Below are 114102 nucleotides of genomic sequence, written 5' to 3'. Positions count from 1 at the left end.
GGCGAGAAATTTGGTCGTCCGGCCTCGCTGTCGTTCGGTCGAGTGCTGCAGCGCTTATGGTCACTGATGGCCTCGTTGTCGTTCCTCTAAATGAGCGTACGATCGGTTAAGGACGACCGTATGTTGTCGATCACCAGTGGTCGACTAAGTGGACGAGCGATCGAGGTGCTGTCGCATCAGTGTTCGACAAAAATGGCGATCGGTCAAGGAAGACTGTATGTTGTCTACCATCAGTGGTCGACAAAATGGGCGATCAGTAGTGGACGACCGTATGCTGTCTATCATCAGTGGTCGACATAATGGGCGATCGGTAGTGGACGACCGTGTGCTGTCTATCACCAATGGTTGACAAAGTGAGCGATCTTGGAGGATCGTTGAGTCTATGTGTCGGACGGATCGGACGGTTCAGTATCTAATCCTTAAAAATAGGGTTCAGGCCAAGTTAGTTGCCGCGTTCACAATGGATGGCGGTGACATCGAGTTTGCACAAGAGGCATGGGCGCGGCGGAGGACGCGGAAGCCGTAACAGACGGTTTGACGTGGCGATTTGATGGCGATGGCCCTGGTGTGGTTGTCGCTTGAGCTGCACCTGATGGAGTTTGGGGATGATGGAGGATGGAACCAACGCTGCGACACTGAAGAGGATAAGAGCGCGACAGCGACTCTTAAATCACGACGGTGATGTGTGGTCAGGACAGGGCCCGGTTTGGGGTTTTTCTGTTCTCAGTGTCGTTTCTGATCTTGGGGGTTTCGATTCCTGTGTGAAGAGCTCGCAATTTTGAATGCATGAAGATGGCGAGGGCAGCGACGCCGTGATTGGAAAAAGCGGCGGCGACATTGAGCTTTGGGTTTAGGGTTCCCGTTGTTCTCCGATTTTGGGGATTGGGGTTTGTGGAAATTGGGAAATTAGGGATTTCTGGTGTAATTGGATTTTCATTGATTGGAATTGTGGTTTTGATCGTTTTGTTTTTGCGAGTAGAGGTTGTGAAGTTTTCGAATTGGGGTTGGTTTTGATTGCGCGTTTTGGGATCTGAGGAGTGGCGCCAATGAAGGTGCTGGTGTGGGCTGTTCTTGTTGAGATGCATCGTGGATAGGAGTTGGGTGGTCTCCACCACTGTCGTAGGATCAGCGTGACCGTGTTTGGGAGGCAAAGGGGATGAATTAATGATTCCCCTGTGACAGCGGTGTCCGGTGGCGCGACGGAGGCTGATGGATGGACCTGATTTGGAGGCGTTCTCTGCGCTGGGTCTGACCCGCAAAGGGGCACAATTTCGCAAAGGTGTTTACAGTGGCATTAATGGCTCACGGGGGAGAATCCTTGCGATGATGCGGCAGTAGCTTTATCCGAAGAAGGGATTCGTCAAGGCCGAGGCTCCTCTCGTGGCTTCTGTGGGATGGTCCTCGGCCCCACGGTGGGCGCCAAAATGTTTCTGATCTTGATGTAAATGTTGTCCGGTGTGTCTTTGTTGGTCCTAGCTGTCTGGGATGCTTGCTCTTCTCCAATTGTTGTTGTTCATACTCTCCAAAGGAGGGGGAGGTACCTGCAAAGATACTCCGACGCTCAAGTCAGATTTGAGTTATGGAGCCTCAGCTCTCAAGAGAGTAATTATGATACTGCTCTGAAATATTATTTAGGGACTCTAGAACATAGAGAGAACGTACCTGAACTTTGCCTTGTCATTGTATTTATAAGCAAAATAAAAATAACCACCTTACCTAAAAATGTGGTTAGTTACTTATAAATATCTTAACCGTTTAAGATAGTTTATGTAATAAATATAATATCTAAGATATTGTAATAAATATTTTACTACATAACATTGATTAAACAGTCATTTGTAATCTGTCACACCTTGCACAAAACTATTAGTACCGAAATTATGCTACTTAGTGCTGAATATCAGAACCAAACAAATCGAATAACGAATTAAACACAGTAACTACTTTAAGCACATAGCCAGCAAAAGAATAGTTCACCTTGTTGGAGGTGGGCTATCTGAATTCTCTGCTCCATTCTCTGTTCAATTCAAAAGAAATAATGAAAGTTCAGGCATTACCAGAAGATTAAAAGGCCCTAAAAAAAAACAACATACATGATGTAAACCCAAAACATAGGAAAACCAGTTTTTGTGACTGTTTTAAAGCTTACCACTACTTTTTCCTTACTCCAATTCTTCTATCCTTTCCTCCACTTCTTCTGGTTCATCAAAGGTTAAGTATTGGCACGATTCGAGATTACCTTCAATTTCCAATCCTTCAAAGGTGGGTAGGTGATGGATGAAATCATGGAGAGACAACATATTAGGACAGCTTGTGACACAGTGTTTTCATACAAGTTGTAGCAGATAGCCACTGAGGAAGCCCCACAAGATTGTTGCAGCTTGAAATTAACAAGTACTGCAATGTATCAGTGGAACCTTGAAGCCAGTGAGGCAAGGTCAATAACTGGGGCAATGACTTTAGACTCTGGCAACCAGTAATACACAACACTTTAAGAGTAGGGAGTTTGATCCCTTCAAATAAAGATTCCACATTGTTGCAAAATTCGATTCTGAGAGTCTGAAGAGAACTCAAGTTTGCAATCTCATCATCCTCTGGAAAAACACGTTGCTTTGTGGTTATCTCCAAATGTTGAAGACTGATAATTTTTCTTAAACCTTTAGGCAGTGCTACATGCTCTTACATCCACTAAGTATCAAAACTTCCAACTTTAGCAGGTTGCAAAGAGAATCAGGAAGTCTCTTTAAGCTTTTATTATTCTCAAGACTGAGATATCTTAAATGTTTCAACTTGCCAATGTAAGGAGGCAAAGTTTTATACACAGAATCACTTAAATCTAAAAATCGCAAGCTGTTTCATCGTGAAACGCATTCAAGAAAAAAAACTTCACTGTTGGCTCCAATTCCTGGGGTAGGAAATAGTATGGTTCTCGCACAAACAAATTTGTGGACTGGAAAATTTTGAATTCCAACATTTTCAGGAAAAGATAGATGCTGGACATTGTTCTGGTCTAAATACAAAGGTGTATCTAACAATTATAGAGTCTTTTCCCAAATAGCGTGCCATATCATGCACCAACTCATGTATTCTAAAGGAAAATCCAATGCCGTAGTCAACAGCATCCTGCAGAAAAGATCTTGAAAATAGTTCGCACATATTGATTTGCACCGTGTTTCAATATTTGATTTCTGTTTGGTGATGGAAGGAGACCAAATGCACCCCAAAGTGATGTAACATCAAAACTATCAAATGCATAGCCACATGGGTAAAGGTTGAACAAAGCAAAGCATTGCCTCAAATTGGATGGCATTTAAGACAAGAGAAAGTATATAAGAGATTTCTTTGCTTATAATTGTTAGTATTCAGCAACCCTCTTTTCTTAAATAGGTAGCATAGAATATTTTTACATTAATATTGGAGATTGCAAAAGATATGCAATAAAGAAGGAATTATAGGAAATTTGCTATTTATAGAAAGTAATTGCTGATTTATAAAGACTTATAAAGACATAATAAAATACATTAACATTCCCTTCAAATTGATGCTGGTAAGTCAATCAGCCACAATTTGTCAATAAGAAATTGATGACACTGTCTATACAAGGCTTTGGTAAATATATTAACCATGTAAGGTAGAGAGATGACAATGTTGGTCAAGGCTTCTCAAATATAATGATAATCTATTTCAATATGCTTTGTACATTCATGAAACACTAGATTTGTAGCCATCTTGAATAGCACTAGTATTATTGGCATGAATAGGTGTGGATGTAGGTTGAGAAAATCCAAACTGCTCCAAAAGACCATGTAACCACACAACTTCAGATGAGGTTGAACTATATTTAACCTCGGTAGAATATTTAGAAACACGATTTTGCTTCTTACATTTCCAAGAACAAGGCACCATAGAAAAACATACACTAACCTATAGCATATCGATGAGTATCTAGACAACCTCCCAATCAGCATCACTGTACGTCACAAGCGGTATGATTTCGGCAAGCTGTATGCCACCACGAAACATACACCAACATATGATTTCGATAGAGAACATAATAAAATAATAGTTTGATCCTCATCATCAATTTTAACTCCAATACTCTGTAGATCCAAGATAATTCGATTAAAATTATCAAGATGATCTCTCACAGATATATTCTCAGACATCTGCAAAGTATAGAGACGTGATACAACTGAATGGTTAGGGATTTTTTCTGGAATTTATCTCCCAACATCGTCCACATCCCTGCAAGCGTTGTCTCTTCACCCACCTCTCGTAGAACCTTGTCAGTCAAACTCAAGAGAATCAAAGTGTGGGCTGTTTCCAACATCTCGTTCTTCGCATTATCTCTCATAGTCGCAGGTAATTTATCTTCACTCTCTAGTGCTGCAGCGCACCCCTGATACACCAGAACCGCCTTCATCTTCAATTTTGCACACAGTGAAATAATTCGATCCATTGAATTTATCAATATCAAATTTATACAAAGACATTGCGTTTCTCTAGAGCAGGCCCTAGCGTAACCTAGAGCTCGTGATACCAATTGTTATGACAATATGAAAAGGAAGAGATTAAGAGAAAGAAAATGACACAAAAATTTATGTGGTTCAGTCAAAGTGACCTACATCCACCACAGTTCGAGAGTTTGTTATTTCTGAATAATGAGAGAGATAACTGAAACAGATGCCTTTTAACCTTATAAAAGGATAAAAAGGTCACCGCCCCTTTAAACCCCATTACAACTAAGAAACATATGAAACAAAGAAAATAAAGGGACAACGTAGAAATTCAAGGCATTTCAACAATAACATTTATTACCACAAGTTTCTAATTTTTTATACCCTGTTTGTGGATTGGTAACTTAAATTCCTCTTTTATATTCCATGCTGGGGTTCTAATTCAACATGTAATTTGCAACAGTTTAAGATTCTTAAATTTATAATTCGATTGTCACTGGCAGGTGAATATAAATGAAAGATGGATCATAAAGGAAAAAATTCACAAGATTACGAGATTTTCAACAGCTGTCACGCACTTGGAGGTTCTAAAATGAACCGCTCATCCATCAAAGTCCAAATTTCTATACAAGAAAAAGGAAAGAGTAACATAGAAGAGATATCATCATTATGGTCTACACCAAGCAATCACCCATTGTGCGATCCATGGTTTTAAGGAACAACATGAAACAGAAATCAAAACACAACTAAAAAATGCTTTAGAAAAACAATCTGCATTACAGAGAAAAAAAAAGGAAAGGCCTTCAACATTTATCAAGGTAGTTGAAACTTTCCACTTCCTCTTCTATTTACTTTCAAGAATGCTAATTCGTTTGATGTGTGACATTTGGTCCCAATGCTCTCTGACTTGCAGCGTGAGTTTTCTGAATAATTCAGGATGGACAATGATTTCCAAACGTTCAAGGGCAGCGAGGCAATTGATGCCATCTGGCAGAGAACGCAATTTCGGGCAACCTTTGATGTCAAGTGCTTTCAAACAAGTTAGCATTGGCAGCCAATCGGGAAGCACCTCAAGATTGCGGCAGTGATCTAGTCTCAAGCATAGCAGTGTTTTAATAGATCCTTGAAGCCAATGAGGCAATGTCCGTATCTGTGGCAGTGAAAGAAACTGTATTGTTTTTAACTTTAAGAAGAACTTCTGGCCTTCATGACCCTTGGACAATTCTATTTTGTCACAGTTCCCAATACACAATGTCTCTATTGCAGGAAAATGCTTACTGTCAAATGGCACAGACTCTAGTCTCTTACAGCTAATAACACTCAATCCTTTCAGATAAGGAAGTTCTATCCCTGAGAATAAAGACTCCACATTATCACAACATTCAATAGTCAAATACTGAAGAGAGCTCAAGTTTGCAATGTCATTCTCGGGCAAAACAGCTTGCTTTGTGGTTATGACAAAATCTTGAAGACTGATCAATTTTCTTAATCCTTTGGGTAACGCTTCCAGCTCCATGCATCCACCAAGGTCCAACTCTTGCAAACTTTGAAGCTCACAAATAGAATCAGGGAGTCCCCTGATTTTCTTATTATTATGAAGACAGAGAGATCTCAAATGTTTTAACTTCCCAATGAAATCAGGCAAAGTTTCAACTGAAGAATAACTTAAATCCAAAATATGCAAGTATTTGTACCTTGAAACCAATGTAAAGAAAGCTTCACTCTTGGCACCCACACCAGCCTTAGGAAAGAGAATGGTTCTCACACCTACTGATTTTGAACTGATTGAATTGCCATCCAAATCGTTTTCAACAAATGACAGATGACGAATACTCTCAGGTATACTTCGAATGCCGGGATTTACAAGTAGACACTCATCTTTTGCAACAAACAGGGCTAGATCATGCACCAAATCATGTATTTTAAATGTATAAGCTGTTCCATAGCTGACAAAATCTTGAATAAAAGATCTTGACTGTAGTTCATACAAGTACTGATTGGCAACATCTTCTTGTGTCATATTCTTTTTCAGAGACCGAAGGAGTCCTAGTGCACCCCAAAGCGTAATTACTTCTAAATTAACGAAAAGGTAATCCTTTGGGTAAAGGGAAAACAAAGCAAAGCATTGCCTCAAATAGGATGGCATAAGATCATAACTTAATTTAAGTGTTGGTAAAATATCCTCTTTTTTCTGTGGCAAATTCCAAATTTCACTGTCTCTCACATATTTCCACTCCTTTGCTTCAAATTTGGAAAATAATAAACTCCCTATAGTTCTCACTGCCAATGGAACCCCGCTGCATTTTTTCACAATATCTATGCCAATATTTATCAAATGAGGATAATTTTCCTCTTCTCCTTCTTTAAATGCCCATTTGACAAACAGAGACACTGAATCCTCCAAAGAAAGACCTTGTAAAATGTGAGGGGAAACCGTGCCCATCAAGGATGCAATGGAGTGACTACGAGTAGTCACTAGAACTGCACTTCCTGCAGCAGCACCTACTTGTATTAAAGTCCTCAACTCAACCCATTTAACGCGGTCTTCATTCCATACATCGTCCAAGACGAGTAAGAACTTTTTACCAACAAGTTTGTTTCTCAATTGTTTTTGCAGTTGCTCCATGTCTAGTATGTTCAAATTCTGTTGGAAATCAGAAGCATGAGAGTGTGAAGCAGAATCGTTAGCAGAATTGATAATTCTGACCATCATTTGCTTAATGTCAAAGTCTTCAGAAACACACACCCACATCTTCAATGGGAAGCACTCGCTTATCCTGTCATCATTAAACACAACCTTTGCAAGTGTAGTCTTTCCTAAACCTCCAATCCCCACAATGGGGATAACAGAGATATTTTTATCAATATCAATGGGATTCTTCTGCGTCAAAAGATGTATGATCTTTCCTTTGTCATGTTCCATTCCAATTACATCTGAATCCCTCACATGTGAATGTGTCATCTCTCTCCGATGCACAACACGTGTGTCAACATCAATTGTTTGTAGACCAAACTTATGTCTATCAGCTGCAACCTTGTCTAGTCGGTTGCAGATATCTTTAATTTGTTGAGCCATCTTATAACGAAAAACTAGTGGATTAGAGCTTGAGAAGAAGCGACCAACCTTGGTTTTGGTGGTACCATAAGCTTTGACAACTTGATTTTGCAGCGTTTGGCACTCAAATTCATCCAGCACATCTTGGGCATCGGAGAAGACACGTTTGAGCTGCCTCAACCATTCCCGCAGCTCATGGTTGTGCTCCTGCTTTTGCTCAGCATCCAGCAACACAGCTTTGACTAATGAGAGAGTGCTTGTAAACTCTTGCAGATGATGGTACAAACCCATCACCCGAGAAGCTTCTTCATAAAGCTGAGACGCAAGCTTTGCTACAAGTGAGTCGGCGATGCTGAAGAGAAATGATTCGGCCATCATCATCAACCCAAACAGCACAGATCTGAACAACGCAAAACTCTTGTCTCAAAGTCAACTTCTCTACCCTGTGGAATTATGTTATTCTTCTTTCTTTTTTGGTTTTCCACTTTTTTACGGATCAAGACAATCGATACAGGCAACTTTTTTAGTTTAAGTAAATGGGTAAGGTGTGCAGCCCTATATACTTCAAATGTACGACTTCACTTCTTTATAGGATAAAAGGTGAAGTCGTCCACCTTACAGGTAATCGATTACATATAACGTATTAAAATGATGCATGAGCCATGATTTCACTAATAATCGATTATAGTAACTGTAATTGATTATTAATATTGAAATTTGAATAAAAAGTCTTGATAATCGATTATAGAAAAAAAAAAATCTTAAAACTAAGATAAAATTGTTGAAAATGTGATATTAATTGATAAACAAATTAAAATATGAGTAGACTAAGAACAAATTAAAACTAAGTTAATTTATATGTTTAGTAGACTACGAACAAATTAAAACTATAAAAGAAAATTTCTTAATAAAATTTTTGAGAGAAACCAACAATTGGATAATTTGGATTTTTAATCAAGGTTACGTCATTTTTAATTGAAAAGTTTTCCTCTTTTGTAAAGTAATAATTTTTTTTTAAAAAATATAAATTAAATTATTATTTTTTTTTCGTAGGTAACATATATCTACAGATCCAATAATATAATATCTGCATTCAAGTGAATATTAAAATACATGCTATCTATTATCCACAAATAATAAATATTCGTGGATAATAACTATTTGTCGCACGCGAAGGCAAATATATTTTGTCATCCCTAAACGAGATGCAGTTACCAAAGTTGTTTTTTTATGTCCAAATGCAATTTTTGCTAAAAGATTTGAATCCTCTAAATTTTTAAATTAAACAGCAAGTGTTATTTGGGGAAGTCAGTTCAAAAAACCCATAGTGTGTTTTCTTGTATTATGTCAAACTCTAAACTATTACTTTTAATCAATGGTACCTACCAACATTTAACTTTATTTTCAACTGTATCTTGCATATGACAATAATATCTCCCATTAAAAGTTGACATTGTTACCATACTAGAATTTTGTTAATTTGATATTGATGCCCATATGGTTGAAAAGCAAGAAGGAAAGGGAAGATAAATGTTTTGGTGGCAAGCTGTGACGGCAATGTAAATAATTTTTCCTAGTGGAATCATTTAAACTTATCAACAATAAACAAACTCAACAGCACGTGAAGTACCTGATTCTTGAATTACTACATGCACATTATGTTAACGTGAAAAAGGAGAGAACAAAGAAAAACAACTAGTTCATACAATTCTTTGTCACATAAAATTGAGTGCAATGTCTTAAAACATAAACTCAGATCGATCTTAGTAAAAAAAAAAAACACAAATGTGGAGGAACAAAGAAGTTCACTAGTAGCCAACTAGACATAGATACTTGTATGGTTTTGTTTATTGTTAAAACTATCTTTTCGGTACAATCATATCTCCAAATCAAGTTGAACAAGTTTTGTCTGGAAGTGGTTTCTCAAATAAACTCATACATCACTGTAAACTTTACATCTCAACTACAAAATGGATTCTTCCAGTAATAATTTTTCTTACCAATCTCATGTGAACTCCTTGTCTATTAGAACAAATCACTTCGCAGAAACGTTAATTGACCCTTGTCATGGATTCACTTTATTGTTGCATAGCATTCTTAGAGATTCACTAATTGAACTAATGGGGCTTGCAGTAGAATTTGGCTGCTGCTGCTGCTGCTGCTGTGAGAGTACATGTGGTGAGGTGGATCTGTTGGTGTCTTCTGAAGAAGTTGTGGTTGTTTGTCAGATTCACTGTTGTTATGTCATGTATGCTAGCCATTCTCTTGTCTTTGCCTCCTGAAAGTTGCCTTATGGAGTACTTGTGAGCATGCCTAACCACTTGTGTTGGGGTTCTAGAGATCACAAAATTGCGAGAAATATTTCTCCAATCTCCTTTCCCATATTTCTTCAAACCCAGGAGAAACAATCTGCAGGGAACATTCATAGGATGTTTAAATTCCAAAACTTTAAAGTAAAGAAAACAAAATTTTCACCTAACAAACCATATATATATATATATATATATATATATATTCTCTTTTTTCATTTATATATACTTTACTACGTATTTTGCCTTTAAATATTGATGCAAATGCAATATTTTTGTTAAAGCTGAGAATTGGAACTAATAAATTTCTTCATGATTTTGAATTACTATATAGTGATTAATATTGGAGCAAACATAAGTCGGATTTGGTCTTACAGTACATGCTTTGGGTACTGGGCTCGTAGGGATTCCTTCGATGGGGTTATCTATGTTATCCTATCATTTTCTCTGCACAGGGGAATATGTTAAATAAACTTAAATTAAGAAAGGAGTTTATTTGTAATTTTGAGAGAATTTTATTTTGTGTCTTTTATTTTTCAGTTGCAATATTTTGTTTTCTGATCTTTAATGGGTCTGTTTCTATTTTAGTTAGTTATTGGGTCAGTTTCCTTTTGCCCAGACAACTAGTGAAGCTAGGCTCGTTTTACAATTCTGTTTTTCAGTTTCTATTGTGTACACGGTTTGTTATCTACTGCGGCTATTTAAATAGCTTGTGGCATTCAATTTATAATACATTAAATTATCAGAAACAATATTATTTTGGTGTGTGTTGCTATAGGTTAGTTTATTTAACAGAACATGTGTCATTTTTTTTTCTTTCTTGAACCACTCTAGATCCATCTCCCAATTCTGCTTTACCTCTGTGTCCTCTTCTTGGATTTCGAATGTTCTTTTTTATATTCCTTGTCATTGTTCCCATTCCATTGTATCAATAGTCATTCAAATTGGATTTTAAACCAAATCCATCACGTGAAAGGTCAGTTGTTTCATTCAAGCTATCAATTGTTTTGTCTATGTGATAACTCTTCAATTTGATTGCTACAACTACATTTTATCTTTGAATATCGATATGCAAAGCTTTAGTCTAGTTACTCTTTAAGAGTGCACATGATCTTTGATACTAACTTTTCATCTGATAACAGTAAGTACTTTTCAACAAAAAGAGCTTTAAATAGCATTTTTCACTATCTGAAGTTGGCATAGTTATCTTCACATGACCAGTTTATTGCAGCTGCTCATAGAGTAGGTGATTTTGTAGTTTACACTTGTACTATTTTCAAATATCTAAAATAACCAAAAAAAAAAGAATATTTAATTTGTGTCTACATCATAGTTTTCTGCGTAATCGTTCTATTTGATGTTGTTTTCACTTTATTAATCCTACCCAGTATTAATATTTCTAAAATGCTCTGTAGCCAATTGATTTATTATTTCTATCTACTATGTTTCATGATTTATTTTCTCCCGTTTATGATACATATTTTCATTAATCGGTTTCTATGTGCAGGAAATACAAGCTTCTCAATGTTTTAGAATTCAATAGCTTAAGGAAGCGAATGTCAGTCATAGTGGAAGATGAAGAAGGGAAGATTTTGCTTCTTTACAAAAGGTGCAGACAAGTTTGTGATAAACTTGCCTATAACCTTAAATGGTTATGAGTTCCAAAATTTATCCTGTGATTCACCCTATCGACCCACCTTGAGTATTGTTTTCATAGCATCGTGTTTGAAAGAATTGCCAAGAATGGAAGGAAATTTGAAGAGAAAACCATGGAGCACTTGTATGAATATGCTGATGCAGGTCTAGGAACCCTTATACTGGCCTATTGTGAGCTTGGTGCAGAAGAATACAAGGAGTTCGATAATGAATTCTCCAAGGCCTAGAATTTAGTTAGTGCTGATAAAGAGAGATTGATTGAGGAAGTAGCAGATAAGATTGAGAAGAACTTGTCCTTCTTGGTGCCACTGATGTGGAGGACCAGCCCCAAGGAGGGGTAAGCTAATAAAATTGTATTGTTAATAGGTAAAACATTGTAAGAAGTTTGTTATTTCTTGTATGTATTTATTTAGGAGTTTGTTAAAAAATAGAAGTTGTATTTGTCATTTTAGTTTTATTCACCGGTAAAAAATCGCGTACAACATCAACCATAAATTACCGAATATTTTGGATATTAAAGATAATAGGTGAAATATCACAACCATAAATTACCAAAAATCCAACTATTAATTAAAGAAGCAAGTTCAGGATAGACGTTGCAAAAACGAAATGTAGGGAAAAGAAGGATAAAGACAAAAGAAATTTGGTTGAATAAACTTAAATGTGAATAATTACAAATTGTTATATTAATTGTTTGAGGAGATTTTAAGAATACTTCTAATAATGATTATAACATGTAATGAAGTTCATTAATTATAGTAATTATAATTAATACATATAATTGAATGATCATGTCAAAGAGCTTATAAATAATCTATGTACGTACATGGTAAGTCATAATACAAAGTGTATTTTCGGAAAAACTTGTTATCAACAATTTCACATGTTAATGCATAAATAGATTAAAGTATGAAATGCATGGATGATTTTCCCCTTAAATTATTTGTCAAATTCGGATCCCTAGTTTTCTTGAAGTTCAATGTTTCTAGACAAATATATAGAAACAAACATACTCAGGTAAAGAAAATTCAAAAAATAGGTAGCATGGTCACATTACCTGAATATCTATAAGAGAAGAGAAAAAAAAAAAACTTGCTTATGCTGCATCCTCAACTTTTAATTTCTTCAGTAACCTCCGTTCTGGATCCATGGTTTGTTTCCCATAGTTGTAAAGGCATCATCTCTCCCAACCCTGTATTTATAGAACATACAAGAAAATATTATTACCGACAGAAATAAAGAAAGCATTGTAAATTATTAGCCCCCTAAGCAAAACAAAAAAAAACTCAGCATTGGGGAGACATGAACTTCAGACTAAACGGGTAAAAGTCATAAACTAAAAAAACCAAATCATTTTCAACACAATAGACTCTTAAACATAAAACTAATAACTTTCTTCAATAATATATTGTTCAATAATATATTGTTCAATACTCGAGTCTGTAAGACACCCACTGATGGCACAGATAATCATCTTTGTATGATCTTTAAAGCTTTTCAAAGTCAGCCTCGTCATAGCAACAGTGCACTTATTTTCCCCGGACAACCTGGTTATTTTAGTAAAGATAGCTCGAAGTTAGTATGATTCCATCTGATATACCTTCCATTAGTAAAAATTATGGGCAGACCTTGTCTAAATGTACCCGTGACTATCTCTCCATTGTTCTGAAAGAGAGTAATATTGCTCAAACTATTATTTAATCTAAAAATATATATAAATTTTCAAAATTAATTCTGTTTGAAGAATTTCTCCCCAATACATAAAATATTTGGTATAAATAAAAAATTATATAAATTAATTTGTGGAAGTTATATTTGTCTAAAGCTACAATTATTTTTCTCCTTTTCTTTGTCTAGGGTAGCATTGTAAAATATTGAGAGTGGTAAATAAAAACTAACTCTTTTTACTGAAAAATATATTTTTTCGCATATTTTTTTTGAATAGTAAACCAACATTTTAGACCGGTTTTAAAACTTCCCGTCTAAAAATGGTTGACTATCTTATCTTTTATTTTATTAAGATTTGGCATAATTATTTTCTACCATTCCGCTAAATGCTTCTAGAGAAATTTATTTGACAGAAGGTTCAATTACAACTTTCTTAGGCATATTTTTTTTGTTTAAATTACAACTAGATAAAACTAAAACCAGGTATTTAATTGCTTTGGAAAAGTATAATTTCAAAATATAATATGATTACTAATTTTTATCATTTATGAAAAAAAAAATCTTTTTGTTTAACCAATTCTATTTTCTGGAAATTATATTATTAAAATTTATGGACACAACCGCAAAGGTAGACTGATATCACTAGTTTTCTTGCTTTTTAATAAAATAAAATCGGTGGTAGCAGAGCAAGTGGCATGACTTGACTTAGGAACACTTTTTCCTTTCCATCTCATCCCTGCCTTTTGCATTTTAGGTATGGCGGAATCATTTCTCTTCAGCATCGCAGACTCACTCGTAGCAAAACTTGCTTCTGATACTTTTCAAGAAGCTTTTCGATTGGTGGGTTTATACGACAATCTCCGACACTTTAGAAAGACTCTCTCTTTAGTTAAGGCTGTTCTGTTAGATGCTCAACAAAAGCAAGATCACAATCATGAGCTGCGAGAATGGCTCACTCAACTCAAAAATATCTTCTTGGATGCCGAAGATGTTTTGGATGAATTCGAGTGTGAAACACTACGAAATAAAGTGGTCAAAGGTCATGGTAGCACCAAAGACAAGGTAAGTCACTTCTTCTCAACCTCTAATCCACTTCTTTTTCGTTACCAAATGGTTCAACAAATTAAAGATATCAGCAACAGACTAGACAAGATTGCATCTGATAGGCATAAGTTTGTTCTTCAAATAATTGATGTTGACACACGTGTTGTTCATCGGAGAGATATGACACATTCCCGTGTGAGTGATTTAGATGTGATAGGAAGGAAAAACGACAAACAAAAGATCATAGAGCTTTTGATGCAGCAGAATCCTAATGATGATGATACTAGTCTATCTGTTATCCCCATTGTGGGGATTGGAGGCTTGGGAAAGACTACCCTTGCAAAGTTTGTATTTAATGATAACAAGATCCGGGAGTGCTTCCCATTGAGAATGTGGGTTTGTGTTTCTGACGAATTTGATATCAAGCAACTGATAATCAAAATCATCAATTCTGCCAGTGATCTAGCTTCTGCAGATGCTCCTTCTCGACAACACAAATGGAAGACGTTGGATCTGGAGCAATTGCAAAATCAACTCACAAACAAACTTTTCGGTCAAAAGTTTCTACTTGTCTTGGATGACGTATGGAACGAAAACCGTGTTAAATGGGTTGAGCTGAGGAATTTAATCCAATTAAGTGCAGCAGGAAGTAAAATCCTTGTGACCACACGTAGTCATTCAATTGCTTCCATGATGGGCACACTGCCCTCTCACAATTTAGAAGGTCTTTCTGAGGAGGACTCATTGTCTCTATTTGTCAAGTGGGCATTTAAAGAAGGAGAGGAGGAAAAACATCCTCACTTAATAAACCTTGGGAGACAAATTGTGAAAAAATGCAGAGGGGTTCCTTTGGCTGTGAGAACATTAGGTAGTTTACTATTCTCCAAATTTGAGGCTAGTGAATGGGAATATGTGAGTCATAATGAAATTTGGAATTTGCCTCAGAAAAATGATGACATTTTACCTGCCCTTAAACTGAGTTATGATCTTTTGCCGTCCTATTTGAGGCAATGTTTTGCATTGTTTTCCCTTTACCCAAAGGATTATGTATTCAATAGTTATGAAATGACTTCGCTTTGGGGGGCACTTGGACTCATTGCATTACCAGAAAAGAACAGGACACTTGAATATGTGACCAATCAATATTTGGATGAACTTCAGTCAAGATCTTTTCTTCAAGATTTTGTAAAGTTTGGCACTACTTATAAATTTAGAATACATGATTTGGTGCATGATCTCGCTCTCTTTGTTTCAAAGGATGAGTGTGTACATTTAAGTTCCAACATCAAATATATTCCAGATAATGTTCGGCATCTATCTTTTGCTGAAAGCAATTTGTTTGGTAATTTATTCACCAAAAAATTGGTAGCTTTGAGAACCATACTGTTTCCAGAGGTACTCAACACTTGTCTGTCAAAGTTCAAATACTTGCGAGTTTTGGATTTACGGTCTTCGACAATTGAGACTTTGCCCCGTAACTTTTCTAAGTTGAAACATCTGAGATATTTGGACTTAGGCTACAATGACAACATTAAGAGACTCCCCGAGTCTATTTGCAAGCTCCAAAGTTTGCAAGTGTTGAAGCTTGACGGATGCATGGAGCTTGAAGCATTGCCCAAAAAATTAAGGAAACTGATCAGTCTTCGTTATTTTAACTTTAGCACAAGGCAATCTGTTTTTCCTAACAAGGAGATTGCCAGTTTGGGCTCGCTTGAAATAATGTCCATTAAATCATGCCATAATGTGGAGTCCATCTTCGGAGGGGTGAAATTCCCTGCTCTTAAAACATTGAATGTTTTCGACTGTCCGAGTCTAAAGTCTTTGTCGCTGGATAGTCAAAATTTTCCTCAATTGGAAACATTGTTTGTTGGTGGCTGCGGTAATTTGGACTTGCAACTGTGGAAGAGCCACCATGAAAAAGAAAGCCCCAAGCTGAAGTTAAAAGTTGTTGCATTTTCAAGATTATCACAGTTGGTGGCCTTGCCTGAATGGCTTCAGGAAGCTGCCAACTCCTTACAGTACTTGCTTGTTTTAGATTGCCCCAATATTGAAACTTTTCCAGAGTGGCTGACAACTCTGACTGGTCTGAAAGCACTTCGTTTAATAGATTGCCCAAATTTGGTATCTCTCCCTGATAACATCGACCACCTCACTGCACTTGAAAGTTTGAAAATTGGAAGTTGTCCTAAGTTATGTAAAAAGTATCAACCCCATGTTGGGGAGCTTTGGTCCAAAATATCACACATAAAAATCATTATGATTGATGAACTAGAGGAGCCTGAAGAATTATAGGAAGAGCAAGACGTAGTTCCAAGACCCTTATTTTCTTTATTTTTTTCTTTTATTAAGGTATTTTTCATAGTGTTCATTGTTTTATGGTTTTTCATTTTTTTTTCTCGAGAAAATTAGTTGGGGCCATTTCAATTTAGAATGCCTTCATGTGTTGTTGGGTAATAGATATTTTAAAAAATATTTAATGGTATATATGTAACTCTTTATCACTCTTATACAATTTTAAAAGGTATATTCTTGAAAATGTTTTTCAATACACCGTAAAAAAACGAGAAAGGATGATCACAATAAAGATCAAATTAAATTCTTTATCTTTCTCTTCTAAAAGTTTGTTGCATAATTTTGTAAAAAGTAAGTTGTTTTACGGATATGGAAATTTTAACAATTTCAAAAAATTGAAAATTAAAATATATGAGATTTGAATTATATTACAATAAATTATCTTCATTTTTATGATTTATTTTAGATAAAGTAATTGATATATCTTGAATTTCAATTTTTTTCATTGGATAAATTAAATTAATTTTGTTTTAAAACTTATTAACTTCACCTTTGAATTAAGTTTGTTCGGCTTGATTTTTAATTTAAGTCAATTCGTCTAATTTTAAAAACTCTTGCAGATTAATTTGCAAAAGGTTAAAAATTCTTGCAAATTGAAAAAAAAAAAACTTTACTAACAAACTCACGTTATAATTTTAACTAAATAAATAATAACCCAAATACATTTAAATAATGTATATGTGACCTAGAAATATTAACCATATAATCATATATGTATATTTACTAGCTTAAAATTTGTCATTATATATCTTAAATATAACCAAATAATCTCATCTTCTAGTTATATTAATTTGTCATTTATTATATTAATCTAAATAAACTTATCAATAATGAAAAAATAAAAACTTATGATAAAATGTGTAACATGAAAATAACTTATCCATTTCTAACATTATAAAATACGTTTAGGCTTTACATTTATAATAATTATTTTTGTGCTTATTTTCTTTTATATTTATACCTTTTGTAACTAAGATTGACCGAATATAATTCACAAACGACAAGTTCATTTTCTTCCACTAACACAATCAGCATGAATCTTGTCAGCCAGCCGCCGCAATAATGCTGATTTCTAATTTTGTTTTTATCTAAATTGTCCACTATTGTTGTTATATTTCATTAAGATTTTCAAACAATCATTTATAATGTAATTAATGGTCTTGAACATAATTAATCTAAACAATAGACCGTCTATGATCACTATTGTTTTCTATCGTGTCCTACTTTTTAATATTTAAATTAACATACTTTTTACTCAAATTAAAAACATTCTTTTATCGTAGTAATTATTTAATCTTTTATGTGTTTTTATTCTCTATTTTAACAAACTTTATGGATTTGTATTTTATCTAATTTTCATTTATATTCTTTTATCAAATTACAAAATACACTGAACCAACTCAGTTACCAGTACAAAAATAGAGTCTTCGTCGTCGTCTTTCCTTACTTTTACTTGTCACCAAGAAATATCAATCTTCCGCAGCACTCTTCTCAATTCGAGTTTCGAGCGCAAGGAACATAACAGAAAAACGCAATCATTACCTTCCATCGCCACCGAGTCTGAACAAGAACGAGTTAGGGTTGTAATCAGAGCGAGGGAGAAAATGGCTGTGAAGGACGACGTGGAAATCGTGAAGGCTCGCATCGACAAGAGGGATTACAGAAGAGTCGTGCTTAGCAACTCGCTCCAAGTGCTCCTCATTAGCGATCCCGTTACCGATAAGGTCGACTTCCTCTTCGATCTCTGATTCTGATTCCGATAGGGTCAGATTCTCTTTTTTCAGTATAAATTCACTCGCTCACTTCACGATTTTTTCGTTTCTGTGATTCGATATTTTTTCATTGCAGTGTGCTGCTTCCATGAACGTTGGCGTCGGTTACTTCAGTGATCCTGCTGGCCTCGAAGGCCTCGCCCATTTCCTCGGTATTTTTTCCTTTTCCTGCTTTGATTGTCGCGTATAGGTTTCGAATTGTGTAGGATTCTGTTCGATGTGTTACGAATCTGAAGAAGATTCCTTGTTTGAAGTTTGACAATGCAATTGTATTTTATAATGGTTTTAAAACTGGTCCATGAGCATGATTTTGGCCTCAATGTTAAGGCCTTTTTGTTTCCGCTACCGCAATTTTGGCGACATCGGCCATATTTGTTTGGGAACGTGATGAAACTGCGACAATTTATTTGAAACTGGCATAACCAGTATTGTATTACAGGAGAGGGAAATGAGATAGAGGATTTGAATGGGACCTTTTGTGATAGTGGGAAACACGTTAAGCAATCCATATATTTGATAAGAGGATAGGATAGAGTGTAGACATCAAAAAGAGGAGATAGTAGTTGGAGCACTTTGGGTTCATACTTTGAGATATAGAACGTTATGCATTGCTGCTAGGAATAGAGAAAAATAAGATACTAGATTCTAGCATCTGGACTTTATTATTTATACCAAGAATTATATTTTAATGGCTAATGGGTGGGTGCTGACAGTTTACCTGTTTTTTTTTTTTTTTTGTTTGAAATGAAATTTATTTCAAGAATTTTATTCTGGTTATTTCCTTGTTTTTGGTTGACAGAACACATGCTGTTTTATGCGAGTGAAAAATACCCAGTTGAAGATAGCTACTCCAAGTATATTAGTGAGGTATCGTGATGTCTGCTACTTTAAGTTGTGAAAAGTGCCATGGAATTTAGCTGCCACTCATTATGGAAATAGGCAACAATTATTTTTAACCTTTTTTTTCCTGATGTATTTCAGCTCTTCAATTTTATTTATCCATCATTCTATGAAATGAAAAAGTCGAACAAAATATTTAATGGTTGTTTCATATATCCTAATTCCTAATCTTATTGGCACTTATGGATAAGAATGTCAGTCACTGTTGAAATTTTTGTCAAAAGTATTAAATTTAGGAGAAATAATATATTTCTTATTATTTGTTTCCTTACATACATTGGATATATATACAGGAGCTTATTGAATATTTTAGGAAATAAAAGCAGCCTATTATACGGAACAAATCTCTGGAATTGTGGGATTGTTATAGTAGTAATAATAGCAAGACACTGAAAATATAACAAATTAAATAATGAGAACAATATCTAAAGTTTCCTAAAATATATTTTAAAACTCTTCCTCAAGCCGGTGAATAAGTGTTTTCCATTCCCTTTCAAAATTATTGCCGCTCAGCCCCTTGGTGAATATGTCTGCAAGTTGACCTTGAATGGACACTTATAGCTTGCAAATCAAACCACGGTCAAACTTTTTTTTGATAAAATGTCTATCCACCACACTATGTTTGGTTCTATCATGCTGTACTGGATTGTGGGCTATACTAATTGGAGATTTATTATCGCAATATAACCTCATAGGTTCATCCCACTTTATCCTTAAGTCTTCCAATATAATCTTTAGCCATAAAATTCACATATTCCTTGCATTGCTCGAAATTATTCTTCAACACTAGATCTAGCTACCACACTTTGTTTTCTCTCTTCCAAGTTACTAGATTTCCACCAAGAAAGGTACAATATCTAGTAATTGACCTCCTATCCACAATTGAACCTGCATAATCAACATCTGTATATGCCTCAAGACTAGCATTCTTAATTCTTTTGAACAAAATTCCTCTTCCTAGAGTCCCTTTTAAATACTGGAACATTCTAAGTGTAGCTTGTAAATGTGCTTCCTTTGGTTGAAAAGAGAATTTGAGGTGTTTTTGGTAAATGACTTCTATAGAGATTCTAAAGGTGATGAAACCGAATAGCTCCCAGGAAGGAGAGGTGAGTCACAATGGACAAGCTTAGAAACCTTGTCCTTCCTTAGCCAGAGTGTCTCCTGACGCTTCTCACCCAAGTTTCTAGATAGAAGTCTTTCAAAACCTTTTTGGAATGCAAAGATGTTATGCTCCTAGAAACCAAACGAAGGTTTAACTATGTGAAACGCGCTCCTAAGTATCACGGAGACTTAAAACATAAAAGACAATCAAGCAAGAAAATAAATGAATGGAAATGGAAGACAATGATAACCGGCCCTATGTGAAAGTGCAAGTGACACTTGGAGCCCCTTGACACACTTTCACTCTAATAAGTGGGAACTAACTATTACAATGTTGCTTAGTAGACTTGGAATTGCTTGGATAGCATTTTTCCAAGTTACTTTAAGTTTGAGAAATGTAAAGCAATTAAACTTCAAAGGTTCCGTGATACAAAGCTGAAAAATGGAGAAAAATGAGCTATTCTATGTATACAAGGGAGGCTACCAAATCTGAATGTAGTTTAGCTCCAAAAGTATGTGAAATTTTTGGTGTGAAGGGTGGGGAAATGCTGCTGAAAACTGTACAAGAATGCAGCTTGGAGAACAACCTTTGTAGCCAATTCTACAAACTCTCCACTTCCTAGTATGCTACCCTCTTGGAGGAAGCTTGTTGGAACTTGGATCACCTCAAAATGAAGTCACACTCCACTGTCAAACACTGAAACCGTGAGGTGATGGAAAATCTGCTGCACTAGAAATTAGTTAACCAAAAACCAGTTTTTAAACATAGTTTGGAAGCCAAAAATGATGAATGCAAGTGATATACGGCTAGAACAAAAGGTAGCACTCAAAAGGAACCTAGGATAGGGTCTAGAACAGATTATAAAAGCAAGAAAAGACTCAAAACAGTGAGGAAAATATGTGCTGTAAAACTGTTTGATGTAATTTCCAAACTGTTTGTCAAAATGCCACAAAGAACTGTAGAACTTGTGTTTTCTGGTTTTTGATGTGTAAACTGGATTGCCGGGATTTAATTGCCTTTTTCAGATTGGTTTACACCTGTGTATGGATTTAATTGTGTTTGGGACAAGATCCCCAGCTTTTGCCAAACCAGTTTACAATTTGAATATAAGATGGTGGCTAAAAATATGACAACAGCAGTAAAAGTGGCTGAAAAATAAGAAACAACAGTATGGAATTTGAATGGCAGTGAAGTCAACTGCTCAATGACACTTCAAGCAGCTTTATATCATCATAATAGGTGTGTCCAAGCACTCAATCAGCAAAGAAATTGACTGCTGTAAAAGATGACAAGTGCACTACTTAAAAATGAGGAAAATTTGGTGATGCAGCAAGTCAATACCAATTTGGCTCAAAATTTACCATATGAACAGTAACCAACCAATTTCAATTCACCAAAAATGACTCCAAACTCAATGAAACTGATCTAAAACAGACAAGATCTCAATATGAGGTGTGCACTTGCATATTTCAAGTAAAATGATGGTTCAAGATGTGAAATGATACCTTGGCTATGAAAAGAGCAATTGGACAGTGCAGGTTTTAAATGATCAAATGAATGTGTGCAAACAGTTGCAATGCACAGAAACATACACATGCTCGAAATCATAGTCAGAGTTGCTAATTATGCAGCAAAAAAAAACTAGAAATCTGCATTAGAATTGAAAAAAATTGCATAGAATCAAGGCTGGCTGGATCAAACAAGATAGAAGAATGGTCCTATGCACTAGATCTAGCTTAGAAAAGATGAGCTAGAAGATTAAAATGGCCTAAGACACAAGCAATGATATCAAGGACGGTGCAAAACTTGAAAGTATTGTGACATTACCGAAACAGAGTTTTAAACAACTCAACTACTCTTTTTGTGATTCATTGTTGATTTGTAACTGTTAACACTTGAAACATGTATAAATGCATCAAAGAAACTTGTCTCAAGTTTTACAATCAATAAATCTGAACAAAAAGGAGATGCACATGATGAAATCAGACATGCCTCGTATTGCAAAATCTGAAATTAAAGTTGGAGGAACTCAACCACACATTTTGCAATTCTGTGAGTATTGTAGTGTGCACTGCTGTTAACTCAAATGATCAAGCTGATTTGATGTCATTGCTTTATAGGATCAACATAGAGCTTAGTAGATGCACACGACTCAAAGAAAACGAAAAAAAAACGAAGCTGAAAACAGTAGCAATTACTTGACGGAATTAAAACTGCAGTGATTTTCTGCACATGACCGTGATACAAAACGGAAATGATGAATTTAGGTGAATTGGATTCAATTAAAAGAATTGCACCGATTAAAATGAAGAACAAACACTAACGAACAGTGAATAGAATCAAACATTCACTCAAACATAGAATCAAACCAGAAAAACAAAATGGAACAGTGACATATATGAACAGCACAAGACGGAAAAAAAAACAGAGGAATGGATACGAGACACTTAGCTCTTGAAGCGTGACTGAAACGACTGGCTCTTGATGCCAAATGATGGAAGCTTCCTTGCAATTTAATCACGAGCACTTCCAAAACCAGAGAAGGCAGCGGTTAGTTGGATGACGATGAGGCACGGTAAGTGTCTGATGAGTGTTTCAATGAAGGTGTATGAGTGGATCAAGGAATCTCAAGCTCCGAAAGCCTTCCAAGAGGGAAGGAAGCTAGAGGATAATGTGCAGAATAGGCACAAAGTGTTTGAACTCTGAAAGAATGTCTGGAGAAATCTCAACAGCATTTCATTATCAATTCAAAGTTGAATTTACAAAGGATGAAGCCCCCTATTTATAGATGAAGGAGAACTTCTAAGACGTGTTATGCAAGCTATTCTAAAGGCACGTGATGCAATGAAAGGAAGCTTGGGAAGCAAGCTAAGTTTGCCAGCTAAGCAGAACTGCAGAGGAAGATGGAGTTGCTGTCTGCGGTGACGCTGGGCTGTACAAAATTCATGCATCTGAGCGGTAACAGCGACATCTTCAATTTTAGCTCCTTTGCTTTTCCTTGCTTGGTTACTCCTCCAAGTGTTTGCCAAGCTTTATTTAATGACCTACAAAACAATGTAAAGTTATTTAAAGAGGAGGAAGATTTTAGTAATTAATACTCCATAAGAGCAAAGTAGTGAGTGCTCCCTCTTCCTCTTGGATTCTCTTAGACATGGCTCTTGTTAAAGGTCCTATGTTGAGCTTGGATGGTCCTCCATCATGTCCCGTATATCCGGGTGGTATCTCCATGTATATTTCTTTTTCTAGATCCTCATGTAGGAATGCATTTTTTACATCAAATTGTTGTAGTTCCTAATCATAGTTTGTTGCTAATGACAAAATTACTCTAACTGTGTTCATTTTGGCAACTGGTGCAAAATTCTCTAAGTAATCAACTCCATATGTTTGGGTGAACCCCTTGGCCACCAACCTCACCTTATGCCTCTCAATAGTCCCATTGGCCTTGTACTTCACAGTATAAACCCACTTGCACCTAGTAACCCTTTTTCTTGGTGGTAGGGTGACTAGCTGCCAAGTATTGTTTTGTCCACTGCCTCCTCCAAGTCCATGGCTTGTTTTTCATTTTGTGTAAATTAATGCCTCAAATACAGAAGAAGGTGCAATCGTGGTGTTTAGGCTTAATCTTTGGCATTATCAGACCTAATTTTTTTATATTAACCCTAAATTGATTTTTAATCATTGAAGCAAACTGTAGAAAACAAAGCTGACCTCAGATTTGTGTTTAAGAAGGAAAATCCATGTTACCCTTGTACAATCATCTATAAAGGTTATAAATCATTTAGCCCTTGATGTACTAGGAATATTAGAGGGACCCCACACATTCGTATGAACAATTTAAAATGGAGAATTGCTTGCTTTATTGCTGATAGGAAAAGGTATAAGCTTGTGTTTGGCAAGCTCACACACCTCCCAATGAAGACTTTCTAGATATAAATTTTTAAACAAGGAAGGAAATATTAACTTTATGACCTGAAATAAAGGATGTCCCAAATGACAATGAAACAATTGGATTTTTTCTTTGGTGGTCATGGAGGATTCAAATATTAGAGAGTGACTCTTGATGGGCAGACTCAAATCTTCCATGTAGTAAAGGCCATTCCATTATCTAGCATGTCCAATCATCCTCCCTGACTTCTTGTCCTAAAATATACAAGAGTTGCTATGAGATACTACATTACATTAGAGGTCCTTGGTAAGTTTTTGTATAGATATCAAACTTGTGGATAATTTAGGGACATGAAGAACATTTTGTAGTATTATGGTTGGGGTTATTTGGACGTCTCCTTGTCTAGCTATATTTATGAGGGTTCCATCACATGTAGAAATTTTCTTGCTGGTGGGACATGAGGAATATGTGGAGAAGTGTTTAGGGAATGGTGTCATATGGTCTTAGGCTCCAGAGTCTAGTATCTGCAATTGGGATCTCTAGCATTAGACTCCTTCTAATTTCTTCACTCTCAATAATTGCCATTACTTCATTGAGTCCAGGAACCTTCTCCTTTCCTAATATTTGGATTTTGACTTGATCATATTCTTGGTTTAGGCCTACCAAGAAATCATACACCTGGTCTTGTTCATTGTATTCTCTTAGAATTGTTGAATCCTTAGAACACTTGGCCTTTATGACCCTATAATAATCTAATTCCATCCATAATGATTTGAGTTGATTTGTGTACTCCATGACAGTTTTAGTGTATTGTTTGACTGCTATTGTTTTACTTTCACCTCATAAATCTGGGCAGCATCTTTTGGCTTAGAGTAGGTTTGCTCTATTGCAATCCATATAGCCTTCACAGAAGTGAGGAACGTGCACATATCAATAATTTCCAGAACCATTGAGTCCATAGCCATGCCACGATCATGGAGTCTTCTTCATCCCATGACTTGAATCTGGCATTTCCTTTTAGGATGGTCTTAATGAAATTCTAGGGTTGGGCAGCAATGAACGCTGCAATCAAATCACACAGTCAAAGGCTCCCAAGGATCGGGAGCTCTGATACCATATTAAATTTAGGAGAAATAATATACTTCTTATTATTTGTCTCCTTACATACATTGGATATATATATATACACACACACACATAGGAGCTTATTGAATATTTTAGGAAATAAAAGCAGTTTACAGAACAAATCCCTGGAATTGTGGGATTGTTATACTAGTAATAATAGCAAGATATAGAGAATATCACAAATTAAATACATGGGAAAAATTTCCTAAAATATATTTTGACAAAAAGCATTACTCGAATAAGGAGAAGCAAATTCTGAATTGCTTGTGGAGCGTCAGCATGATTGAGTATTGATAACATGATTGAGTATCTGCAAAGAGAAGTGCGTGAGTGGGAAAAATGGCAGATTTTAAATATCTGTATTAGAATTTCTTGACAGGTGAGTATGACTTTAAGAAACAGAGATGTGTTTCCTGTTTACATGTTATAATATAGGGGACATATTTCTAGGTCAAAATGAACTGCATAGATACTATACCTTTTTAAAATGATTGTTTTGTCATGTATGGTCTGTATTTATTAAACGCCACAATGACTTTGCCATGTTTTTAAACTTTTAGGATTTAAGACCTGCATTTTTGGTTCTTGTGGTGCGGTCAGAATGTGGTCTCTTTTGCTCTCAAGTATTCCCAAGGGCTTGTTTGGGAGAAGGGCAAAGGGAATGGAATGGGGGAAAATCTGTATTAGACTTTTCTGTTTTTCTGCAAACTGTATAAGACTTCAATCGCTCATAGCTGCAATTTTTGAGCTTGCATTATGTTATGTTTTTAGTTTGATGCATCTGGCCTACTACTCTGCTAGTATCTATGCTGATACATATTCTACTTTTAAGATGGTTAAGAGTTTCAATTTTTTTATTTTGTATTAAACATCAGCATCAGTTGGGGCTTAGAAAGCTGGAGCAATTCCATTGATTTATTATTTTTTAAAAATATTCTTAAATTTTTTTCAAACAAGGGTTTTTATTTTGGTTTCATTGCTGTGTCTGCTTTTCTGATGCAGCATGGAGGAAGCACCAATGCTTTTACATCATCTGAACACACCAACTATTATTTTGAAGTTAACACAGACGGCTTTGAAGAGGCCCTGGACAGGTAGGTCCTGCTCTTTATTGTTTCCTCTTTTAATCCCTTATAAAAGTTCTAAGTATGTTTGTCTTCCAGATTTGCTCAGTTCTTTACTAAACCATTGATGTCTCCTGATGCCACCATGAGGGAAATTAAAGCTGTTGATTCGGGTTAGCCAATCTTTTCGCTGTTTGATGTGTTTTGTTTTATTTCCTTATTTCTTATTGGCATACTATTCCTCTGCTTTCTCTTTTACAGAAAACAAGAAGAATTTATTATCTGATGGATGGAGAATGAACCAGGTATGTGCTATTGCTTTTATATCATTTTTAGGGGGGCTTTGTGGTAAAGTTGGTTGGTTGGTTGTTTGAGATGAAATTCAGTGTTGCTTTTAGGAGACAGATTTTCCAGTAGTATAGCAGATCTCCTCTATTTTTGTTTATGATGGGAATAGTGTAATACACATTCTTAATTATCAATAGCACTCTATAGTGGTGCAGAGTGGCCACAGAATGTTACATTGTATCATTGCCTTTTTGAATAGTGGATGTAGTGGTTGCAATTGCAGCCAAAGTAGTGGCCATTGTGGATCTAGAGTAAGGCTTTTTGCAAAACCGATTTTTCCCTCATAACAACCTCACTTTAAGTTGGGGGTGTGGGGTGGGTTAGAGGCAAATCCGATTTCCCTATTCAATAGAATTTGAAATATTCCCTTATAGGATATAGTTTCCGGTGCTTCTTAACTCACCTACCCTTTATTCGTCTCTCTAAACTATGATTGTTTTGAACTTTGAACCCCAAACCTCTGTTCTTTTCTCTGTGCAACACATATCCTCACCTTCTATTGATATTTAAGATATATTGCATTTAAAATATTAATGTCTTTCAGATTTTGTTTGTTTTCTTGACTTCTATTGTATCTTTTGCTTTTAAAAACGTTGACCTTTTATTGTAAATTATGAATCCATTATGAATTTTTTCCTTATATCAGCAGTTAGAAAACTTTTTTCCTTATATTTTTACTTTAAGGATCACTTGTAATATTTAGTCTTGTCCTTTTTCTTCCATTTTTGTGTGTGGTGTGGCTTTTACTTATGGTGTTTTTAGTGTGATGAAAATTGAAAGTCAGTTTGGTAAGTGATGCTTGAGGGGCTAGGGTCTCATGAAAATAGTTTGTTGCTTCTAAATATGGAAGAACTATGGTTGCTTCTTATTGAATATAGTAAAACTAGGTATAAGATTATTCTCTCTTGTGCCTAAAACATGTATAGGGTAATATATTTATAATGAAGAATTATACAAGTATATATGACAACTAAACATAAATATAGTAAATAGAAGATATTGTTAAAAACAATATCAACAATATCTACCATTATCAAACAATATCAAAAGTCTACATTTCCCTAATTAACATAAAATGTAATATATCTAACATCTATGTTTTCCTAATTAACATAAAACACAATATATCTAACTCTCTCCCTCAAGGAGGTGTATATAAATTGTATGTACCAAGCTTGTTACAAATATAATCAATTCTCAGTCCCTTTAAAAAACTTAGTGAAAATATCTTTAATTGATTGTTTGAGTTAACGAACTCAGTCTTGATGTCTCCAAATACAATCTTTTCTCGAATGAAATGACAGTCAATCTTAATGTATTTGGCCTTTTCATGAAAGACAGTATTAGAAAGTGGGTAATGAGCCTAACTCATCCTTACAAAACCGGCTTGTAAGGTGAGGTTTGTACCTCACTTATATATTATATTTTGGCCTTATCTCTAGTCGATGTGGGACTTCCAACACACCCCCTTCACGCCGAGGCATAAACATCTCGTGCGTGATAGTAAAAATTGGGTGGTCCGATAACGGCCCGATAGCAGATGGAATATAAGAACAGAATGCCCACTTAGAACTCGCTAGGATATGCTCTAACCATGGCTCTGATACCATATTAGAAAGTGGGTAATGAGCCTAACTCATCCCTACAAAACCGGCTTGTAAGGTGAGGTTTGCACCTCACTTATATATTATATTTTGGCCTTATCTCTAGTCGATGTGGAACAAAGTTGAAAATAAGACTTATTTTATTATTCTCAAATCATAAAAAAGACATTCTCATACCCTCTATTTGTAATAATCTAGTTCTCCTAAAAAGGGAAATAGGGAAACTAGGAAAACTAGGAAAACTAGGAAAAATAAAATAAAATAAAAGATTATGTATCTATTTCCTCCAATTAGGAAGATTCTAAAGATATTATCTCAAATTACAACACTCCCCCTCAAGTTGGTAAATGAATATCAATCAATCCCAACTTGCCTACAAGATCTTGAAATCTATCCGGAGGAAGCCCTTTTGTAAAAATATCTGCTATTTGAAGTTCTGTAGGAACATGAGTTGTAATCACAAAGCCTCTGTCAAGATTATCTTCGATGAAATGTTTGTCAATTTCAATGTGTTTGGTTCTCTCATGCTATACTGGATTATGGGCTATGCTCATAGCAGACTTATTGTCATAGTGTAGTTGCACCGGGTTCTCCACTTTGACTTTAAGATCATCCAAAATGATTTTCATCCAGAGTCCTTCACACATTCCTTGAGCAAGGGCTCGAAATTCAGCTTCTGCACTGGAACGGGATACTTTATCTTGCTTTTTGCTTCTCCATGTTACCAGACTATCTCCAAGAAATACACAATACCCAGAAGTAGATTTTCTGTCAGTAATAGAACCTGCATAGTCAGCATCAGTATATATCTTCATAGTCAATGTGTCTTCTCTTTTGAATAATAGCCCCTTTCCTAGACTTGACTTCAAGTATTGGAGAATTTTGTCAATGGCTTGCATGTCTCTCTCTTGGATCATGCCTAAATTGACTCACTACACTAACTGCATAAGCAATGTATGGTCTTGTGTGTGATAGATAAATCAATTTCCCCACCAATCTTTGATATTGGGCCTTCTCTACAGGAGCACTTTCTTCACTTCCAATTCTGTGATTCTGTTCTATAGGAACTGTTGAGGTTATACATCCTAGCTTTCTTGTTTCTTTGAGGAGATCAAGTACATATTTCCTTTGGGAGATGAAAATTCCGTTCTTGGAGTAGGCAACCTCTATTTCAAGAAAATATTTGAGTTTTCCTAGGTCTTTCATTTCAAATAGAGTTGCCAATTTTTCTTTTAATGCCAATTTTTCTTTTAATGCCAATTTTTCTGTTTCATCATCTGTTGCAATAATCATATCATCCACATAGAAAAGCAATAGAGTGAGTTTACCTGTAGAAGAGTGCTTTATGAATAGAGTATGATCTCCTTGGCTTTGTCTGTATCCCAAGGAAACCATTGCTTTTGTAAATCTTCCAAACCATGCTCTAGGGGATTGCTTAAGACCATACAATGTTTTCTTCAAGAGACATACCTTGTTTCTTTCATTTTTCACTTCAAACCTGGGGGAATCTCCATGTACACTTCCTCATCTAGATTTCCATGAAGAAAGACATTCTTCACATCCAGCTGGTGTAAGTCCCATCCAAAATAGGCAGCCAAAGCGAGAATAACTCGAACTGTATTCATCTTTGCCACTGGGGCAAATGTCTCCTCATAATCAATCCCATATGTTTGGGTATATCCTTTTGCCACCAATCTAGCTTTATATCTTTCTATTGTCCCATCTGCCTTATGTTTCACTGTGAATATCCATCACCCTACTGCCTTCTTGTCTCTTGGCTTTTCAACAATCTCCCAAGTTGAATTTCTTTCTAATGCATTCATCTCTTCTTTCATGGCTTGATTCCAATGTTCAAGTTTCATGGCCTCCTGGATTGAGGTAGGAATTTTTGTGGCATCAATGGCAGCAATAAAACTTCTGTGCTTATCAGAGAGATTGTTAGTGCAAACATACTGAGAAATAGGATATTTAGCACATGATCTTCTTCCCTTTCTCAATGCAATGGGTAAATCCTCAATAATACTCACGGGTAAATCCTCAGTAATACTTATCTCCTCCTCATTGAAATCTTCAGGGATCCTCACCTCCGGAGTAGACAATTTTTCTTGCTTGAGAGGCGAAGTGGGTTGTTCTCTTCTTTCATATTTTTTGCCAAAAAATCTGTCTTCTTCCTCTTCTTCCTCATTGTGGACTATGGTAGCTTCATTGCTCAAGTCTTGGGCATCCTGCAAAGACAAACATGGTAATGACAAGAAGGAGAGTTCATCCACTTCAAGTGCTTTCTCTCCCTGAAGTGGTGGACTGACATAAAAGGATTGTGTTTCATGAAAGGTGACATCCATGGTGATAAAGACGCGATGACTCTGAGGATGATAACATTTGTACCCTTTTTTATTAGAAGGATACCCAATAAAGACACGTTTAAGAGCTCTGAGATCTAATTTACCACGATTAGGATGATGAGAGTGAACAAAAACATCACATCCAAAGACTCGACTAAGTAGACTCGTTAGTAGGAAACAAGAAGGAAGAAAAGACAATAGAGACTTTATAGGACTAATGCCATTTAAGATACGAGTGGGTAACCTGTTGATGAGATATGTGACAGTTAACACAACTTCTCCCTAGTAATTTTTTGGAACAGACATTTGAAAAAGAAGAGCTCTAGTTACTTCAAGAAGATGACGATTCTTTTTTTCTGCAACCCCATTTTGTTGAGGGGTGTTAACACAAGTTAGTTCTTGAACAATACCATTATGAGACAAAAAATTGAGAAATTCATGATTCACATATTTAGTACCATTATCAGACCTGATTCTTTTGATATTCTTTCCAAATTGATTTTGGACAAGATGGAAAAAATTAACAAAAATTTGAAAAACTTCGGATTTATTTTTCATAAGGTATGTCCACGTGACATGGGTACAATCGTCAATAAAGGTAACGAACCATTTGGCTCTGGAAATAGAATCTATGACAGGACCCCAAACATCAGAGTGAATTAAATCAAATGGAGAAATACTCTTTTTGTGACTAATAGGATAAGATGCACGATGATGTTTTGACAATTGACAAATATCACATTTAAAAGACTCAACAAACTCTTTGGTAAACAAGTGGGGAAACAAGGACTTGATAAGACTAAATGAAGGATGCCCAAGCCTTTGATGATGTAGCCATATTTGAGATTTTGCCCACGTCTCAGATATAGCTTGTTGACTCATGATTTTTGTGTTGCTTTGGTCATTAAACACTAAAAAATACAACCCACTCTACTCCTTAGAAGTTAAAATTGTCTTCCCCGTGGCAAGGTCCTGAAAAACACAATAAGTTGGAAAAAATGTTATTGAACAATTTAAATCCTTTGTGAGTTTTTGCACAGAGATAAGACTATTAGCTAATTGAGGAACATGTAAAACATCCTTTAATACAATAGATGAGTCCAAAATTATATTTCCAGAGCCGCATATAGGTATACCCTGACCATTCGCAACTGTAATAAGTTGTTCTTTATTTCTTTTACCATGAGTCGAAGGACACACTGAAAGGTGTCATATGATCAGTTGCACCCGAATCAAGGATCCAAATACCTTGAGACACATGATCAACAATATTGAGGCAAATCTTACTTTTTATGGACATAGTACATGATCCAAAGGGCTTACTCATTGATTCATCCATTGCTTTCAAAGGAATAATTTTTACTTCAGACATCCCGTAGAACGCAACCAGGAGTCTCCAAGACGATGACGCGTATGAGTCCCGAGAAAAAAGGAGCAGAACTTAAAACTCAGATCTACTCAAATATAGGCCAAACGGGTCGTCACCAACCCTAAAAACAGACTCAGGAGGCTTCGGCGACGGCGAGTGGGTCACACCGAGAAAAAAGGAGCAAAACTTTAAAACTCAGATATACTCAAATACAGCCAAAACGAGTCGTCACCGACCCTAGGAATAGACTCAGGGGGCTCCGACAACCTTGTCTGTGGCGGCGGCGGCGAGTGGGTCTTGCCGGAGGTGGGCGCGTGGGCTACACGCGCCGACGACGGTGGCGGCGCGTGGAGGCGCTTGGCGGCTCCTCTCACGGAGCGACTTCCGGCATTGAGATTGCCGGTGTTGGGCGCACCTTTCTGCCCTATCAACGACCCCAACCGGCAACGGTGGTCGGACAGCGGCAACATTGGTTGGATAGCGGCGGCGCAACTTGTTGCAGCGGAATCGAGCCCCAATATCAGGAGCTCTAACACCAAGTTGAAAATAAGACTTATTTTATTATTCTCAAATCATAAAAAATACATTCTCATACCCTCTATTTGTAATAATCTAGTTCTCCTAAAAAGGGAAATAGGGAAACTAGGAAAACTAGGAAAAATAAAATAAAATAAAAGATTATGTATCTATTTCCTGTAATTAGGAAGATTCTAAAGATATTATCTCAAATTACAACAAACAGGATTAGAACTAATGTGAAGAGCTGCTTGATTGTCACATATAAGTGTCATTTGAGTGACATCTCCAAATTGTAATTCTCTAAGCAATTGGTTAAGCCAAACAAGTTTACAAGTGGTTGAGGCCATAGCTTTATATTATGCTTCTGCATTAGATCTTGTCACAACACTTTGTTTCTTGGTCTTCCAAAAAATCAAGTTACCACTAATGAAGACACAATACCCAGAGATATATCTTCTATCAAAAGGTTATCCTACTCAATCAGCATTTGAATAGAAAACAACTTTTTTATGAATCAACCAAACAAAGAAAGATGAGAGAAAAATCAAAGCACACAAAGATTTATATTGGTTTAGCTTTTCTCAAGCCTGCATCCAGTCTTTCCTCAACAATCTTAGTTGGGGGGGCAATCCACTAATCAAGATTTGAGTACAAGAATACAATGATGCTCTCAATTGCTATCCTCACACTATTCAAATCTGAAACAACAAATACAAGAAAGGATTTTATCACTCTCAAACAACAAAAGAGATGATACACTCAATCTCTAACAATACAAGAGAGGAAACACTCACGCTCTAACCTGGCCTACCAAGCACAAGTGCTAAATCAAATACAAGGTACAAGAACCTTATTGTATAACACTCTTATAGTGCAGAATAATCAGAACATATGAAGTCCAATGAATCTTGAATGAATTCTTGATTGCTTGAACACCAATGAAGCTTGAATTCCTCCAAGAATGCTTCTTGAGAAAACCTGTACTCAAAACTCAAAGAGAAAACGTTAAAGAGTCAGGTCTCAAGTCTGGTTTATATAGAAATACCAAATCTTATTGCAGTTTAATCGATTATGTTAATGGCGTAATCTATTATACTTTTCGTTCTATTTTAATCGATTAAGGTACTTATGTAATCGATTATTTTGACATTTATGCTTATAACTGCTTCTTTCAACTAACCTAACAAATTAGGTTATTTGTATAATGAATTAGACCTTTCTTTTTGTTTTAATCGATTATAAAACTTATATAATCGACTATTTTGCCACTATGCCTTGTTTCTCACCCATTTGCCTTTCTTAACAGATTATGTTATCTGTATAACAAATTATGTCTTTCTCTCTATTTTAATCTATTATGTAACTAATGTAATTGATTATAACTGAGCATGTTGCCCTATTTTGCATTCCAAGTGTTCTGGCTTAATCTAATGGATTATATCACTAATGAAATCGATTATTTCTACCAAAAGCATAGATTTTCAATTTGTTTGGGCTTATTTCATTAATCATTTTATGATTAATACATCTAGCACTAACATCTTAATGATTTAAACACTTGTTATGCCAGTTTGTTGTGCAAGGATGATTAAAACCATTTCTAATCATTTTAAACCATTCATCATCAAAAACTAATATATGTGGAGTCTAGGCTCCCCCTATCAACAGGAACCATATAAAAACACCTTTTCCAGGAGATCCTTTAATGTACTTTAATATACGGATGACTGCATTCCAATGATCTTCACACGGGGAATTCAGAAATCGGCTCACCATATGGACTGCAAAGGAAATGTTAGGACGATTAACAATAAGGTAATTTAATTTCCCAACCAATCTTCTATATTACTCAAGATATGAAATAGGCTTCCCCTAATTTTGTAGGAGTTTGGTATTAGGAACCATGGGTGTGTCAATAGGTTTTGAATTCATCAACTCAGTTTCCTCTAAAATATCCAATGCATACTTCTTTTGACATATAACAATATTATCATTAGATTATGCTACCTTAATACCCAAGAAGTACCTGAGTTTGCCAGGATCTTTGGTTTGAAAATGGTGGTAAAGATGTTGTTTCATCTGGGAGATGCCATGGTGGTGACAACTTGAAAGAACAATGTCATCCACATATATTATCAAATAGACACATCCAACACTTGAGTGATGGTAAAATAATGAATGATCTGCCTCACTTTGAGTCATACCAAATTGTTGAACCACACCACTAAATTTGCCAAACCAGGCCCTAGGAGACTATTTTAGACCATATAAAGATTTGCGAACACGACATACAAATCCAGAAGACTCCTTCTGAGCAACAAATCTGAAAGGTTGCTCCATCTAAATTTCTTCTTGTAAATTTTCATTGAGAAAAACATTTTTGATATCGAGTTGATAAAGAGGCCATTGTTGAAGAGCAACCATGACCAGAAATAAACAAACAGAAGCCATCTTTGCCAATGGAGAAAAAAGTATCTCCACAATCGAATCCAAAATTTGTGTAGCCTTTGGTTACAAGTTGAGCTTTGAGACGATCAATAGTACCATCAGGATCACCTTTGATAGCAAAAACCCACTTGCAACCAACAACATATTTCCTAGACAGTAATGGGACGAGATCCCAAGTTCCACTATTCTGAAGAGCACATAGTTCATCCAGCATGACCTGACACCAACCAGGATGGACTAAGGTATCCTTAACAGATTTAGGAATGGACACAAAAGAAATAGATGAAATGTATGTATAAAAAGGTGAAGACAATCTATGGTAACTCAAAGCAATATAATGTGGAGAGAGATTACAAGTAGAACCTATATCTTTACGAAGAGCAATTGGAAGAGTCGGAGGAGACAAAATAGTTGGCACTTGAAGTGACAGTTGGTGGTTGTAGAGAATGATGTCTTCGACTATAAACCTGAAGTGGAGGTGGAAAAGGAGAATCTGACAGTGGACTAGGCACAACTAGTGGATCACTGACAACAAGAATATTAACTGTAGTAGATAGAGACACATTAGAAGAAAAAGGACCCTTAAAATAAAAAAAAGACTAATTGAAGATGACATCCGTGGAAATAAAATAACGATTAAGAGAAGGAGAACAACATTTATATCCTTTTCGTGATGGAGTAAATCCTAAAAAAACACATGTGTGATTTAAGAGATAACTTATCTAGACTAGGACTAAAATTATGAACAAAACATGTAGACCCAAAAACTTTAATAGGTAAGGGATGTATGCATGGGGAAATAAAATAGAATGAGGAGTGCAACCTCACCTTACAAGTTGGTTTTGTGGCGTTGAGTTAAGCTTAAAGTCCATCTCTTAACATGGTATCTAGAGTTAGGGTTTCTCGGTAACTCATACATTTGTTCGATATTGTTAAGATATTGTTAGTTATAATATCCTATGTTGGTTACAATATTATGTGTATTTGGGCCTAGTCCATATTTTATTTATTATTCATTAGAAATACATTACCCTTTGTGTATTTTCTACACAAGGGGAATTAGCCATAACCCTAATTTTCACTACTTTCAACATGGTATCAGAGCCATAAGTTAGAGCTCATCCTAGCGAAATTTGTTATTTGTTGGATCTATTGTTCCACACTCTATCAGATCATCCATTAATGTCTAGTCCCACACTCAAGATGTATATGTCTCAGTGTGAGGGAAGTGTGTTGGAAGTCTTACATCGATTATAGATAAGGCCATTTCATAATATATAAGTGGGTGAAAACCTTACCTTACAAGCTAGTTTTGTGGTGCTGAGTTAGACTTATAGTCCATTTCTTATCATCTTTCAAATCTCAGCCTAGGATTGACTAGTCTTAGTATCATTATTTACTAACCAAAGAATAGATTCATAATTTATTTGATACTCAAAGAGGTTGGACTGATTTGTTTCTTTGGAGTTCATCCATTTTTCTTCCTTTCCCTATTTTATTAATACTCCTTATATACTTAATGTTTCTCTTCCAATATGTATTTGGATCATTGGGTGCTTTATTCGCATTGCAAATTTTGTTATTAAGCCTCTTATAGAGAAATGGTTGTAATCTCTCTTGGTCTCCTCCCTCCCTGAAACATTACTATATATGCAGCTTCAGAAACATCTCAGTGATGAAGATCATCCCTATCACAAATTTAGCACAGGTCAGTGGTATATTTAATTTCTTGTCTTTTAAACTTATACAATTGAACTTTTAACTTTTGCACCATCCTACTTGTGGTTGCATTCAAATAAATTTTGTCTACCATGGATAAACTCAATGGAGCATTTTGCTACAAACTTCTTTGAAGTACATTGGGAATGTCATGGCTATATTTTGGATATGAAGACAGCAGAGTCTTTGATTTTAGAAATATTTGGATCTCTATCTTTTCTTTTATCACGTGGATAGGTGCTGACTTCTGAGGCAACTGGAAGATATTTCCTTATAATTTCCCTGGAGTTTATTTTAAAAAATAATAAACTTCCAAATGCCAAATTATGTTTTTTTTTAAATAATAATTAATTTCATGTTATGTGCAATATTATCATGTCATTCATTGATTTGATTTTGAACCTAATAACTCTGGTGATTAATGCTTAAAACAGTACTTAATAGTAATTTGTTCTAACAGAAATATGTTTGTCCAAATGAAGCTGGAATATTTGTAATAGCTATCATTGTTGCAATATGCTTTTTCATCATAATAATTATTACAATGCTCTAATTTTTAGGGAACTGGGACACTTTGGAAGTTAAACCTAAAGCAAGAGGATTAGACACAAGGGAGGAGCTTCTCAAGTTTTATGATGAAAACTATTCTGCTAATTTAATGCATCTAGTTATATACACAAATGGTAACAAAAATCTTTTTTACAGTATGTCGGTTGAATTATTTTTTATCTTTTTTGAATTGCTACAATCTAATTATTTGTGCATGGATATTTTCAGAAAGCCTTGATAAAATTCAAAACCTTGTAGAAGAAAAGTTCCAGGATATTAGAAACACCAACAAAAGTTGTTTCCATCCTTGTGGTCAGCCATGCAAATCAGAACATTTGCAGGTGCAGATTTTGTATATCTTAATGGTGAAAACTAACCAATTTCTTTACAATGGATTCTAATCTATTTCTTATTTTGGGTATCTGTTTCAGATTGTTGTCAGGGCTGTCCCAATAAAGCAAGGTCATAAATTGAGAATTGCATGGCCAGTAACCCCTGAAATTCATCATTACACTGAAGGGCCAAGCAGGTATCTCGGCCATCTCATTGGTCATGAAGGAGAAGGGTCTTTATATTACATCTTAAAAAAATTGGGTGGGTACTCTCCATCTGTTGCACATTTCATTATTAGTTTTGGGGTTATTGTCTCACTCAGTCCCTTTCTTTTTACATGGAATTGGTGCTAATTGATGACGCACTTACTTAAACCTTTTGGATTTCTTTACCTTCGTCATTGATAAGCATATCATTCTCTGGATTTCATTACCTTCATCATTGATAAGCATACGATTCTCTGGAGTTTGAATCAATGCTTTTCTGATACATGCTTATGCATACCTTCTAGCTTCTACATGTTATAAATTTCTCATTTTAATCGCCTAGAAAAAAATTCCATTTGCAGGGTGGGCTACAAGCTTGTCTGCAGGTGAATCAGATTGGAGTTTGGATTTCGCATTCTTTTCAGTTGTAATTGATCTTACTGATTCTGGTCATGGTTAGCTTTCTCTGTCCCTCTCCCCTCCATGTTTTTCTTCTTTGTTGAACATATTTATCCTCTTTTAAAAATTTGTTAACTTGTGCATGTGCTCTTCATTGCAGTTATGTAATTGTTAAATTTACTACTACTACTAATACTACTATTACTGCTACTACTACCACTTTTACTAAATTCAAGGTTTTTTATCTATAGTTTTGTTGATTCTCTGAACTCATTTTTACTCTTTTTAATTATTTACAGAGCACGTAGAAGATATCATTGGGTTGTTGTTCAAATACATCGAGCTTCTACAACACTCTGGTGTTTGCGAATGGATTTTTCAAGAGGTATGAATCTAGTTGAGAAAATGAACAATTTTTAACTTTTAAGGGAATAAAAGCTCATTTTTTAAATTTAGCTTGAAAGTAACATGTAATGTAAGTCAAAAAAAAAAAAAAGCAAGGATAAATGTGATCTTACAATTGCAATCTTCATTGATGATTGTGAATTTCGTGTATGCCTCACCTGTGGTTGTAGGTCTATAGTTTCCCACAGGCAAATTGTTGAACTACATTAATATTTTGGTATCAATTTCTTTTCCTTATTTTGTTCCACGAATGGTCTAAACATCAAGTATGGATTTTTGTATGTTGATGAAGCTTTCAGCAATTTGTGAGACCAAGTTCCATTATCAGGACAAAATTCCTCCCAGTGATTATGTTGTTGATATTGCATCAAATATGCAGGTACTCCATATTTCTTTTTCTAGATAAATAAATAACTTTGCAGGGGAGCTTCTTGATTGAAATTAAATTATTAATGGATCTTTTATTTTACAGTTTTATCCTGTGAAAGATTGGTTGACAGGATCATCCTTGCCTTTTAAGTTTAGCCCAAATGTTATCCATATGATACTAGGTCAGCTTTCTGCAGACAACGTTCGGTAAGTGTAACTAAATCAAGGCTATGAATTTATTTATATGAAAGATGTGAAGAACCAAATCTCCAAAACTGTTATTTCACTCAACAAAGAAAAAATTGATTAAAGTGTTTGAGATACTGTATCAGTAGTGCTGTGACTTAGTCATGATTAAATTTAAACTAGAACACATTCTCGTGCAGAATCTTTTGGGTGTCCAAAAATTTTGAAGGGCATACTGATAAGGTGGAGCCATGGTATGGAACTGGGTATTCCCTTGAAAAGATCACTGGCTCTGTTATTCAGGTATGTGTTTATATGAATAATAATGTTGATTTTTGGACTGTCTTGTTCATTTAGATAATTTTCTGTTTTTCACATGGAATTCACTATGTCTCTATTTTCAGTGATATGTTGAAATTGTTATGAAAAGATGGAACATGATAAACCTCATAATGCTTGCATTTGCAGGGGTGGATGGCTTCTGCTCCTAATGAAAACTTGCATCTTCCAGCTCCTAACAACTTCATTCCAACTGACTTGTCACTTAAAGTTGTGCAAGAAAAGGTATAATATATTTTTTAATTATATGTATGTGTGTGGTGGTGGGGGGTGGGGTGTTGCACCATGGTTATCTTCATCATTTATGAATACTTGGAAACAGGTGAAGTTCCCAGTTTTGTTAAGGAGGTCAACTTATTCAGCCTTATGGTACAAGCCAGACACATTGTTTTCTACACCCAAGGCTTACGTTAAGATTGATTTCAATTGCCCATATGCTGGAAGCTCTCCTGAGGCTGAGGTTTTGGTGCATATTTTCACACAATTATTGATGGATTACTTGAATGACTATGGTAGGTTTCTAGGTTTAGATGGACTTTGCTTCGTACTCAATTGTTTCTTCATATTGTGTCGACTAAGTTGCTAAATACAAGTTGAAGGAGTTCTTAATTTCTTTTCTTAGCTTATTATGCTCAGGTTGCTGGTCTATATTATAGCATAACTCACACAGATGGTGGTTTCCAGGTACTCTTGTAACGTATTTTAGTTTGCGACATTACAATTTCTGAATTTGAACGTTAAATATGACTCTATAATCACCGTTGATGAATGCTAGCAAGATGCTTTCTTGCACACTCTTTTCAACACTTTATTAGATGAAACTAATAGTGTACCTACTGGATAGGATTGAGAGGCCTGGCAAAAGGTAGTGAGACTGATGTAAATTTAACCAATAATTACAAGTATTGAAAAGATAGTGTTTCTCACATTTCTTTAATCAATAATATGCATTATTGTATTTTTTTTGTTCAATTGTAACATATAGAAGATCCTAAGTGATTTGAAATTTAATTGTTTAAAATATACCTGAGTTCAGTTCTACACTTTACTACTATAATTGATTAAAATAACAGACATCATGTGAAGGTTGACAATTTGGATCCTGATAATCATGAGTTTGATATTTGAAACCATAATAAAGGGTTAAATTTTTTATTATACCAGGGAGGGATAACGTAGACGTTTAATTTGGAAGATTCCTATTCTCATTATGATAAACCCATAGAGTTTTATTTATCTATTAACTCCTTTTGTATCTTAATTAAACCTTCAAGCTCTTTGGCTGCTTTGTACTATGAAATTTGTGTGGGAGTATAAATGAAAATAGAACAGAACTTATTTTTACCTCTGCCCGCTTTGATGAAATGTATTACTTCATTCTCTTAATTAAAATGCCATATTTTTTAGGTGACACTCCTTGGTTATAATCACAAGTTAAGGATATTACTCGAAACAATAGTTGAAAAGATTTCAACATTTGAAGTGAAAACTGACAGGTTTTCTGTCATCAAGGTACTTTAGCTTACATTTCTCACATGGGATTTAATTATCTCATTCTTGTCATTTGGAGATTGAATTGCTTTTTTATTTTGTGTACCATTTGACAAGGCTGATTCATTGATCGATTCTTCTCTTCTACACACTGTCTTTTTCCATCAAACATTGGCAATTACTTTCTTCCATATACTCTAGCATTCCATCATATTTTTTAAACCCATTATCAATTTCATGTCTAAGGTGTGCCTCATGCTGGTGCCTCTTATATTCATGGATTGTTTTGTGCTTCTAGCTCCCTATGTTTTGCTTTAGGATAGTATTATGTCACTATCACTGAAAAAGGATTACAAATTTTTTTGTCATTGTTTATGTTAAGCAGTGTATCTTGTCATTAAATAATCTATAGCATCTCAATTTGTTTTATGATGAAATAAAATAACCTTTATACTTGGGAATCGATGTGTTAGTTTAAAATTTCAACTATTCTATTGAAATATATTAATCATGTTTTCAAAGAGAATAATTTTGTGGTTCATAAGAAAAGACTAATTTTCTGTATATTCTAATACAAATACTTGAGATAAATACAAAAGAATAAAAATGAATTAGAGTCTAACTCCCCTTTCTTGAGTTCTCATATTTATAGTGATATTGAAAGTTCAAATTTGATGAGAGGAACAAGAAAAGAATAAGAAAGGTCACACCTAGAAACTAGGTACAACCAAAGCACTCCCCCTCAAGGATTTTGTTAGCACATTTGCAAGTTGATTATTGGATCCCTTAGTACATATTTCTTTGGACAACAACTTTTCTTAAACAAAATGATAGTCATTTTCTATGTTTTTAGTCCTCTTGTGAAATATTGGATTCAAAGCAATGTGAAGAGCAACTTGGTTATCGCAATTCATCTTCATTTGCTGAACCTCACAAAAATTTAATTCAGAGTTGGATAAACGCTTTGCCTGTACAATTAAATGTGTTTTCTTGGGCCATTCTTGTCTTCAGAAAGGGTATTGTTGTTATTCTCTGGAAATCAAGAAGTATGTGTCTGATGATATCACCTTTTCTGAACATACTTCTTTCTTCTCTTTGTCTATGAAAGATGTTTATTCCATCCAACAGGTCCTTCCTATACCATTGGTTGATTTTGTTTTACCTTGTGCTTCTAATGATCCTAATCTTGTTCAATATCCTCTTGAACAATCATCACCTTCTCTTATTACCTACCAATGTAGGACCCAAATGAATAGTCCAATGCTCCAAGGTGAATCCTCTTCAAGTTCTTCTCAATCATGACTCAATACCACAACTACTAATAATGATGATTCAACATAGCCCATTGCCCTTCGGAAAGGTACTCGTTGTACCTATGATCCACATCCTATTTATAATTTCTCAGCTATCACAGGTTGTCTCCTTCAAATTGTTCTTTCATATCCTTTGTGTCTTCTATCACTATTCCCGAAAGTGTGAATCAAGTACTTGATCATCCTTGATGGTGACAAGCCGTGATTGTAGAGATGTTGGCCCTTGACAATAATGGCACATAGGACTTAGTACCCCTTCCACCTAAGAAGATGATTGTTGAATGTCGATTTTATGCCATTAAATTTGGCTCCAATGGTGAAGTTGATTGTCTCAAAGCACAATTAGTTGCCAAGGATGCACTTAGATCTATGGTCTTGATTATAGTGATACATTTTCTCCAGTGGCCAATTCATAATTTATAAGTGGGTGCAAACCTGTTGGAATATCAAATGTAATATTTATGTATCTTAGGAGGTGCCTAACTTGTCTAGGAGGTGCCTAACTTATGTCTTTGGGATGTGCCTAACTTAGGTTAGGATGTGCCTAACTATTAGGTTCATAGTTCTATAAATAGGTAGTATATTGTAATAAGAAACAAGGAAGAAATATAGATTTTATGTTTTTCCACATGGTATCAGAGCTAGTTCTTTGACTGGTGGTCTGTGTTGTCTGCCGGCAGCCCCTAAAAATTTCAGTGGGTTTTTAAATCTGTGTCACATCAGTACCAGCTAGCCACCTCTATCCACGGCCGGCCACCGTCACCGCCGTCTCAGTCACCGTCGCCGCCGCCGCCGCCGTCACAGTTTCAACGGGTGAACAGCGGATCTGGACCGTCTCCTTGAGCGACGGCCAACCCTGCCGGAGACAGGACCAGAATCCTCCGAACGCGCCGCCACGAGCGCTAAATAAGTCCGTCGTCGACCACCGTCCGCCGCCGGCCACCGTCGCAGATTCGACCGGTGACCAGCGGATATGGATCGCCTCTTCAAGCGCGACCTAACCCTGGTGGTCGCCGTCTCCGCCTCGTCCGCATGCGCCGTCACGCGCCTCCTCTCTCCGGTAGATCTCGGACGCGTGTTCATCACGCGCCACCTTCCCAGTGTCAGCATCAAACCGTGACGCTTCCGGTCGTCTCGCCGGAGCTTCCTCTCTCTGTTCTGACCCTCCATAACAGTCGGTGTGTTGGTTTTGATTATTCTTTCCTCACCTCTACCTCTCGGAAGAGGTTTTCAGAGTCTGCCTCTGATTCCAAGATTCTGCCTCAGCCTCCTCTTCCACCGGAATGTGGTGCTCCGTCCCGGAACGCGTTCAGCTGCATGCGGCCATGTTGGCCCTGCAGTTTTGCTACGCCGGATTCCACGTCGTCTCTTGAGCTGCCCTTAACATGGGCATTAGCAAACTTGTTTTCCCAGTCTACCGCAACGTTATTGCGTTATTCCTGCTCCTTCCTTTTGCCTACTACTTGGAAAAGAAGGAGAGGCCTGCCATTGCTTTAAACTTCCTCTCACAGTTCTTTCTTCTGGTGCTTGTCGGGATTACTGCGAACCAAGGTTTCTACTTGCTTGGTTTGGACAACACATGATGCTTCTCTTTTTACGTCACAGCAGCAGCTCCCTGAAGGTGTGTACCTCCCATGCTTGCTGGATGTCGATCAGCCCCCTGCTTCTTCTTGCTGTTGGTGGCTGCTCCCTACGTGCTACTGTCATGGTCGTGACCCAGCTCCCTGTGCCTGCTGCTGCCTTGCTGGACCAGTTGTTGTTTTCACCCCAAAGCTGCTAGATGGAAGTTGCTGGACTGGTGGATGTTGTTGTCCACCGTGAAGTGCTGCTGCACCCCTCCGTGCTCTTCCTAATCTCTCCAATCTGCTGGACGTGATTAGCCGTGTGCTTCATAATATGTTTCATTGCTGGACCGGTGACTTCCACTTTGCTGGATGCGTGAACTACTAATCAGTTTCTGTTTTGAAGAACCTGAACCAGGGTACTGTTGTTCTCAATGTTGCTGCTCCATTTGTGACCAAGCCAGCTTCCATCATCTCCTTCTCCATTGAGAAGGGCTCTCTGCCTTCACCAATGTGAAGGGTTTCCTGTCTCTACCAGTCTCTATTCTGAAAAGGCTCTCTGCACCACTTAACAGCTCAAGTACTGAATCTTGTGTTGTTCTTCAACAACTCACTTTGACTAGCTGGGTTGAAATGTTCAAGGTTGGGGGATCTCATTCAACTTCAGACCCCCTTTGGACGCCACTGCGTCACTTCTTTGGGTCTTTTTGATGCCATCATAAGTCCCAATATTTGTGTTTTTGGTTTCTGCCATGTGAAAGGATATTTGCACCGTCAGTCAATGCCTTCTTTGAGATCGACCACTGATTTGACTCGTTCGATGTTATGGGATTTCAGATTTGTCCCTCGTACGGATCGGTTCTCACCCGTTCTTCCACCTCCGTGTGAGGGGAAGTTTCAGTCGCCACAGGGTAGTTTGTCCTTGTAGGTTTGTTGCTGTTTCAGCTGTTGTAGGGTGGTTAAGTCCCTACAAGTTTGTTGCTGTTAGTCATTGCAGACAGTTCAGTTTCTGCAGGTTCGTTGTTATTAGGGCAGTTAAGTCCCTAAAGGTTCATTGTTGTTCAGGGTAGTTAAGACCCTGAAGATTTGTTGCTACTCAAGGCAGTGAAGTTCTTGATGGTTTATTGTTGTTTAGGGTGCTTAAGACCCTACAGGTTTGTGGCTTTTAGCCTTTAAAGGCCTCTCATGTTACCGATGTCTTCGTCTCCACCGTTTGCCGCTGTCCACCACCGTTCGCCGCCAACTACCGTCTCAGACAGACGCAACTGCGTCAGTTCTTCTTGGGCTAGAGATTAGCCCGATCTTCTTGTGATACGCTGCTAAGTATCACCACTGGGGAGTTGTCCAACAAAGAATTTTGGACCTCCAATTGGATCTTTGATGCCTTTGTTTTCATTTGAGTTTAATGATGTACTTTCCATTTGAGTGTGTTTATTCCAAGCTTGGCTCATACAATATGTATGATCCAGCTTGAGGGGGAGTGTTGGAATATCAAATGTAATATTTATGTATCTTAGGAGGTGCCTAACTTGTCTAGGAGGTGCCTAACTTATGTCTTTGGGATGTGCCTAACTTAGGTTAGGATGTGCCTAACTATTAGGTTCATAGTTCTATAAATAGGTAGTATATTGTAATAAGAAACAAGGAAGAAATATAGATTTTATGTTTTTCCACAAAACCTCACCCTACAAGCCGGTTTTGTGGGGTTGAGTTAGGCTTAAAGTCCACTTCTAACATGGTATTAGAGCCATGGTTAGAGCCTATCATAGCGATATTGGTTGTTTGTTGGGCATATTGTTCCACCCGCTATCGGGCCGCTATCGGACCACCCATTAAAAATGTCTAATCCCACGCTCGAGATGTATATACCTCAGTGTGAGAGAGGTGTGTTGGAAGTCCCACATCGAATAGAGATAAGGCCAATTCATAATTTATAAGTGGGTGTAAACCTCACCTTACAAGCCGGTTTTGTGGGGTTGAGTTAGGCTTAAAGTCCACTTCTAACAGCCAAAATAAGTATCGTTCATCTTTTCTTTGTCATGGCAGCTATTCATCTTCAGCCACTTGATATTAAAATTGTTTCTGTTCATGGTCTAGAAGAGGAAGTCTACATGGAGCCACCTCTTGGGTTTGTTGCTCAAGAGAGTCTAGGGTTTGTAAGTTGCATTGCTCTATCGATGGCCTCAAGCAATCACCATGTACTTGGTTTGGAAAATTAGCTACATTGTTCAAACTTTGGGCTGAAAAGTAGTGAAACAAATAATTTAATTTTGTATTGTCATACCTCTTCTAGAAAATGTGTTTACTTAATAGTGTATGTTAGGTTCCTAGATAGAGGAACCCAAGAACACCACTGCAGAACACCCAAACTCACTGAAAAGATCTCGTATTATTAATTATAGGCACCAAGAACCGCAAGAATTCCTCCAAGGGACAATGTTCCCTTCACACAGGATGGCAATGATCCTGTCAACAATTCTCTAAAACATCCAAAACATCCCCTCCTACGAAGACCCCTCCTACTATATAAAGAAAGTCTTACTCAACCTAACAACCTAAGTAACAACTAATTATTCATCTGTTTCCTCCTCTCATACACATTATATCCTATCAGTATGTTGATGATGCAGCCATTATAAGGAATGGTGATGTTAGAATATATCACGAACACTTGTGCAAACATTTTCAAGCAAGGATTTTGGAAGCCTCAAATACTCAAAGTATTGAAGTAGCTTAGTCAAAGGGTGTTGTAAACACTCAACGGAAGTATACTCTATGTTAGAAGTGGACTTTAAGCCTAACTCAACCCCACAAAACCGGTTTGTAAGGTGAGGTCTGCACCCACTTATATACTATGAATTGTCCTTATCTCTAGTTGATGTGGAACTTCCAACACTCTAAATATTCTGAAAGAGACAATATGATTGACTATGGACTAGTGGATAGTCCTATGGACCTAGATAAAAAATTGTTAAGAAGTGGACTTTAAGCCTAACTCAACCCCACAAAACCGGTTTGTAAAGTGAGGTTTGCACCCACTTATATACTCTATATTGGCCTTATCTCTAGTCGATGTGGGACTTCCAACACACCTATCTCACGCCAAGGTATATACATCTTGAGCGTGAGACTAGACATTAATGGGTGGTCCGATACCGGCCCTATAGCGGGTGGAACAATATGCCCAACAAACAACAAATATCGCTAGGATAGGCTCTAACCTGGCTCTGATACCATGTTAAGAAGTGAACTTTAAGCCTAATTCAACCCCACAAACCGGCTTGTAAGCTGAAGTTTGCATCCACTTATATACTCTAAATTGGCCTTATCTCTAGTCGATGTGGGACTTTCAACAAAAACTAATAACAAAACAAGGTTAATCTTTCTTGGATCCCGAAAGATATCAAAAACTGGTTAGGAAACTTATTTATCTTACTATTATTATAATTGACTTGTCATTTGTAGTTGGTCATGTTAGCCAATTCATGTAGGCCCATTGTATTGGTCGCTGGAATGCTATCATCCATATCCAAAGATTCCTCAAATAGGCTCCAAGATATTATGCATCCCCTACTATAGAATATTGTATCTACCTTGGAGGAAATATTATTTCTTGGAAAACTAAGAAACAAAGTATAGTTTCCTATTCAACTCTTGAAGTTGAATATAGGGTAATGGAGTCTATTACATGTGAACTTGTATAGGTGAAACAATTCCTTCAATTTTGAGATTCATCAAATGAAAGTGTGTTGTGATAACCAAGTTGTTCTCCACATTGCTTCCGATCTTGTGTTTCACAAGAGAAATAAACAAGTAGAAATTGATTGTCATTTATTCTAGAAAAGTTGTTGACCAAGGAAAAACATAATGAGTTTATTGAATCTAATGATCAACTTGCAGATGTATCAACAAAATCCTTAAGGGGGGTTCAAATTGAATTTATTTTTTTCAAGTTTGATATATACAATTTGTATACTTTTGTACGAGGACAAGTGTTAGAATAGGTATTAAAAATAGCATTGGTGACCAGGGAGGCGAATCTTAACCATAATTCTAGATACCATCTTAAGAAGTGAAGTCTAACTCAATCTTACAAAAGTGACTTGTACGGTGCAATTTACATGCATTTATATATATTATAAATTCGTCTTATTTCTAGTCGATGTAGAGTCCGCAACAGGTGAGAACTTTATTTTGTGGGACAAGAACTAGAAAATTGTTCCTAAATCTAGTGTTGAAGTTGAGTACTATGCTATGGTAGTAGCTGCATGTGAGATTACATGACCCAAGCAACTTTTCCTTTTGTTAAAATTTGGATATATAGATGATACTTGACTAACACGTGAGGATGAAACTGCCATTCACATTGGATCAAAGACAACTTTTCTAGAGCGAACTAAAAACATAGAAGTTGATTGTCATTTTGTGTGTGAGAAGGTGCTCTCTGGAGAAGTCATCACCAGAACTCCAATGACCCACCTGCAGCATGCTCACTAAATCCCTAAAGAGCTTTTGATTGACAACATTTGTAACATGCTTGACTCATATGGCATATATATGCTACAACTTAAGAAGTGTAAAAGATATGATCTAATCCTAATAATTAGGGAAATATTTACAATTAATTATTAAGGATATTCTCCATTATTGGCCATTGTTAAGTTTCACTATATTATGTTTTAAATGATTATAAATGAAATATTTTCATCTATGAACACAATTCACAACAACAATAATAATTTTGTTTTCAAATTTAAATAAATATATTTTCTAACCATGATATTTTGGAAACTAAAGTATAAATTATTTTTAAACTTACACGTTAGCTATTTAACTTCACGATGCTAATATACATGTATGTATATGTGTATGTGTCAAAATATATTTTAGGAAATTTTAGATATTATTCCCATCTATTTAATTTGTTATATTCTTTGTTATATTCTCTGTGTCTTGCTATTATTACTAGAATAACAATCCCACAATTCCAGGAATTTGTTCCGTACAATAGGTTGTTCATTCAATGAGCTCTGGTATATATATCCAAGGCATGTAAGGAGATAAAAAATAAGAAATATATTCTCTTTCCTAAATTTAAGAGTATGTGTTTCTTTGTGTTAAATTTCTCTTACAGTAATGTTTTATTAGTGTTCATGAATCTTATGATTCACGACTTAAAAAATGGGCCTTCCAATTCATAATTTATATCCCATCTTAACTACCATGATAAAGGCCTATAGATTAATAAACAAATTAATCTGAAGTTAAATACTAAATACAGAAAAAAAGAAGTAAATAATATTGAAATTCATACAATTTGTACAAGCATATAATTCCGTGAAATCCAGGGAGCCATATGCTGCTTTGTATCATAATAAGAAAATATGCTTACAAATGAGTATGAACATGTGTGTTCAGTATTTGATTTATAAATTATCTATGCCCACATTATTACAATACATTTTCTCTTGAATTATTAATTTCTTTAGTCAAATTTATTTAGCTTTTCATATATCATTTTATCAGGAAATGGTAACCAAGGAATATCAAAATATGAAGTACCAACAACCTTATCAGCAGGCTATGAACTACTGCTCTTTGATCTTACAAGATCATACCTGGCCTTGGATAGAACAACTCGACTTGCTTCCTGCTCTTCAAGTTGAAGATGTTGCTAAATTCGTACCATTAATGCTCTCCAGGACATTTTTAGAGTTCTATATAGCAGGTTCTTAGGCCTTTCTCTCTCTTTATTGATGGCAAGAGTTATTTTTTATTTCAACTGGAGTGAAATTTTCTGTACAGGGAACATTGAAAGCCATGAAGCAGAGTCAATGGTCAAGCACGTAGAAAATGTTCTCTTTAATTATTCAAAACCTCTGTGCAAACCTTTATTCTCATCTCAACATTTGGTGAATCGGGTTGTTAAACTTAAAAGTGGCATGAATTACTTCTACCCTTCAGAATGTCTTAATCCTGAAAATGAGAATTCTGCTCTTCTGCACTATATACAGGTAAGTTTAGTAATAGTCTTTTGTTCATGATTTGTATTAAGATATGTCTGGCTACCTAGACCAATATGCATCACTCCATCCTAATATGACTTTTGACTGGAAAAGCATATTGTTAACTTATGCCTATTTTTATTTTGGCTGTGAGTATATTTCAAATGATGCCAACAGACCGAGTAACTTTGATGAACCTGGCTTTTAAAAGCTATACTGTTAGTATATTGCTTTAATTAGTCTCTTTAGTGTAGTCATCAAAATTGACTATCTGAAAATCATCTTGATGGGAATCCTACCTTCTATATCAATTGTTCACGATAATTACATCGTATTGCACTCAATGTCTCTTTTGAGGATCATATATCCCTGGACAACAAATTTTGGTATATCCAATGTGAAATAATCCTTAATTTTGACTAGTTGAAGTGTTTAATTTTGTACTATTTTAATTTTGTCTAAACTGGGTGGAAATTCTGTTACATGAATTTTCACTATGTAGGCCAAAATGTTCAGTTATTTCTGTGTACATATTTAGACATGTATCATTCTCCTACCTTTTTTGCCTTGCCATTTGATCAGATTTTAATTTTTTCATTGAAATTTTGAAGCCATTATTTCTTATTGACCTCCTATTAAATTTGTAGGTTGGTCGTGATGACTTTAAGCTGAATGTTAAACTTCAGCTTTTTGCTCTTGTTGCAAAGCAACCAACCTTTCATCAGCTAAGATCGGTTGAACAGCTGGGGTACATTACTGTGCTCTTGCAGAGGTATGTTGATGGCATCCTGTATGTATTCAGCTTGAAAAACTTACTTGTTTTTGACTTCAATTTTAAACCTGTCTAGGAATGATTGTGGTATACGTGGACTACAGTTTATTATCCAATCCACAGAAAAGGTATTTTCCTACTCGGAACTTGGAAAACATCTAAATTAATATTTAAATTATGACATATTCTTAAGCCCATCATTATACTTTCTTCTCAGTCTCCCGGGAACATTGAGCAAAGGGTCGAGGCATTTCTCAAAATGTTTGAGACCAAGATTTATGAGATGACAATTGATGAGTTCAAGGTTTGATAGCTCTATTAATATTTTAGTTAGTTTGCTGCAAATGCTGTTCCTTAATCATGATTGAAATATTCAATAATAATACTTCTCCATAGATACGCCTGTCCTACACCTTGTGAGCTCTGAATTAAATGCTCTCTGGAAGCATTACAAACATAGATGTCTGGAACGGTAGAGGATATCTACATGTCCACTTGATGGGAATGTACACAAGTAGTGTCTATGCCTAGGGCTTTATGTGCATCATTGATAACAATCATTAAGCAAGGAAAACTACATTTACACATCCATTGTAAAACGACTGGTAATGGCCAAAATTGAGTAAGTAATCATAAATATGCATAAAAATGCTCCAAATCTTTTTCCGTATTACTATTAACTGTAATGTATTTGAAATTGGACATTGAGCCTAACCTGACCTCAACACCAATTTGTAAAATAGGGTTTGCACCACACTTATATACTATAATTTGATCATACTTTTAGTCAATATGGAATCTCTATCACCTTCTCATGCCAAGGATTGAACATCTCGATTGTGAAACTATATATTTGTGGGACTAGGTATAAAATTCTCTATTTCCTTATGTAGTTTAAGAAGGTTCCAAAGTCTATTCTCACGAGTTTTGTTGAGCAACCACCCATAAATATTTATTTCCATACTCAATATATCCTTTATTCGACACAAGGTGGTGTGTTAGAGATTCCTTATTGACTAAAAAATAGGAGCACATTTTAGGATTGACTTTAATACCATTTTAGAAGGTGGATTTTAAGTCTTAATCATATAAAAATGGTTTGGAATTTCATCCATTTATATATTGTAATTTGGTTATATTTCTAGTCAATGTTCTCTAACACTCTCATTGCCGAGGATTAGACATTTCAAGTATGAGATTAGAAATTTGTGAGTGATTTAATAGTGTATGACATGATAGGTCTAATACATCTTACTATCATAGACTTTGATACCATCTTAGAAAGCAGATTTTATGACTAACTCAATCTTACATCCTGTTTATATATTATAATTTGGCTATATTTTTAATCAATATATGATCTGTAACACACCCTTCTGCTGAAGATTAGATAATATTTTTAGGTAGTTTGATAGTGGTCTAATAAAGGTGATATGATAGACTCAACATCTCTTGCAATAAGATAGGCTGTGATAACATTTATTGGGAAATTCGAAGGGAGAAAACAATGGGGGGATCTTCACCAATGGGCTACAAGCCAACCACATAAGAGAACACAATGTACAGGGGACTTGTGAGTACAGCATATGGCCAATCCATATACAGAACAGTGGTGTAACCAAATCGGTGGATGAATCATTACTCTCTTGGAGGAATTCATCAAGTCAATGCGTTAAATTGTGATATTCTAAGAGCCATTATTATACTGAAACTAAACTTGAATTTGTAGGTGAAACAGTATGTATTAAATTTTCAGTGGAATAACAACATTAACTCAACTGGCAGAAGTTTATGCTTGCTAAATATATTGCTTTATCTGTGACTTACTTTCCATGAATACAAGTTCAAATTAGGAAAGTTAGAATCAATATATTTGATTCAGTCGTCATTATCATATATATATATATATATATATATATATATATATATATATATATATATATATATATATATATATATATATATATATATATATATATATATATATATATATATATATATATATATATATATATATCAATTTGGCTATGCAATATAGCAGCTATTGGACTTGTAGTGTTACTTGAAAACCAATATTGAGCATTTACTGCACAGTTCGAGCTTAACAAATCATTATAACCTGTGTTGGTAATTTTGTTCTGCATACCTCATTCATGTGACTTCTGTAATGCATATATGCAGAGTAATGTAAATGCTTTGATAGATGTGAAGCTAGAGAAACACAAAAATTTGAGGGAAGAATCATCATTTTTCTGGCGGGAGATTAACGATGGTACTTTGAGGTTTGATAGGAGAGACCATGAGGTATATACTTCTTTCTGTTGTATGAATTTACGAATTAAAGTTGGATGAATTGACTTGAAAATTGAAATTAGTGAAGAAACTCCAATATTAACTAATGAAGGGTATAGCGCTACACTTGAATTGTGTAAGTGACACTATTGTATGGATTTGGACCAGGTTGAAGCATTAAGGCAGCTCACTCTTCAAGAATTGATAGATTTCTTCAATGAATATGTGAAAGTTGGTGCAGCTCGAAAGAAAACATTAAGTGTACGAGTTCATGGGAACCGGCATTCATCTGAGTACAAAGCCGAAGTCTCAGACCCACACTTGGCTAGAATAGATAATATATTTACATTTAGAAGATCACAGTCTCTTTATGGTTCATTTAAAGGACTTTCTGGGCAGATGAAATTATAGACTGGATCCTCCAGGTTTAAAACTTCCTCACCTTAAAGGAATACTTGATCGAAAGAACACTCTCATAAGCTTGGATTCAAATTTCATTGGAACCTACAGCCTCCATTATTGCTTTCGATGTGCCTCATTATTATTACTTACAACGTGCCTCATTTGTTACCTCCCAAAATTATGTACGAAATTTTGTTATTCAACTATAGATCGGAGTGGAACTGTTCCAGAAATAATGTAGTTGATACAAAGAGAATTTGGAGCAAAAAGACTGATGACTATTATTCATTCATTTGTCTCGAGAAGTGATTTAATACTTATGTAGTAAAGGTGGCTTGTGTAACAAGCTGGACATTAGCTATAACTTTCGAATAACCAAGTGATATCTAATTTCAAAGGAAAAAGTTAATTTGACACGGATTAAAAAAAATCATTTGACACTACTTTTAATAATTTAATAATATAATTAAAAATATATATAATTGTAATCAAAATATTATTATCTAATCGTGGCAAATTTTGTTGTGTCAAATTACCACTGCTCATTTACAAAATTTGTAGTCTTCGTAGGATTCAAAAGAGGACTGATATTATTTTCCTTTCTATTATTTCCCCACCTCACCTATCTGTCTTCCACGATCATCTCTCTATTTTCTTCCACACTCTCATCTCTTCCCTCTCCCACTCTTGCTCATCCCCCAATGAATGTTATTCTTTCGTTTTCCTAGTAAAAGCTCAAATTAGTTTTAAAAAAACAAGTGTGTTAGCCGAGGGTCATTGAAAAATCATGTTTGCATATAGGTTCTTCGGTATTAGATTTAAGAAAAAGTACGTGTCTGCATATCAAATACTTTAATGATTTTAAGGATTAATATAAGTTTTTATTCTTTCTTTTCTCTTTCTCTTCTCTTTCCCTTTCCCTTTCATTTCCCTTATTCTCCTTTTCCTTCCCTTCAGTTACCCTTCCAATCTTCTCTTTCCTATTTTTCTTCTTAACAATAGCGATAATCCATATTCAGATCCGTTGATGAACAACAATCCTTCTCAAGTTATATTTCATTGTGGTCTACCCTAATATTAATGAAATTGGTCATTCGGAATTTGCGTGATGATTTCTTTCAGATACGTTTGTAGAAGTATTGTTTTGTATCCACTCACAGTAGTGGTTTTTTTATTTAGATTTGCTCAGGTAAAACAGTCACCATCGGAAAATAAATAAGAAAAAACTATTTTTGACAACTATTGTTTTCTTAAATAACTGCTAATTTTTTTTAATCATAATATAGTATATTCAAATGATAATAACTATAAATAAATTTTGAAATAAAATTAGAATATACGTGGTAGTATAATAGCTATATAAAATCACAAAGGTATAAAAAAACATACCAACTCAAATAAAAAATAAATATGAGATTGTGTCTATAGGTTTTCATATATTTTTTATTGATTTTTTTTTCTTGAAATGTTTTGTTATGGATTTTTTGGTTTTGATTTGATTTTAATTTCTATAATATTTATTTTCATCGCTTTGTATCTATTTTTTTAATTTCTCTAATTCCCTTCTTCAATTAGTTAAGTGGGTTGATTTCTACATTTAAGAACCTGTTCTTTGGGGTTCTCTTCTATAAGAATGACACATTGTTTCGTTTCAGTGATAAAGATTTGTCAAGATCGATTATTGCACATAAGAATCGGTGCTGAGAGATTGACCTTAGGTGGACGAACTTACAAAGTACTGTGTCGGTAATAGTGTTAACTTAATTTAACGTACCATTCAAAGATGTTCTGAGAATCTAAATTCAAATTAATTTGTAGGGATTTATGGATTAAATTGAACTACGAAATATTAAAGAAAGATTAAAAATAAAAAAAATGTTAAAAAATACCTCTAAATAAATAAATAAGAAATATTAAAAAAATCATTACCATATACCTTTATTACGAAGCAGATATAAAAATTAATATGCCTTTAATGTGATAACTTTTCCCACTTCATTTAGGTAGGTTATTAGGTGGGTTTTTGGATCCTCAAATATCCAGCAATTTGAATAATAAATTTAATGTTAAAATAAAACATGTTAAAAGTTTAAAATAGTAAATTTATGAATAATAATTTTATGAATTTTTTTATTATGAATTTTTAGAGCTATGCATCTTGAATTTTTTTTATGAATAATAATTTAATATGAATTTAAATAAAAATTTCGAAATTTATGACTCTTTCTCAAACTAATCGCTGAAGTATTCAAAGGAAAGGTCAGAAATGCAAATACTTACAAGCAACGGCTTTACAAATGCTGAACAGTTTGTTAATTCTCTTGTCCCATACAATTTTCCGTTGTTAACAAATGGAATATTCAGCCACAGCATGTTTTTTATGCAACATTTCAGTGTTACTGATCGCGCAATCTTAACCGCATCTGCTGCAGCATTCGAACAAGGAGTTTCCCTTTTCTTGTCTCTCCAATGGAAACGCGTTTGATGTGATTGATGAAAGACCAGTACTCACCATTTTGTGGCTCACATTTTCTGCACAATTCAGGACAACCTTCTATGGTCAAATCATCAAGGGCAGTGAGGCTATGCATTTCACTAGGGAGACACAACAGTTTATGACAGTTAACAATATGGAGCCTCTTAAGACTACTCATTGTTTTGAGCCACTCAGGAAACATCTCAAGACTGTGACAATTCAAGATTAATAATGTCCGCAAAGTGTCAACTGATCCTTCAACCCATTGAGGCAACGTGTGCATCTTCGGACAATGCTCAAGATGCAGGAATTTCATCCTCAATCTGTGGATTGAACTTTCGTAGTTCAAATTTAGCATCTCACACCTTGATACAATCAGAACCTCCAGTTTAGGAAGAACATGAAGAGGTAAAAGCTGTAGGCTCCCACATGATTGAATCACCAAAACTTCAAGGAAAGCGAGTTGTTCCCTTCTCAACAAAAGCTTCAAATTGCCACAGTATTCAAAACTCAGAGTATGAAGATTTCTCAAGCTTGCAAATTCATTCTCAGGCAGAATAGATTGTTTTGTGGTTATATACAATTTCCGAAGGCTGATTAACATTCCTAATCTTTCAGGCAATGTTTCAAGCTCCATGCATCCTCTGAGAGACAAAATTTGCAAATTATGGAGTTTGCATAGAGAATGAGGAAGTCTTTTTATTTTGCATTTATCTAAAAAGAGAGTTCGTAGATGCTTCAATTTAGCAATTGAATTAGGCAATGTGTCAAAAGAGGAATCACTTAAATCTAAAAACCGTAAGTGTTTGTATCTTGTTGTCCAAGTATGCAGAAGAGTTTTACTTTCTATGCCAGTTCCTTTTAAGGGAAATAAAATAGTTCTCACTCTGTTGGATTTGGGGAACAAAACGTGGTTAAGTGAATCATTTTCAACAACTGATAAATGCCTTATTTGCTCAGGAATATAACGAGTAAAGGAGTTTACCATTAGAAGCTCCTCTTTCGCAACAAACAGAGCAAGATCGTGTACCAAATCATGTACTTTGAAATAGTAATAGTACCCAAAGTCCTCAAAATCCTCAAGAAACGATCTTGCATGTAACTCATCAATATATTGCCTTGCAACATTCTCAAGCTTTCGATTTCCTCCAAAAGATTGAAGTAATCCAAGAGACTCCCAAAGAATAAGAATCTCAGCACTACAAAAGCCATAATCTTTAGGGTAAAGAGAAAAGAACGCAAAAATGTGCCTTAAACAAGAAGGCATTTGGTCATAGCTCAACTTAAGAGCGGGTAAAATGTCATCTTTGTTTTGTTTTATGTTCCATATTTCATGGTCTCTTACAAATTCCCACCTCTCTAAATCAAAAATTAGGAACAGAGAACTTCCTAATGTTCGCACTGCCAGTGGAACCCCTCTACATTTTTTAACAATTTCTTTTCCAATCTCTACTAGATTTGAATATTTTTTTTCTTCGCCTTCCTTAAATGCCCATTTGTTAAACAGAGCATAACAATTCTCCATGGAAAGACCTTCCAAAACATACGAGGGAACAGTGCCCATCATTGAAGCAATTGAGTTACTTCGTGTTGTCACCAAGATTTTGCTTCCAACTCCACCCACTTTAATTAAATCTTTCAACTCTGTCCATTTTGCACGATTATCATTCCAAATATCGTCCAAGACTAGAAAATACTTCTGACCAGAAAGCTTCAGTTTAAGAACAGTTTGTAGCTGCTCAATATCAAAGTTTTTAATGTTTTCTTGGTGAGCAATAGCAGTAGTTGTAGCCGAAGCTGAAACAGAAGCAGAGTTGATGATATTAATCAGTATCTGCCTTATGTCAAAGTCATCAGAGATACACACCCACATCTTCAATTGGAAAAGATAATCCATTCTGTTATCATTGAACACCAACTTTGCAAGTGTGGTCTTCCCCATCCCTCCAATACCCACTATGGGAATAACACAAACACTTTGATCTCCATAACCATCACCATGAGGGTGAGGTTGCATCAAAAGCTTGATAATTTCTTCCCTATCACTCTCCCTTCCAATCACCCCCGAAGCATCAACATGGGAATAAGTCATTTCTCTCCTTTGCACAAGTCTTCTGTCAACCTCAATCCTCTCAAGACCAAACTTGTTCCCATCTGCTGCTATCTTATCCAATCTACGCCTAATGTTTTTTATTTGCCGAGCCATCTGAAAACGGAAAACAAGAGAATTGGATGGAGAAAAGAAGTGTCCTACCTTCATCCTTGTGCTGCCTGAAGCTTTGAGAAATTGCTTTCTGACGTTTTGGCAGTCAAGTCCATCCAACACATCTTGAGCATCCAAGCATACAGTCTGAATCTGTCTGATCCATTCACGCAACCCATGCCTATGCTCCTTCTTTTGCTCTGCATCCAAAAGCACACCTTTCACAATTGACAAAGTATCTTTGATCCCTTTGACATCATCGTACACTTCATAGACACGAGAAGCTTCTTCACAAACAAAAGAAGCAAGCTTCCTTACCAGTGATTCAGCAATATCAAAGACAAAATATTCAGCCATGTTGACGAAAGAGCAGAAACAGAGTTAAGATGCAAGTTTGTGGTTTGGGGAATGGTTTGGTCCCTATTCATACATGCTTGTTTTCCATACGTCAAGTCTATACTGTTTTGAATGGAAACAAGCAAGTATGTTTGATATATGTGACGGACAAAAATAAACAAGCAAATTTTGTGGTACACGTGTTATGAGAAATTTTGTGTTAAATTTGAAGTCAGAGTCATAAAAGACTTTAATATACCTCATCACTCTGCTTACTCCTCAACCCATTTCTCATGTTGTATGTATTATTTGATGGCGATGGATCCATTGATGACATGAAGATTAATTCAAATAACTTCCGTTATTGATTGTGGTTCAATTCTGGCTGAATTCATAACAACTGTTGTAAATCCAGTTTTATGAGAAAAAAGATTTCATGTGATTTAATATTCTGGCAAAATTATAACATAGAAAAATTGGACTTAAGGAGCAAGTAATTTGTTATTCAAGATTAAAGAATTATTAATTAGTAAGATTTTTTATTTTGTGTGTGTGTGTGTTATTTAATACTGAAAATGTGTTAGATTCAAGATATACTTAATTTGATTATTTTTAAAGAAATTATTCATCTTAAGTATAAGGTATTATTTTGTATTAGCACATAGTATGCATGTAGACATATAGAGTGAGCGGTGACAGTTTGTTTGAATTTTCTTCTTTTGTGTACAAACTTTGCATCTCTATTAAACCATACGCTGCGTTTTATTGTGTTTTATATTTACTAATTTATTATTCAATTAATTTATTGTAAATTTATAAAAATAGTTTTAGTTTTGCGGAAAAAAATTTCCAAAATTATTTTCGTCTTATGATATAAACTCTTGATTCAATGTTTTATTTTCTATTTTCTAATATTTAATAACTTACGAAATGAGAAATAGAAAGTGTTAAATAGTGCATTACTACTCCTCTCTATCAAAACTTAAATGCAGTTTGGGTTCAATTTAGTTAGGAAAAAAGAAAACTCTTATTTAATACATGAGTGACTAAAGAGAATGACAATTACATCTTCTATAACTTCAATTAAAAGATTACACATAAATATTATAATATAATATCAATTTGATTATTAAAGAATATAATTAATTCATAAATTGTTATAATTAGTATTTTAACCTCAGTGGACTTTATTCAATGTTCTTCTATTTTCTTTTTAATTTTTTTTTCATTTTATTTAAAAGGATTAGTTCCTTTTATTTAACTCGGGTTAAAAGGTAATACAATATCAGTTTCTACTTTTTTTTCTATTGTATTTTTCTTTCTCCTTCCACTGTCTTTTACCATCCACCACTTTCCATCATTCTTTTCCTCTTTCTCATTCTTTTCTCCTCCACTATTTTCCTTTTTCTTCCTTTTGTCACCTTTTTTTTCTTTTTCACTCTCATAGAGTTTATTTGTAACATTTTAATTTTCATAATGTTCAACTAATGTAAATATATCACATTTTTAATAAAACAAAATAGTTAATTAGGAGAAAAACATATAAATTACTATTATAATTATCCAAAATAATATATAATAACAATATATATATATATATATTCCTACACTATAAGGAGATATACTACACTGAACAAAAAACGTAATATAAACTTTACAAAACAAAATAAAAGCGATGAAACGTCCTAGTTTAAGCTTTAGCTCTGCCACCAACTAGTTCCTGCTCACCAGAGACATGTCCTAAGCTCACACTATTAAGGTGATCATTGCAAAAGACAAAACAAAAACACACTTGAACAGACAAAGACAGAAGGGTATAAGCTAAAGTACCAAAGGAACATTCATACATTTTAAAATATTAATATCACATTCCTAATATAAATCAAACAATATAGAAATAATCATATCAACTTTAAACTGCGACCATCCAGATACATGTATTGATGTTGGCCTCGTGGGGACCGGTCCCATGTATGGTGAAACAACTCGCCCACATCAAACTACCACTCCATCAAACTACCACATACCAAGGTTAATCCATCAAACATATATGGTCAATACATGATCATTAGACCAAGGACCTTCTGCTACTCTCCACAACATAACCACCCATCTCTACTAAAGATTGGAAGTTATTGAGAATGTCAGAATCACCCCTCAATCCTGGAGTCCCTACTTCAATACATAACACAACATAACAACCATAAGAATTTTCCTATGGAGTCCTTTTCACATCATACTTAATCCACACTTTCCATTTCATTTGAATATCACCACACATATAACACATACTAAATCCATACATACATCCATGCTTACCATCCATAAAACATTCATAAATTCCACACAAGTAATTCAATTATATAAACCAACTCAACCAAACAATGAATCAAAAGAAGAGGAAACCTAAAGAAGAACTTGAAATAGGGCGCCCAACGACAATATACTGATGCCTAGTGAACAACTATTCTTGCCCAATGAGCTAAGCCCTCGTCCAGTGAATTAAAAAAGAAAAACAAACAAGACTTGTAGAGGAAAGTGGCTATCAACGCCCCAGAATACCACTCAACACCAGAAACTATTAGCTCACTGACTTAGACAGCGCTTAGCGTCCAGAAATACCATTCAACCTTATCCCAATACTGCTCAGTCCTATACTAGTACGGCTCAGCCCTATATCAGAAAAATCAACGACTTCCTTTCTACCAATTGGGGAACCAGAGACTTATTCAAATGACCAAATTAGTATCCTTAACTCAATGAAGAGTTATAAAATAGGTTTTTATGTAAAATTCAACATTAATTCGCTCAATTGATTCAGAATCCCCACTTCTCCAATTCAAAACCAAACCAAACAAGATAAGCACAATTTAACATCACCTGCATTAACAACCCAATAACTCATATAGCAAATTTCACCTATTTCAAATTATATTTTAATGAACTAAAAGACTAAACAAGTCTTGAAAGGCCTAAAAACAAACCCCAAACATCAGGTTTCTTCCCAAAACCAATCCTCTAGAATTTCACCTATGAAAACCCCCAAATTAGACCCAAAAGCTAGCTAAGACTCTCATATTTCACTACATCAAGATTTAACAGAAAATTTCAATTAATTATAACTTCAATTACATCAGCTCAAGTGACCAACACAAGTAACAACCAACAAGAACTCACAGCAAGGCTTTTTCAATATCAAATACACACATTTAGATTCAAGTTCAAGCAACTATACCACAACACAACACAACATAATCTCAACAAGCTCAATATTTTTAATCAAACTCAAGCATACCAACTCAGATTATCAAAACTTTAAAACAATAGAAAAAAGAAATTTAACTTCTCTTACCTAAGAGATGACTAAACCACTTTAGAGAGCCTAAAACAGCCACAAATGCATAAGAACTCTTATATGCTCCTACGAACTACAAAATCACGATCAGGGTACATCGTTAGGACCATTGATCAACACAGATTGAAATTGAAGACTATGCAACCACAAATGGTACGCATGCAAAGGAGAAGAAAACATACTAAGGAAAAAGAGCATAAATCAACTTACTCTTTTGTAGAAATTATTCAGTTAGACTTGAAGATTTTGCCGCAAGAATCACTCAAGTGATTTCCAATCTTCAAACAGAGGAACAAGAGACGAGAACTCTTAGAAAGAAGTCAGAAAACTCTAGAAAAGTAGTTTTTAGAGAAATTGTGTGTTTTAAAATAATGAAACTTGTTCATAACAAGACTATTTATATTAAAACTCTTTATTAATATAATTGAGTCTCACTGTTTTTAAACCATTACCTCTTATAAAATGTCATTTCTGGAGTTTTATATTCTTTACTCTTTGCATTTTATTTATTGAAGGAGATAAATCTTAACAAAACACTACACAAGAATAAAGAAAATTTTGTGGTGGATTTGAATTTTGTTTCTTTCAAAGAAAATAAGTTTAATGGACCTTCCAAATGGCATAGTTGGAGGGATAGTGAAATTGATTTTGTACAAATTATAAGGTGTATTTTTAATTGCTATACTAGAGGTAGAAGAGGTTGACAAGGAATATCACAACAACCCATTTGCAATGCTAACATGTAGAGGAGACAAAGAGTGAGGTGTGAAGTAGAGAAAAGTGGTGGTGGTGTGAGAGAGAGTAAAAAAACTAAAAGAGTTAAAAACAACTCAAAAAAGAAAAATTAAGATAGCACACATGGTTACTATCCAAAAACTTTTAATACCACGGACTAATTTAATAGAAGGAACATTAAATCATTTTAAATAAAATGAAGACTGAGTTAAGAAAGAAAAATTATATATCTTATTACATTAATAATATAACCGATTAATGTTAATGTAAAGCTGAAAAGTTGTTTTGTTCTCTATATTAATTGATCAATTCCGGAGATAATCAATTAACTTAGTAAATCTAAAACGTTGCTTTTGTCTCTATATTAATTGATTAAATTACTTACATAATCAATTAATATGGACAGTTCTCTCTTTTTTTCTTTAAAAAGATGTATCATTTCTTTTTTTAAATAAGTTCTTTTCATATTATAAAAACTCATGAGAATGTGGAGATAATATTTTTAGCGATTAACAATTGCAAAATTCTTTGTTCATCAAAGAAAGAGTAAGATCAAGTATTATTGAAAACTCTTATAATGTGAAATTGTAATACCTTCACAAACTAGGTTACTTCTTTCTTGTGTTTTTTTATGTAATTCTTTCTTTTGTATTCTTTCCACCTTGTTGGTGATATTGTTTGTAAATCTGGAAGGTTTTTCAAATTCTTTGTATATCTAGAATGTAAGTTATATACCTGTAATTTTAACTCTTAATATTATTAATGAAAATCTAGCTAAAATTGTTAGATAATTAGATATAGATTCATGTAGAATCGAATCACTGTAAAAAGTATTTGTGTTGTGCCGTTTTTTTTTTGAATTTTTTTTATCTTGATAATTGTTAAGATACCTTAATTGAGTATCATTTATATATCTTGTTAATTAATTAAAGAAATTTTTTGAAACTGTTTTAAAAAATAAAAAGAACCAAATTTTAGAAATGAACCGATTCAACCCCTCTTCATTCTCCTTATTTTATGAATATTTATAAAATCTATTTTTAACATAATTTAATAGAAGGAACATTGAATCTTTATAAATAAAATGAAGAATAAATTAAGAACAAAAAGTATTATATAATCACATTGAATAAATTTCATAAATATTAAAGAACAAAATACTAATTAAACCTTCATAAATAAATTTTATGACTTAGTGTTAAATTGATTCCAAAAACATTTAGTCTTTAAATATTAAAATTATATAAAAATAGTATATGTACTAAAACTTTTTTTTTCTATCTTAAAAATAAATTATCACCTATTTGCACTTATAAAAATAAAATAAATTGATTATTTATCTGAAGAAAATATTTAATTCCCCAAAACAATTATGTATTTCCCTGTGCATTTGACATTTCTTAAAACAAGTGTACATTTCTTAAGGAGGAGGAGGACTGAGATTGACGACACCTCAAACTTAACACAACTCTGTTTTAGCACTTCCGGAAGATCATGGCCGAGTGTTTTGTCTTTGATATTACTGAATCGTTGCTAAGCAAGCTAGCTTCTTATGTTTACGAAGAAGCTTCTCGAGCCTATGGTGTGTATGACGATCTTCAAGGGATCAAAGACACCTTATCAATAGTTAAAGGTGTGCTGTTAGATGCTGAGGAGAAGAAGGAACAAAGTCATGGCTTGCGGGAATGGCTCAGGCAGATTCGAAACGTCTGCTTCGATGCTTCGATGTGTTAGATGGACTTGACTGCCAAAACCTGAGAAAGCAAGTTCTCAAAGCTTCAGGCAACACTAGGATGAAGGTAGACCACTTCTTTTCTTCATCTAATTCTCTTGTCTTTCGCTTTAGGATGGCTCATCAAATAAAACATGTTAGGCGTAGATTGGATAAGATAGCAGCTGATGGGAACAAGTTTGGTCTTGAGAGAATTGATGTTGACAACAGACTTGTCCAAAGGAGAGAAATGACTTATTCCCATGTTGATGCTTCGGGGGTGATTGGAAGGGAGAGTGATAGGGAAGAAATTATCAAGCTTTTGATGCAACCTCACCCTAATGGTGATGGTTATGGAGATCAAAGTGTTTGTGTTATTCCCATAGTGGGTATTGGAGGGTTGGGAAAGACCACACTTGCAAAGTTGGTGTTCAATGATAACAGAATAGATGATCTTTTCCAGTTGAAGATGTGGGTGTGTATCTCTGATGACTTTGACATAAGACAGATACTTATTAAAATCATCAACTCTGCTTATGCTTCAGCTCCAACTATTGCTCATGCTCACCGAGAAAACATCAAAAACTTTGATATTGAGCAGCTACAAAGTCGTCTTAGACACAGGCTTTCTGGTCAGAAATATTTGCTAGTCTTGGATGACGTATGGAATGATAATCGTGCAAAATGGACACAGTTGAAAGATTTAATTAAAGTGGGTGCAGTAGGAAGCAAAATCTTGGTGACAACACGTAGTAACTCTATTGCTTCAATGATGGGCACTGTTCCCTCGTACGTTTTGGAAGGTCTTTCACTGGAGAATTGTTATGCTCTGTTTAACAAATGGGCATTTAAGGAAGGCGAAGAAAAAAAATATTCAAATCTAGTAGAGATTGGAAAAGAAATTGTGAAAAAATGTAGAGGGGTGCCACTTGTTGTAAAATATTATTATTTTATTGCAATTGAAAGTTGTGCAATGTTAATATTTTATTAACAACAGTCAAATCTTTAAATGCATGAAACGGTCAAATTTTATGGGTTGAAACAGTCAACTTATCTGTTTTAATTTATTTAATTTATTTTATTCTTTCTTAGCTCTATAAATAAAGAGTACTTTCCCATTCCAAATGAACTGAGTCTTTCTTATTCTCTTCTCTTCCTAGTTTCATTTTTATTTCTCTTCTACAAATTATCTTGGGTATAAACTCTATTAAAGTAGAGTTTCTTGCTCTGTTGTATCCTGGGGGACTTGCGCAACACAATGCGGATAAGTCCTTAAGGACAGTGATTTACACGCCTCAGGAAATTGCAGTATGAGATTTTGTAAGCACTTTTTACTACAATCTTAAGGACTTATGTTTTAATCTCTTACTTTCAAAAGAAAAAAAAAAGGTACGAGAAACTTATCTTTACTTTATTGTTTTATTGTATGATGAATTTGGAGATATGTTTGATTTTCTTTCAAAGCATGAAAAATTTATTTTTAATATTTTATTTGATTATGTGATGAATGTTGATATATTCTTATATTGTTATTTTTCAATTAATTATTTGGATGATTATTAAAAGTTTGAATGCTTAAAATCCATGGTTGGATATTTGTGATATGATAAAGTGGTTATAATTTTGGTAAGTTTAGTACGTTCGAAATCATCAATATTAGTTACCATTTTTGTTGGGTTTATGATTCTGTTATACATGGCATTGATTCCTTTTATTTCATGTATAATTTTTTTTTTAATATTAAAGAGAGAAACGGTTGTTTAGTGACAGCCGCAGGCAATGGAGTGAACCTTAAATTACAGTGGAGAGAGAAGATTTTTCCATTGAATTATAATTAGGAATAAAGTAAGAATTAGGGTTTTTCTTTTAATATTAATTAAATTATTTTTGGGGGTTGTTTGAATAATTGGTGATAATTTTAATATTGTCTGTAATCAACAAAAAAAAATTAAATTGTTCGAGGATCATGGGTAAATGTGGTGGCAGTGAGATTAAGGAACAATTTATGCTTAAAGTATTCTGGAAAAAAAAAATAATAAATAGGAACCCTAATTTTTTATCCCCTTTTCCCAGTCTCGCAATTTTTTTTCTCTCTCGCGCACCAACCCTTAAGTGCCCTCCACCTTTCCTTTTTGCGAAACTCCACCTTTCCATTTCCTTGTTCTGGACTCGCGAAGGCGCAAATTTTGGTGTGCACTGAGGTTGATTCTCAGGGTTCTTCGTCGCGCCACCCAGGGAGGGTTTTCTTCTCCTCTTTCGCCATGGTTCGAGCTCGTAAAGCAGGGAAGCTTCATTCCCTTTTCTCTTTGTCTCACGCTGAACCAAGAACTCAAGCAATGGGAGTTGCGGCGTGCACGGGAAAGTTCTTTCCCTTACTCTTATGGGTTCAAGGCTCGAATCAAAATAGGGAACTTCCCTCTCTTCTTCTCTGATTCCAGCGATTTCTCTTTGGGAGTGGAGATCAGGTTTGGTGGCTCAGGCGCGGTGTTTCCGCGACGTGTGGGTTCGCTCTCTGGCGTCTCTGTGGCGGCGAAGGTCTCTGCTTGTTGGCATTCTCGTGGTGGAGCATGGCGTTCACGTTAGGGTTTCGATTCGGGGATTTTGAGGTTTCTAATTTTGTGATTTTGGGTTGAGTCACGAGGAAGGAGACTACTGCGTTTTGGGGATTTCTGATCTTGTTCAAGAATTTTCTTTTAGGTGTTTTATTCTTGTTTTTCAATTTGCATTTTGAGAAGTTCCATTCTTGTTTCCCAGTTTACTTTTTGAGTGTCAAAATTCTGGTGTGGGAAATCTTGTGCTCTTGATCTAGTCGCGTTTCATTTGGAGATTTTTGGGACTTTCTATTCTTGTTTTTCGATCTTGAGATGTGGGGGTTGTTCTGACCTTCGTTTTGGATTCTCACGGTGGTTGCGATGGCGGTGACAACCGTTTCGTGGTGGTTGTCAGCGGAGTTACTCTTTTTTGACCGTGAGATTTGTCGTGGTGGCTCCGACATCGTCGGACTGTGTTTGGTCAGTTTGGACCTATTTGGGCTGCAGGCCAGAGTTTGACCCGGTGTCTGTGATTAGTTCAGTTTGAACTACTTAAACTGCAAACCCAAACTTCGGACTATTTCTCGGCCAGTTGGGTGCAGGTCGGAGAACTCATAATATTGTTTTAATTAATAATAATCAATTGTAAATGAAAAATAGAATTAAGTAATTATTGAAATTAATTAATGAAATTAAATTATAAAGAGAGATGAAAGTATTAATTTATAATTATAATTATGGGAACAAAGTTATTACTATTTATTTAGTAATTAATTGGAAATCAAATTAATTTATTGAAAGAGAAATTAATTTGATTTAAAAAGGAAGTTGATGGGATTTTAATTAATTGAGAATTTGATTTTAATGATGATTATGATCTATTATTTTGGAATGACATTTATTTATTGTTGGTTATCTATTGATTGAGTAGAACCTATTGAGCATATTTTATTTTTAGAATGAGACTTTAGATAACTATAATGTCAGATAGAGAATGAGAATGAAATTGTTGTTAGAAATAAAATATTTCTAAGATTTTAGGTCTTAGAATCATAAGAAAGAGAGATAGTATATTATTATCCCAAGAACAATATATTAAGAAACTTCTTAAGAAGTTTGAGTTTTATGACCTGACACAAATGAGTTCTTCTTTTATGATGCTAGTTCTAAATTAGTGAAAAATAAAAGACAGTCATTATCTCAGTCTCAGTATGCCCATATGATTGGGAGCTTACTGCACTTGGTGAGCTTTTATATACTTGATATTGCTTATGCAGTAGGTACACTGAGTAGGTACACTGAGTAGGTATACTCAATATCCAAATCAGGAAAATTGGGATGCACTTGCTAGGCTTATGAGATACTTAAGAGGTTAAATGGATTATGCCATTAAATATCGTGGATTTCCCCTTGTACTAGAAGGGTACAATGATGATAACTGAATCTATGATTCAGATGAGACAAAATCCACTAATGGTTATGTATTCACACTTGGGGGTGGTGCGATTACATGGAGATCAGCCAGGCAAACAATTATTGTAAGATCAACAATGAATTTGAGATTGTTGCTCTTGAGATGACTGATAATGAGGCTGAGTGGTTGAAAAACTTCTTAGCGAACATTCCATTAGGAATGAAACCAACCCTGTCGGTATCGATACACCGTGATTGCCAATCGGCAATAGCTATAGCTAAAATCAAGAGTTTGGTGAAACAGCCACTAAAGAGTGGAACTGTTTCTATTGATTATGTGAAGTCAGAATGGAATCTAGCAGATCCTCTGACAAAACCCTGGGAAGACAAATGTTATTAGAAACATCGAGGGAATGGGACTTAAGCCACTTGCAAACAAACAAGTGATGGTAACCCAACCTTTGTGATTGGAGATCCCATGAACAAGGTTCATATGGGTAAAAACAAGTCACTTGTTAGTTCTGATAGCACTAAATTGATTTTAATCAATTTTGTCCCTTCCTATGGTGTGTGAAAGTGCTAGAGACTGCATTATTGAGAGGTTAAACTTTGTCATTAAAATTCTATGTGGTGAAAGAATTTTAGCTTAAACAAAGTTTTTAATGATTTTTATATCCCTTATGGGTGGTGTATGATTTGCAGCATACACTTGATGAAATCACCTATATGAGTGTCGAGTGAGGCCGCTTGCATGAGATCTTGGCATGATCTCTGGAGCACTCATGAATACCGGGCACGCGCATGGCCTATTTAGCGCAACACAGCGATAACAGCAAGAATTGTGGGGTTGTATTGTGATTGATAAACCTCTAACACACGTCAAGTGTCTTTGGTTCATATAGCTTGCTACACCAAATATACTATGTGTTAAGTTTCTTGATCTAAGACTGGTTCATATAGCTTGCTATACCAGCTCTGATGCATTACATTCTGAGACCCAGGATAAAAAGTTTCTTTTCTTTTCTTTCAACTTTCTCTTGTAATAAGTGGGGGATTGTTGTAAAATATTATTATTTTATTGCAATTGAAAGTTGTGCAACGTTAATATTTTATTAACAACAGTCAAATCTTTAAGTGCATGAAACGGTCAAATTTTATGGGTTGAAACAGTCAACTTATCTGTTTTAATTTATTTTATTTATTTATTTTATTCTTTCCTAGCTCTATAAATAGAGAGTACTTTCCCATTCCAAATGAACTGAGTCTTTCTCATTCTCTTCTCTTCCTAGCTTCATTTTTATTTCTCTTCTACAAATTATCTTGGGTATAAACTCTATTAAAGTAGAGTTTCTTGCTAGTTCTGTGATCCTCGAATACTTTCGAGAAGTTCCTGTTGTATCCTGGGGGACTTGCGCAACACAATGCGGATAAGTCCTTAAGGACAGTGATTTACACGCCTCAGGAAATTGCAGTATGAGATTTTGTAAGCACTTTTTACTACACCACTAGCCGTGCGAACTTTAGGAAGTTCTCTGTTCTTAAATTTTAATTTAGAAAGGTGGGAATTTGTAAGAGACCATGGCATTTGGAACTTAAAACAAGAAAAAGATGACATTTTACCTGCTCTTAAGTTGAGCTATGACCAAATGCCTTCCTATTTGAGGCACTGTTTTGCTTTCTTTTCTCTTTACCCAAAAGATTATGGCTTTACTGGTGTTGAAGTTTTTAATCTTTGGATGTCACTTGGGTTACTTCGATCTGAGGTTGGAAGTCAAAAGCTAGAGAATGCTGCAAGACTATATATAGACGAGTTACATTCGAGATCATTTCTTGAGGATTTTGAGGACTTTGGCAAACTTTACTGTTACAAAGTGCATGATTTGGTACATGATCTTGCCCAGTATGTTGCAAAAGAAGAGATTCTTGTGGTAGACTCAGGCACCAGGAATATACCTGAGCAAGTAAGGCATTTATCAGTTGTTGAAAATGATTCACTTAGGGATTCTTTGTTTCCCAAGTCCAGTAGATTGAGAACTATATTATTTCCGACAGATGGAGTTGGTGTTGACAGTGTAGCTCTTTTGGATGTATGGATAGCAAGATACAAATTCTTGCGTATTTTAGATTTAAGTGATTCCTCTTTTGAGACATTTCCCAATTCAATTGCTAAACTGGAGCATCTGCGAGCACTCAGTCTTGAAAATAACCGAAGGATAAAAAGACTTCCTCAATCCATATGCAAACTCCAAAATTTGCAAGCTTTGACTTTGAGAGGATGTGTGGAGCTTGAAACATTGCCTAAAGGATTCGGGATGTTAATCAGCCTTCGAAAATTGTTTATCACCACAAAACAGTCTATTCTGTCAGAGGATGAATTTGCAAGCTTGATCAATCTTAATATTTTGAGTTTTGAATTTTGTGACAATTTGATGTTTCTGTTCCGAGGGGCACAACAACTCAAATCCCTTGAAGTTTTGCTTGTTCAATCATGTAGGCGTCTAGAGTCCTTTCCATTTCATATTCTCCCTAAACTGGAGGTTCTGTTTGTCATAAGGTGTGAGATGCTAAATCTGTCCTTGAACTGTGAAAACCCCATCGAGAGATTGAGGATGAAGTTTCTGCATATTGAGGAATGTCCAAGGCAACAGACATTGCCTCAATGGATTCAAGGAGCTGCAGAAACTTTGCAGACGTTGTTAATTTCAAATTTGTATAGTCTTGAGATGCTTCCTGAGTGGCTTACAGCAATGACTCATCTTAAGATGCTCCATATTGTTAACTGTCCTCAGCTGTTGTATCTCCCGAGTGACATGCATCGCCTCAGTGCCCTTGAACATTTGACCATAGATGGTTGTTCTGAATTGTGTCGAAAATGTGAACCACAATCTGGTGAGTACTGGTCTTTCATTGCTCACATCAAACACCTTTCCATTGGAGAAACAAGAGAAGGGAAACTCCTCTTCCAAATGCAGAAGAAGATTCGATTGAAATTGCAGGATTTGCAGAATTAAGATCATGTTTAGAGACAACAAAACAGTATGGAGGAAGAGAAATTAACTGTTTACTATCCCCTTAAACGATATCCCAAGTTCAAGTCTTGTGGAAGAAAAAACATGGTTGGTAGGAAATATTCCACTAAAAGTCACCAACTAGGTTCTCCAATGGAGATTATTCCTCTATGGAACTGGTGGATACTTTACACCAATGACTTTATAAAATAATACTTCATATTTGTAAAAGCCGTTATTAGTAGGTATTTTAATTTCAATATATTTGTGAAAGAAAACATTATTGTATTTAAATTCCCCTTATGACAGATATCAGCAGCACAGAGACCTCAACCCTTAGGTGCAACTGTAAGCTATCCACTACTTTGAGCTAAATCCATTTCCTTTTGATTTTTAAATTTCATCTCTCAATATCTTTTATTCTTAATCAGTTTTTCTGCATCTCCTTTGTGATGCTTTGGTTTAGTTAATTATCATCAGCCTCTCTCCCAACTACATAAATAAAAACCAGCTCTGCTTCTGAACTACATATTTATGAATTGCATTACATTGACATTCAGACCAATTTTCTATAACTAATTCAGAATTCATCCATTTTAGTTCCGCTGCTCATCATGCACAGTCTGCTGAATTAATGCTATTCCATGGCCGATCCATTCAGACGCGTTCCATACATTACAAAGGATAGGGATTCAGGTTTACTGTTGTAATAATTTCATAAGGTTAACAATTTAAAAAACCAACCGTTCCAAACACCCAGAATTTATAGGGGTACAGCACAATTTCTATTTTTATTATGTGTATGTGTTTTAGTCAGAGCTGTGAGATAAGGGTGGTAATGAATTCAATTTTTTAAAATCCACATTTGAGATTAATAGATTGGATTTATAATTTAGATCTATTCTTATTAGATTTGGTTTTTTCCAATCCAATTTAAATTTGAATATAGATTCATCTAAATTGAATATTTTTTTTTAATTAGATCAAATATCAATCTATAGTAATAGAACGGGTCAATTTGACTCGACTTAAACTCACGTTACTTCGTCGACTTAGGTCAGATTTATTTGACTTAATTTGGGTTTGGGTCATCCCACTTCAACATTAGCCAAAGTTGAGTTCTAGGCCGATTTGTGTCGATCTGTGATCTAGACTGAGTCAACCTATAGCCTGAGTCGACACAAGTTGACCTTTGATTTGGATTGACTAATCTCAACCTTTGACTCACTTGACTCAATCTTTGGTTAGGTGAGACTCAACACAACCTTTGACTCGAGGTTGACTCAACTCAACTTTCAAGCTGACTCAGTTCAACCTCTGACCAGGGTCAACTTGGCTCTCTCTAGCTTTGGCTTATTCAACTTCACCTTCGATTCAGGCTAACTTGGCTCGAACTTGTGACCTAGACCCACTCAGTTAGACCATTAATTTGGATTCACTCGACTTGACCTTTGACTTAGAGTTAACATGACTCGATCTTTGGTTCGGAGTTGACACGACTTGACCTATGGCTTGGAGCTAACTTGGCTCTATCTTTGGTCTAGGCTGGAATTACTCAACCTTTGGCCCCAACTGACATGACATAACCTTCAGCCCCAATCAATTCGAGTTGACCTCTGCTCACAAGACAAATCTCCTCGACCTATAGTCCAGGCTAACTCAGTTCGACTTGAGGTCCAAGCTAACTCATGATTGACTTTTAGCTCAAATTATTTCAAGTCAACCTTCGACCTGAACTGACTCGACTCAACCTTTAACATAGGTCGACTCGATCTAACCTTTGACTTGGCTCGACTTAGTTTAAATTTTGGTCCCAATTACTCAACTTGATTATTTGCCATAATTCGAGTCAACTCAACTACACTATGAACAAACTTAACTCTACTTAAATTGACTTGACTTAACTTCCAACCTATACTAAAACTTTGAAACAGCTCAACTTTGCTAGACCTTAGACTTGGATGGACTTAGACACGCCTTAGTTTTGGATTTTCAAAATTGAAAAATAATCAAATATAAATCTGATTCAAATCCAATTTTAGTTAAGTTGATTGAATTTAAAATCCAAAATATGATTTGGATTTGGAATAACTGAATTTTGATTGCCTTAAAATAATATTAATTTAAATTTTTATAGATTGGATTTTACAATTTGGATTTTTTTTATCCACCCTTGTTACTAGAGCACGTGTTACGCAATTCTACTTTTCTCTCCTCTAACCAAAATTTGTTGATTCTTTTTATTATTATATTGATATGATTATCTTAAATAGCAATCCCTTTAGATTAATGGTTCTTATTCCATTCTTAATTAATATTTAGTAGCGAATTAGACATTGCGTAGTACGGGGCAGTTTCTCCCACCACCTCCGTTTATTTCATTCTGTACTACCATATAAATAAACTTTTCATTTTTTTCTCTTTTCAGGTTGTGCAATCGAAAAGTTAAAAATGCATTCTAAGTTATACAATCTGAAAAAAAAAATTCTTAAAGAAAATGACTTTCAAATTACACAGATACAATTCAAAAAAAGTAATATAGAAACTCTTTTTATATGGGGTACAAGAAGAAACTGCCTTGTTTGGTTATGGTAACCACCAAAGGGTCTTACATTTTCGATCCATTATGAGTATGCAACGTCCTAATTTTAATTTGAGACAAGATTACGAGGTTCGAAAAATATTAATCAATACACAACTTCCTAATTTTTGTTGGGTTTTAAAATATGAGATACAAAAAGAATGAAAGAAAAACTGATTTCTTTTATTAAACATAAACACTAAATATTTATACTACATAACGCATTTTAAAATAAATATCTGTTAAACTAATTAATTAAATAATACATAAAATCTTTCTTAAAAAAGATAAAAATATATTTTTATTTAACTGATTTGACTATTTCAATCACGTAATGTTTCCAGTCACAACATTCCAACAATTGTTTGTGAGATCTACAAAATATCTCCTATTATACAACCTCTCAATCTTAAATATTGGCAAAGGGTGGACATGGCAAAGCAAAAAATTGTACCTGAGCATATGCAATGATAAATACTACCAAAATATTTTAATAAATAATAAGTGTATGATTGTGGAGTGGGTACATATATCATAATATCTATAAGAATCTAGAAAATTGTTTAAGGGTAGAAGTGTTATAACCAAAATGAATTAAATATTTTTTATTTAAGTATAAAGACAAGCCATAAAAGTGTAAATATCTGTCAAGCCACAAGAATAATATTTATGTTAGATGATTTCACACATGATCAGAATTTAAATTGCAGCCTTCAAGTTAAGCAGCCTTTTAATTTTACTGAGTGCAGTTCAAGCCCAGTCGTGAAAGCATTTGAAAAAGGAGTTTCCTTTTTCTTGTTTCTCCAATGGAAACACATTTGATGTGAGCGATGAAGGGCCAGTGCTCACCAGAATGAGGTTCACATTTTCTACCCAATTCAGGACAACCATCTATGATCAAATCTTCAAGGGCTCTTAGACAATGCAAGTCACATGGCAGATGAAACAACTTAGGACAGTTAACAATATGAAGCATCTTAAGACGTGTCATTGTGCTAAGCCACTCGGGAAGCATCTCAAGACAATGACAATTTAAAATTGACAATGTTCTCAAAGTGTTGGACGCTGCTTTAATCCATTCGGGCAGCGCCAATTGCTGTGGACATTGCTCAATATGCAAATATTTCATCTTCAATCTTTGGATTGGTATTTCGCTGTTCAAGGACAAAATTAGCATCAAGCACCTTGTTACTATCAGAACCTCAAGTTTAGGGAGAATATGGAAAGGTAAGCACTCCAGCTTCCCACATGATTGAATGATCAAAACCTCAAGGGACGGGAGTTGTGCTTGTGCCCCTCGGAACAAAAACATCAAATTGTCACAGTATTCAAAAACCAAAGTATGAAGATGGTTCAAACTTGCAAATTCATCCTCGGACAAAATAGACTGTTTTGTGGTTATATACAATTTTCGGAGGCTGATTAACATTCCTAATCGTTTAGGCAATGTTTCAAGCCCCAAGCATCTTCTCAAAGACAACTTTTGTAAGTTTTGGAGTCTGCAAATGGAATTAGGAAGTCTTTTTATTTTGAAGTTCTTGTCAAGAATGAGAGCTCGCAGATGCTCCAATTTAGCAATTGAATTAGGAAGTGTCGCAAAAGAGGAATTACTTAAATTTAAATGCCGTAAGTATTTGTATCTTTTTATCCATGTTTCCAAAAGGGATTCACTGCCTACACCCACTCCATCAACGGGAAATATTATAGTTCTCACACCTCTGGACTTGGGGAACACAGTATGCCTTAGTGAATCATTCTCAACAACTGATATATCCCTTACTTGCTCTGGTATACTGCGAGTGTGGGAGTTCACCATTAGAAACTCCTCTTTCGCAACATACAGCGAAAGATCATGTACCAAATCATGTAGTTTAAAATAGTAAACTGTGCCAAAGTCCTCAAAGTCCTCCAGAAATGATCTTGAATATAACTCATTTATATACAGTTTTCCAACATTCTCTATCTTCTGACTTCCAAATGGAGATCGAAGTAATCCGAGTGTGGCCCAGAAGTTGGCAATTTCAGCACAGGTAAAACCAAAATCTTTTGGATAAAGAGAAAATAAAGCAAAACAGTGCCTCAGATAGGATGGCATTTGATCATAGCTCAACTTTAGGGAAGGTAAAATGTCATCTTTCTGTTGCTTTCGGTTCCATAGCTCATGGTCTCTCAAAATTTCCCATCTTTCTAAATCAAAAATTGAGAACAGGGAACTTCCTGAAGTTTTCAGTGCTAGTGGAACCCCTCGGCACTTTTTCACTATTTCTTTTCCAATATCCACTAGATATGGATGTTCTTTTTCTTCCCCTTCCCTAAATGCCCATTTCAGAAACAGAGATAAGCAATTCTCCACAGAAAGACCTTCTAAAACATACGAGGGAACAGTGCCCATCATTGAAGCAATTGAGGTACTTCGTGTTGTCACCAAGATTTTGCTTCCCACTGCACCCACTTTAATTAAATCTTTCAACTCTATCCATTTTGCTCGATTATTATTCCATACGTCATCCAAGACTAGTAGATACTTCTGACAAGAAAGTCTGTGTCTAACACGACTTTGTAACTGCTCAATATCTAAGTTGTTTATGCTTTCTTGAGGAAACACGGAAATGGTTGGATCAGTAGCAGAGTTGATGATTTTAATAAGTATCTGCCTTATGTCAAAGTCATCAGAGATACACACCCACATCTTCAACTGGAAAATATCATCCATTCTGTTATCATTGAACACCAACTTTGCAAGTGTGGTCTTTCCCAACCCTCCAATACCCACTATGGGAATAACACAAACACTTTGATCTCCATAACCATCACCATTAGGGTGAGGTTGCATCAAAATCTTGATAATTTCTTCCTTATCCTTCTCCCTTCCTATCACCCCAGAAGCATCAACATGGGAATAAGTCATTTCTCTCCTTTGCAGAGGGCTGTGATCAATAACAATCCTCTCAAGACCAAACTTGCTCCCGTCAGCTGTTATCTTATCCAATCTACGTGTAACATTTTTTATTTGCCTGGCCATCCTAAAACGGAAAACAAGAGAATTAGATGAAGAAAAGAAGTGGTTTACCTTCATCCTGGTGGTGCCGGAAGCTTTGAGAACTTGTTTTCTGAGGTTTTGGCACTCAAATCCATCCAACACATCTTCAGCATCTAAGCATACGTTTCGAATCTGCCTGAGCCATTCACGCAATCCATGCTTCTTCTCCTTCTTTTCCTCAGCATCCAAGAGAACGTCTTTTATTATTGACAAGGTGTCTCTGAAACTTTGCACATCGTCATACAGATCAAAGGCTCGAGAAACTTGTTCATAAAGATTAGATGCAAGCTTCCCCAGCAGTGATTCAGCAATCTCGAAGACAAAATATTCAGCCATGTTCTTAGTAAAAGAGCAGAAAGTTGCTCGTATAGAAGTTTATGTTAGTGAGGAATGTGCCTCCATGTCTATGACACCTGTATAGTCTTATGATAAGTCAGTCAGTCAATTGAGTTTATGTCTCTCAAAGTAAACTTTTTTTTCACGGTTTAAGACTAAGTGTTACTTTTAGTTGCTTATGTTTCGGTGTTTATCTTATGACAGTCAACCAATTGAGTTTAAGTCTGGAGTATTTTAGATTTATTACCATGTTTATTTTGAATATTTTAATTAAAACGTTAAATAGATTAAGAGAGTTCTAAAATTCTCATTTTCGTATTTTAGTTTTTTAATAATTCATTTTTCTGCATGATATTTTTAAGAAGTGTTTATTCTTTTTAATTAAAATGTTAAATAAATTAATGGACACTTGAGTAAAGTAGGACTACTACGGCAACAAAGCTTCCTTTGTTTCATGTTCAATACAGCAATGAACATTAGGAAATCTTCAGAGAATTTCGGAGCTACACATGGAAGCGTCATCATTAAAACAAGGAGATCTTACTGCCACAGGTTTCTTTATGAAATTAAGAACTATTGGGCTGAATTAGATAATTTTCGACCTGATCCCACATGCAGTTGCTCCACCAAGTGCTCCTGTCATATGGCGTCTCAGATTGCTCAGAGGAAACTGAAGATCAGGTTATGCAATTTTTAAGGGGCTGAATGATCAATACAACAATATAAGGTCTCATGTGCTTCTTATTGAACCCATTCACCCCTCTCCAAAATTTTCTCTTTTGTCTCTCAACAAGAAAGGTAGAGATCATTGGGAATAATTTCTTTACGTTAGTGGATTCGAAAATTAATGTCGTTGCTTCGAATAAATGCACTTTCTGTGGCTAGAGTGGTCATTCTGGAGCCAATTGCTACAAGAAAATGGATCCTCAAAACTTTGAAAACAAGAATGCAAGAAACTTTAACAACAAGAAAGTTTGCACATACTGGAAGAAATGGTCACATTGCTTACATTTGCTATGAAAAGCACGGTTACCCACCTGTACACAAGTTCTTTAAAAATAATTCTATCAATAATGTTGAGACTAAACAAGAAACAAAGTGATTCTGCGCAGAGTTCGGCGGCCAAAATTTCAGATTATCCCAACAATAATACCAAGCATTGATGACAACAAGAACGTATGTGCTATTAACGAACACTACAAAAAATTATGTAAATTACAGAGCAACTATTTTCATATGATGTGACAGTTTTAACCATCACAATTTATGCTTGTGACGGGTTTGAAAACCGTTATAAAATATAATATGACACGCAACAACGGTCATTTATTACATTGTATAAAATGGTGGTTTCTTGAATAAATAACAGTAATTAAAACTACCGTAATTTTTTAAGCAAAAATCAAATCACATGAAAATGTCATTATTCACGTTATATTATAATGTTTATAATTGTCATTATTATCAATTGTCATAATTTAAAATTATTATTCACCTATATTTATAGGTTTGTAATTCAATAAAATTTACTTTTAATAATGACAATTTAAAATATATAAAAAAATTATGACACCAAAAAAATTGACAAACATTTTATTCAATTAAATTAACATAAAAAAATAATTACATCAAAGTACCAAAATGTTCCAAGTAAAAAAAAACATTGAAAGTTCATAAGCCAATTCTACAAATAGAGTCTTTATCCTAATTCTAAAATGTTTTGCTTCCGCCACTTAATGTTCTTGCCTTTTAAGGAAATTAACAACTTGCTTCATGTTGGGTCAATTATACAGAGTTTTGCATAGTTTCCTTGTTACTTCTATCAATCAAATTTTGTATGTCAATTATTTTCTTGATTTTGACTATTGTGACTATTCCATAAAAAATTAAAATATTGTGGTTCATTAAAAATGATAATTATCACCATGATCAATAATACTTTAAAGTTTCTTATAAGAAAACACATACTCATAAAAGATAAGATTCCTATTTATAAAGATTTTTCTATTACCAATATCAAAAAGAACATACCTTTAATAACACTTTTATACCCAAGAAAAACACATCTCCTAACCCAAGGATAAAGTTTATAGGCAAAGCATAAAGATTCAAATAAGTGGGAGATAATTTATATAATATTTCATATGGAGATTTTGCATATTTATGATATGCACGGCATGAAAAAGAACTGTCGCAACCGGAATCGCGACGGGACGACGATCCAATAAAAAAAAAAGATTAAGATATTTTGAAAAAGAGATTTGGAGTCGCCACCATAGTTTATTCTGGAAAACTACGGAAAAACCATAAAATGATAAGGCATGGTCAAATTGAACCAGATTCTTGGTTCGGGAGTCGGTTACGTGTAGGGAAGGTATTAGCACCCTACAACGCCTGCCCTAAAGCAGTACCTTTAACTAAATGCGCGAATGTGGATGCGGTTTTCAAAGTGTTTAACTTTCCCTTAAAATAAAACTCGAAAGAAACAAACAATATTTTTTTAGTTTTTGGGCCTGACAAGGATTGACCTTGCTCCTACGTATTCTCATGCAGAATGAGAAATCAGGGTTACGTAGTTCTTTTAGAAACTGCTTGAAAATATTGTTTGAGAAATTGTTTAGAAAATTTGTTTGAAAATGATTTGGATTTTTGGGGAAATGAACCTGACAAGGACTAGCCTTGCTCCTACGTATCTCCACTTTTGATGGAGAATCAAGGATCACGTAGTTCTGGGAGGCGATATTGTTTGTAGTTTTGAAAAATAGATGTTTTTTAGTTTTTGAAGATTTTTATATTTTTTGGTATTTTTTGATGTAATATTTAGATTTGTTTTGCGTAATGAGCACTAGGCTGATGCGTACGATCGCACGAGCACTCACACGGCTTTTTCTTTGTTTTTTATTGTTTTGCGTAATGAGTACTAGGCTGATGCGTACGATCGCACGAGCACTCACACGGCTTTTATTTTGTTTAATTTATTATTTAGGGTAATGAGTACTAGGCTGATGCGTACGATCGCACGAGTACTCATACCGATATTTATTATTATATATTTTTTAAAATTTTTATATATTTTTGTCATTTTTTTGTTTATTTTATATTTCTATATTTTCTTAAAATAATTTTAAAATGTAACAAACAAAATAAAAACACAAGATATAGGGCTATGGGTTATATACAAGGGATTATATGTAGTAAAAATTTGATAATAACACAAAGCTAAAAGGTAAAGAAAAAAAAAGTCATCCAAATAACAATAAAGATAAAGAAACTTTGAGTGTGTAGCGCATGTTTGGTCCAAGCTTTTGATGAAGAATATACGTACAGAGAGTGAAATCGGAGAGCACAAAGAATTGACTTGAACATTTTCATTCCCATAGCTTCAGCCTTTCTTTTCCACTGACCTTTGTTGAATGTTTTATCTATAATTCTTTCAACACAGCTCCAAACGTAGTGAAACTTTTTTCATAGCAACTAGACTCAGAGGGATTTCATTTGATAACTCACTCATAATTTTTGAACCTCTGTACTAGCTGCAGTATAATTTCGAAATCAGGTTTGACTGTTTCGTTTCTGGACTGACCTTTGGTCACTGTTTTGGTTATATCATTTCCCACAGAATTTCAAATGCAATGAGAATTTTTGGGTTAAAATATAGACTCAAAGGGCTTTCATTTGACTACTCACACATATTTTTTTGACATCTGAGTTAGGAGCAGTATAAATTTGAAATCAGGTCCTTCAGTTTCGTTTCTGGCACTGACCTTTGGTTACTGTTTTGGTTAGATCGGTTTCCACAGAGCTTCAAATGTGATGAGACTTTTTGGGTTAGAATCTAGACTCAAAGGGATTTCATTTGAATACTCACACATATTTTTTGGAGATCTGAGTGAGGTGCAGTATGATTTCAAAATCAGGCTTTATAGTTTCGTTTCTGGTACTGACCTTGGCTCACTGTTGTAATCATATCTTTTTCCATAGAAATCTAAATGCAGTGAAACTTCTTGGGTTAGAATCTAGACTCAAAGGAATTTCATTTGAATACTCACACATAGTTTTTGGACATCTGAGTTAGGTGCAGCTCCATTTTGAAGATGCGAGTTGTGACAAGATTTCAGTGTTTGCTCCTGATGATGTAAATCAATTTTGTGGGTGAAATATGTTGATGTTGGTTTGCTGAATGATGTAAGGAATATGGAGGGTGAAGAGGAAAGAGGTTGAAAGCGATTGGGTTTGGTGTTAGAGGAATAATCCAGATCTATGAATCTTGGAGGAATGAAGAGAATAAAGGAAGCTTGGTAGCTTGGTGCCCGTGTGTTGTCCTCCCCCTTGGTGTGTTGGATTTCAAGTTCTTTTTGTAGAGAAAATGGTGATGGATGATTGGATGAAAGAATTGTCGGTAAATGTGATTGGTGGATTGTGCAAGAAGGGATAGTGGGTAATCATGCAATATCAATTTGCAACTCAATTCGGAGAAGAGTTGGCACATGAGAATGGTGGAGTGATGTGGTGGGTTGGTAGGAAAATTTGCATGTCTTTCATTGGACGGTTGTTGGAAAATGTTGCAAAGAGGGGTCACTAGGTGGATGATTAGCATAAACAATGGGAGAAAAAAAAATGTGGGGTAATTGGTGGAGTATTATGAAGGTGAAAATAAAAATGGTGGGATACGTTTGTTGTATGATTCGTAGCTAGTAAAGTGTCAAGTGTGATACTATTAGCTTCTATTATTAAGTGCAGGTGGATCAATAGACAAAAGAGAGAAAGAAAGAAAGAAAACGGCAACATGTGTGTTAAGTGTGAAAAATTAATTTCGGAGTGTAAAAAGTAAAACAAATAGTATTTTTTCATTTTGTTTTTTTTTATTTTTTTATTTTTTTATTTTTTTGATAAATTATATTTACCCGGACGAAATTAGGTGTTGACAGCTGCCCCTCTTTACTTAGCTATTACTGGGTAATATGAAAATTTGAGATTTTTGTATTATCAGAGTAAACGCTAAGTAAAGAAAGAAATGCAAATTTCGTCCGGATTTCAAAATAAACAACAAACAACACAGAATTAAAATGACCAAAAGCTGTGAGAATTGAGGTGTAACAACCTCGTGGAGGGTGTACCAACCCTATGGATGAAGTGAATGATTTGAGTTTGATTGCTGGGCTCGACCATTGCCTTGCAGAGGGTCGAGATAACAATGACAGAAAGTAAAATTGGGTTCGACCATTGCCTCGCAGAGGGCCGATAACGGAACACTAAAACCTGGATTTGACCATTGCCTCGCAGAGCGCCAAACTCACAGAACAGAAATTTAAATCCGACCATTGCCACGCAAAGGGTCGATAATAGAAAATTAAAACCTGGACTTGACCATTGCCTCGCAGAGGGCCAAACTCACAGAACAAAAATTTAAAACCTGGATTTGACCATTGCCTCGCAGAGGGCCAAACTCACAGAACAAAAATTTAAATCCGACCATTGCCATGCAGAGGGCCGATAACAGAAATTTAAAAAACCTGGATTTGACCATTGCCTCGCAGAGGGTCGATAACAGAAAATTAAAACCTGGACTTGACCATTGCCTCGCAGAGGGCCAAACTCACAGAACAAAAATTTAAAACCTGGATTTGACCATTGCCTCGCAGAGGGCCAAACTCACAGAACAAAAATTTAAATCCGACCATTGTCATGCAGAGGGCCGATAACAGAAATTTAAAAACCTGGATTTGACCATTGCCTCGCAGAGGGCCAAACTCACAGAACAAAAATTTAAAACCTGGATTTGACCATTGCCTCGCAGAGGGCCAAACTCACAGAACAAAAATTTAAAACCTGGATTTGACCATTGCCTCGCAGAGGGCCAAACTCACAGAACAGAAATTTAAAACCTGGATTTGACCATTGCCTCGCAGAGGGCCAAACTCATAGAACAGAAATTTAAAACCGACCATTGCCACGCAGAGGGTCGATAACAGAAAAATAAAAATCTGGACTTGACCATTGCCTTGCAGAGGGCCAAGATACCAATGGCAGAAAGTAAAATTGGGATTGTTTTGAATTTGAAATTTTTGCATTTGTTTTGAAATTTTGAAATGTTGATTTTTTTTTTTTTTGAGATAGAAATGAGTGTCCATTTTTATTTTTATTTTTTGAAATGAGAAGCATGGTTGATGTAAATTTGGAAATCGCAGGAGAAAGCTTTGATGCATGTTGATTTTTTTTTTTGTCTTTTTGAAGGAAGAAGATTTGATGAAAACATGTAATTTTGAAATTGAAGGAGAAAGCTTTGATGCATGTTGATTTTTTTATTTTTTTTTTGTCTTTTTTTTTTATTTTTTTATTTTTTTTATTTTTTATTTTTTTGAAGGAAGGAAATTTGGTGAATATTCATGGAGGCAAATTCAAAGTTGATGAAAATATGCACATGATGTATTGGAAGATTATGAAACTATGACATTTTTTTTTTACTGAGTCAATTTGCTTTCTTTGAAATCATGAAATTTATGACGATTTAGACTTCCAATTTCCTTTCAATGGATGTCCAATTCTAAAATCAATTGTTCAAAATGAAGCTTGTGTGCCACACATTTCTTGACGAGATACTAGTGTGTACATGCTTGATATCAAGGGTTGGGACAAAAAATGTGGAGGATGATTGGAAGGATTTGGAGAGTACCGGGTGGGCCACTCGAGCCTCTTACTCCTTAAAACGGCTACAAATGCCAATGTGAGCTAGTAGATACTCAGAAGCTGCTCCAGTTTGGAGCATGGTAAAAGTATTGGTATGGACAAATGTATCTGTGATTTGAGAGGGAATAAGTCAGGAATCAAGGAGTGAGAATATCATGTGGGATTTGCAAATTGCCCCAATTTTGGTGGTGATGGATTTCTTTGAAGTTCGGGGCGAACCAAAATCATGCAAGGCCCAATAAGGGATGCCCCAATCTTTGTATGGGTTTTGAATATTCAGATGAAAGATTAACAAAGACGCCCAATATTTTGAATGGGTCAAAACACATGAAACTCACAGAGTTGTCCCTAGTTTTGGGTATGAGTCAATTAAGCGAGGTTTAAAAAGATGTTCCCCCCACTTTGGGTTTACGAATGATAAGATGGACTGAAAATCACACAAAGCCCCAAAGTATTTGCCCCTGTTTTGAGGGTGGATTTATGGATTTCAGTACGAACAAATATGAGAGGCCCAGCAAGGGATGCCCCGGTCTTGGTACGAACTTTGAGTACAAAGATGAAACAAATGTGAGACTAACAAAGTTGCACCATATTTTGAAATAGCCAAAACATATGAAATAAAGTTGCCCAAAATTGCCCCCTAGTTTGGGAATCGGGGGAAAAGTTTGAATGGGATTTGAATGTGTTCAGGAATTTGTGATGGACATGGAAAGGATTGGCTTGAAAAAATTGCCCCAAATGGTTTGATTTTCCTTTGTAAAATCTTAATCAAAAGGGATTTCCATTCACCCAAGGACATTTATTTTTTATCACTCATTTTTTTACAACTGCATTGTTAGTCATTTTGACTTGTCTCGAAAATTAAACTTTATGAAAATTTAAGCAACCATTATTCAATCTGTGTGGACTTTTATTGGGCTTGTAATGTAGCTTGGGCTAAGGGTGTTGAAAGAAAGGATATAAAGGCTCAAATAAATTTTTTGTGGGTTATTTTTTTTGAAAAACAAAGGTTACCATCTATACTTTGTATCAGTTATTCGTCAAAACTGTTTTGACTTTCTTGTCATTTCTCAAATTTCATTCTTTGCTTGCCATCACTTTGTGATTCTTTGTATTTTTGTTTCACTTTTGAGGAATTCTCTTCATTTGATCACTAAGTGTGTTCTTCTTGCGATTTGAGTCGACTTCTACTGTGATGGTGACCCTTGTTTGTGTAAATTTTGAAAAAGAAATTTCTTATTGGCTCAAATTTGGTATCAAAGGATATATTTTGTTTTTTTTTTTTGGATGAAGAAAGATGGCCACGCATCATTTCAAATTTTGGTTGTTTTATTTTCACAAGATTAATTAGGAGACAAGATTAAATGATCTCAACAAGAGTCATTTTCATTCTTTTTTTTTCATTTTTTTTTTTGTCCTTCTTTTTTTTTTTCACAACGGATTTTAGGATCTCCCAAATGAAAGCCAATGGAGGTGACGGAAAATCTGCCCTAGTGTAAAACTTGGTATTTATCATTTAGGCTCAAGAATATGATTGGGCCAATCTCTTGGTATAGCGAGGGCTGAAGGATGATGTTTTCAAGCAATGCACACACAGATATCTCTTAAGAATATGTGACTCAAACATTTGACTACAGGAGATTATGACATCCATTACTTTTTTTTGAAATCTCATAAAATGGATGATTTGCATCGAAAACAAATGACTCAACTTTTGCGTATTTTTTGGTTTTATGCATGAAGAAAAATAATATGAAATGAAAATGATGATACTAGTTGAAAAACAGATTTTTTTTTGAAAATCGGGCTTCGCGGACCAGCCTGGAAACTGGACCTTGTGAGCCATTGGGGAAAATGAGATTTTTTGGAATCTGGGCCTTGCGGGTCAGTATGGAAACTGAGCTTTGCAGACCAGCATGGGAAATGGGCTTTCTTGGCCATTGGGGAAATGGGATTTCTTGGCCAATGGAAAATGGGATCTGTTTTTGCCAATGGAAACTGGGTCCTGCGGGTCAGCATGGGAACTGAGCTTTGCAGACCAGTATGGGAAACGGGCTTGCTGGGCTAATGTAGAAATTGAGAGATTTTTTTTTGGCATCTGAGATTTTTTTTTTTTTTTTTTTTTTTTTTGGCCAATGTTGAAACTGGGCCTTGCGGGTCAGTATGGAAACTGAGCTTTGCAGACCAGTATGGGAAATGAGCTTTCTTGGCCATTGGGGAAATGTGATTTATGAGCTGTTGTGGAAATTGAGATTTTTTTTTTTGGACTTTGTGGAATCTGGGACTTGCGGGTCAGTATGGAAACTGAGCTTTGCAAGCCAGTATGGGAAATGGGCTATTGTGGAAATTGGGATTTCTCAGCCAATGTAACAACTGGGCCTTGCGGGTCAGTATAGGAGCTGAGCTTTGCAGGCCAGTATGAGAAACGAGATTTGCGTGCTAAAATGGAAACAAGGGCTTGGGAACCAGTGCAGAAACTAGGCTTTGTGAGCAATGCAAAAATGATATGAGAAAATTTGATTTAGAGAAAAAAACGTTTGAAAAAAATAAAAAAGTTTTTTTTTGGTTACTTTCTGACACGGGAAAATCCAGATCGGATCGGCCATGAGGAGAAGTAACATAGAAGGAATTTGGACTTACCAGGCACATTGACCCAATGGATCAGATGACCTGAGCCGTGTGAACTTGTCACAAGAAGATGACAAAGAAAACATTTTTTTTGCACAAATAATTGTTCACACAAATGAAAAGGGAAATTATGAATTGAAAACACAAAATCTACACAAACAAGGATTTTTATTTTTTCAGAAATTCAGATGCACTGGTTCAGGAGAAACCACATATGACAAAGGGCCTAATGGGCTCAGAAACTGTTCATCTTTCATTCTGAGATTTTTTGTTACAAATGCAAAGAAAATTACACAAGCCAATTTGAACAAATGTACAAAACATCATTCAACAGCAAAAATGTGAAAACAAAATATTTTTGACATATTTTCAAAAGAAATATACTCGAGAGAAAACCACAAAGGCCATTGGGCCTAATGGGCTTGAGCACTGTTTTTTTTTTTCAATATTTTTGATTTATTCAAAATGTAGAAGAAGAATAAAAACAAACAAAATGGTGTGATGTAAAATTATAAACATGCCAAAATAATTCTTTACTCAAATTTATATTTCAGAAAGAATTGGGTTCAAAGAAGGCTAACATGGTAATGAGGCCCAATGAACTTGAAAAATGTCCTTTATCAAGTAAATGAAAAACAATTTCGAACACTTCAAATTTTACAACACTCCAATTATTATTTTTTTGGAAAAATTTCTATTTATCAAATTTTTTTATATTTTTTTTTATTATTTTTTTTAAAAAAAAAAACGGATCATCCAAGAAGTCTGGTATTGGGCCGGATCGACCCAACAAAACCCTACCCGTTTTCAGATTTTCAAATTTTTTTTATTTTTATTTTTATTATTTTTTTTTGTAAAACTCAGAAAGAAATCAGACCGACACCAGACGGTTGCAGCGACCGGAACTGTAGCACAGTGGATTTGCTCAGCTATAAAACGGGTACCCCTTCGGCGTCTGAGCGACATTTTCCCGATCTCGCTCTCTCTCTATCCTTCTCTTTCTCCCTCTTCTCTCTCTTCCTTGAGTGTCTGGACTTCTGCGAGGCTCCTCCGTCCCCGCCTTCCACAGCGTCCGTGCCTTCCGAGGAGCTTCCGTGTGCCTTCCACTTCCAGGTAAGTCTTCTGAGCTCTAAATCCTCTTTTTTTCCTACTCTTCCGATCTTTCCTTCTCTCCTTTCTCTGCTTTTCTTTCCCTTTACGCTTTCTTTGCCTTTCTTTCCTTCACGCTTTCTGTTCTTGCCCTTTACTCTTTAACTTTCTGCTTCTGCTTTTCTTTTTATGCTTTCGCTTTCCATTTTTACTTTCCTTCCCCTCTCCCCTTTATGTTTTTCTTTTCTGCTTTCCTTTCTTGCAAGCTCTTTATTTTCTTCTGCTTTTTGCTTTGTCTGCTTTTATTTCCGTCTTGCCCTTCTTTGCATTTCTTTCTGAGTCTTCTTTCTTCTTCCTCTTTTTTTAATTTTAAAAAACTTAAAACACTTAAAAACACAACTGTCTTAACTTAAGGGGTATATAGGCTGGAAACCAGACGTTTATCTCCCTTCGTTTGAAGGTATGACAGAGACAATCGGGTCGAACAACGCCACGTACCCCATAAAATCAGAAAACTTAAAAAGAGAATTAATTTGTATGAACCGGACATGGACCAAATGGACAAGGACAAAAGGACAAGGACAAAAGGACATATATCCGTTTAGGACCCTCTTGCAAGGACCGTGAAACAGATCCGAGACCGGACACTGAAATAACAAAGACTGACCGGACAAAATAAACTAAAAGGAAACAAAAACGAATAAAGAAAACACTGAAAATACTTTTTTTGTTTTATGCTTTTGTTATGTTTTTGTTCTTTTTATTTTTATATATTTTTTTTGTTTCAGAAAACTTAGAGAGGAAAGATGAGCGAGATGGAGATGGATAGGTATACCGGTCAGCGGTGGCGACCTACTGACGATCAGGTCAGAATGATGACCAATATTTACAATTACGGGGTCACACATCCCAGCAGAGCGCAAGTCGTCGAGATTGCGTCTCGACTAAGGGTTTTCGCAGATGTCAGCGAATACAATGTGCACTGCTGGTTTAACAACCACGGCAATCGGGTCAGGCGCTGGCAAGCGGAGATAGACCCGACTGGCACTCAGTTTTCACAACTGCCGTTATACATGTATGGTAAGCACCCTGATCACCTCCACCCCCTCTTTTTTTTTTGAAAATTTCCCTCTTCATCTTATTATTGACAATTTTTTTGTTTTTTTTTTTATTATTTTTTTTTTTGGAAAGAATACGACTGGGTGATCATGAGGGCGCCGAGGCTGCTGGACTTGTTCCCCGTTCCGATCATCATCGACGACGATAGGGACACACGACAAATCGCTCCACCCATGCTTCTCACATTCCGCACCAGAGCTCCCTCGACGGAGCTCTCCCTTAGACCACCGCAACCAGCTCGGGAATTTTTTCGTTGATATTATTTTTTTTGTATTTTAATATTATTATTTTTTTTGTTTTTTTTTTTTGGACTGTAAGCTTAACGATCATCAGTGATCGACTCCCGAACATCCTTTATTTGCCTTTGTTTTTTTTTATTTTCTTTCTTTTTTTTTTTTTTCGGTCAGTGGTCGAACTTTGCCGAATTCCGTAATATGTATGTTTAATGTTTCCTTTATTATTATGTGTTTTTTGTTATATTTTTGTTTTTTTTTGTTACCTAATAAGTTTTGTGCAGACTTTCATCTTACAAAACTCGAGAAAACCGACAGAAGACAAGAACTCCATAGATCTGCAAACATATTTTTTTGTAATTTTCCTTCTTTATTATTTTTTTGTTTGTAATTTGGTTTTTTATGTTTCGGTCACCTGAAGACCTTTATTTGTAATAATGCAAATTTAAATGTATTTTTTTTTTTGTTTTACGTACATGTTCAAAAATATACAAATTAATTTACACATATTATGCAATCTGGGTTCATGGAACTCTTCTCAAAATTGTTCTCTTTTTTTTTACTTGGTCCAAAAGAAAACAATTAATTTATCATTGAATTTTGAAAAAAATCTGAATAATCATGTACAAAATTGTTCAAGATTTTAAAAAATGCTTCAACAGACATGAACACGAATTTGCCCCTAATTTGGAAAAGCTTATGCCCCGAGAGATTTAATCAAAATGAATCCTCATTAAGGCAAAGACACGACCGGAATGGGTGTAAATGGAAAATCAGATTTACACTTAACGACCATGAAAATGAATAACACATGTTAAGCCAAAATAGGATTAGACAGACAGAGGTTTAAAAACGAAAATCAGGCTAGACATGGCTGGATTAGAACACGGACACGATAACAAAAACGATTTGGACAATGTTTAGGCTTAGGCACAGATGATGGGCCGAACATGACAAAGTTTAGGTTAAGACAAGGAGATTAAGACTGACAGTGGATTACGATTTGGGCTTCAACAGGATAAACAAAGTTTAAGACAAAAAAATAGACAGAACAAAAAAAATTTTCTGAACCAGTATGACAAATACATCGGATGACAAAGGAATATGGGGTACAAACAAAAAAATGCCTCTGACACGATGAACAAACCACAAATTTGATGGACTCTCGAAAAGTGATGATCATTGAGAAAACAATCCAAAAATGGCCCGCAAGCAAATCTATTAACAACAATTTATTGAGAACACATTTTTTTTCTTTTCATCAGGGCAACTTATTACACATTTAAACATTTTCCTCTGAATTAAAACTTTAGAGAACAAACAACCAATCTATAATGTGCGCGGACTTTATTGAATTTGTGAGAAAATGGATTGAATTACTTAAAAAAAAAAATTGTTGACAAAATTTCATCTAAAATATGCTTCAATTTGAAAACATTTTCTTTCTTTATTCTTTTTTTTTTTGCAAATTTTATTTTTATTACATAAATTAGATGCAAAAATCATACTAATTTGAAATATTTTCTATTTTTATTATTATTTTTTTTTAATTTGTTTTTTATTTTTGACCCTAAACTGGATTACAAAAGATGATATAATTTCTAGTAGCAAAGGAACATATTTTCAATCATTTCAAAATATCATTATTTGTTTTCGAGATGGTTTTAAAAAAAATATTTTCACAAATTATTTTAACAAAACTGGAACATTTTTTTTTAAAAAAATCAGTACCAAAAGATGATACATTTTTACGAAACAAGTTCGCGCATAAACATAAATCATGGTTGTTTTATTTCTAAACGTCTTAAATTACAAGAAAAATTTACAAAACATTGCCCTTATTTTTATATTTTTTTTTATTTACTTTTGTGAGAATTGCTTGCGATCATTTACGAATAAAAGCCCCTTATACGATGATTCTTCTTTTACGAATGAAAATGGGCGATGGATTAGTGGTAAAACGATGATCTTGAACATTTTTTATATCATGAAAGCCGGATGAACATTTCAAATCATTGATAAAATTGAATTTGAACGATTGGACCAAAAATCTTTATTTTGCTTCAAAAGCAGTTTTATTTGAATATATTTTTTTGTTTTCTTGAGAATTATTCCATGAACTCGATAACAAGATAAATGCGAAACAAACACATATGAATCAGAACATGTACATTTTTATTGCTCTAATTTTTTTACGTTTTTTTTATGGTACATTTATTTGCTGTATACAAAGAAATGACAAAACGATCTCCCTTTCGTGTCTTAATCGAAGGATGGTACTTAAAGTTCTAAGACTACATACATGCACTCACCAGGATGGTTTCCTAATTCTTAAATCAAGGTCACCAGAGCTATGGCTCTTTTCACTGTCTCTCCACAACAGTCAGAGTAATCAACTAGATGTGGAGACACAAATGAAGAGAACAGACTCTAGCTGGAGTTCTCACGATAGCCAGACAGGAAGTACATCCCAGAGTGACACCGCTACACAACTCCTCTATTTCTAAGTTGCGCTCAGACCCGGGTATAGGGCCCCACTCATGATATGCATAATGTGTGTGGAGGGAGATTATAATGCAAAACAATTACAAAAATAGACACAAATAAGCACACATATCAAACATAGATAAGGAACAATTATTTCAAACATAAAGAACAACTAAAAAAAAAACTCACATGCGACTATTTCAAATATCAATCATAGATAAGGAAAAAGGGAATAAAAACATAAAGTAAAAACCACATCGAATTCGCTTATCTAATTAAATTGCCTGACTCTCTGACGTCCCCAGTGGAGTCGCCATCTGTCGCAACCGGAATCGCGACGGGACGACGATCCAATAAAAAAAAAGATTAAGATATTTTGAAAAAGAGATTTGGAGTCGCCACCATAGTTTATTCTGGAAAACTACGGAAAAACCATAAAATGATAAGGCATGGTCAAATTGAACCAGATTCTTGGTTCGGGAGTCGGTTACGTGTAGGGAAGGTATTAGCACCCTACAACGCCTGCCCTAAAGCAGTACCTTTAACTAAATGCGCGAATGTGGATGCGGTTTTCAAAGTGTTTAACTTTCCCTTAAAATAAAACTCGAAAGAAACAAACAATATTTTTTTAGTTTTTGGGCCTGACAAGGATTGACCTTGCTCCTACGTATTCTCATGCAGAATGAGAAATCAGGGTTACGTAGTTCTTTTAGAAACTGCTTGAAAATATTGTTTGAGAAATTGTTTAGAAAATTTGTTTGAAAATGATTTGGATTTTTGGGGAAATGAACCTGACAAGGACTAGCCTTGCTCCTACGTATCTCCACTTTTGATGGAGAATCAAGGATCACGTAGTTCTGGGAGGCGATATTGTTTGTAGTTTTGAAAAATAGATGTTTTTTAGTTTTTGAAGATTTTTATATTTTTTGGTATTTTTTGATGTAATATTTAGATTTGTTTTGCGTAATGAGCACTAGGCTGATGCGTACGATCGCACGAGCACTCACACGGCTTTTTCTTTGTTTTTTATTGTTTTGCGTAATGAGTACTAGGCTGATGCGTACGATCGCACGAGCACTCACACGGCTTTTATTTTGTTTAATTTATTATTTAGGGTAATGAGTACTAGGCTGATGCGTACGATCGCACGAGTACTCATACCGATATTTATTATTATATATTTTTTAAAATTTTTATATATTTTTGTCATTTTTTGTTTATTTTATATTTCTATATTTTCTTAAAATAATTTTAAAATGTAACAAACAAAATAAAAACACAAGATATAGGGCTATGGGTTATATACAAGGGATTATATGTAGTAAAAATTTGATAATAACACAAAGCTAAAAGGTAAAGAAAAAAAAAGTCATCCAAATAACAATAAAGATAAAGAAACTTTGAGTGTGTAGCGCATGTTTGGTCCAAGCTTTTGATGAAGAATATACGTACAGAGAGTGAAATCGGAGAGCACAAAGAATTGACTTGAACATTTTCATTCCCATAGCTTCAGCCTTTCTTTTCCACTGACCTTTGTTGAATGTTTTATCTATAATTCTTTCAACACAGCTCCAAACGTAGTGAAACTTTTTTCATAGCAACTAGACTCAGAGGGATTTCATTTGATAACTCACTCATAATTTTTGAACCTCTGTACTAGCTGCAGTATAATTTCGAAATCAGGTTTGACTGTTTCGTTTCTGGACTGACCTTTGGTCACTGTTTTGGTTATATCATTTCCCACAGAATTTCAAATGCAATGAGAATTTTTGGGTTAAAATATAGACTCAAAGGGCTTTCATTTGACTACTCACACATATTTTTTTGACATCTGAGTTAGGAGCAGTATAAATTTGAAATCAGGTCCTTCAGTTTCGTTTCTGGCACTGACCTTTGGTCACTGTTTTGGTTATATCATTTCCCACAGAATTTCAAATGCAATGAGAATTTTTGGGTTAAAATATAGACTCAAAGGGCTTTCATTTGACTACTCACACATATTTTTTTGACATCTGAGTTAGGAGCAGTATAAATTTGAAATCAGGTCCTTCAGTTTCGTTTCTGGCACTGACCTTTGGTTACTGTTTTGGTTAGATCGGTTTCCACAGAGCTTCAAATGTGATGAGACTTTTTGGGTTAGAATCTAGACTCAAAGGGATTTCATTTGAATACTCACACATATTTTTTGGAGATCTGAGTGAGGTGCAGTATGATTTCAAAATCAGGCTTTATAGTTTCGTTTCTGGTACTGACCTTGGCTCACTGTTGTAATCATATCTTTTTCCATAGAAATCTAAATGCAGTGAAACTTCTTGGGTTAGAATCTAGACTCAAAGGAATTTCATTTGAATACTCACACATAGTTTTTGGACATCTGAGTTAGGTGCAGCTCCATTTTGAAGATGCGAGTTGTGACAAGATTTCAGTGTTTGCTCCTGATGATGTAAATCAATTTTGTGGGTGAAATATGTTGATGTTGGTTTGCTGAATGATGTAAGGAATATGGAGGGTGAAGAGGAAAGAGGTTGAAAGCGATTGGGTTTGGTGTTAGAGGAATAATCCAGATCTATGAATCTTGGAGGAATGAAGAGAATAAAGGAAGCTTGGTAGCTTGGTGCCCGTGTGTTGTCCTCCCCCTTGGTGTGTTGGATTTCAAGTTCTTTTTGTAGAGAAAATGGTGATGGATGATTGGATGAAAGAATTGTCGGTAAATGTGATTGGTGGATTGTGCAAGAAGGGATAGTGGGTAATCATGCAATATCAATTTGCAACTCAATTCGGAGAAGAGTTGGCACATGAGAATGGTGGAGTGATGTGGTGGGTTGGTAGGAAAATTTGCATGTCTTTCATTGGACGGTTGTTGGAAAATGTTGCAAAGAGGGGTCACTAGGTGGATGATTAGCATAAAAAATGGGAGAAAAAAAAATGTGGGGTAATTGGTGGAGTATTATGAAGGTGAAAATAAAAATGGTGGGATACGTTTGTTGTATGATTCGTAGCTAGTAAAGTGTCAAGTGTGATACTATTAGCTTCTATTATTAAGTGCAGGTGGATCAATAGACAAAAGAGAGAAAGAAAGAAAGAAAACGGCAACATGTGTGTTAAGTGTGAAAAATTAATTTCGGAGTGTAAAAAGTAAAACAAATAGTATTTTTTCATTTTGTTTTTTTTTATTTTTTTATTTTTTTATTTTTTTGATAAATTATATTTACCCGGACGAAATTAGGTGTTGACAAGAACATATGACCAATATATCTTTGGCAAAGTAGACTGAAAAATCAAAGCACATGTGACATATAAGCATGAAATAGATTTTTCAATATGGTTCCAATCTAGATCCAATTAAACGGATTAGATTTATAATTCAAATCTAGTCCAAATCCATTTTAACTAGACTAACTAGATTTGGATTTTTTTCAATCCAATTTAAATTGGATTAAAACTAGATTGGATCTATTTTGTCAATGATATTAAATTTAGTGAGATTGATATAATATACTTTATTATTAGGTCAATTAGATATGTGTTGGGCCATCTTGGCTTAATCTGTTGGCTTAGGCCGACTCAGTCCAATTCTTCAATTTAGGTTGACTCATCTCGAACTTAGGTCTTGATCGACTCAGCTCAACCTTCGACTAGATTCAACACGAGATGACCATTGGTGGGCCAACTTGTCCTTTTGTCGGGACTAACTCGACTAACCTTCAACCATGAATGACTCAAGTCGATCTTTGGTTAGGACCGACTTAGCCTAGCTTCAGCTTTGACCGAGTCGGCCAAGGTCAACTCCATTCGACCTTTGATCGGGACTGATGCGGGCCAACCTTCAACCAAAACTAACTCGGGTCAAACTTCGGTCTAATCGCCTTGGCTCGACTTAGAAGTTTCTTGATTTTGGATATTCAAAATCCAAAAATTGATACAATCTAAATCTAATTAAGTAGATTGAATTTGAAATCTAAAAATATGAATTTAGATTTGGAATAAATCCATTTAAATTAACTGAAAACAATATGGATATGAATTATTATAGATTTGTTCTCAAAATTTTAATCTTTTGTTGTCCACTATAAAATTTTGTCGTCCACTATAAAATCTCTCATGTATGTTTAATACCACTTTTTCTATTAGAAGGATGTCCTAGCCTAAAATGCTAAACATCTTAAAAGGATCCAACACAGGAAAACTTTCTCACAATAGCTAAACAACTTTAGTAAAAGGATGTCCTAGCCTAAAATGGCAAACATCTGTAAAGACCTGAAAAATAAAGTGTTATAGAGCAGATAGGTGTGTTAAAATAATGAGACAGATTATTTTAATTTAAAATAATCTTATAAAATAAATAGGATTTTTATAAACACTTCTTATTATTCTAAGAACACTTTATCTCTCTAGAACTCAATTCCTCAGAGTTCTCTGACTTCTCTCTACAAATTCTCTCTACTGAGTTATCTGTTCAACGATCAGGAGGTGCCTAGGCGATCCTGGCGTTGAGGGCTTGGTTTTGGACCGATCATTTTCATGTTCTTCAGCTGGTAAGTGATTCCGCTGTCATCCGTTCTTCACTGGACTGTGAGCATGCAATGATTCTGTATTGCATGTGGTTAACAGTTCTTCTTTCCATTTTCTAGCTCAATTTAGGTTCTAAGTGTGGTTCTCTATCACCAATTGGTGAGTTGTAGGTTTCTGTTGAATTTCCTTGCAGTGCAAGGTACGATTGGAGCGTTTCTGTGTTTGGGGCTGTTTATCTCTGAGGTAAGGTGAGCTAGCTACTGTTTTAATTTATTGTATTGTCTGTGTATATGTTGAATGTGGTGGTATTTTACTGATTAAGTCACAAATATGAATTTTTGGATGAGGTGAATTGAATGTATTAAAATGGGTTGATATGTGAAACTGCAGTGTGATGATTATGAACTGGTTTGGATGAATCTAAGTGTTGTGATTGTGCAAATGAGAAGTGGTTATTGTATATAATCTGTTATGGTGTTGTTGAAGTAAAGTGTGAGTTGATTTGAGTGTGTTTAGTGTGTTTTAGAGGAAGTGAGGTAGTGAATTTGAGTAGTAATGGTCAAGGGCTGTTAGGGACTGTTGGGGTAGCATAGACAGGTTATATGTGACTGGTTTGAGTCATCAAAATGGTCATGAACAGGTTCAAAGTGGTAGAATTGGTTTTGAGTCTCTAAGTTGATGAATTGGAGGTTTTATAGTATAGTTTGGTGCATAAGCACTTTAGATTGGGGTTAGGAATGTGTAGAATCATTTAGTCTAGTCCAATTAAGTATATACAATGAACTAGGAGTGTTAGAAGTTGGGAAAGTTGAGTGGAATTGGTATAGAGGGGTTGAATTGCATAATTCTGCAGAATTTCGTTCTGCAGATTATGCAGACTCGCTGTGCGAATGGATTTGCATAGCGAGTCACCTTGGCGAGGTGCTCTCTGCCAAGGCACTTGCATAGCGAATGGGTGCGCTGTGCGAGTGAAGTGAGAGGGATGCTCTCTGTTTGTAAATCCGCATAGCGAATCTAATCGTTATGCGACTGGTTAGGGTCTGGAATCATTATTCATTTTATTCGAACAGCGAGTGGGCCTCGCTTTGCGAGTGTGTCTGAGTCTCTGTCTGAGGTTCTCGCATAGCGAGTTAGGACGCTATGCGAGGGGTTGGGGTCTGATGCATTTCACAGTTTATTCGCATAGCAAGTTTAGTCGCTATGCGAGAGATCAAGAGTAGTTGGTCTCTGTCTAAGGTTTTCGCAAGGCGAGTTAGGTCGCTGTGCGAAAAGCTTATAGCCTTGCTATGTGAAGGTGTGCGATGTGCGAGAGGTGCATTTCTAGTTCAAGTTCTTGTGTGCTCTTATGTTGTTTGATATGAAACAATGAGTGTTGTATGAATTAAGTTGAAGTTGTATCATGTAATATCCGTGGTGATTGATGTATGTTGTAATTAAAAGTGTAAAGTTCAAGTGTGGTTAATGGACGTAATTCCATGATCCTCAAGGAGAGGAGACATGGTGGTGTCCTATGTTGTGATTCAAAGTGGAATCTCTAGTTGAGATTCAAGTAAGTTTAGAATGGATGCAGGAGCTTAGTCTTGGGGGTTATCCTGAAACTCCAATGGTCTCTCATTCTCAAGTAGAGAGGATTGATCCATGTCGTGAGGAGTAACAGGAGGTCCTAGTCTTGGGTGCTTCCAGTATGGCCCAAGGTGAGTGATAACGGACTAACCTCGTGAGTGTGGTAGGGTGAAACCCATTGGCAACGGCTTTGCAAAGCAGTAGAAGCCACCACAAGTGCACGACCCGCCATAGCTCGGCAATCATTCTAAGTCCGGACAGTCAAAGTCAGTGTGGTGTTATGTGTGAAAGATTTAAGTGATGTGAATGAATAATATGCTTGTATGAATTTAATTGATCTGATGTATGATTAATTCTGTTTTAAACTAGCTTACCCTGTTGTATGCTTGTGTTTTGTATGATTCTACTGTTTTTCTTCTGCGATTACCATCCTTTGGATGTGAGCAGCGGAAGAAGAGGTTTCCCTGGAGCAAGCTTTGGATGGAGGTGATGCTGCTGAGTAGTTGCCTTAGTTCAGGTGAACCTTGTGTATAGTTTTGAGTAGACTTTAGTCTGTGTATAAAGTTTTAAATTTATAGTTGTTTTTGGATGATTGTAAAGATATTACTTTATGCTTTAGATGGATAACTGTACTACTTTATCATGCGTGTTGCTTCTCTTTAATATAGTTTACACTATATATTTTGGGATGTTATAACATCCATGTCAGATTTTTCATAGTTTTGAACAATGTTAACAAAATACTGTTTAGAAGAAAATTTCTGAAGGTAATACAATCATTTTCTCAAGACACCACGTCCAATCATCTTAAATGTAACACTGTCCTGATAATTCTTGTAAGAAAAGTTCGTTGACAATTTATATCTTCAATTAGCCGCTGCCCAGAGATTAAATTGAAAGAAAATTCTGGAATGTAAAGATAAATCTTCAGAGAATTTGATAGTTCCAGCTTGATCAGCTATAAGATATGAATCGTTGGGAAGTTTTATCTGAACAGGTTTAATTTTATAAAAAGCAACGAAATGAATTTTAGAATGGGTGACATGGTCAATAGCACCCGTGTCAAGAATCCAAGAAGTATTACCTGATTGTGATTTCTTTGAAGATGATTCTCACTTATAGCTATGTATTTGGTTGATGTTATGATTGGAAGAATCCTGTAAAAGATTTAACAGCTTCTGGACTTGTGCAAGAGTGAAAGGATTGTTACCTTGACTATTACCTTTCTTTAAATCTTTATTATCAGAAATATCTCTTGCTCTTAGATCAGTATAAAACTGGCGGACGCTTCTTTCTCCATGCTTCACCGAATGTATTTCTTGTAACATATCAGAGATTCTAAAATAATCTCCCATTGAGAATCTTTCTTTCAGATCTTCCCAAATGTTCTTGGCTATATCTATATACACAATGTTTTGGGCTATCTGTGGTGAAAGAGATATAAAACTTATGTATATCTATATACACATTGGATATGGTATTTAGTCATATTAGATCTTTATAAACAACTTATAAAACCTGATGAACACTATTACTGTGATAGAAAACATATAGAGAGAACAAGGAAAGAAAAATCTTATTTCTGTGAATCAAAAAATTAACTTACAAAAGAATCTTCTTTCAAATATACACAAAGAGAAAACTGATATATATCAGTTAATAATAGAAAACAGAAACATATCACAACAGATTTAAAATGGTGGATTCTGAACAAATTAATGACATGCATAAAATCCATAGTATGTAGTCCAACGATAGGACTCTTTTTTTGTGGTTTGGTAAGAACATGAAGTTTACAGAATCGAAGCATAGCCGGTTGTATGTTATAGGTAGACAAGCACAACAAAAAAGTCCAACTAACCCATATCTTTTTTCACATATTAAATGTTGAAACATTCAATAGACCAGCCATAACACTGTAAATATCTGTTGAGACGGCCAAAAAATAATACTTTTGTTAGATGATTTCATTCATGATCAGAAATTCAACTGCAGCCTCCATGTTGTGCAACATTTCAATTTCAATTTTACTAAGTGCAGTTCAAGCCCAGTCGTGAAAGCATTTGAAAAAGGAGTTTCCTTTTTCTTGTTTCTCCAATAGAAACACATTTGATGTGAGCGATGAAAGACCAATACTCACCAGAATGAGGTTCACATTTTCTACCCAATTCAGGACAACCATCTATGATCAAATCTTCAAGGGCTCTTAGACAATGCATGTCACATGGCAGATGAAACAACTGAGGACAGTTAACAATATGGAGCATCTTAAGACGTGTCATTGTGCTAAGCCACTCGGGAAGCATCTCAAGACAATGAAAATTTAAAATTAACAATGTTCTCAAAGTGTTGGAGGCTGCTTGAATCCATTCAGGCAGCGTGTGTTGCCGTGGACAATGCTCAATATGCAAATATTTCATCTTCAATTTTTGGATTGGTCTTTCACTGTTCAAGGACAGATTTAGCATGACGCACCTTGTTACAATCAGAACCTCAAGTTTAGGGAGAATATGAAGAGGTAAGGACTCTAGGCTCCCACATGATTGAATGATCAAAACCTCAAGGGACGAGAGTTGTGCTTGTGCCCCTCGGAACAAAAACTTCAAATTGTCACAGTATTCAAAAATCAGAGTATGAAGATTGATCAAACTTGCAAATTCATCCTCTGACAAAACAGACTGCTTTGTGGTTATATACAATTTTCGGAGGCTGATTAACATCCCTAATCGTTTAGGCAATGTTTCAAGCCCCAAGCATCTTCTTAAAGACAACATTTGTAAGTTTTGGAGTCCGCAAAAAGAATTAGGAAGTCTTTTTATTTTGGAATTATTGTCAAGGCTGAGAGCTCGCAGATGCTCCAATTTAGCAATTGAATTAGGAAGTTTCTCAAAAGATGAATTACTTAAATCTAAATGTCGTAAGTACTTGTATCTCTCTATCCATGTTTCCAACAGAGATTCACTGCCAACACCCACTCCATTAACGGGAAATATTATAGTTCTCACAACTCTGGACTTGGGGAACAAACTATGGCTTAGTGAATCATTTTCAACAACTGATATATGCCTTACTTGCTCTGGTATATTGCGACTATTGGAGTTCACCATTAGAAACTCTTCTTTCGCAACATACAGCGAAAGATCATGTACCAAATCATGTAGTTTAAAATAATAAACTGTGCCAAAGTCCTCAAAGTCCTCCAAAAATGACCTTGAATATAACTCATTAATATATGCTTTTCCAATATTCTCTATCTTTTGACTTCCAAATGGAGATCGAAGTAATCCAAGTGTGGCCCAAAAGTTAGCAATTTCAGCACTGGTAAAGCCAAAATCTTTGGGATAAAGAGAAAAGAAAGCAAAACAGTGCCTCAAATAGGATGGCATTTGATCATAGCTCAACTTTAGTGAAGGTAAAATGTCATCTTTCTGTTGTTTCAGGTTCCATAGCTCATGGTCTCTCATAATTTCCCATCTTTGTGAATCAAAAACTGAGAAGAGGGAACTTCCTGAAGTTTTCACTGCTAGAGGAACCCCTCGACACTTTTTCACTATTTCTTTTCCAATATCCACTAGATATGGATGTTCTTTTTCTTCCCCTTCCCTAAATGCCCATTTCAGAAACAGAGATAAGCAATTCTCTACTGAAAGACCTTCTAAAACATACGAGGGAACAGTGCCCATCATTGAAGCAATTGAGGTACTTCGTGTTGTCACCAAGATTTTGCTTCCTACTGCACCCACTTTAATTAAATCTTTCAACTCTATCCATTTTGCACGATTATCATTCCATACGTCATCCAAGACTAGTAGATACTTCTGACAAGAAAGTTTGTGTCTAAGACGACCTTGTAACTGCTCAATATCTAAGTTGTTCATGCTTTCTTGAGGAACAACAGAAATGATTGGATCAGAAGCAGAGTTGATGATTTTAATAAGTATCTGTCTTATGTCAAAGTCATCAGAGATACACACCCACATCTTCAACTGGAAAAGATCATCTATTCTGTTATCATTGAACACCAACTTTGCAAGTGTGGTCTTTCCCAACCCTCCAATACCCACTATGGGAATAACACAAACACTTTGATCTCCATAACCATCACCATTAGGGTTCGGTTGCATCAAAAGCTTGATAATTTTTTCCCTATCACTCTCCCTTCCAATCACCCCCGAAGCATCAACATGGGAATAAGTCATTTCCCTCCTTTGGACAAGTCTGTTGTCAACATCAATTCTCTCAAGACCAAACTTGTTCCCATCAGCTGCTATCTTATTCAATCTACGTGTAACATTTTTTATTTTCCTAGCCATCCTAAAACGGAAAACAAGAGAATTAGATGAAGAAAAGAAGTGGTTTACCTTCATCCTGGTGGTGCCGGAAGCTTTGAGAACTTGTTTTCTGAGGTTTTGGCACTCAAATCCATCCAACACATCTTCAGCATCTAAGCATACGTTTTGAATCTGCCTGAGCCATTCACGCAACCCATGCTTCTTCTCCTTCTTCTCCTCAGCATCCAATAGCACGCCGTTTACAATTGACAAGGTTTCTCTGAAACTTTGCACATCCTCATACAGATCAAAGGCTCGAGAAACTTCTTCATAAAGATTAGATGCAAGCTTCCCCAGCAATGATTCAGCAATCTCGAAGACAAAATATTCAGCCATGTTCTTAGTGAAAGAGCAGAAAGTAGTTTGTATAGAAGTTTATGTTTGTGTGGAATGTGCCTCCACGTCCATTATACCCGATAGTCTTATGATAAGTCAACTTAATGAGTTTATGTCTCTAAAGGTCAACACTTTTCACTTTAAGGTTACTTTTATGTTTTCTTTGTTTATCTTATGACAAGTCAACCAATTGAGTTTAAGTCTGAAGTATTTTATATATTTTATGCTGTTTATTTTGATTTTTTTTGTTTTATTTAAACGTTAAATAGATTGAGAGTTTTAAGATTCTCAATTTAGTATTTTATGTTTTTCAATAGTTCATTTTTCTACTTGATATTTTTAAAAGGTTTCTTGTTTATTTTTTTCAATTAAAATGTTAAATAAATTAATGGACACGCTAATAAAGTCAAGTAGGTTTATTATCTAGGAAACACAGATATAGACACGAAAATACTGTACAAATACAAGACACATATATAGTTAAGTAGGTGTACTAATCTTTAATTGGTTGGTTTGTGCCAGTGAAAGTTAATTTTAAGTTGAGATTAGTTGAGATTAACAAGTGAAGGTAGATCTATGATCCGAATCACGATTAAAAGTTAATTGTGTAATTTTCTATCTTCGTTGCTCTTTTACTTTGTTTAAATTGTTCTCTCTTGATTTATTAAACGCGTTAAGTTCTCTCTTGACTTATTAAACGCGTTAATCATTTCGATGCACAGCTTTAACATTCGTAAATATTTATATATATATATATATATATATATATATATATATATATATATATATATATATATATATATATATATATATATATATATATATATATCTATATATATATATATATAGGGGTTTGCTAACGCGGCGTACGCCTATTTTTAAGTTGGTACATTTTAGCAATGTGTAAATTTTAAGGCTAAGGGTATTTTAATAATTTTCATTCTCAAAACTAAAAAAATAAAAACCCCAAACCCTTGTTCACCTCTCTCATTCCTCTCAACCCTTTCTCTTTCATCTTACTGTTAAAAAATCAGAAATATTTGATGTTAAACAATTTCTTACAAAAAATGATTTTATAATGAGTTTTCATTTTATAATTTTTGTTGTATATAATTTTATCTAATTTTCACAAGTATAATGACATCCAAAGGAATTGGTAATTGGCCTAGAGGGTTTTTTTAGAGATAAAAATTGTTTAACGGCAAGTGTTTGTGATTTTTTCAATTGGGACTACAATAGGATGACAGAGAAAAGGTTGGAGTGAGAGAGATGAAAGAGAAAGGGTTGAAAGGAATAAGAGAGGTGAGTAAGGGTTCCTTAACCTTAAAACTTAGAATCTATGATATATAAGGATATTTTTGTCTACTAAAACCTGGTACACATTGCTAAAATGTACCAACTGAAAAAAGAGACGTACGCGCGTTAGCAAATCCCATATATATATATATATATATGAGATTTATTAATTTATGTAACGTCTTTGTTAGTACATTTTAGCAAAGTGTACCATATTTTAGGTTAAAATAAGTCTCCATTAAAAAAAACATACTTTAAATCGAAGATTATTTTAATAATTTTAAAATTTAATTTAAAATAAAAAAATGAAAAGTAGTTATTTATTATCATGATTTTGTAGTTGCTTGTATTAGTTGTTTTTTAAAATAAAAAATAAAATAAAATGTAGTTATTTTTCATTCAGGAATATTTTTAATTATAATATTTTTAGGAATTTATAATTTTTATAGTTACACGTGTATTAGTTGTTTTTTTAAAATTGAGTGAATCATTAATGTCATCTAAAGGCAACATCTTGGTAACATATTTTTTTTTGTAATTTTTATTTATATTTTTAATAACATATTTTATTTCTGTTAAAAGTAATGGTTATTACTTCATGAATCTCCTCCAAAAAGTTAATTAATAATATCTCATATATATATATATATATATATATATATATATATATATATATATATATATATATATATATATATATATATATATATATATATATATATATATATATATATATATGATTTTTAAATATATTTTTGTTGCTAAACCGAATAATTTCGCATAAATCAGTTTACATATATTTGTGATTATTCCAACTAATTTTTAAATTTGTATGAATAATAATCTATTCAGAAATATATTATCTTTTCTCTTGTAACCTTAGTTAAATATAAATGAAAAAGTTTTTCTACATGCTTTTTGCTGGATGCATGTTTTTTTTCTCTTTTTATCTAAATGGAAACAAATGAAAAGGCTAAACAGTGTATACTAGTTTTATGATACTAAAAGCATGTGTTTGTAACAACTTGTAAGTCAAACATTCTTTTAAGGTTTTCTCAAAGTGCACTTCTAAAATAACATGTATTAATCACTCCTAAAATCTCACATTTTAACAAGGTTTTACATTAAATCATCTATTACAGGAATGCTATATGTAAAAAATTATAATAAAAAGTCTTATTTATTTTATGGAATCACATTCATTTATGAAAATTTTATATTCCTAGAAATTATATATTCTTTAAAATATTATAATTAAAAATATTACTAAAATCTTGGATGATAAATAATTACTTTTTTATTTTATTTTAAAAAATAACTAACACAATTAACGTTAACTATAAAGTCATGATGATAAATAGTTATCTTTTATTTTTCTTATTTAAACTAAATTTTAAAATTATTAAAATATCCTTGAATTTAATATATGTTTTTCTAATAGAGATTTTTTTTAATATAAAACTTGGTAAATGTAAACTAGAAAAAAAACTTTCATAAATTAGCATATATATATATATATATATATATATATATATATATATATATATTTATGAAAATTAGTAATAATACTTTTTGAACCGCGTCGGACACCATGTCATGCATGTGAGGTATGCGTGTCCGCGTTGGAAACGGAGAAGCTCTTAATGGTTACCGTATCCGAGCCTTATATATTACTATGACAACAAAGCCTCTCGGTTCGTTCTAAGTTCACCCCGCACTACCGAACATAAGGAAAATTTCTTGCCAATAATCATCAGTAAACTACCTAAAGAGATAAAGAAAAAATCTAATTCAAAACAATATATTGATGAATTTTTCTATATATATATATATTACTCATCTTGCTTGAGTGGGCCTCAAACTCTCATAGAACCCTAAGAATTAGTTTCATTCAATTGTATCAACCGATGTTGTGCAGAAAATTTGTCTTTTTGGCAGGTAATATATATATATATATATATATATATATATATATATATATATATATATATATATATATATATATATATATATATATATATATATATATGTGGAAGTTTAATATTATCTTATTAAGATTAATAATTAGGTTTATATTCATTATAAAATTCTTTTCCTGCAAGAAACTAATCGAAGCCATCAATTTTGAACCGGAACCTTTATTTGTTCACATGGGTTGGAGTTGAGAACTGCACAGAGACTTGATCTCAAAAAATGAGAAAAGTAAACAAAATCACATTAGAAAGGTGTTTTTTTTTTTGCTTCAATGTTGTATTGTCTTTTCAATAATAGCTATGAACTTTAACGATCAATGCCTTCAATTTTGTCCTCCACCTCCGAATACAACTGCCTGAGCTTCTCAATATTCTCTTCTGCAGTTTCCCAGTAACCACGTCCATTGGCTTCCAAGAATGTCTGCACCAGCTTTCTGAAGGAGTTTGGATTAGTGTTCATGAGCTTGTTCAGCATTTGCTCATCTTGAATGAAAGTTGTGTTGGCTTCTTCGTACACCCAGTTGTCAACTTGGCCTGAAGTTGCACTCCATCCCACTGTATTGGTCAGTCTCTTCTCAATCTCACGAACACCTTCATACCCAGTAGACAACATGCCTTCATACCACTTTGGGTTCAACAGTTTGGTTCTTGCGTCAAGTCTAACTGTCTCAGAAAGTGTGCGAACCTGAAAGCATTGTGTATCAAGAAGGTCATTACAAATTCTTTGTTGAAGTGTGTAAGTTTATTTTAGTTAATAGAGAAGCTTAATTAATTTTACTTCTCCTGTTGGTATTTCTTGCACAGTTTATCCAAATACGCCAGAGTCAATGAGATCGGAGGATATTTTCTATAGTTTGGAGAAATGTCAAAACCAAGTTTGAAAATAGGAGATTCAATGGAACAATTTATACCTGAGCATTGGCTGTAGTTGTATCGGCAATGTATGCACTGGGCTTCTTCCCATCTTTCCTTAGATTTTGAACCAGATTAGTTGGATCAGAGTCAAAGTAATGGCTAACATCAGTGAGGGAAATTTCTGATGAATCAAGGTTTTGGAATGTGGCATCTGCTGTGCTGAGAGCCATCTCAAAAACTTTTCTTTTCTCAGTCATGCCAGCACCAGGGGCATCACTATCAAAGGCAAAAGACTTTCTGCTAAGATACATGTCCTGAAGCTGCTTCTCATCATTCCATGACGAATTCTCCACAGCCAGGTTTATGTTTGAGGAGTAGGAGCCGGAGGCATTGGAGAAGATCCTAGTTGCTGCCTCTCGAACTTCAACTCCTAGGGCTTGAGCTTGTTCTAACGCATGCTTTCTTACATAGTTTTGCTCTGCTGGTTCATCGAATTCAGCAACCATTTTCACTGCTCTGTCTAGAAGGTTCATCTGAGTAATGAATAGATAAATAAATAAATGAGCAACCAAAGCAATGTACCAACAAACAGCCTAATAAAATACATATAATAAAGCTCCTGTGTAAACTTTTAACTCAATCATCATCAGAGTTTTTGATGTAGCAACCTCAGGCTTTCAATTCTCTGAAGGATACTAATTATTGAGATGTGAGAAAAATGTTGGAACTCGGAAATATTTCCTATAATATGACTCTTCTAGCAACGGTTTTAAAATATGAAGAGTGCAACTGCAAGTTGCAATTCTGCACAAATAATGACAATATTTCACAAAATGATGTAGCACGAGGAATACTAAATTGGTCTAAACCCCCATTAATGGAAAAACAGCAAGAGAAGTAATACCTGATTGATGAAAAGATCTCTAAACACTCCTGAGCAGTTAACAACAACATCAATCCTAGGCCTTCCAAGCTCTTCAAGACTTACAGGTTCCACCCGATTTACCCGACCAAGGGTATCAGCCACTGGCAATACACCAATCATCCACAAGACTTGAGCCAGTGATTCACCATATGTTTTAATATTATCAGTTCCCCACAATACAAGGGCAACTGTCTCGGGATATTTTCCACCATTCTCAACTTTCTGCCTCTCAATCAACCTGTCTACCACTATTTTAGCACTCTGCATTGCAGCAGTTGTAGGAATAGCTTGTGGGTCCAAGGCATGGATATTCTTTCCCGTTGGCAAAACTTTAGGATTTCTTATTGGGTCACCACCAGGCCCTGGCTCCACATATTTACCTTCCAAGGCTTGCTTTAAACTTCCCACTTCATTATCAGCCACAACCAACTTCAAGCATTCTCCCAGGAACATAAACAAGATTCTAAGTTTTTCCCTATCAGCTCGGTAAAATTTGGTGTTTGACAAGTACTGAATCCATGGCTCATTTATGCCAAATCCAAGGATTGAGCTAAGCTTATCAGCTACATCAACAACTTGACCCTTACTATTGGTAGCGCGCTCCACAAAGGAAGTTATTGCTCCACGTGACGCCTCTGTTATTTGCCTAAGAAGTTCTACATCCTTCAATATTCCTTTGTTACTTCCTCTGTACACATCTTCTATATCTCTTCCAACAGTTTCAGCTAATATTGATGGAAGAGAAGAAATATTATCTTCAGGACGATCAAGTGCAGCAATGTTCACCAGTGTAGCAACTGCTTCCATAGCTGAGGGAGGCTCTCCAATGACATGAAGCCCACAAGGTAACAGACGAGACTCAATCTCCATGATCTTGGAATACACCTGTCCAACCACCAGATCACGCTCTTTAGGTGGAATCTCCTCACCCTCATCTGGCAGTGTCACATCTTTGTCGAGATTACACTGTTTAGCTGTGCTGATAATTGAACTCACAATTTGTGCCCCACGGCCGGTGTCTTTGAGGGACTGATATGAGGAGATGAGCTCACTTAACTGCTTAAGACCTTTGTACAGTCCAGCATTTTCCGCTGGAGGAGTCAGATAGCTAATGGTGTTTGCATAACTTCTGCGCTTGGCTATGGTGGCCTCAGAAGGGTTGTTTGCAGCATAGTAATAAACATTTGGAATATTACCAATTAGACTGTCAGGATAACAGACATCACTCATCCCCACCTGTTTTCCAGGCATGAATTCAAGGGAACCATGCGTACCAAAATGAAGCACAGCATCAGCTTTGAAGATTTTCTCAACAAATGAATAAAATGCTGCAAATCCATGATGAGGGCTGGCAGATTTGGAGAAAAGCAGCCTCATTGGATCCCCTTCATAGCCAAATGTAGGCTGAACACCTATGAAGACATTACCGTATTGTTTCCCATATACCAACAGATTTTCTCCATCTGCATTCAGATTGCCAGGGGGTTTCCCCCAATTCTCTTCCAGTGCCGTGGAATAAGGAGTCAAATTTTGGTACTCTCGAACGTTCATTTTGTAAGCAACGTTCAAATTTGGACTGCTGAATTGAGCTTCTTTGTCATGAATTACGTCTTCGATCAAAGCTTCTGGAGTCTCTGGAAGGCCGTCAACATTATAACCATCTTGTTTTAGTTCTTTCATAACTGAGTATATGGAGGCAAAGACATTCAGATAGGCAGCAGTTCCCACATTTCCTTTGTCCGGAGGGAAACTGAAGACGGTGATTGCTAGTTTCTTCTCTTCCTGTATGGATGCGATTTATTTAGCAAATTCCATTAACAAAAGTCAACTGTTCAAAGAGGATAGATGAGAAAATGGTGCAAATTCAAAATGCTGATGAATGTAAGAAAGTAATACTTCAGTTCACTGCATACAGATGGATTACAGTACAACCAAGATCGAAGACAATAAGATGGGGGAATTTTTCGACACTAAATAAAAAAATTAAAAAAAAATCATACATGAATAAATTAACATTGTTCCACAATGTAGTTTTGAGAAGAAAACACTTCTTACTATTGATGTTCTTCTATTCAAAAAGGAAAAGGAATAGGGAGGGAGCTAACAAGGTTGAAACTTGAAACATGTAACTCGCAAATCCAGACCAAAATAAATATAGACTTAAATAGAATGTACATGTTGCGTTTTAATGTAAAAAGACACTGAACTATGCTTTCAAACAACAGAGTTTTCAAGCAGACATTACATGCAAGTCATTTCTCCTTTGAGTAATGTCAAATGAAAATCCTTTTCCTAAGAAATTATCTTCTTATTCATCGAAATTAGCTTTATAATTGATACAGAGAAAATATAGAGAAAAGTCATATTGGGTATCAGCTTAAATCTTTACTAGATTATTTCCATAATGAATATTTATTCAAACAAATAAAAGAAAAGGGCTTACTCTAATTTGTCTGAACTTTTCTCCGATTTCTTATTCTAGTTCCTAATGTAAATTTTGACAAATCAACACTCTTTTTAGTCAAGCGACTTGTCATGTCATCAAAAAGTCTTGCAGGATTCTCAGGTGTAATTTGTTATATAAACTATGCTTCTAATCTCACATGTTCAGACAAGTTAATGACATCAAACTAGTTGATGAGAAAGTAAAAAGTACACATGGTTATTCCGTCAAACTCCTTGATGGCATGGCAAGTCACCAGGCTGCCAAAATCACTATTATGTCATTAATTGATATTGTAACTTGATATCAAGGAATACATCTGGTAACAGAAAAAAGCTCTGGACTTTGACTAGTCAAAATTCAAATTAGGGGATAAAAACAGAAATCTGAAAAAATTTAGGGACAAAATAGATACTAAACCATGAGTGTGCGTGTGTGAATAGGTTTGTTGTCATTAGACCTTTAATGGTACAATTTTAGGATTATTGCAAGCAAAATTGCAAAATATGTAGCAGGCTTGGTTAAAGTCCGACTTAAACTGGGTATACATATAAATATATATATAGAGAGAGAGAGGTTCAAAAACTGGCAAATACCTTTGATTTTCTTTTCAATTCAGCCCATCTGATTGCCCTGATGCAGAGTTGCTCCACTCTCTTATGAAGAGCGTGAGATTTTCCTGAAATTACACCAATAATAAATAATTAACAGATAAAGTCTGCAAAATGATAAATTTTGAATATCTCTATTGATTCCAATATCATGCTTTTATGGAAATGTTAATTTATTAGTTCTGAAAAGAAAATTATCATAGATTCCTATCTAAAGATTAATGCTTAAAACATAAAACTTAATACATCTGCATCATAATAGTCATCACGAAAAGTTAAAAGTGGGTTGTAAAGAAAAGAGATCATGGTTACCTGTTTTAGGATCTCGACCAGCGAAAACGATTGGCTCCATGCCTCCATCTAGCTCTGGCAGAGCAACTTGAAGAGCAACCTGTATTGGATGCAGACCAAGAGTGCTGTTGAGCCATTCTTCTGTTGTCTGAAACACCAGTGGCAGGGCAACAATGTAAGGAACATCAAGTTTCATCAAAGCCTCAACAGCCCTTGGATGGTCCTGCCTTGCTGGCCCTCCAACAAGAGCAAAGCCAGTGAGGGATACTACAGAATTCACAAACGGTTTCTTCGTAATTGGATCGATGAAGAACTTCTCCACTGGCCCTGAAAAGTCAAGTCCACCAGCAAAAATGGGAATGACCTTAGCCCCTCTAGCTTCCAGCTCCATGATCACAGCCACATAGTGTCCATCATCACCAGTCACAATATGACTCCTTTGCAAAACCAAACCAATGACAGGTGCATTCGTAGACTTCAGCTTCTCATTTGCATCCCTTCTAGTACCATACCAATTCAAATACTCCTTCACATCATCGTACATACAAGGAGCCAAAGGGTGCCAAATTCCATTGTCCAAGTACAAAACCGGCTCAGAATACTCGATCTTTGTACCTTTCAGTGCTGGAATATAAGATCCACTAATCATTTTCAGGAAATTCTGCAAGTTATCAGGAGATCCTCCAAGCCAAAATTGCAGACTCAGTATATAGAGCCTGGCATCCTGAGCTTTATCACTTGGCAAATACTTCAAAACCTTTGGCAATGTCCTCACAAGCTTCAACATGCTGTCGGCAAAGCCAGCAGACTGAGGCTTCTTTCTCTTGAAAAGCTGGAAAAAGGGACTCTTAGATTGCCCAAGCTGTGACATGCTGAAGGAACCCAACTTGTTAAGCCTCATCACTTCAGGCATTGATGGAAACACCAAAACTGCATCAAGCCTGTCCCTTTCTTTCTCAACTGCAGCTTTGATCTTGAGAGCAAGCTCCTCCACAAAAATCAAAGACCCAATGAAGACGTTAGCATCCTCCAAGTCCTTGCAGAAAGTCTCGTACGTTGAAGCGTCTCGAAGCTCCTCAACCAAGTAACCCACAACCTCAAAGGAAGCATGTTTCCTTTTACTGTTGAGAGCCATGACTGCAGCAGTGAGAGATGATTGGTACTGGGCCTCAAGGACCACATAAACAATTTTAACCGTTGGCAAGTTTTGGTCATTCTCTGGGACAATTCTACGAACTTCTGGGCTGGTTTGGGTGAATAGACCATTGCCAACGGCAGCACATTTCACTCTCAGAGAGGATTTTGAGCTACCATTATAACCAGCCTTCTTGGGAAGGAAAGAATGAAGAAAAAGACGCTTTTGGGCAAGAGAATGAAGCTGGTCAGGTTTAGAGCTTGGTAGAGTAAACGGTGAAGATACTAAAGAAGCCATTGATGATCAAGTTAAGTAAGTAGAAAACAACCAATTTCTCTTACAACAAACTGAAGACTAGAGAAGGGAAAGGAACACAAGTCAAGCAAAGAGAAAATTGCTTTGAAAGAAAAACTCAGGGCACTGAGGAGCTTGTTCTGTTCTGCTCCCAAAGTTATGCACCCATTTCAAAGGTGTGTTCTTTCTCTTATGTGGGTTTCTGGAACTGTTGGATTTTGTGTTTTGTGTGGATGAAACTGAAAGAAAAATAAGAAGCAGAGAATTAAAACAATTGGTAATTTCAGTTAGTGGTGAGAGTTAAGACCACGTGGCCCAATGGATTGTTTGTAGGAATTAAAAAAATTTGAGCTTTTGTTAGTGTTACAGTGTTTATGTAAGAGAGTGACAAGGTGGATGACACGTCCATGTTTGCACTATCTGTTAGTACCATAGCTATATCTCTCTATCTGTTGGGTTCTCATGCGATGGAGTCTCTTGAAATCTGATTGGTGGAAGTGGATTTCCTCAAAAGTGGTCGTAGAGGAGAGAGAAAAGGAGTGAATATCTGATGACGAGGATGAGAGAGAAACTTTGAGATTTTTTCTTCGGAAGAGGTGGAAGGACTTTTAGCTTCCATACAGATTCTTTGCTTTTAGAATTTGTGTTCCACATTGAAAAGCGTCAGTAGTGTGTACTATGTCTTACGTTTGCATTAAACTTACCACAGGTTCCCACAGATCCATTGTGTTGCTTCTCTCTCTTTTTCTTGTAATTCAAATTACGATTTTTATGTTAACATTCTAATGATGTCTTAAGTGTACAACAACTGCTAAAAAGTATCTTAAAATAGTGAGAAAAACAATAAATGAGATACGAGATTCCCAATTTTTTATTTATAATAGGTAAAAATTGTCACATGATGATAAAATAAATTTATAATATAAATTACTGTAAAATTTTATTTTATAAATTATACTGTGAAATTGAGTTAAATTTAAAATCTATTTATATTAGAATCAAGATTAAAATTTATTTTATTATTTTTATTTGTTAAATATATTATTTTTCTTTATCATCTTACATTGTTAATAATATTTATGAATATAATTAAAAAAATTGTTTTTGGTTTGGTTATTATTTTTTTTTCATAATAAAACCCACTGCATTACTTCCTTTATAAAATAAAGTTAAAGATAGTTGATTATGTCGAATTCCAATTTTTTTTAACATGGGTTTTAAATATTTTCAGTTTTAGTACAAATTCTTATAATTTTAAAAACCGAAACGAAGAAAGACTAACAAGAAAAATAAAGGAATTGAACTCTTTGTTATTAATATTTTGTGCGGTGTTTAGTGACTAATTTATTTAATTTTAATAAAAAAATTGCTTAGTTATTTCAAGAAAATAAAAAGTATAATAAATTTAGCTGCCTGTAATAAAAAGTTATTAAATTTTAATGTCGTGCCACAACTTAATGATTAACCAACCAAAATGCAATGAACTAAATAACATTAGTCAAATATTACTTAAAGGATTACAAACAAAGTTAGAAAAAAAAATTATTGAAACAAAAGACTTCTGATACATAAAAGATGAAGTCTTTTTAATTTTTAAATAAATAATTTTCATGTAATTTAAATCATTAACGATTTACGTAACAAAACTAGTTAAAATTCAAATTGAAATAAAAAAATAAATAAATAAATAAACCTATTATATGAACACTAGTCAATTTTTAACTGTTATACAAAACCAAAAAAAGTTGTCAAATTTTTTGTATTATAAATTTGGTCGATACAATGAGTTCATGATCAATTACAACCTTCTCAAATTATTATATTTTACTCAACAACTAAGTTTTTTTGTTCTTTTTACAATCGTTCCTTTCCAATAATGAGTAAATGATCATACACCTTGTTGGCATAAACTTCACAATAATTGAAACATCTAGACAGCCTATAGTTTTCAACAACTCAACATTAAAAGGGAAAGAAAAACTAAGTCCCCCAATCTTAATTTAGCTAACATTCATATTGATATGACATAGAGAGTTGGGAATGAAAATCTCTAAACGGATTCGAGGCAAAATTTGTAGCCCATCAACCATTGAATTGGAAGAATAAGTCTCACTATCTTTTCTTCTTCAGAGGTCTTAAAAAATTGTCCAAGAAGTTTGTTTTCTAAGAGGAGTGTTTCAACCTTGATGTATAATTAAAAAAATTTC

General features: G+C 35.0%; 8 protein-coding genes across 10 annotated transcripts; 3 read left to right on the top strand and 5 right to left on the bottom strand.

Moving 5' to 3' along the window:
• Positions 1–4986: 4986 nt before the first annotated feature.
• LOC108327017 (putative disease resistance protein RGA1) lies at positions 4987–8053 on the bottom strand. Its single transcript, XM_017560678.2, has one exon. It carries the CDS (start codon positions 7891–7893, stop codon positions 5302–5304), a length of 2592 nt encoding a protein of 863 aa, XP_017416167.1. The 5' UTR covers positions 7894–8053; the 3' UTR covers positions 4987–5301.
• A 5778-nt stretch (positions 8054–13831) lies between these two features.
• Positions 13832–16620, top strand: LOC108327811 (putative disease resistance protein RGA1). The gene has a single exon (XM_017561524.2). The coding sequence runs from the start codon at positions 13902–13904 to the stop codon at positions 16479–16481; it is 2580 nt and encodes an 859-aa protein (XP_017417013.1). The 5' UTR covers positions 13832–13901; the 3' UTR covers positions 16482–16620.
• A 1326-nt stretch (positions 16621–17946) lies between these two features.
• On the top strand, positions 17947–53654 carry LOC108328969 (insulin-degrading enzyme-like 1, peroxisomal). 2 transcript variants are annotated; one of them, XM_017562904.1, is made up of 26 exons: positions 17947–18265; positions 18390–18465; positions 19113–19180; positions 26329–26420; positions 26490–26563; positions 26652–26695; positions 36677–36728; positions 37300–37422; positions 37517–37629; positions 37720–37882; positions 38190–38282; positions 38526–38611; positions 38924–39010; positions 39104–39207; positions 39387–39489; positions 39655–39750; positions 39848–40037; positions 40148–40209; positions 40933–41037; positions 49418–49619; positions 49697–49905; positions 50544–50668; positions 50745–50796; positions 50886–50972; positions 52850–52972; positions 53129–53654. In XM_017562904.1, the coding sequence occupies exons 1-26, from the start codon at positions 18146–18148 to the stop codon at positions 53369–53371; spliced, it is 2892 nt and encodes a 963-aa protein (XP_017418393.1). In that variant the 5' UTR covers positions 17947–18145; the 3' UTR covers positions 53372–53654. The 2 variants fall into 2 exon arrangements, with proteins under 2 accessions (XP_017418393.1, XP_017418394.1); XM_017562905.2 differs by lacking the exons at positions 17947–18265; positions 18390–18465; positions 19113–19180; ... (1 more) ...; positions 26490–26563; positions 26652–26695 and adding an exon at positions 34224–34387.
• Positions 53655–55629: 1975 nt separating this feature from the next.
• Positions 55630–58601, bottom strand: LOC108327552 (disease resistance protein RGA2). 2 transcript variants are annotated; one of them, XM_052872261.1, is made up of 2 exons: positions 58360–58601; positions 55630–58241 (listed from the first exon to the last, which is right to left on the bottom strand). In XM_052872261.1, the coding sequence occupies exon 2, from the start codon at positions 58096–58098 to the stop codon at positions 55759–55761; it is 2340 nt and encodes a 779-aa protein (XP_052728221.1). In that variant the 5' UTR covers positions 58099–58241; positions 58360–58601; the 3' UTR covers positions 55630–55758. The 2 variants fall into 2 exon arrangements, with proteins under 2 accessions (XP_052728221.1, XP_017416732.1); XM_017561243.2 differs by having other exon boundaries at positions 55630–58601.
• A 5258-nt stretch (positions 58602–63859) lies between these two features.
• On the top strand, positions 63860–71419 carry LOC108327551 (putative disease resistance protein RGA3). Its single transcript, XM_017561242.2, is given in 4 exon segments — positions 63860–64187; positions 64190–65109; position 66035; positions 69632–71419. Coding segments are annotated over 4 exon segments (2649 nt in total). The 5' UTR covers positions 63860–63961; the 3' UTR covers positions 71134–71419.
• Positions 71420–74301: 2882 nt separating this feature from the next.
• Positions 74302–77361, bottom strand: LOC108328612 (putative disease resistance protein RGA3). The gene has a single exon (XM_017562493.2). It carries the CDS (start codon positions 77085–77087, stop codon positions 74448–74450), a length of 2640 nt encoding a protein of 879 aa, XP_017417982.1. The 5' UTR covers positions 77088–77361; the 3' UTR covers positions 74302–74447.
• A 21734-nt stretch (positions 77362–99095) lies between these two features.
• Positions 99096–102109, bottom strand: LOC108328197 (putative disease resistance protein RGA4). Its single transcript, XM_017562022.2, has one exon. The coding sequence runs from the start codon at positions 102070–102072 to the stop codon at positions 99436–99438; it is 2637 nt and encodes an 878-aa protein (XP_017417511.1). The 5' UTR covers positions 102073–102109; the 3' UTR covers positions 99096–99435.
• A 3381-nt stretch (positions 102110–105490) lies between these two features.
• Positions 105491–112111, bottom strand: LOC108328972 (magnesium-chelatase subunit ChlH, chloroplastic). Its single transcript, XM_017562910.2, has 5 exons — positions 110488–112111; positions 110161–110243; positions 107101–108903; positions 106253–106729; positions 105491–106026 (listed from the first exon to the last, which is right to left on the bottom strand). Exons 1-5 carry the CDS (start codon positions 111896–111898, stop codon positions 105649–105651), a joined length of 4152 nt encoding a protein of 1383 aa, XP_017418399.1. The 5' UTR covers positions 111899–112111; the 3' UTR covers positions 105491–105648.
• Between the last annotated feature and the right edge of the window lie 1991 nt (positions 112112–114102).

This window comes from Vigna angularis, chromosome 2, assembly GCF_016808095.1.
Source record: "Vigna angularis cultivar LongXiaoDou No.4 chromosome 2, ASM1680809v1, whole genome shotgun sequence".
NCBI classification, from domain to species: Eukaryota; Viridiplantae; Streptophyta; class Magnoliopsida; order Fabales; family Fabaceae; genus Vigna; species Vigna angularis.
Note: the sequence above shows the minus strand (reverse complement) of the source record. Positions and strands in the feature narration are given on the sequence as shown.

Bases quoted from the DNA above. Each gene is read 5' to 3' on its own strand.
- LOC108328969 (XM_017562904.1), top strand. From the start codon at position 18,146: ATGGCTGTGAAGGACGACGTGGAAATCGTGAAGGCTCGCATCGACAAG. The intron at 37,883-38,189 runs GTGGGTACTCTC...TTCCATTTGCAG, and splicing joins TTACATCTTAAAAAAATTGG to GGTGGGCTACAAGCTTGTCT. The intron at 50,797-50,885 runs GTATTTTCCTAC...CTTTCTTCTCAG, and splicing joins TTATCCAATCCACAGAAAAG to TCTCCCGGGAACATTGAGCA.
- LOC108327552 (XM_017561243.2), bottom strand. From the start codon at position 58,398: ATGGCTGAATATTTTGTCTTTGATATTGCTGAATCACTGGTAAGGAAG.
- LOC108327811 (XM_017561524.2), top strand. From the start codon at position 13,902: ATGGCGGAATCATTTCTCTTCAGCATCGCAGACTCACTCGTAGCAAAA.
- LOC108327017 (XM_017560678.2), bottom strand. From the start codon at position 7,893: ATGATGATGGCCGAATCATTTCTCTTCAGCATCGCCGACTCACTTGTA.
- LOC108328972 (XM_017562910.2), bottom strand. From the start codon at position 111,898: ATGGCTTCTTTAGTATCTTCACCGTTTACTCTACCAAGCTCTAAACCT. The intron at 106,730-107,100 runs GTATTACTTCTC...TTCATTACTCAG, and splicing joins GAGATCTTTTCATCAATCAG to ATGAACCTTCTAGACAGAGC. The intron at 106,027-106,252 runs GTATAAATTGTT...CAATGCTTTCAG, and splicing joins CAACTACAGCCAATGCTCAG to GTTCGCACACTTTCTGAGAC.
- LOC108328197 (XM_017562022.2), bottom strand. From the start codon at position 102,072: ATGGCTGAATATTTTGTCTTCGAGATTGCTGAATCATTGCTGGGGAAG.
- LOC108328612 (XM_017562493.2), bottom strand. From the start codon at position 77,087: ATGGCTGAATATTTTGTCTTCGAGATTGCTGAATCACTGCTGGGGAAG.